The following is a 117,740-nucleotide window of genomic DNA, read 5'->3' on the forward strand; positions in this document are numbered from 1 at the left end:
AAATAGTGCCTGTAAAGCATCGAGATGTAACAAAGGCCTATGACACGGAAGACAATAGACACAGACTACATAACACGGACGACACAACATAGACACAGATGGCATAACACAGAGACAAGAGTAAACTGCCTAGCACTTTCAACTTATGGACCCAAGATTCCTAGCGCAAGATGAGCCAGAGGCTGATGATGCCAAAGGAAAGAAAGCCCTATGATGATGGCACGTGATGATGAAATGTAACTCGTTAAAAGAAGTTAGTGCTGAAGCAGTTAAGAGGATGCTCAAGAGGCTCAGCGAGCCTAGAGAAGGAAGCCGACTGCCGGGTGACCGTGGCCGTAGCTCCGGACCTGAAGGCGAGCTCCTTGGGGGAAAGATCCGTGACGACGTCGAGTCGAGGAAGGCGGACGACGCAAAGTTCCCGAGAACGTGGAGATGGGTTGGAACTGCCCTGCCCGGCAAAGGCTCTGGTGAGGCTGAGGAGAAACACTCTCCCTTTACTTCCAGAGAGCCTGTCCCGCTACAGACCTCTCCGCTAAGCTGACGTGAAATTGCCCCCTGGGATAGTAAAGGTTTTTCCCCTTCTCCCGACCGCTGGCCCCGACACTTAGCTTTTGGAAGAGGAGCGGACAAAATCCATCCTCGGTCACATGTGGACGTTGAGATGTTCTCCGCGTGTGCTTCGGTGTCACCGTTTCTAAGCTTTGGGTAAGAGCCTCCTCAGGGTACCTAAGACAAAACAGAAAAGGTGACTATTGCCCTCAACAACAGTAATCCCCGGGACTCCTCCGCACCACTGTCCTGGCTCACCTCAAATCTTGATTTGACTCCAGAGGCTGCCCAGAAGATACCTGCAAAGAGAAAAGGTACATGCTTAGCATGCTGCTGCATAACATCCACCTATGAGTCAGCCTGCCTAAACGCCGACTCACCTGCCCTCCTCTGTTCCTTGGTGTGCCTAGGGCAGCGACAGCACCTGCAAAGAAACAAAGCAGAAAAGCATGCTGAGATACTGTGAAAACACAACCTCCCAAATCTGACAAGTATGCAACACCGATACCTTAAGCTCACACCCACCTGGCACGGATATGCTCGGCTAGGATAGATTGCAAGCGGACCACCTAAAATAAAAAAAAAAAAAAAAGAGATGCTTAAAGCTGCACCAGAAACTGAGACCTCAGCAATAACAATTGCTTCTGTACGCTAGTCAAGGCTCACCTCACCCACTTGGCCTTGAATGCTGCTCTCGGCTTTGACTTCCTAAAAAGAGAGACAAAGAACAATGCTGTAACAGCCACCATTTATGCTTCCTCTACAGAAACAAATAGTGCCTCACCTGCTTGGGGGAATCCCCTCACCCAGGATGGGGCCCTCTGGCATGGATTTAATCCATCTGAATCTGAAAAAAGGTTAGGACAAGAGTCAAACTGTTGCAGGATAACTTAAGAGCTCCAGATATCTCGTGTCCATCTACAAATCCCATCTAGAGTCCAACTACACCCCACATTACAAACTTCAAGTCCCTGGGACTTCTCCTATTGCACCGGGCTATGCAGCAGGGCAGAGCAGCTCCGGCAAAAATGTGTGTGCTGACACCCGTGACACGGGACAGGACGTGACAGACAACGGGGATGCGACACGGACAGAAATCTCCTGGCAAGGAAAATGGCTGCGAGGACTGAGAGAATGCAAAAGGAGATGACCGAGGTGAAACTGATGGTGGGCTGATGAGGCTCAGAGAACCCTGGAGGAACAAGATGGTAACCGAATGATTTATTCCAAGAACTGCGAAGATGGATGCCCAAGAATCCTACGGTCAGAAGCCTCTACCTGCCCTCACATTCTTTCACGTCCTAGTCCGCCATAATGGATCCTGGCGGGACATAGCTGTCCGATATAGAGCTCGGAACAAGACCTGAAAAGACAGCTGACGGGATGCTTATAAAGAGAGAAGAGAGTCTGATGCCTGTCTGAGCTCCCAAGTCAAAAGTTCTAGGGGATGGGTGCCAGGCCAAGGAACGCTGAGAGCACAGATGCTAAGACTGGTGCCAAGGTTTCCGACAGGCCCCTCAAAGGGCTAAGATAAAAGACATGAGACAGCTAAACAAGACATAACGCACGACAGACAAGTGACACAATACACACCGGGACTGCTCTGCCCTGCTCACCTCAGCACTGTGATCCAAAGCGAGACTTTGCTTTTAGGGGGCCTAAGGGGCCACTTCTTGGCTACCCTCACCTCCAGAGCCAACTCAAAACCTCCCCCACCCAGGAGTGCCGACCCAGCACCTCGCTTTCATCCCCTCTGTGGGTCATGGCCCTCTACTTATCTCTCAGACATCTGGTGATGCCGGTCCGTGTCGGGTGCGAAGAAAGGCCGCCTCGCCGGCTGGGAAGTTCCTGCTGTCACCGGGCTGTTGTCTCTTAGACAGCTATATTAAAGAAAACCAAACATCAACGCCTGACCTTGGCACCACATCAGCCAAAACCACACAAGTCTGCTACTCACCCTTCTCCTAAGAAGGCCTGGCACCTCCTAACCGTAACCCTCTGCCACAGATGTAATGCATTTACACCTGAAAGAAAGTTAGAACATATGTCAAACACATGCACGATAACTCAAAAGCTGCAAACACCTTAGGTCAACCTAGGAATAGCATCTAGAGTCCAAGTACAGCCCACATTACAACTTGCAACTCCCCGGGGCTTCTCCTATTACACCAGGCTATGCGGCAGGGCAGAGCAGCTCCGGCACAAATGTGCGTGCAGACACCCGTGACACGGGACAGACAGGATGTGACAAACAATGGGCGCAAGACACGGACAGAAATCTCTAGGCAAGAAGGATGACTGCGAGGACTGAGAAGATGCCAAATGAGATGACCGAGGTAAGAGAGACCGATGGCGAGCTGATAAGGCTCAGAGTGCCCTGGAGAAGGAAGATGCTAAACTGAATGTTTTAGTCCAAGAACTGCAAAGATGAATGCACAGGAGCCCTACGGTCAGAAGCCTCTACCTGGCCTCACATCCTTACAAGTCCTAATCCACCATAATAGAACCTTGCAGGGTGCAGCTGTCCATACAGCTCAGAACAAGACCTGAAAAGACATCTGACTGGATGCGTACAGAGTTGCAATTCTGATGCCTGTCTGAGCTCCCGAGTCAAAAGTTTTATGGCCTGGGTGCCAGGCCAAAGAAACGTGGAGATCGTGGCTGCTAAGAATACTGCCGAGGTTTCTGATAGGCCCCTCAAAGGGCTAAGATAAAAGACATGAGACACACAAACAAGACATAACGCACGACAGACAAGTGACACAATACACACCGGGACTGCTCTGCCCTGCTCACCTCAGCACTGTGATCCAAAGTGAGACTTTGCTTTTAGGGGGCCTAAGGGGCCACTTCTTGGCTACCCTCACCTCCAGAGCCAACTCAAAACCTCCCCCACCCAGGAGTGCCGACCCAGCACCTCGCTTTCATCCCCTCTGTGGGTCGTGGCCCTCTACTTATCTCTCAGACATCTGGGGATGCCGGTCCGTGTCGGGTGCGAAGAAAGGCCGCCTCGCCGGCTGGGAAGTTCCTGCTGTCACCGGGCTGTTGTCTCTTAGACAGCTATATTAAAGAAAACCAAACATCAGTGCCTGATCTCGGCAGCCCATCGGCCAAAACCCCACAAGTCTGCTACTCACCCTTCTCCTAAGAAGGCTCGGCTCCTCGGGTCGCACGCTTGGGGCACGCTCGGAGGCCGACGCCGTCGTCGTGGGGTACGCCTGGGTTAAGAGGACAGAAGGTGATGTGGCGTTGCTGAAAACTGGCTGGACCCTCAGTCCTCCTCCCTACTTCCCTGACTCACCGCAACTCCTCGGTGGTCCCTGACTGCTACCCGGAAGACGGGGCTCATCAGGGTGGAAAATTCGGTCCGTCGGCCGGTTGGGGATGGGAGCTTGGCGTGCTCTGAGTGGATTGCATAAGGCACAAAAACAAGAATGGAGACTTAGACTTGCCCCCTTAGAATTCAGACCTCAGCAACAAGAAAGGCTACTGCTCACCTTGCTCTCTTGAACTTGACTGCTGGGATCCACCTATACTTCCTAAAAATAAAGACAAAAAACAGCGCTGTAACAGGGTCACACTTGACATTCCCCCTGCACAGACAAATGGTGACTGACCTGCTTGTGGGAACCCCCTCACCCAGGATGGGGGGCTCTGCCATGGATGCAATGCATCTGCACCTGAAAGAAAGTTAGAACATATGTCAAACACCTGCAGGATAACTCAAAAGCTACAAACACCTTAGGTCAATATAGGAATAGCATCTAGAGTCCAAGTACAGCCCACATTACAACTTGCAACTCCCTGGGGCTTGTCCTATTACACCAGGCTATGTGGCAGGGCAGAGCAGCTCCAGCACAAATGTGTGTGCTGACACCCGTGACACAGGACAGACAGGACGTGACAAACAATGGGCACACAAAACAGACAGAAATCTCTGGGCAAGAAGGATGACTGCAAGGACGGAGAAGATGCCAAATGAGATGACCGAGGTGAGAGCGATGGCGAGCTGACGTGGCTCAGAAAACACTGAAGGAAGAAGATGCTAACTGAATGATTTATTCCAAGAACTGAAAAAATGGATGCCCGAGAATCCTACGGTCAGAAGCATCTACCTGCCCTCACATTCTTTCAAGTCCAAGTCCGCCTTAATGGATCCTGGCGGGACATAGCTGTCCATACAGCTCAGAACAAGACCTGAAAAGACAGCTGACCAGATGCTTCTAAAGAGACAAGAGAGTCTGATGCCTGTCTGAGCTCCCGAGTCAAAAGTTCTATGGCATTGGTGCCAGGCCAAGGAATGCAGAGATCACAGATGCTAACAATGATGCCAGGGTTTCTGACAGGCCCCACCAAGGCCTAAGGTAAAAGACATGACATATGCAAACAACACATAATACACAAAAGACAAGCGACACAATACACACCGGGACTGCTCTGCCCTGCACACCTCAGCACTGTGATGAAAAGTCAGGCTTTGCTTTTATGGGGCCTAAGGGGCCACTTCGTGGACACCCCCATCTCCAAAGCGGACTCAAAAACCCCTCCCAGTAATTCCCAAACCAGCACCCTGCTTTCATCCCCTCTGTGGGTCATGGCCCTCTACTTATCTCTCGCGCATCTGGGGATGCCGGTCTTAGGTGCGAAGAAAGGCCACCTCGTCAGCCGGGAAGGTCCTGCTGGCACTGGGCTGTTGTCTCTCAGACAGCTGTATTAAAGAAAACAAACATCAGTGCCCGATCTTAGCAGCCCGTCGGCCAAAACCCCACAAGTCTGCTACTCACCTTTCTCCTAAGAATGCTCGGCTGCTCGGGCCCCACGCTTCGGGCACGCTCGGAGACCGAGGGGGTCACGGGGGGTGCCTGGGTTAAGAGGAGATGAGGTGATTTGGCATGGCTGAAACCTGAGTGGATCCTCGCTCCTCCTCCCTACTTCCCCTACTCACCGCAACTCCTTGGCAGCTGCTGAAGGCCACCTGGATGGCACCTTTAAATAGAAGGGTTCAGGGTTTCATCACCAGGTCCTGTAATGCATCCACAGGGCTCACACATGCAGGGAACCCAGTGCATCGGCCGGCTGGTGACGGGGGCTTGACAGCCTCCGAGTGGATTGCCTAAAGCACAAAAAAGAGAATGGAAGCTTAGAGCAGCACCAGAAACTGAGACTGGAGCAATAACAGCTACTCCGCTCCACTGCTCACCTTGACTGCTGGTATCCAGACTTAGTTCCTAAAAAGAAAGACAAAGAACAGAGCTGTAACAGAGTCACCACATACACTTCTGCTGCAGAGACAAATGGTGCCTCACCTGCTCGGGGGAATCCCCTCACCCGGGATGGGGCCCTCTGGCATGGATTTAATCCATCTGAATCTGAAAAAAAAGTTCGGACAAGAGTCAAACTGTTGCAGGATAACTTAAGAGCTCCAGATATCTTGTGTCCATCTAGAGTCCAACTACACCCCACATTACAAACTTCAAGTCCCCAGGACTTCTCCTATTGCACCGGGCTATGCGGCAGGGCAGAGCAGCTCCGGCACAAATGTGTGTGCAGACACCCATGACACGGGACGGGACGTGACAAACGACGGGGACACGACACGGACAGAAATCTCCTGGCAAGGAAAATGGCTGCGAGGACTGAGAGAATGCAAAAGGAGATGACCGAGGTGAGACCAATGGTGAGCTGATGAGGCTCAGAGAAACCTGGAGGAAGAAGATGCTAACCAAATGATTTATTCCAAGAACTGAAAAAATGGATGCCCGAGAATCATACAGCCAGAAGCCTCTACCTGCCCTCATGTTCCTTCGAGCCCTAGTCCGCCATAATGGATCCTGGCGGGGCATAGCTGTCCATACAGCTCAGAACAAGACCTGAAAAGACAGCTGACCGGATGCTTCTAAAGAGACAAGAGAGTCTGATGCCTGTCTGAGCTCCTGAGTCAAAAGTTCTATGGCACTGGTGCCAGGCCAAGGAATGCAGAGATCACAGATGCTAACAAGATGCCAGGGTTTCCGACAGGCCCCACCAAGGCCTAAGGTAAAAGACATGACATATCCAAACACACATAATACACAAAAGACAAGTGACACCATACACACCGGGACTGCTCTGCCCTGCACACCTCAGCGCTGTGATCAAAAGTCAGGCTTTGCTTTTATGGGGCCTAAGAGTGTCTGCTTCATGGACACCCCCATCTCCAAAGGAGACTCAAAAACCCCTCCCGGCGGGTCCCTACCCTGCGCCCCGCTTTCATCCCCTCTGTGGGTTGTAGCCCTTTACTTATCTCTCAGACATCTGGGGATGCAGGTCCGTGTCAGGTGCAAAAGAAGGCAGCCTCGACATCTGGGAAGTTCCTGCTGGCACCGTTGTTCAACAACTCTCTGTTGTTTCTTAGTCAGCTATATGAAAGAAATCCAAATATCAATGCATGATCTCTGCAGCACACTGGCCCAAAACCCAACAATTCTGCTACTCACCGTTCTCCTAAGAATGCCCGGCTCCTGGGGCCGCACCCTTCGGCCACGCTCCGAGGCTGATGCCATTGTCACGGGGGGTGCCTGGGGTAAGAGGAGATGAGGTCATGTGGCATTGCTGAAACCTGAGTGGACCCAAGCTCCACCTCCCTACTTCCCCGACTCACCGTGACTCCTGGGCCGATGCCCAAGGCTACCCTAGTGACACCTTTAAATAGAAAAGGCAGAGGCTTCATCGACGAGTCCCGTGATTCTTCCGCAAGGCTCGGGAGAGCAGCGCGCCCGGTGCGTCGGCCGGTTGGTGACTGGGGCTCGGCGTACTCCGAGTGGATTGCCTAAAGCGCAGAAACGGGAACAGATGCTTAGAAAATGAGACTGGAGCAATAACAACTGCTTCTGTACACTACTCAATGCTCACCTTGCCCAGCTCACCTTGACTGCTGATGTCCAGCTTTACCTCCTAAAAAGAAAAAGAGCAGTGCTGTAACAGAGTCACACTTTACACTCCCCCTGCAGAGACAAACAGTGACTGACCTGCTCAGGGGAACCTCCTCACTTGGGATGGGTGGATGAATTTTGCCCTGGATTTTATCCTTCTGCGTCTGAAAGAAAGTGAGGAGAAAAGTCAAAGGGCTGCAGGATAACTTCACAGCTCCAAACATCTTCTGTCTATCTAGGAATATCATCTAGAATCTGGCAACACCCCACAAACTGTAAGTCCCTGGGACTTGTCCGATTGCAGCAGGCTATGCGGCAGGGCAGGGCAGCTCCGGCACAAATACGTGCGGACACCCGTGACACGGAACGTGACAAACAGGGGGACAATAAACACAACGCATTATGCTTGTGGTGAGGGTCTCGAGGGGAAAAGGCAAAAGGGACCCCAAAGACACACTAGGTAACACGGTACACTGGACAACATGACGTGGACCGGAACTGTTCTGCGCTGCCCGCCTGAAAGCTGCCATCAAAACTAGAGCCTCTCCCTTTAGCTGTCCTAAGAGGCCCCTTGGAGAAGATTACTTTTCCCTCTGCTAATTTTTAAATCTGTCCCAGGAACTCGCAACCCACTACTCTCCCATCATCCCATCTCCAGGCCGTGGCCCTGACTTATCTTTTGGATGATCGGTGATGTGGATCCACGTTGCGCCTGAAACGAGTCTGCCTCGGAGGGCCCCGTGATCACCTGTTAGCCTCTCGGTCAGCTACAATAAAGAAAAACAAAACCAAAGTATAAGTAAAGAGTTATGTGGGCCAAATCCCAGCGAGTCAGCTACTTGCCCTCTCCTGAGTGTGCCTGGCTCCTTCAGGCTCCAGCTTCATCCTGATTCCAAGGCTGTGGCCATTATTATGATTGGCACCTGGGTTAGAGAAAGGCAAAGTGAAATGGCATTCCTGTGAGTGCAGTGGGTGACCTTGTGTGCTGTAAGACATGTGAATGCCTCTGCTAGGCTTCTGAAAAGCCTTGGGGTGGGGGCTCAAATAAACACCCTTTCTCACCCTGCTGCCTTCAAAACCACCCCCCCAACAATAACTCCTAACTGGATACCTGCTCAGCCTCCCTCTCCTAGTCACAATCCTCAACTCACCTGAAGCCTCAATCTCAAACATCATCTTTGACACTAGGAGATCCCTCTTGTGACACGATGAATCTGCTGAAAAGTGTTGTAGTTGACACAACCTGGAGTCTCTGGAAGCTGCACTCTTCCTAAAAAAAATTAAAAAACAAAATATGAACAAAACCAGAAATTACAAATGCACTTTACCACCCCTAAACACAAAACCCAAAATTGTGAACTTAAATAGTCCCTGTATTTTATGCTGTTTTCTTCACAGTATCTTCAAAGCCTCTGTTGCTTTAGGTGCCCAGAAACACCTACTGAAAACAAGCTGAGATAAGCTGAAAGAGCCTCTTCTCTGAAATGAGAGGAGAGCTCTTATCTCAACACAGCCCAGGGAGGGAATGCACCCCCTCAGCAAAAGCTGGGGTTAATATACCCCTGATGGTGCCCGCCTCTCGTTCCCATGGCACCCAGGAAAAGGGAGGGGGCTGATCCCACCGGGCATAAAAGCCCTCAGAGAAGCTACAGCTGTTTGGCTCCTCTGACTCAAATTCAAGGGGAGCAAAGGGCTTGTTATAGAAGAAAACTCTTCAGAAAAATAACAGCACTTTCTTTTTTGCCACAACTATTTAGAGTAAAAGGGCAGAAAACTGGTAAGAAATATAACTTTCTGTTTAGGCAGCATAACTAGATAAATTGGGTAATTTGCTGTTAACTTACTTATAATTATCCCTTAGTGGCTACTAAGTAGTACTTCATGTGTGACTGAGCTGGGTAGAGAAGAATGCTTATGATATGAATAGTCTAAGTCTCCTTGGGACCTCTAATTAGGCCTATCTACATTATAAATAAAAATAAGAAAAATAAAAGCTTCCCAGGCAGTGTAAGGGTTAAGTGCATGCCAGGCTCACCCTGCTCTGAGGTACTTGGTCCTACGGCACAGAAAGAAGGGCCCTGAAATGTATTTTAAACCCTTAAAATGCTGAAAAAGGCAGAGCTTCCTTCCAGTGCACCCCTTAAACAGAGGAAATGGGGCAGTTACCTCTACTGAAACTAATACAATGGCAAATAAATAGCTTCTGCCCTTTAATTTATTCTCCTTAAGTACTGGCAAAAGAGGGGTTTTCATCACTTTAAATCTCTCCAGTGATGAAAAAAGAGGGATTTTTTGCTCAGTTCAAACTCTTATGGAGAGATAGCTGGGCTTCTCCCTCAATTTAGGCCTCAGGACAACAAAAAGGGGCTGGCTACCCTTAATTCAAACCCATAAGAAACATTTTCAATATTTTCCCCTTCTACTTAAACTCATTTTCTATTATTTTCCAGTTTATTATTTTCTAAACTGGAAAATAATAGAAAATGAGGACTCCCTGTCAATTAACACCCCTAACAGCATAGAAAAGGCAGGGATTCTTTCAACTGAGACCATTAAAATGGCAGGGGAAGCAGAGTCCCTCCCAGTTTGAACACAAAAAATAAAGGAAAAGGAAGCTTTTTCCCTTTTTTCTAAACCCTTTTTCTCCTAATAACCCCTCTCCTTTCTGGGAGTGCTGTGGAGGGTCTGGAGGCCCTGGGGAGGGACTGACACAGTAAAAGGGGAAAGTTGAAAGCCCTCTCCTGGAACCCCACATGCTGCCTGGCCTGCTCAGATGCTGCCCCTTGGCAAAAGGGCTCTTCCCTTGGCATTTTCCCAAAGTGATGCTCCGTGCCCGGGTGGGTCCGGCTGCTCCCTAGTCCGTGCTGGATGCTCCGACCGTAGTTCCTGGAGGGACCCTTGGGATGCCCCCGTTAGCCCCTCTGGACTAGCAGCTCCCTGTGCGGGTGTGCCTGGGTAACCCTCTGAAAGCAGCTGGTCACACGGGGGGCTGCTAGACCTTGGAGTGGGGTTGAGGTGAAGAAAGGTCCTGTGAGGAGTTCCTTCCCCTGCACAGCCCTTCGTCTGCCCCTTAAACCATGGGCTGCCAGACTTTCCTTTCTAAGGAAATTAACCGTCTTTCCTCTCTGTGTGCCCGTGGCCGAAACTGCGATTCGGCCTCCAAAACTGCAGAGAACGATTTCTCACGGACTGCGGCTGCCAAAGCCGAGAACTCTTGCCGCCCTTGGAGGGCCACGTGCCTCCTGCGAACGGACGTCGACGCGCAGCGGGGCTGAGTTTGGCTTTACGGGGAAGAGGGCCGGTGCAGGATTTCTCCAGGGGCAAAGCTGCCCCCGCCGAGAACTCGGGCTGCCCTGGCAGTGCCGAGCACCTCCTGCAAACTGGCATCAGGAAACGTGGGGGGTGAGTTTTTCTGTGCAGAAGTTCTCCCAGACCATAGCTGAGAGCATCTAACCCTAACCACAACAACTTAGCTGGGTCTAAAACTTACAACCTTCGGACTGGCAGCGTGGGACCCGACCTGCTGTGCCACCGCTGGCCCCTTGCTCAAGCATTCCACTGCAGTCCTAAAACTCTGCCTTTTCAGAGGGTGTTTCCTGTGACCCTGACCGTAATCTTCCAAATATGCTAAAGACTCATAAAATGGCTTTGAAAAGGCCCCAACAATACCCTAAGTAGTCCCAGAAAAATCCCTTCCAAAATCCCCTAAATACCTTTAAAAGTCCTGGAAAAAAAAACTCAAAAAGACATGCTCAGTCTCCAAACTCTACCTCTTGCTGTCTAGCCCACAGATGTCATCCCTACCTTTTTGCAGTGGGTCTGTTGTCCTCTGAGGGTTCTGTCATTGTGCTGCTGTGTGAGGGTTGCTGTCTGGTCTCGCTGTTAGGGTTGCTGTGTTGTGCTGCTGTTGGGGGAAAAGGCTGTTTTTAGGGGGGCTGCTTAGGCTGAGTTTAGGGCTGGGGTGAGGGGTGGTACAGCTGTACCGTGCACCCCTGATCTCCACTGGACTGTCCAGCCCTCAAGCCCTCTCCCTTTACCCCTCAACCGGTCCCTCTGCCCCCCAGCCCTCAGCTCCTGTGTGTCACCCTTGACCCCTCTCCTTTGCTCCTCAGCCCCCAGCTTCTCTGTGTCACCCTACAGCTGCCCCTGCCACCCTCAGCATCTCTGTGTGTCACCCGCTGTCCCCTCTCCCTGTTCCTCCCTCAGCTCCCAGCCTCTGTCACCCTCAAGCCCCCACAGTGCCCCTCGAGCTGCCCCTCAGCCTCCATGTGTTGTGCCATGAAAAACCCTAAAAAAACCTAAAAATTCCCTGAAAACCTCCTAATCTTCAAAATGTCCTAAAAACCCCATAAAAACCTAAAAACAGCCTCAGAATGCTGTTAGAATACACTGGAAATATCCTACTTTTAAAAAAACCCTAAAAATCCCCAAAGAACCTTTAGAAATCCCTAAATATACCCTAAATAGTCCAAAAAGAGCACAAAAAATACCCCAAAATCCTTAAAATGCCCTGATAAGACCCTAAAAAAACCTAAAAATTTCCTCAAAAACCCTAAAAATACCCTAGCCCTAAAAAGTCCTCCACATACCCTCAATAGTCCTAAAAAGCCCCCAAGAACACCCAAATCCCCCCCAAACAATTCTTAAAAGTACTAAGAAAGCCCTTAAAATACCCTAACAAAATCTTTTAAAAGCCCTGAAAAAGCCCTAAAAGTATCCTAAATATTACCAGAAAATTCCTGGAAAACTCCTCCAAAAAAGTCCTAAAATATCCTTTTAAAGCCATGAGAAAAACCCAAAAAAAAACCGCTAAAAAACTGCTCAGCACCCAACTCCTACCTGTCACTCTCTAGACCACAAACATCATTGCTACCTTTTTATTAGGGTTGCTGCCTGCAGCTGCTGGGAGAGTTCTGGGGCTTTCCCAGCATTGGGGTTACTGCCTTGTGCTGCTGTTGGGGAAAACTGGGGTCCTAGGGGTGCTCTTTAGGATGACCTTGGGGTTGGGTTGAGGGCTGCTGCACCTGTACCCTAACCCTACCTGGTACCCTGTGTCTTTTGTACCCCTAACCCTCGGTGTGAGCTCTCCGTCTGTCAAGCCTCCCCCTCCTTGCCCCTCAGCCCGCAATGTCTGCGTGCCACCCCGAGAACTCTGGCGTTGTCCCTTGGCCCCCTGGCCTCCACCGTGCACTCTCCACCTGGTTAGGGGTGGTGTGAGGGGTGGTTCACCTGTCACCTTCAAGCAGCCCCCACTTTGCCCCTCAAGGCATCTGTTTCCCCTCACCCTCTTCTTGTCACCCTCAAGTTCCCTGCTCTCAGCCTCTCAGCATCTCTGTGCCACCCTGGAGCCCCCCAGTTGCTTCTAGCACCCCCTTCTGCCTCTCAGCTCCCCCCATCCTCTGTGTCACCCTCCAGCCCCCTCCCCTCAGCCCGCAGCCCCCTGTGACACCCTGCAGCCCACAGACGTTGTCCCTGCCTGTCTCGCTTGGGTGTTGTCCTGCTGCGAGAGCCGCGCCGTCCTCCGAGGGTTCGGGCTCCTGCGTGCTGCTGGAGGGGACTCACGGGTGGACGGTGGGTGAAGTAACGGATGGAGCGGGAAGTGTGGTGGGACGGGTTAAGGGCGGGCTGGAAAATAGAGTAGGGTTAGGGGTGGAGAAGGGGACGCAGCAGCAGGGGGCTGAGGTGAGGAGGTAAGTGTTAGAGGAAGCGTAACTCCATAATTCCAAGACCGAATCTGCAGCCAACGAGAACTCTGAGTGATCTGGGAGCGGTGAATGTCTTTGGCAAACTGATGTAAGGAAACTGGGGTGATGAGTTTTGTTTCCCTTGGAAAAGGGATGGCATTTGTGTCCGTGGGCCTGCACCCTGCCCAGGACCTTTGATCTCGAGTGGGCTGCCACCTCCTAAAATTCCAAACATCGCAGGTGAGACAGGGGGTTGGAAATTTTACTCAGGGTAGAAACCAACTTTGGATTTAGCTGAAGTCTGCTGGTGAAACTTGTGTAGTCTGTTATTTGGTGTGCTTGCAAAAAGGCCTGCAGAGAGAACAAAGAAGTTCGAGGCTACTGCTGGAAAAAGAGAATCTGGATTACAACTGAGTGCACGGCCTCGTCCCTGTGTGAGTAAAAGTTTGAGGTTTTGCTGGCAGTGTCACCGAGTGCTGAGGGGTTCCCTGGTCGATAGGGCAACTCGGGAGGGTTTGCTTCGGGCTTTGCTTGTGAAAGGTGTGAGAAAAGCAAGCAGCTCTGAAGCAGATGAGCCCCCTCTTGCCTGTTGAAGTGTTGGATAAAGCAAAGATAAACCTCAACGTCCCTTCCCACCCAAACCATTCCGTGATTCTTTGCCCTGGAGGCAAGGGTGCACCTGTCACCCCATTTCTCTTCACAGAGCAAAGCAAGGCACAATTCTTCCCAAGAATATTTCTGGGATTCACATTCTCTGAACCTCAGAGGAAGGAAAAACAATTCTTATCTCATTTGCTGCGCCTGTCTTTGTGCCGAAGTAGAATGCAATGTGGAGATTGTTCACCCAAAGTGATGGTGTTTTGTTTCCTTGGCCTGTCAGGGCCAAGTGTGTGTGGGTGTCGGGTCTGTTGGGTGACAGTAACGAGTAGTGTGTGGTGTGTGCGGGGTTGAGTACTTGGCAGATTCAGTTTAATAATGTAATGTAATATAGTATAATAAAGTAATTAGCCTTCTGATAAGGCAGAATGCAGATTGGAAATATTTGCACATATGATATTAAAGGACACGTGAACCACCTTTCTGTGAGACAAAGACACAAGACTTGGCCCATCCCTAACTTAGGACACAGCTAAAAAATAATATATAATTTTTTAATCTATTTTTGAAGAACTCTCTAAAACTAATGGCAGATGATATAGCTATTTTATCTGGCAAGCTTCCGTGCAAAATTTCCTGCTGATGCTGGCTCAGACGGATGGAGATTTGGGAGGAGGGGGAAGAACAAAGTGCCACAGGGTTTTATTGGATAAGCCTTGAAAGGTTTCTGCAAGCTTCTATTGTAAGGTTGATGAACCTTGTGTTTGTTAACTTCAGTTTTGCTCAGTGTTTTAACCCTGCTTTATCTCCTGTGGTCCAGATGACACATTTACACATCGTTAGAAAATTCAGTGGGATGCTCTTCAAACAACACGTGACTTTGCAGCAGTGAGGGCAGAAACTTGATGGTTTTACCTCAATCTATAGTTTTTCAATATTGCTATAGAAAGTGCTTTTCTGTGAAATGGCTACTTTGGTTAGATCATGCAAATTGAGTGCTGGCTACTTCCATAAGTTGAAGAGTAAGAATAACTCAGGAATGTTTCATCATTTGTCTCTGCACTGGTCAGAAATGGTAATTTGAACTCCAATCTGTAGAAATTTAGCAAAAGAAGTTGGACACTCGGAGGATAAAAATAGAAAAAAATGCTTTGGAAGGATTTTTCCTTGCTAGTGAGTGAGTTTCTACCTGTAGGAGCATCGGGGGGTAGCACGGTCGGGACGGAGAGAGACGAGAGATCTCTGAAGCCAGGTCGTGAAATTTGGGGTTTATTGCAAAGGGCCTGGGTGCAGGGGCCTGCTGGGAGCTGCCAGCCACAGCTCAGAGCAGGCCTGAGAGAAGAGAGGGGTTGAGAGGATGAGAGGGTAAGAGCATAAAAAGTTAAGAGAGCAAAAGCATAAGAGAGTAAAAAGGCGTAAGCGAGTAAAAGGTCAAGAGAGTGAAGTTCCCATTACAATACAATAAATCATCTTCTGTGTTGAATATTCTACTTCTCACTAACCAATCTAGTACAATACACAAATCCTATAGCATTTCCATACGGCCTATAAGAATCACTACATTACCATACCGTGTTAAATTTTAAACCCTAAAAACTCCTCTTTGGGCCCCTTCTGCCAAGCTGGCAGGGTCTGCTCGGCCCCTTGGAGCTGTCTGCAGGCAGAGGGTGTTGTTTCATCAAAGGGGATTACCTTCAGCTGGCCACACCATTCTTTTCCTGTTGTTCAGTAACTGAGGGATCTCAAAGCTCGCTTTCATTTCAATCTTGCTTATAGAAATGTTACCTCATCCATTCCCGTTTGTTCGCGACTCGTTCGCGGCTGCCCCAGCCCCTCTGCCGGCTCCGGCACAGTCCGTCCGTCCCGGTCCGTCTGTCCCGGTCCCGGCCGCCTGGCCCGCGGCCGCTCCGCTGGCCGTGCCGGCGCAAGGGGCGGGGGGTCCCTCCTGCCGTGTGCACCGTGGGTACCGCGCTGATCGCACCGAGGGGGGGTCCCGTCTGTCCCATCCCCGGCTGCCCTGGCTCTGCTCGGCTCCCGCCGCTGCAGCCGGGGTCAGTCGCCGGCTTGGTCTCTGCCGGATCAGCCGCCGTGAGCCACGTGGGGCCGATCCACGCTGCAGCTCGGTCTGCACCGGAACAGCCCCTGGGCGATCCCGGCTGCAGACCCCGCCTTTGGAGGACCGAGACCCTGAGCTGTGCCGATCCCCTCGGGCGATTCCCCCTGCAAACCCCGCCTTTGGAGGACCGAGACCCTGAGCTGTGCCGATCCCCTCGGGCGATTCCCCCTGCAGACCCCGCCTTTGGAGCACCCGGACCCTGAGCTGTGCCGAGTTCCCCCGTCCCGCCCTGAGCTCCGTTCCCTTGGTAACCACAGCTCCGGCTGCTCAGCGGAACTCTCTAAAGGAATCACTTTATCGAAACACTAAAAGTTCAGGTAAAAGAAAGCCCTCTCCTGATTCTTCCTAAAAATACGGTAGAAAAGCTATAGAAGATAAAAATCCAAAAAGAATGGGATAAAGGGATTGGTCTATTTCCATTAAAAGAGGTTCCCATAGGAGGGGGCGGACCAGGGTTTGTAAATGCTCCTTTGACTTCGTCTGAGGTCTGAAATTTTAAGAAATAAATAAAAGGGATATTTGGATGATTCCATAGGCATAGCTGAACAGTTAGACCAATTTTTAGGTCCAAACATTTATATTTGAGAAGAGATGAGGTCTGTAATGAAAATAATATTTTTCTCAGGAAGAAAGGCAATTAATCAGAGCAGCTGAAATAAAAGCTTAGGAAAAAAGATAATCTGTGGGGACCCCCAGAGAAGACAAAATGCCAACTGTACCTCCTGAGTGGGGTAAAAATAATGAGGGGAGTAAACACGAGAATAATTATCGTAATTACATAATCAAAGGAATAAATGAGACAGCATATCAAAGGCGAAATGCAGGGGAAAAAAAAGTTTTTAAGGGACAGCTTTTAGAGGGGAAAGAAGAAACTTCAGCTAGATAGATAAACCAACTTAAGAGAAATAGGAAAATGGTCCTAAGTGGAAGATATGAAAATCTTTAAAGAGATGGGCACAGAGGAGGAATAGGGAGGTCATAAGCTCTAATTTTTTGGGGGGGACAAATACCATCTGGAGCCTGTGATAACTTTAAAAGTGGGTCCCCAAGAAGAAGAATTGGAATTTGTAATAGACACAGGGGCAGAGAGAACCTGCCTGTTAAATATTCCAAAAAGTTATAGTGTGAGCAAACATATAGTGAAAGTAACAGGGGCAAAAAGAGAAAGTTTTACATTTCTGCTCATTAAAGATGTAGTAATTGAGGGAAGAAACTAGAATTTGGATGGGAGATGTCTTATTGGTCCCAGGGGCAGGTAGCAATTTATTGGGAAGAGTCTTACAAGTGCAATTAAGAATAGGAGTTATATCAGAAAATGGGAAAATGACAGCTAGAGTTTTAAAATTAGGTGAAGAGGATGAAGAAAAAAAATCAACAAAGAAGTTTGGGCTGGAGAAGGAAATAGGGGAGGATTAAATATTGACCCCATAAGGGTTACAATTGAGAGGGAAGATTGTCCCGTACGTGTACGTCAGTATCCTGTATCTTTAGAAGGACGGGAAGATTTGAAGCCGGTAATAGAAGGACTAATAAAGGATGGGGCATTAGAACCTTGTATGTTTCCTCATAATATCCCTTTTCCCCCAGTAAAGTCTGATGGGAGTTATAGACTAGTATAAGATTAAAGGGAGGTTAATAAAAGAACTCAGACTCACTACCCAGTGGTAAAATATCTTAGACACTTAATAAATAAAAGTAGCTAGAAAACCAACCATGAGAAAATTGCAAAGAATTTTATTCATTCTCCCTCCCTCTTCAAAGAGAGAGATCAGAAAATTACCTAGATTATTGAAATATTATAGATTGAGGGGTATGCACAAGTAGCAAAATTCATGTATGAAAAAAATTGACAGAAGGAGATGATGTAAAACAGACCAAAGAAGATATTGTTAAATTAAAAGAGTTAAGTTAAAACTAGCCTAAGTACCAGCTTTAAGCTTACCTTTGTTAGAAAAATCCTTTATCATTTATACATAAATACAGAAAATGGAGTAGCTCATAAAATTTTAATTCAAGAGTAAGGAAGAGTAAAAAAATATCTAGTAGCTTATATATCAAAGATGTTAGACTCAGTAAGCCACAGCTAGCCAGTAGGTATTTAACAGCTACTGCAATCCTAGTAAAAGAAAGTTGTAAGCTTACTTTTGGAAGTAATTTAGTTAGGTTCACTTCATACCGTCTGAGGTGTTTTGAATTAAAAAAAAAAAACAAAAAAACAAAAACACCAAAAAAACAGGTAAGAAGAGAAGAAAGAGAGAAGTTGAAGTAGGGAGGTGGTTAGCAAACTCTGAGATGTTAGAATGTGAAGTGATGACATCTTGGTGCTAGAAGAGAGCAGAAGTGTGAATGCGGGTTTTTTGCATGAAAGGCAGGGAAGTGTCTTAACACATGGTTGTTAGGAGGTTATTCAATGCTGAACTGAGGTCCAGAAAGGGTTTAGCAAAACGGGCTCTCCTTGAAGGGAAAAGAGGATAAGTTGACTAGAGAAAGGAAAAGAATGTCAGGAGCACCTGGGGAAGCCAGGTTTGGGGTTGTCAAGGTTGGGACGTGTCTGACCGCTCCCTACGAGCGGCGGGGTCTCGGAGGCTGCGGCAGGCACCGATCCATGGAGGTGACCCGGCGGCGGTGCTGGCAGCAGAGGACACACGGGTTTGCTGGGCAGGAGCGGGCTGGCTCCGTGGCGGAACTGCCGGGGGGGGCTCCCAGACTGCCGGGGTCCCGAGTCGAGGATGGCAGCGTCGGCCCTGGTAAGTGGGCCGAGAGAGAGAAGGAAAGAAAAAGAGAGAGAAGAAGAGAGAGAGAGTGCAAAAGGGACCCAAGGCTGCCCCCAGGGTCCCCATGCCCATGGCTGCTGTCCCCTGCTCCGGCCCTGCAGTGAAGTGGCAGCACGGAATTGACAGCAAGGCCGTGAAAAGAGCGGGAGGGGGGCTAGCACTAAAAGATAAAATCAAAGCAGAGATTGCTGACTCTCCAAACCTCACAAAGTGGTTTGTTTTTCTTAAGTAAGAAGGTTTTTGGTCTTTTCTTTTGTGTGTTTTGTTTGCTGTTAAAAAAAAGTTTTTTGTTTTTTGGTTTTTTTTCCTGAAGAATAGGTTTGTAAGGCTAAAACAATTAAATGCTGCCCGAAAAGTAAAAAGCAATAGATGTGATACATCTAGTGTTAAAATTGGTCTAGCTTTTCTTATTTAACTAACTGTAACTCACAAAAAGAAGAATTTGCCTCTGCAGCTATTAGCACAGCTGGATAAAAGAAGAGGCTGCTGTGGAAAAAGCTTTTAGCTAAACCCAGAAAGTTTGGAAGAAAACTGAATGGTAAAAGTTAATGCAGTATTATCTTACTTTTATTACTATGCTATTAAGTCCTATCCAGGTACTACCAAAGCAACAATCAGAATCACGGAAAAAGGGTGAATTCATGCCAGCAGAATCAATGGACTATCACATTTAAACCGGGTGATACCAAACTGACTTTCCAATGGGGACTGAGTGGTAATAGTTTGGAAAAAGGCAAATGATCCAAGAAATGTACAAAGAATAACACTGAATTCAGAAGTAAGACAATGCTTATACCACTGGTTTCAAGCACTGCCTGAATAAAACATCTCCTCAGCGGAGGAATACTCCAGATAGAAGGATCAAGATTGTTTTTGTGTTCTGACCTTAGCCTGAGATTTGTACAGGGGAGAAGGGGAATTACCATTTCCATCAGTAAACTTTATTTGATTCATTCCAATACTGGACATGCTAGCTGGGTTATAAGTAAATGCTTGAATTGTGAGAATAATTAGTATTGTAGTTCACAACATTTATGCTCTTATTGCAAAAAGTGTTCAAGTAATAACTTAGCTTTGTGGATGGGAATTATTAGTGCCTGGTGAATGAGAGATACCTGAAGAACGGTAAGAGACCACAGTTAAAGGGTGTCCAAACCAATTTGCCTGGAAATTAGTTAAGAGAAAGTGACAAGGAAATAGAGGGCAAGACCAGATTGACCTCTGTATTTCGCCACCGAGAAGATCAAATACACCTGCTGTGGGTTGCAACCTCACAGGGCTGGGAGGTGGGAGTATAAGGCATACTGGACCTCTGTTATTCCTGCTTCTGGCACTCATTTGTTCTCTTTTCCCTTTCGGGATACCAGCAAGATCGTGTCACAAATGCTACAGAAAGCATCACGTGGAAAGAAACCAAAGTTCCTCTTTAATTACACACACCTATGTCAACAGCCACTGTTATAACCCATCCAAATTAAGAACCTGTAGGCAAAACGGAATCAATTATTGGATTACAAGAAACTTAGGAAAATGTGGTAATAGATTTGGAATTGAATGTCTAAAAGGAGAGAGATGGATTTGTTTTAAATTTAATCTTGAAGATATGGTTCAAGATTTGGTAAAAAAAACAAATAATAAACAAAAAAGTAAAACCAGCACAGCAATTGGATGGACTCTGTATTGACCCCAAATTATCTATTGAGTCGTATTACAAGACTCCAAGCAGTTATTGAAATGATAGCAAATGGAGCCGCCCAGGCTTAGAGTTATTATCAAGTCAGCGAAGCCAAACAAAACCTGTAGTGTATCAGAATAGGTTGGCTTTAGACTATTTAGTGGCCAAAGAAGGGGGTGTTTGTGGAAAGTTTAATATATCAGATTGTTGAAAATTGATGAGCACAGAAAAGTCATTCTAGAAAAAGCAAAAGAAATCAAAGAAGAAAAAAAAATATATATGCATATAATAACCGAGGTACCAGTCCAAAAATTAGAAATCAATGTTAAAACCTAGCTGGTAGGGTAATGTATTAGAAGAAATTAGGATCTTTCATTTTATGTGTTACAACTGTTTTTATATTTCTTCCTTGTGTAATCCCCTGTTTTATTTTGCCAGCATAGTCCAGAAGATGCAAGTAGATAAGAAATATTGCTCAAGCCAAATGATTTACAAAGAATAAGAGTGGGGATTGTGAAAAATGCATGTATTTTATGATTGGCTTTTCGGAAATAATAAAATGAATATTTTATGTGTTGTGTTAGAAAGTAATGCTGTATTAATTCTCTTAAGTAGTGTGTTAAATATAGTTATAGGTTACAAAAACTGTTAAAATAGAAACGATGCTATGTAAGATACTTTTTTTAAAGAAAGGACTTGCAGTGAGATAGCGGCCACAGGACACCTGAATCTTTCAGAGAAAAAGAATTTATTGCCCTCTTATCAGAAGAAACAAACTTCTTCCCGCCTCCAAGGCACTGTTAGGATTAGAAGGAAGAAGCTGATGATGAGCAGACAGAATCCTGTGTTTGAATGGAATTTATGCATCATGTATGAAGTGTATGACTATGCAACAGGCTATTGCTTTTAAGGGTTAATCCTTTGTTAATGGGGGTCCTTTTTCGGGCCCGTGCTGCCCGGAAAAAGGTACCCCGATGTCCATAACTCTTTGTTTTTGTTATCTCATATTGTCCTAATTCAAATTGTCCAAATTATTATTACTCTAATTGTATTACTATTTTTATAACCATTTTATTACTGTTAAACTTTCAAAAATTTCAAAAACAAGTGACTGGCGTTTTTCAAACCAGTCTGTTAGTTGAAATTATCAAAAGATTGTTATGAGTTTTCTAACTTTGGCATTAATGCTGGTGCTAGTGTCTCATTTTGGGTCGAGAAATCTGTCCCAAACACTGGGGGGACTCTGGAGCTATTTGGGAACAGTTATTTATCAAAATTCTTTTGCGTTGGGATCAAAGGGTTGGCATTTGCAGGGGCAAAATAATTCTCTGTCTGTCCTATATTTATTAGAGCAGCTGTCATATTCCAACCTCCTCCTCCTCCTCCTCCTCGTCACACGGTTTGTGTGCATGGATGTGGCTGTGCAGACGAATCGTGACACAAAGTAGTCCCACTGGGTGCTAGGAGTGTGGAAGGCGAAAACGCGGAGGCACATCAGGTATTAGTTGTGCACGGTTACGCGCTGCGCTGCGGAGGGATCTCTTGGTGCCCGGCAGAAGGAGAGATGCGGAAGGATACATGCAAGGCGCTGCAGTTTTCCCCTGCTGTGGTGCCGTGTATAGACGCAGTGGTGGCAGAAGTGGCGTGACAGGGCACAGGGATGCCGGCTGTGGCTGGACAGCGGGACACAGCGGCTTAGAACTGGGACCGGGCTGTACCGAAGCTGCGGCGAACGCAGTGGGGGGTGGTGGCGGGGCTGTGGAGATAGAACTGTGCATGCGTGCGGCTGATCCTGGAAGCAGCGCTGTGGTTTGATGAGTCGGCGTGGAGTGATATCACTGGTGCTGGGGTTGTAGCAACTGCGCATGCGTGGGTTCCGTCACTACCGCAGCGCGGGCAGTCATCATGGGGTGTGGGAGGCGGCGGAGCTGCGGGAACGGGAACGGGGCTGCGGCTGTGGCCGTGGAAGGGAATGCTGGGACGCCCATGGTTGCAGGAGGCGGCGGAGCCACGCCATCCAGCAGCTCTGAAGCGGGAGGGTGCGGTGGGGAAGGCGCGGCTTGGCCCGCCATGCAGCGGCGGCGGCAGGAGAGGGGAAGCGACCATGGGCGGCGCTGACGGGAGGCTGGGCTGGAGCGCCGCGGCGCTGGCACGGGGTGCCTTGGGTGGCTGGGGTGCCCCGGTAAGACAGTCATTAAAACACCCTAAAAATTATTTTAAAAGCCCTGAAAAAGCCCTAAAGGTATCCTAAACATTTCCAGAGAATTCCTAAAAAACTCCTGCAAAAAAAACCCCTAAATATCTAATTCCTAAAAAAACTAAAAAATTAACTAAATTAATTTTTAATTAACTTAGTTAATTTTTTTAAATTTACTTAATTAACTAACTTTTAAAAATTAACTTAATTAACTAACTTAATTAACTAAAAAACTAAAACTTCTAAAAACTTCCAAAAAAACTCCTGCAAAAATATCCATAAAAATCCCTGAAAAGTCACCTGAAAGACCCTGAAAAACTGTTTACCCCCTACCTGTAACACTGTGGCCTCCAAACATCATCTCTACCTATTAATCGGGGTAACTGCAAGACCCTCAAACACCACCACAATCACCAGCTTGAGTTGGTCTGGACAGCACCAAATAAAATAAAATTAAAAGCTTTATAAATAGAAAAATTTAAAAAAAAAAAAAAAAAGCTTTAAAATTAGAAAAATCAAAACTAAAAATAAATAAAAAATAAAATTAAAAAATAAAAAATGCTTTAAAAATAAAAAAATTAAAACTAAAAATTAAAAAAAAAGCTTTACAACTTGAAAGATCAAAAATAAAAATTAAATAAAAAATAAAAATTAAAACAAATGCTTTAAAAATAAAAAAATCAAAACTAAAAATGAAATAAAAAATAAAATTAAAAAAATAAAATAAATAGTTTAAAAATAAAAAATTAAAACTAAAAGTGAAATAAAAAACAAAATTAAAAAATAATATAAATGCTTTAAAAATAAAAAATTAAAAATAAAAATTAAATAAAAAATAAAATTAAAAATAAAATAAAAAGCTTTAAAAATATAAAAATCAAAAATAAAAATTAAATAAAAAGTAAAAAATAAAACACGTGTTTTAAAAATAGAAAAAATAAATAAAAAATAAATAAAAAATAAAATTAAAAAAAGAAATGCTTTAAAAATAGTAAAACTAAAATTAAAAATTAAATAAAAAATAAAATTAAAAAAATAAATAAAAAGCTTTAAAATAGAAAAATTAAAAATAAAAATAACAGATAAAAATAAAAAGCTTTAAATGCAGAAAAAATTAAAAATAAAAATTAAATAAAAAATAAATTAAAAAATAAAATTAATTAAAAATTAATTAAAAATAAAACAAAGTCCGTAAAATGCTGTAAAGTACCGTAAAAGTTCCATAAAAGGTAGTGTCGTAAAGCGCGACTATCGTAAAAGGTGCAATTTACGACAGTCGTGCTTTACGGCACCTTTCACGACAGTCGCGCTTTACGGCACCTTTTACGACAGTCGCGCTTTACGGCACCTTTTACGACAGTCGCGCTTTACGGCACCTTTTGCGACAGTCGCGCTTTACGGCAGTTTTACGACAGTCGCGCTTTACGGCACCTTTTACGACAGTCGCGCTTTACGACAGTTTTACGACAGTCGCGCTTTACGGCACCTTTTACGACAGTCGCGCTTTACGGCACCTTTTGCGACAGTCGCGCTTTACGGCACCTTTTGCGACAGTCGCGCTTTACGGCAGTTTTACGACAGTCGCGCTTTACGGCACCTTTTACGACAGTCGCACTTTACGGCAGTTTTACGACAGTCGCGCTTTACGGCACCTTTTACGACAGTCGCGCTTTACGGCACCTTTTACGACAGTCGCGCTTTACGGCACCTTTTTGCGACAGTCGCGCTTTACGGCACCTTTTACGACAGTCGCGCTTTACGGCACCTTTTGCGACAGCCGCGCTTTACGGCAGTTTTACGACAGTCGCGCTTTACGGCACCTTTTGCGACAGTCGCGCTTTACGGCAGTTTTACGACAGTCGCGCTTTACGGCACCTTTTACGACAGTCGCGCTTTACGGCACCTTTTACGACAGTCGCGCTTTACGGCAGTTTGCAGCACTTTACGGTTTTTTTTTTTCATTTATTTGTAATTAATTTTATTTTTCTAATTTTATTTTTAATATAATTTTTATTTTTAATTTTTCCATTTTTAAAGCATTTATTTTTTTAATTTTATTTTTTATTTAATTTTAATTTTTAATTTTTCGATTTTTTAATTTTATTTTTTATTTAATTTTAAACTTTTTTTTTCCATTTTTTAATTTTATTTTTTATATAATTTTAATTTTTAGTTTTTCCATTTTTAAAGCTTTTTATTTTATTTTTCTAATTTTCTTTTTATTTAATTCTTATTTTTAATTTTTCTATTTTTAAAGCTTTTATTTTTAATTTGATTTTTATTTAATCTTTATTTTTAATTCTTCTAATTCAAATGCTTTTATTTTTCTAATTTTATTTTTATTTAATCTTTATTTTTAATTTTTCTATTTTTAAAGCTTTTATTTTTTTATTTTATTTTTTATTTAATTTTTATTTTTCATTTGTCATCTTTTTATTTTATTTATTTTTTTTTTTTTATTTAATTTTTTTTTAATTTTTCTATTTTTAAAGCTTTTTATTTTTCTATTTTTATTTTTATTTAATTTTTATTGTAATTTTGCCATTCTAAAAGCTTTTATTTTATTTTTTAATTTCATTTTATTTAATTTTTTTTTTAATTTTTCTATTTTTAAAGCTTTTATTTTTTTAATTTTATTTTTTATTTAATTTTTATTTTTATTTTTTTCTATTTTTAAAGCTTTTATTTTTCTAGTTTTATTTTTTATTTAATTTTTATTTTTAATTTTTTTAATTTTATAAAAGTTTTTTATATTTTTTTTAATTTTATTTTTTATTTAATTCTTAATTTTTCTATTTTTAAAGCTTTTATTTTATTTTTCTAATTTTATTTATTTAATTTTTATTTTTATTTTTTTCTATTTTTAAAGCTTTTATTTTTCTAGTTTTATTTTTTATTTAATTTTTATTTTTAATTTTTTTAATTTTATAAAAGTTTTCTATATTTTTTTTAATTTTATTTTTTATTTAATTCTTAATTTTTCTATTTTTAAAGCTTTTATTTTATTTTTCTAATTTTATTTATTTAATTTTTAGTTTTAATTTCTCTATTTTTATAGCATTTTTTTATTTTTCTAATTTTATTTTTTATTTAATTTTTAGTTTTAATTTTTTTTATTTTATAAAAGTTTTTTTATATTTTTTAAATTTTATTTTTTATTTAATTCTTAATTTTTCTATTTTTAAAGCTTTTATTTTATTTTTCTAATTTTATCTTTCATTTAATTTTTAGTTTTAATTTTTCTATTTTTAAAGCATTTATGTTTCTTATTTTATTTTTTTTAATTTTTCTATTTTTAAAGCTTTTTATTTTATTTTTCTAATTTTATTTTTTATTTAATTTTTATTTTTAGTTTTTTATTTTATAAAAGTTTTTTTTATTTTTTTTAATTTTAATTTTTTTATTTTTAAAGCTTTTCATTTTATTTTTCTAATTTAATTTTTTATTTACTTATTATTTTTAATTTTTCTATTTTTAAAGCTTTTCATTGTATTTTTCTAATTTTATTTTTTATTTAATTTTTATTTTTAATTTTTCTATTTTTAAAGCTTTTCATTGTATTTTTCTAATTTTTTTATTTACTTATTATTTTTAATTTTTCTAGTTTTAAAGCTTTTAATTTTATTTTTTTAATTTTATTTTTCTAATTTTATTTTTAATTTTTCTATTTTTAAAGCTTTTCATTTTATTTTTCTAATTTTATTTTTTATATAATTTTTCTTTTTAATTTTTCTATTTTTAAAGTTTTTCATTTTAATTTTCTAATTTTATTTTTTATTTACTTATTATTTTTAATTTTTCTATTTTTAAAGCTTATTTTATTTTTCTAACTTTATTTTTGTTTTAATTTTTAATTTTTCTATTTTTAAAGCATTTATTTTATTTTTCTTATTTTATTTTTAAGTTTTTATTTTTACTTTTTTTATTTTTAAAGCTTTTCATTTTATTTTTCTAATTTTATTTTAAATTTTTCTATTTTTAAAGCATATATTTTATTTTTCTTATTTTATTTTTTATTTAATTTTAATTTTTAATTTTTCTTTTTTAATGCACCTATTTTATTTTTTTATTATCTTTTTATTTAATTTTTATTTTTTATTTTTTTTATTTTTAGAGTTTGTATTTTATTTTTTTAATTTTTTTTTTTTAATTTTTCTATTTTTAAAGCTTTTTATTTTTTTTTATTTGGTGCTGCCCAGACCATCTCAAGCTGGTGATTGTGGTGGTGTTTGAGGGTCTTGCATTACAGCACTACCTTTTATGGAACTCTTACAGCACTTTACTGCACTTTACAGTTTTTTGGTTTTTTTTCATTTATTTTAAATTAATTTTGTTTTTTAAATTTTATTTAATTTTTATTTTTAAAGCATTTTATTACATTTTATTTGGTGCTGCCCAAACCTGCTGTAGTGCATTTTTATACTTTGCAATACTTTGAAGTAATTTTGTTTTGTATCCCCATATTTTTCCCAAATGGTTTATCCCACACTGTACCCCACTCCTTCTACCTGTGTTATCCCTCCCCCGGGATGAGATCATCCCCAAACCCCCACCCTGGCTCTCTGTCAATCACTCAGCCTCCCATCCCCTCCATGCAGAAGTTTCAGTCCAAATCATCGAGTGATGAGCCAGAGGCTGGGAGTCAGCCCCCCAAGCCTTGCCCCATACGCTGTCCTATATGTCTATCCCCCAGCATCCATCCCTTAGGGTCACTTAATGGTTGGTAAAATGTTATCTACTTTTGGTTTCCACCTCCCTTTAAATGTAACCTTGGCACATCTCCCGGGGCTCTCGGCAGGAGGCCCCCTGAGGTGCAGGAGCTCCTTTGGGACTCCTAATAAAGCCTTGGATTAACCCCTGCTGAGAGTCGGCCCTTTATCATCTACCAATGTCTCTGGTGTCTCTTCTGCTGCAAAGGCGCCCAGCCCAGGTGCCCTCAGTACCCTCGGGGCACAGGAAGTGTCTCCCCCCAGCCCAGGTGCCCTCGCTCTCAGCCCTGTCGGGGCTGCCCCCTCGGTGTCTGCCGACTCGGGACTGGCCGAGGGTTACTGAGAGGCTCGCACAAACCCGCTCGGCCGGTGATTGTGGTGGTGTTTGAGGGTCCCCAGGACAAGGGAAGAGACGAGAATCTTGACTACACCTTTCAGAAGGCTGAAATGTTATTTTATGGTCTCTATTATACTAAAAGAAAATGAGATATTAGAACTATACTAAAAGAGCAAGGAGACATCAGAAAGCTGGAAAGGAATGAATAATAAAAACCTGGGACTGCTCACAGCCCCGATGCAGCTGGACCGTGATTGGTCATCAATTAGAAACAATGCACAGGAGACCAATCCAAGATGCCCCTGTTGCTAAACCATCTCCAGCCCACATTCCACAGCCAGCAGATTGTTACTGGTTCCATTTCTGTTGAGGCTTCTCAGGAGAAAAGTCCCAGCAAAAGGATTTTCATCAAACACGTCAGTGCCAGGTGATGGCACAGGCAGCATCGGCTGGCCAAGGTCACTGTGTCATCCCTGCCAGCCCACGTGTCACAGCAAGGAGGAGAGAGTTCATCCTGTGCTCAGCCTGTGCTCACACAGCCCTGCCAAGGGACTGGCTGCCAAAACAGAGCCGTGCCATGCATGCCAGTGTCTGCACGGCAGAGAGAGGACATGAAAAGCCACTGAGGAAGCTGCCACCTCCTCCCTGAGCTCTGCCCTGCGGGCCAGGTCATGGGCAGCCACTTTGGGAAGGCTGCATTTGCTGCCCATCAGCTGCTCTGTGTCTGACAGGAATTGAAATAGCCCAGGTTTGGGTTGGTGCTGAGCAGAGGGCAGTGAGGAGAAAGGGAGAAGGCTGTGCTGCAGGGCAGGTGGATCCAGGCAGAGCCAATTTGGGGAGCAGCCTTGTCTAACAGCATTTCATTTTCCAGTGCTACTACATTACATTTCATTTTGCACTTCTGCTAGAACTGCATGTCAACAGGTTTCAAATATCCTCCTCAGTCCAGCAGCCTGCTTGAAAGCGCTGTGTCTTTATCAGACCATTGATGGTCCTTCTGAAATGTGAGTCTCACTGGCTGCATCCAAACCTTGTGCTTGAAGAGCATTCCTAATTAAAGCAGATTGGGCCTTTGGGGAAGAAGGGGCTGAAAAGCATTTCCTAAAGCATTTTCTACTCAAATTTCATTGTGAGGAAATACACCTGAAGGACGATGCAGGGATTAGGATTGAGACAAAGATGAGTTTGGTAGGTCAATTTTACTTTGAGAGCTTGAGAAGCACAGGAAGCCCAAGGTGATGATCCCAGAGGGTTGAACACAGAGGTTTCACCCTCCCAGATAATCAAGGGCCTTAACCTTAAAACCACTGCTCTCAGCAAGGAGCTGTCTCAACGCTGCATTAATGTCTTCTCCTCTTTGTGCATGAGATTGAAATCCCTCTTGGGGAAGAAGCTTATTCCAAGTAAATTCCAGTTTGGGTTTGGCAGCTCAAACACCTTGGCAAGGCCAGGACAAGTTCAGTGGTTCTCCCTGTCCTGAAAGAGAGGAGAAAAGGGAAGTTAAGCTCACTGCAGAATCAAAGACTCCTGCATTTCATCTTTTGGCTTGGATTGCTCACCATGGAGTTTTAGCCATAAAAAAAGGGGAGGTGGCACCAAATTGAATTAAAAAGTGCCCTGTCCCAGTGTTTTTATTCCAGACATTCAAAGGAAGCTCATTTTTCTTCTAGCATTCTTTCCCTAATTTTAGCAGAACCATTCTCATCCCAGACCCCACTCATCAGTTGTTTAATCCTTTGGCACTGGATCTGGACAAAGGAAGGGACACATCTGGGTCATGGGAAAGCATGGAGAGAAACCTTCCAAAACTGGACAGAGAAAAATGAAATGCAGGAAGACAGAGCCTGCAGACAGAGAAAAATGAAATGCAGGAAGACTTACCTGCAGCTGGTTGCTCTTTGTACTGGGCTTCCTTTAAAGGAATGGATTTGCTGCTAAACACATCTCAGGCTCAGATGTGACCAGGAGAAGGTGGGATGGAGATGAGGAGTCAGACAGGGAATAGCCAGGGAGATGCAGGGCCCAGGAACATCAAGGATGGAGAAGGAACAGGGATTGTTCTCCTTGTTTAGATCCATCAGTGCTGGGGGCTTGGGAAGCACATGACGGTACCAGAGAGATGCTGGGCAGGAGCAGGATAACTCCAGGATAAGCTGCTCCCACTCCAGGGCTGGGCCAGGGAAGGAGGGGAATTATTTCCCTCCCCTTTCCAGTGGGATGCAGGTGCTACCCCATGCAGAGGCAGGAAAACTGCCTTGCAATCAAGTACAAAACCTGCCTGGCAAGCCCAGGATGCCAGCAGCCATTTCTCCTGGATTTCCCGCTTACAGGCATTTTAAGCTTGCTTGGTCTCAAAAGCACCTTTTTTGCCAAGGGCATTCCCATTTCTTTTGGATCCTGAACAGAGGTTTGGAAAGCTGACTTTGATGAGGGAACTGTCTCCTATTTTGATCCGTGTTAACTTGGAGTTTCCCTTGGCACCAAAATCAGGGGGTGAACCCAACCCTTGAAGGGCCATAAGATCCTAACTATCCAATCCCCAATCCCCTCAGCATTGGCTTGTAGAACCTTCTCAGGGTTAATTTAGCAAACTTAAGGGTTTGGCAAGTTCAGGATCAAAACAACCAAAAAATTCGTGAAAAAGAAACTGAACTGAGGCTGGCTAAAAGCTGATGACTCATTACAACAATTCAGTGAAAAGGAAGCAGGATTGATCCTGTGAAAAACGCCAATCACTTGTTTTTAAAATTTTAAAAATTTAACAGTAATTAAATGGTTATAAAAATAGTAATACAATTAGAGTAATAATAATTTGGACAAATTAAATTAAATATGAGACAATAGAGACAAAGAGTTACGGACATCCGGGTACCTTTTCCCGGGCAGCACGAGCCCGAAAAAGGACCCCCATTAACAAAGGATTAACCCTTAAAAGCAATAGCCTGTTGCATAGTCATACACTTCATACATGATGCATAAACTCCATTCAAACACAGGATTCTGTCTGGTCATCATCAACTTCTTCCTCTGAATCCTAACAGCGCCTTGGAGGCGGGAAGAAGTTTGTTTCTTCTGATCAGAGGGCAATAAATTCTTTTTCTCTGAAAGATTTAGGTGTCCTGTGACTGCTATCTCGCTTCGAGTCCTTTCTTTAAAAAAAGTCTCCTACATAGCATAGTTTCTACTTTAACATTTTGTTATAACCTAAAACTATATTTAACACACTACTTAAGAGAATTAATACAGCATTACTTTCTAACAAAACACATATAATATTCATTTTAATATTTGAGAAAAGACAATCACAAAATACGCATTTTTCACATTTTCAATACTCACCAAGCCACCTGGCCAGAGTTCTGTGCCCACCGAGGACACAGCAACCAGCAGGGACCTTCCTCCCATTCTCCAGCACAGGCTTCTTCCCTCCACACGCAGGGAGCTGCAGCCACTCAGGGAACACCGACTTAGTCACAACAGGAGAGGCACAAGGATAATTTGGAACTCGTGACCTCAATGCCGCCCAGACCCAGGAGAAAGCACTTTTCCGATCAGACGGAGCGGGCTATTTCCCGTACCGTCCTCCCTTCTCCCTACCCAAGGCGCATGAGCACACTGCCGCAATCATTGCAAGGGCAAGTGAGTGCCGCCCTGAGCCGCCATCTTGGATGTGGCGTAAAAAGTGACCTTTTTTTGTCACCCCTTTCCCGTTTTCACCCCCTGCAGAGGCAGGAAAACTGCCTTGCAATCAAGTACAAAACCTGCCTGGCAAGCCCAGGATGCCAGCAGCCATTTCTCCTGGATTTCCTCTCCGCAATCTTTGGTACTGGCAGAAGCCACTCCCGGCCGAGCCACCATCTTTGTTGCGGTACCCTTAAACATCCCCCGCTCCTCACACAGGCGTTTCTCTTGCCGGCTGCCTCAACCCGGTCCCGACGCCGATCCCGCGCTCTCGGTGCCATTTTCTGCTGCTTTTCCCGGCGGGAGAAAACGGGTGGCGGGGTCAGCGGCACCGGAGCCCCGCGAACCGCGGCAGGGAGTGGCGGCGACGCCTCTGCCGGAGTCCTCCCGCGGCGCCATCTTGAGTGTGGCTGGAGCCCGACCCGGCTCAGGCAGGGTCCTGCTACGCGGGCGCTTCGCCGTCTTGAAATGGCAGCTCTGTCCCCTCCGCGCCTCCGCCGCCCGCCGAAACCGGCCCCGCCGCTGTCGTTCTTCCCAGCCACGGCCCCGCACGGCGGCCACTCAAGCCCGGCCACGCCCCTTTGCACCCCTAACTGTGCTTCACCGCTCCTCTCTGTGCACAGTACCGTTCTGTGCCCACAAGGTGGCAGCACCGCCCCCCTGCCCGGGCCGGGCTGGACGCACCTTGGGGCAGGCAGGGAACGGAGGCCGAAGCTGCCGGAGAGCCTTTTGTATTTATTCCCTTCAGCCCCAGCAGCTGTTCCTACGGTTTAAGGGCACTTGATTGGTTCATTCCTAGGTAAAAACGTTATAACATTGGTTTCAAAACGACTACGCATCTCTAGTCAGAATTTCCTACATTCCTGTATACAATAGAACGGATAGATTCTTTCCAAATGGTTTTAGAGATAAATTCCAATTCTTTGCCAATACCTATAAAAACGAAAAACTTGACAGGTTTTGGTGTTCTACACCCATCCCTCCGTGTGAATTTTCTGGCAGCTTTTGGTCCCTCTTGGGGGAGAGTAATCCAGCATGACCCCCCCCCCCCCATTCCCCACTCACCTGCTCCTCCATCACAGCCTGGTGTGACAGTGTTCACAGGAGTCTTAGGATGAGGGAAGAGACGAGGAGTTGACTCCATGTTTCAGAAGGCTTGATTTATTATTTTATTATGTATATTATATTAAAACTATACTAAAAGAATAAAAGAAAGGATTTCATCAGAAGCCTAGATAAGAATAGAAAAAGAAAGAATAATAACAAAGGCTTGTGTCTCGGACAGAGAGTCCAAGCCAGCTGACTGTGATTGGCCATTAATTAGAAACAACCGCATGAGACCAATCACAGATGCGCCTGTTGCATTCCACAGCAGCAGATAATCATTGTTTACATTTTGTTCCGGAGGCCTCTCAGCTTCTCAGGAGAAAAAATGCTAAGGAAAGGATTTTTCAGAAAATATCATGGCTACAGCCTGGCTCTCCCTCCTAGGGCCAAATCCCATCAAGTCAGCTACTTATCCTCTCCTAAGTGTGCTGGGATCCTCAAGTCTCCAGCTTCATCCTGAGTCCAAGACTCTGGATGTTATTATGAGTGGCACCTGGGTTAGAGAGAGGCAAAGCTACATGACATTTCTGTGAGTGCAGTAGATGAATCTCTGTGCTGTGAGACAAGTGAATGCCTCTGCTATGCCTGTGAAAAGCCTTGTAAAAAGATGCAGAACTCAAATCAACACTATTTCTCACCCTGCTGCCTTCAAAACACCCCACAATATCCCTTAACTGGGTACCCTGTTCACCCCCTCTTTCTCCTAGTCACAATCCTCACCTCATCTGAAGCCTCAATCTCAAACATCATCTTCGACACAGGGTAGATCTCTTTTGTGACACGATGAATCTGCTGAAAAACTCTGTTGTACTTGACACAACCTGTATTTTCAGGAAGTTGTGCTCCTCCTAAAAAAAACCTAAAAAAACAAAACAAAAAAAAACCCAAACAAGAACAAAACCAGAAATTATAAAATCACCTTAACACCCCTAAACACACAACCCTAAATCATGAACTTAAATACTCCCTGTGTTCAATGCTTTACAGTGTTTTCCAAATCTCTGTTGCTTTAGATACCCAAAAGCACCTACTGAAAACAAGCTGAGATAAGCTGAAAGAGCTTCTGCACTGAAATGAGAGGAGCTCTTATCCCAGCTGATCCCAGAGAGGGAATGAAGCCCCTTAGCAAAGGCTGGGGCTAATATACCCCTGACTGTGCCTGCCTCTCATTCCCAGGAAAAGCCCACCACCCCATTTAGAAACCCTTCAGCAAAAACGTTGCTGGAAAAGCAAAGCTGATGTCTGGTGACCTGGAGCTCCAGAGGATTGAGGGAAATATGGGGAACAAGCAGACAGTGAACAGCTTCCACTGCTTTTCGTTCCAATTGCTACTGCAAGTGTAGCTTCTTGGCAATTTCATGTCCAGCGTGACTCTTCCAAGCTCAACAGATGAACAATCGAGTGCTCCAGGACTGGAAAGAGGGGGTCTTCTGCTACTTGGCTACAGCTCCAAGAGGAATCTGTAACATGCTGACGTTTAGACTCAAGGACTAAAAGCTGTGTCTTCATGACTGAAGAGAAAGAAATGCAATGGGAATCAATCAGAGGAACTTCACATCTCCCACAGCCCCAGCAACCTCTGCTTGGCTCGACTGGCAGAGGTGGGATGGGGAGCTGCTCTGAACCACAGAGACAGCTTCACTCAGCAGAGGGAGCTGTATGCCAGAGATTCTTTTGCTTGTATGTTTTTAAAGGCTATTTAGTGGTTTAATGGGATGTTTCATTGAGTCATGACCCATAAAATCACATTATAGCACACCTGTGAGTGCTTGGGACAATTCAAAAATGCAAATAGCAGAGGGAAACTCAAGGTGACCCCCCTCTTTTTGTCAGGATGCAACTGTGCGCTTTTCCTGCCTTTCCTGCTGTGCCACAGAGGGCTTTGTGTTACACCTAGCACCAGGGCCACTGCAGCAGCCTTGGGTCCCGCAGTGACACTGTCTGCTCCGTGTCTCCCCGAGAAGCTGGCCTCGGCACGCCAGCAAAAGACATTTGTGCGGGAGCTTTGCAGAAGCAAGGCAGAGAAGACTGTGTCCCAGTGGTCTCCGCCCATGACAACAGCACCTTGACAACAGCAGACTCGAGGACCCTGGCTTCTTTGACATCTCATCCAAGTTTTCACTCACTATTTTCAAGGACTCTCAAATGCCCAAATCATACCACGGAAAATTGATAAACGGTGAGGAATAAATACAAACAGGAGCATCCTAAGGCAGCACTTGACCCTGGCTTCTGCCATTCCAAACTCCTGTCAGAGGCATCAAAAGGAATTTGAGCTGACCACACAGCATCTTCCCTGCTCCAGCCCATCGTGTGCAGCACGGCCAGGTATGGCAGAGTCACAAACAAATGCAATCTTGATTCCTCCCAAAACATAAGGCCAACCTGACACAGGATTTCTGTGAGACCAGGAGTTTGTGTGCACAGATTAGTCTGGGGCAGTGGTTGTAACTGCATCTCATTTGGCTGCACTGCCCTCATCCAGAGGCAAGGCTGCTACGAGCCTCAGCCGACAGTACCTTGCTGCAGGTATCAGGCTTGATGTGGCACAGGACCGGGAGATCTCCATGTAGGCGGCCAAGGTTTATTAGAGAAATTGTTAAATTACAATGACTCGTATACAAAGATAAGCTGCAGCGCCTTCTGAAAGGCAAAGGTGTTTCTGACCCATAGAAACTGATACAGGTTACCCAGACACCAGTGACTACAGCAGGCTTGACAGTAAATAATGATCACCTTGCAGTTAATCTTAGTGGAGTCACGGTTTCTTCTACCTAGTACATCCAATGGGATGTGTACATTGTCTCAGCACACAACTACCACCTCCTGCTGGCTGCCTTTCTGTCGCCATCTATCTCAGCAGCATCTCTTCTGTCCCCACTCCATCCCGGGAGCTCTCCCCTCCCTTGTTTGCTGTGTTTAAACATCCAGAGCAACACATCTCTATGAAGCATTTCTAAATTCAACATAAGGCTGCTCTTATCTTTAACCGGATGGGGGAATAAGAAGATGCAGAACTCAACTCTGTTATTAGACCTTTAAACTAAAATTAAGAAGAAAGAAAATCCCAAAACAAAATCACTGTTCATTTCTCATGGAGAATTCAAACCCTTCACTGGCATGTTCTTAGGAATGTTTTTTTTCTGCTTGCAACAATTAGCAATCACGGAGCTGTATCCCGGAGCACCATGGTGTTGATCTGCTGGTGAGATGAGCCGTCAGAGGGCCACACAGACCAGTGCTGCTGTCCACACAGCCAGCACGAGGCTGGCAGTCAGTCTCGGTATGGGGTGAGAGCGCAGGGATGGGGTGCCCGAGGTGCAGGAGCAGACCTCGTAACGGTTCTTCGAGCGGCTCTCGTCGTGCTGTCCCGGCTTGGAGCGCGCCCCAGTCCTGCTGCTCCCGGCTGCCTCGGGGGCGTCAGCCTGCATGTCATTGCACACCAGCCAGTCCCTGGCGATGGACTGTGGGTACCCGGGCTGCACCTCCAGATCACTGTCCAGCACCTTCCAGTACTCCTTGCCCTTGAAGAAGTAACTTGCACCTGCAAAGACACCAAAACCCAAACACGAGGTGAGTGGCGGTGGTTGGCGTCCCAGAGAAAGGTCAAAGGAGCACTTGGAGCAGCAGAGGAGCGTTCCCACCCCAGCTGAGGCCCAGGGAGCAGAGGCACATGAGATATCACTGCTTGTTGTCAATATCCCCTCTGGCTGCAGGAGGGATGCTCCAGAAGGGAAGGTAACTCTGTGCCTGAGCAGGATCTCTCACCTCAGCCAGGAGCCACCAGCAGTTGGAGGTGGATGGTGAGCTGTTGCCTCTTCTGTGCTGAGTCCTGGAGCAGCTATGTCTCCCAGTACTTGTGGGTGTGTAGGGTCGAGGCCCTGTGAACCCACAGCTGGACACATCATGCACTACTCTCCTTCTTGTAATCAGGCATGGTAAAGCTGGAGACCCCACTATTCATTAATGACTTGAGGTGTGTGCTGCTGACCCTGGGCTCAGAAAAATAACCTGAGCCTGACAGGACCCTGGGAACCTTCTGCTTTCACGTGCACTTTTTCCACTCTGAACTGGGAGGCTGTGAATTCTCTAAGCAGGCTCCATGCTCAGGAGGACTTCTACCTATGGGAATGTCACTCTCAATAGCTTTGGAAATTCAGCTTGAAAAGTCTCTGGAAGTAGCCTTCCTCTCTGCCTGGTTTAATGATTGCTAATACACTGTTAGGTCACCAGTAAATAAACCCTGGAAGTACCACTTTGTTGTGAGTGAATAGCTGATTGTGACAAAATTTTTGTGGTCTTTTCAGGGGAAAGAAACCACTGAGAAATCTCATCAGAAAATAAGTTATAACTCTGGGAAAACATCTTTAAAAGTATTTTCTGTCTGCATCCTCATATATGCACCTAAAAATCCAATGACAACAAGACCGGGGAGGACCAAATCAGCCCGTAATAGGATAAAAATCACTGCAAAACAGTGACATCGCATGTCAACTGTGTTCTTTTAACAAAGTGCAACAATTATCCCCCCACCTTATTTTTGGTGCCTGTTTAAAATTACAAAGTCCTCTAGTGAGCAGTATGGGGAGTTCTGGCTGGAATCACACCTCTCTCTTCAGCTTCCAGTCACCAGGAACATCCTGTGAGGGGCTCAGTGTTTGTGTTGGCAGGCAGGGTAGAAGGGGCTACAGCTCAATAGAGCACTGATTTTCTTTGCTGTGCTTTTTTAAACTGGCATATGGACTCACCATCTGACCACCTCATGGCATCATCTAAAGGGTTGGGTATTCCCTTCCACGGGATGGCCTCTGAAGGATAGCCGGGATCCATCCTCCGCTCATGGTCATCGTAGCACCAGTAGAGATTGTCCTTAAAGAAATAAGTCTTGTCACTGTGAGCCCAGGAGAAAGCAGCATCGATTCCTCCCGGGGGCAGGCCAAAGTCCGAAATGGGCCGTGGGTACCCTTCTTCCACATTGTTATCTTTGAAGACCCAGTATCTGTCTCCTGTGGAAAGGAAACAAGCACAGAATAAAATGACATGTGTTTCATAGCCTAAACTGGCAGTCGAGATGCTTAACATGTGGCACTGGTGTCTCCTGCCTACCACCGCATTCTATACCTCCAGCACCATGTTGGCTCTCACCTTTGAAGAAGACAATCTTGTGGTCGCTGGTTCTCTCGTAGACTGCGTCTAGGCTCTCCAGGTTGAGCGGCAAGCCCCGCCAGAAACGGTGAATCTGAGCCGGCTGGAGGGAGACCAAGTGCTTATTGCGAGTCAGTCTCCAGAAGTACTTGCCTGGAGGGATAGACTGGACATTACTGAACCACACTCAACCCACCTTCCCAGGGGGGTGAGTGTCAGGTGGGCAGCAGCAGCAGGAAGCAAAGCGTGTGAGATGGGAGCCATGATTTAGAGCCATCCTGCTTTCCAGCAGCAGCTGCAACTGCTTTCTATTTCTAGCAGTCATTAGAAGAAATCCCTTTCTTTTTTGGATTAAAATAATCCTCGGGACATTGCGCTGGAGCTGTTATACTCCTGGCCACAGCGTGAGGCTGTGCCGCTGAGCCGGGGCAGGAGAGAGGAGCCTTTCGTCTCCTCCCTCCCTCTCTGCTCAGGACCTCCTGCAAGCTGGTGGGACCAGGCACTGACAGCCTTAAGCAAGAACTTCCAAGAAAACATCCCTATTCCTCCTCTCCTGGAGCAGCCACAACTTCCTGCACACAAAATGTCCAGCTGCTTTTATGTTTGGAAATGTCTGGTATGTTACAGTGAAACACAGAAATACCAGATGGGTTGTTTTGTAATGAAGAAAAGAAGTGAGAAAATAAAGGAGGAGGAAAACATCTGAATAGATCTGGAAGGCTTTAGGTGGGGAAGGAGGCAGTTAAGGACTTTGATACCATCTAGAGCTGCAGGATACTAAGCAGAGACTGCAGTCCTGTGGAGCTTCCAGGATGAATGTGCTGGTGGTACCGGCAAATGCACTTCAACACCTGCAGCAGCACTGCCCCAGCTAGGAAAGAGTATTTTGGGGATTTCTGAAATATTTTGGATGGTGTAAAAGAAAACAGATTTATCCTTTGTGGGAAGGATGACAAACTTTTTCTTGCTGGAAGAGCCTTATATGGGATTTCCCGAGGAATCTTAATGCTTTTCAAGGACAACTCCAAACCCAACTCTGTGTTGGCTCTGGGATTCTCAGCCTTTTTGCAGCACATTTCATGCTGTGTTTTCTCCAGAGAGCTCCATGGAGCGATGTGAGCCAGAGCAAGATGTTTAGGAGGCAACTCTCAACTTTGTCTTCTATTTGTCATTGCCCGTTAGAAATTATTGCACATTATTTGCATCTGGTCTTGCATTAATTTCTTGCATGAAAGCAATAGAAAACAAAGATGCATCTTCAGATTTCTATGCCCCACACACTCAGTTTTTTCTCCAGAGCTGGCAGATTGTGACACCAGCTTTTAAAATTTTATGGAAATCAGGTCTTAGGGTAATAATGCAGGACACAAAATACTAACACTTTAACATCCACAGAGAGGGAATTTTACCCTAATTATAAGGATTTATATAATATTCTTGTTCTTCTGCTCCAGTTTGCATATTTACTCTATCTTACTGAAACATAAATTAATAATAAATTCCAATATGGTGGGAATTGCCATAATTACAGATCCTTTTAAGAATATAAAAAATCCCGAGGATTCAAATTTGGTGGCTATTTTACATCAATGGAAACAAATGTAATTAAAGATGATCTCTGCATCTGTAATTAGCAAGGCACTAGACAAGGTCAGATTTCCACCCTTTTAGCAAGAAATACAGCTCAACTTAATTCCCTCTTTAGCAGATCAACATCTGAACTTCCAAGTTCCCTGGGCTCATTTGAGACACAAAAGGAAGCCTCGATACTTTTGACATTTTGTCCCTTTGGAAATGATAGGCTCAGCATGTGAGCTGCTGCAGCAGGAAAACCTTAAATCTACCCCAAAAGTCAGGAATAAATAGCCTGAGCTGTTGGTGACTTTGGTTGGGTTTTTATAAGCTATCAGGAAGAAGAAAGAAAATAAAGCACTTAAGTAGCAAGGAATGCTAAATGAGACGGCCCCAGTCTGCCTGGGCTCATGATCTGCCATAGCCCAGCCTGCTCACCAAAAGTGCTGCTGTTGCATGGATGATCATCAGCCGAAGCCAGATCCATGGGAGAACTGCTGCCATTAGCATGCAGGAATAATTTAAAAACCAAAATCCTAACCCCGTATTTGTTTAAAAAGCTCAATTTAAACCCTCCTCTGAGCTGAAAAACTGAACACGATAAAAGCCAAGCGTGAGGTCCTGCTGCACCAAGATATGCACGATAAGTTGAGGCAATTGCTTTCTTTAATTTCAGTTAATTTTGAACCCAGCTGTGTTCCACGCTATCCAGACTTTGGGTGCCTTTGGCAAGACTGCTGCACACACCATGCAGACGCACACGCAGGCCAAAGGTGTTAAAAACTTCGGGAGTCTGTGGTGAAGCACCTACATCACAGCAAGTGGTGATTCCAAAGAGCAGAGAACCCACCGTTGCCTTCAAAACAACAAGCCTATGAGGTCTGGGGAGCTCCAGTCCTGGGGCCTTTGCAGTGGCTTCTTTCCATCTAGGAAACCAGCAGGACCAGCTCAGAATAAAATGTCTATCGAGGGACAAAGCTCAGCACTAGAGATTATTTACTCTGCCCCAGAGGTGACATCCCCTCTCCTTGGCGCACAGGACGGTTCGGGGGGCAACAATGGAGGCTGCAAGTAAAGTGCTGGAGGCAGACATGCAGCTGGTATCCACTGACCCTGTGCTCTTTACATCTGCTTTTTGGCCTGCAATAAATATCTCCAAAAATAGACACCGAGATGGATTTCTCTTTACTTCATCAGTTTTTCCCCTCAGAGGGACAGCCAGCCATTTATCCTGACACCAGTTCATGTCTTTGAGTTTCCCTTCTTAGCTGTAGCTTTTTGGAGCTGGCATCTGAACAAATAATGTTGTGGAACAGTCCCCATATTGTGCTTCCCTCAGGGCACAGGCAACACCAAATTCTCTGGAGCCCTTTTGCTGTTCTTGCCTGCGACCCAAGGCTCACGCTGTGATACCCAGATGCCAGGACGCTGCTGCTCATCCCTGGAGAAAATGCTTCTGCTTACCTGGTGGATGGCTTTGGGGTGGCCAAATGGTGGCTAGGGATGCAAAGAAACACCCATGGGCATTTTTACATCTTGGAAATGTGAGAAAGCAAGCCCAGAGAGTCCAGCCTACACAGGCTCTGCTCAGCTGAGAAGGTACCGATGGGATCCTCATCAACAGCTGGGCATCCTGGGAACACAGTGCCAGCAAGCGTTCGCTGGCACAAAACCAGATGGTCCTCATTTATGTACATACTGTCTTTGAGAGATGTACGGCAAGCAAAATTAGGGAAGGTGAAGCGTGGGAGGAAAGGAAAGGAAGGCTCGAGCTATCCAGAAAGAAAGCAGTGGAGTGTTGTTGCTGCTCTGCTTATCCTTGGTTCGACCTCAATTTTGACTTTTAGGTAGCACAATTATCAGATTTTAGTCCTTCACCGGGCAGTGCAGTGTGATGGATCGGAGTAAAAACTGCTGTGCTGGATTGTCATCAGTCCGGCCACACACTCAGGTATGAGATGCCTCCCTGGGTATGTGGGAGCAGGCCACAAACCCCAGCCAGCTCATCCTCACCACCCACTCCCATCCCACACTGTCCTGCCTCTGGTGCTGCCACATCAAAGCCACCGCAGGGTGGCACAGACCCCTGGTGCTCACCTTTGAAGAAGAAAGCCTCTCCCCGGATCTGGGCCACCGCATCGAAGTGCGTGTTACACCTGTTGGGCACGTCCCGCCTGAGCCTGTGGAGAGATGCCCAGGTGAGCAGGGCCCAGGCAGGCAGTGAGGGGCTGTGTCCCCCCCCCCGCCTCCTACCCCACAGACTGAATCACCCCTGCTCCTGGAGAAGACTAGAGGCTGTGCCCATCTGTCACACCTCATGCTCAAGCCCAGCCACGTGCACAAGGATTTCCAAGGCGAGCTCGGGCAAACCTCAGCCTGAAGACAGCTTGGGCTGACAACCCTGGGCCACGGGAAGCCGTTGCTGAGAGTCGAGCGAGGACATGCTCTACATTCACCAGCTCTGTAGCTGGTGAGAGCTGGCTTCCTGCTCCCAGTGGCACAGTGTGGCTTGGCCAGCTACCCCAGGGCAGCAGGACATGGAAATCAGCCAAGCAGCCTCTCACTCCAGCAGCTCAGGATGCCACTGCTCCAGGGCTAAGCTCCAAACTGCCAGTGAGAGGTGACTGAGCTGCAAAGCAGAAAGCAGCTGAGCTTAAACAGAGGGACCTGGAGGAGACATATGATGTCCAGTGAAATCTACCTGGTGAAAGCCACCTGGCAAGTGGCAGCTGAGATATTGAGCTGCTTTAACAAGGTGGATGGGGAAGGCACAGAGTATGAAGAACTGAGAGAGCTACAAAGCCCACGTAAGAAATGATGACTGATGGAGGAACGATGAGAGGATGCTGGGAACATGCACGGAAAAGCTCCTGTGGATGACAAGGAGGCATGAATCTATTCTACAGATAGAAAAATTTTGCTGGGCTGCCAGCACCAGTTTCTTTCCTCTTTGACCACAAAATGACAGACGTGGAGGCAAACCCCATCTACTCTCCCAGAATACAAGGCAGGAACAAGGGAATGACATGAGCAAGTTTCCTGCTGCTCTTGCTGCTGGTATGAGATGGTGGCCTCTTACGACAGCAGGGAGAAAGGCTCTCTTATATCTAGGTCTAAACGTGGCCATAAGGAGCCTGGTGGACAAGCGCCTTTAGAAGCTACGTGTGGAGAAATGTAACTAATGGCACTCAGCATGTTCAAACAAAAGGCGCACGAGGTGAAGGTGACCTGCTCCATCTCTGCCGCTCTCAACTGGGGGGCTTTTGGTGTCTGGCAAAAATGTGTGACCATCACCTCCTGCCTTTTTGTTCAGTGTCCCTTCTTCTCTTAACTGTCCTGCTGTCTTGGTCAACATTTATTAATGAGCTATGTCCTGCACTTCCCTTAATGAGGCCATGCTGGTTGCTTGATGACACATGTAAGCAGCCCTTTGCCAATGTTAACCTGCATTGGAGTCAGGCTATCAGTCCACTTGTTCCAATATTCACGCCCTCAGGTACATTAGGCAGTTGCTCACTGTGGAACAATTTAGGTAAGTTATACTTCTGCAATTCAGGATACTGCTGAGGAAGTTTGCTTAAAATTCCAGCAAGGATGAATTTACCTAAGGGTGATGGTGACAACTTTCCACTAATATGAATAAAAAAAACTGAGTTTTAGCAAAATATCCAGAGAGAAATACCAAAGCCAGAGTGAGCAGGAAAGATATGGATGAAGCAGAACTTCACTACTACACATCCTTTGCAGGAAAGGAAGAATTTGACTTACGGGACAGTGGAGCGGTTCTCTGGCAGCTCTGGCAGGATTGGATGATCATCTGTTTTGCTTACTTCAGGCTTGGCTGTGGGGGACACAGATTCCCTGACTCCTGTGTAGAAAAAAAGCAATAAGAGGGAACACCATCCTTCTTGCCAGCACCACTCACCCCAGAGAACAGCTATTCCAGTGTGTCCTACCATGGCAGGAACAGGCTGTAGCCAGTTGAGGGACACAAACTTACCATAGAGTTGCCAGATCCGGACTTTGTCCTCGTAAGGCAGGTCGTACTTCAGAGGATCTCCCACTGGACCTTGGTAGTAGGGTCTCATGATAGACTCTATGGCAGAGATGTGGGTCAAGCCGATGGCATGGCCAAACTCATGGACAGCTACAGCAAATAGGTCCATCCCATGAGTGTCTGGAGATAAGGATAAAATTGAAATAATAGTCACTGAGTGCTGAGAGTAATTGGAGGATTTGGGTGGGCTGCAGGGGCAGTAAGAGAAAGTGTAGGTTTATCTTGAATAAACTGGAAAGAAGAGCTTTGGAATAGGTCAAGTTTAAAAAAATTTTCTTTTTCCAGATAGAGAATGGGGTGGATCATATGAAAATGGAAAGCAAGCCAGACTTCAGCCTACATCAGCCCGGGTATCACCCCTCTAATTTCCAAATCACTGTCGGCACCTGAGAAAAAAAAGGGCTGAGACAGCAACCACATCAGAACCATTTGCTGAGTGGCACTGCAGAAGCTGGGCCAGAGCAGTCACTCCCTGCATCTCATGCCTGCTGCAGCTGCTGACACAGCTTTTGCATTGCCCAAAATACCAGATTTCTGCAGCCACCAGCCAGGAGCTCGTCACATCCTGTGACAATGAGCCAAGACATGAGCCGAGGAGCTGGGGAGTGCCGGCAGTGCCTGCCTGCCCGCAGGGCTTTCCTTGCCTGGCCTTGCACGATGCTGCCCCGGCCAAATCCATCCCTCAGCCTTCCTGTATGCACACAAGTGCAGGAATGTTCATCTGCTTACCGACCACCAACCTGCTCATCTCACTGGTGCCCTGACACACGTAGGTGACTGTGTCCAGCTTGTTTTTAGAGGATTTACCATCTTCTCCTGTTACACATCCTGTGCTGCAGCTCTTGTGTCTGCCGCCTTTGGCAAACACTTTGATCCTCACACACCACAATGGGCGTTAGGGAGACATTGTTGAACATCAATACCTCAAGGCTTTGATGACTTTTTTCCTTCAGTCTGGGCTATCTCTACTATATTCTCTTTCCCCAAATTTCCCTATTTGCAATCCAACCCCCAGTGCCTCACACCACACCCACATATAGACCAATCCTATCTCCAGAGCCTGAGACACTCATGTAAGGGGTTAATGCTCATTTCCAAACATACGCCACTGCTACCAAAGCAAAGGAGGAGCTGCTCCCAGCTGTAGGGGACTGAGACTGCTTGGTGCACTCCCACCACCCAGCTCTAGACAGGCTGGGCCGCATGTCCATGTAATTGCTGCCCCTCTCTGCACAGCAATGTCCTGCAGAGAGATACCAGAGGGCAGCAATGATTTTAAGTGTGGTTCTTATGAAGATCATGATGTCAAGTATTGTAATAAAGAAGCAATGAGTTGGAAAGATCCCTGTGGAGCTCAGGGGAGTGTCACGTTCCCTGAGAAAGACTGGAGATAAAAGAGATGGCTTCTTTGCCATCTGCGATGGCTACTATTTTGCACAAAAGTAGCTGATCCTGCCTAGCCCTTAGTGCTCCTCACCAGGCTCAGGGTGCCAGAGCAGGGAGGAGATAGTCTTTGCAGAATTTTGCCTTTTCCTTCATGACTATTATTTACAAGGTCTGTAACCAGGTGAGATTTTTATAACCTGTGCTGTTTTCCCTGGCACTAAGAGAGAACAAGACATATGCTCTCTGACATTTTAATGCCAGACTGACAACCTTGGGGATATTTTTATATCACCTACCAAGTTGTTTTTGAATCAGTAGAGAGAACAAAATAAATAAAAGATGAAGCTCAGATAGCTCTAAGATCTTCAAAATAGAGGGCAGCTTTTTGCTGGCAGGCTCATCCCCTCATCTCTTGGTGGAGCTCGGAGGGGCACCCCTGTGGGAGTGCTGGCTCTGAGCTCGCTCCTTCATCGGAGTTTGTTTCACAATGAGCACTCCCAACCACTAGCTGCAAAACTGACTCCATCACTAACACATTCCCTCTGGCAATCTACTGACCACAGTGCTTGTCTCTGCCCTGTATGTCTGCAGATCAAAACTGCTGCTTTTTTTTTCCTTCCTGATAAGAGCCATCAGCTGGGGCTAGGAACATGAAACAAGGAGCATGAAACAAGAAGCAGGTATAATTCTCAAGGATCAGCCTGTCCAGACCTTTAACCTTCATCTCAAGACCTCTTCCAGCACTCTCGGTGAGCCCTTCTGCCCATGAACACTCAGGGGGATGGATGCAGGTCAGCTGGTGGGCTTGTATTAGCTTGATTCAGAGAAGACAGGTTTAAACAAAGTCATTAAGCTGAGGCAGCAGGATCCCACTAGGAGGCTGGTGGAGGAGGTGGAACGAGAAATAAATTAGCAGCTGGTGGCTGCAGAGAAGACATTCTGTCAAAACATGCCTGACACAAAGGCTCGGGACCTGATCCCCACAGATGGTTTTGCAACTGAGGAACACTTGCCTCTGATATTCCCTCTGCTAATTAAAATTCTGCTTTGGCCAGATGAGATGAAGATAAAAAAGAAAAGAACTGCAACTTGTAACCATCCTGATGCTAGGTAATAGACAGGAGATGTCAGGAAAAAACTAGGCCTTTTTCCCAGCACAACACAGAGCCCTTTATATGTAGGTCAGCTAACAGTATACTTTAAAAATAGGGAACTGGGACATGTGGCAGTGAAGGCACCCAAAAGGTGTCAAAGTCAGAGAATGCAGTCCCCATTCAAGAGCTCCAGTAGCCGCATACCCAACCTGCAACCTTCCAGGTCTCAGAAGAGACGGGGACTGTGGTTGGGCAATGGGGAGCTCTGCAATTGCTGGCAGGATAAGGAGAAATATGAGATGCCATTGAGGCTTCCAGGAACATAAGAGTGTCCTCAACACTGCCTGGGTTGATTTTGCTAGCAAGAGCAATCAGATGACTTCAGGGATCCTGAAGCCTAGGGTGAAGGTGTGGCAGAGGCTAAACCACTCCAGCCACCCGAGCGGAAGAGAAAATCGTGAGCCCTTGTGCTTGGCTGCAGCTCTCCCACCCTGACCTACCTGATGATCGGAAGGTCCAATATTCGTCATCGTCAAAATGAGTGTCCCCTGCTGTGTGATGGTCTCCGGGGAAAAAAGCATGTGCCACCGTCCCACCAGGCCCGTCAAAGGGATAGCCGTCATTGTGATCTGCTTTGGAGAAGTCTATCTGGATGTCAGCATTGTTTCCGGCCACTTCGTGGAAATTCAGCGGAGTGATGTCACTCCAGACCTTCAGGGCATAGTACATCAGGGCTCGGACAGTGTCGTGGCCCAGGTGGGACTCTTTTGGGAAGGTGCGAACTCTGAAACAAAGAGGGCAAAAAAGAGGATGGGTCAGTAGCATGAAAGATCTCCAAGAACAAACAGAACTGGTTCTGCAGGTGCCTGGTGCCTCAGAGCCACAGTGAGGACTTCAGAGCTTTTTGCGGTTTTGGGCTGAGCTGGAATGGAATAAAAGTCAATGTTTCCCATTGAAAGGTCAATGTATAACCCAACTTTGAAAAAGAATTCCTAATATTGTTGATTTAATAGAGGAGATGAAAAGACAAAGATGCAACGAGGCACCTTGGCTTCTAAAGGAGTACATTTAGATAATCTTTCATTGGCGATTTTGACAAAAATATACGCACTTTCCAAGCACATGTACTGCTGATTGAGTAATTATTGACAAGAGCCTGTTTGGATGCCTTCTGGCCAGGTCTACCCCTATAATAACAGATACTTTTTTGTGCACCAGCACACCATCCAAAGTGTTTTCATGATTTGACAGATTTTTAAAGGCTGAAGCAACAATTATGACCACATCACTTACCCTGCTACATAACACGGCTGTGACAGCATCACTTGGTACCACACCACTTCCCATCACCAGCGGGCAGTGATGACCTGACTACACTTCACGAGATAATTACAAGCACCAGAAGGGGAAGTCACGCCACTCAAGCTCTTCTTGAATAGTGATCTGAGTGCTGGGAGACAGCACGGGTGTGAAAAGTAGGGAGCAACTTGCTTGCTGAGGTTGTGAACACATACCACACCCTCAAGAGACAGGCAGCCCAAAGCAGGCACCACCTTTGGGCCAGGGCAAGACTAGTCAGGGTTGAATCTCTGATTGAGGAAAAAAGGGCTTATGAAAATAAGCAGAAATCTCACTAGCAGTTCCTCTGAAGCACTTGGGATGCTTATCCTTGAGGCAGTGGGAATGAGTGGATGAATCGGGAAAAACACATCGTAACCAAATGAGAAAAAATCATTCGTACCTTTGCCTTTGCTATCCCTTGACTCTTTGGGCAAAGAAAAACCTTATTGACTAATCTAAATGAGTTACATGCATTTAACACCAGATGATTGTAGGACTTCAAAGAAAACACATTTGTAAAGGAGACAGCACAGAGGTACAAACAGTATTAGCATGGGATTAGAAAAAACAGTTTTCAAGGCAATTTTTAATTTATAGAAGAGATTATGCCCAGATGTAATCCTCTACAGTACAGAGATAAAGGCCACCTGGATTCCAGATATTCATTAACTAGCTGTCTCCATCTTTCAGAACACTCCTCAGAACCTAGGTAAACCCTTTGCTGCTTTAATTTCTACTGAGTAAGTCATTATACATGTAACACACACCATGTTTAGCCTAGGAATTATGACCTTTCTCCAGGATCATAGTGCCGAAGGCACAGAGTCACATTTAGGGACATTATCTGCTCTTTCCTTCCCAAGCCCTGCTCACCATGTGAACTATTTTCCTTTCCTTTTCTTTCCAGCTGTAGAATGAGGATAATAAATCAGATCTCCCTTGTAAAAGGATGGTGGATAAAAAGCCCTGTCTAAAGAAACAAATATTATTAATATTCATCCCAGAATATTAAAAGATCTGACTCCAGAAGCATTAGATTAAGGCAGAAGCAGGATCAATACCTATTTTACTTCTTCCAAAAAGTCCTACACCTCTGAGCTGATCCACATTTTATTCATATGCTGCAGGTGTAAGTGGAAAGTCCCTTATCCTTGATTCATTATCATTGTCATTTTTTAAGAGAATCCCATCAGGGTTTTTTAATTCAGCATCTGATTTGATTGCTAGAACTCTGCTAATTGTTTTCAATGAGATTAGGAAAAGACTATTATGATGATAGGATGTTTGTTGGCCTTGCATCACCCAATTCGACTGAAAAGGAAGAACATTTCTAACAGCATGCAGATAAAAAACCTTCCTCCTACCTTAAATTATTATTAGTAGTAATAGTAGTAGTAGTAAATGGTGTTTAGGTTTCCAGTGAAGAGAAACACTCCTTCTTGGATGTAAATCCCTTCTGACATTCCTCTTACAGAACTCGGAACTTTGGCAAAAGCCTGATGTGAGTAATTGGAGAGAAAGCTCTCTGTTCCAGACAGCCTCTGCCAGCCAGAGGGAGGGTGATGACAACCGGACTGCTCAGTCCCTTCAGCCACCCCACCAACACTTCTCTAAGCTGTAGGCTCAGTCACATCCTGCTGCAAATCACACTCTGGGACATCCTGAGGAGTGTCTATCCCTGTGGCAGATGGGGCTGCAGGAGGGAGCATCAGCCACAATACTGGAACTGGCACCTGCCGAGCAGGATGTGGTGTTGAGGGACACAACTGGATACCAAGGAAAAATCTCCGCTCTGCGTTTAGTGCTCGGCCAGGCAGCAGCATTGCCATGCAGACAAATGAATGCTGACTCTCACACAGCGCTGCCAGTCCTTCATGTGTCCCCTGAGTCACCTCCTTTGCTTGACCCATCCCAAACAGACTTTGTATCTAGAATGGTTAATAAGTAGAGACTAGAGAGGACTGATCTGCCTCTGTTTGCCGTTGAGGAGCACCCACACCTATTTTGATTTCTGATTTCCTTATTTGTTTTGTCCTCCAAAAGACAAAAGTGGGAGAGTATCAGTGATGGATGAGAAATCAATAGCTTGTTAATGAAAGCACTCTTTCACTTTCCCAGCCCTGAAACCATGGACAAATAAAATAAATGCAGAGAACTACCAAACACAACAAGCTAAGGAGTGCTGGATAAACCCACACTGGTTTTTCTTGGAAGGGGAAGGAAGAGGGGAGAGTTGAAAAGGTAGATGCTTGCTGCCTTGGCAAAGGTGCTTTTCCAGCTGCCCAGAGCCATCCATGGCACAGCAGCCCTGATCCAGGAACACTGCTGGAACACTGCCATTGTCTGCAGGAGGAAAACAGCTGACGTTGGAACCCTCCATCAACCCTCTCCCAGCAGTTAGACTATCACCCAAAAATGTTCAGTTTTTTCATTCTCCTGCCCTTTATCACACACAGAACACCAGTCACCTCCAAGCCGCTGTGCCTCTACACACCTACCTGCTCTCTGCCTCAGCTACTCAGGGATTTTCCTATGGGGGTCCCAGTTGCCTGTGACAGGGACATTACAAAAACCTAAAGAAGCCTGACACTGACAGGTGACAGCCTGCCCCCCCTGGACACCTGTCAGCCCCAGACATGGGGGAAAAAGCAGTCTGGGCTTTGGATGGGAGGTCCCCATGGCAGGATGCCACTGACTAAAGGAAGAAAGCAGAAGGATCAGGACCGTTGTGGGGATGGGAGCACAGAACTGAGAGTTATGCCACCTTCCTCTTGACTGCCACCCCTCCACATCTGAGTAAATCCACATCTGGGCTCAGGCCATGGCACTCACAGCAATGGTGGGCACTGACTGACTGGTGTCACTGCTTCTCTGGCAGTGGGCTCTGCTCCCACTCCGGCAGTCCATGGCCTGAGCATCCGTGTCAAAGACTGCAGCTCTGATGAGATGGCACAAGGGAGTAGTCCTTAACTACAGACAGATGAAAGCCAGCTCAGTTCAGCACTGAAAGGAAAAAAGTGGGCAATTTTAAAAGATGAGCTTCCACGGCTCCCCTTTCCCCAGGGAGCTCGAAGCATGCGGAGACGGGGCATGGCCCTGCTACTGCACTTCCCAGGACTGCGGGGAAACAGCAAGCACTGGGAAGAAATGGAGATGTGCCAGCTATGAACTCCCCTTCTGTGGGGTGTAACCAGAAGTAATAAAGCAAAATCAACAAGTGAAAAACAAGGCTGCAAACATGAGGGGAAGCGGCTGTGGGCAGCTCTGGCGCTGATGCTGGCAGAGGGGATCCACAGCACACCACTCTCTCAGCAGCTGCCTCGGCACCTGGGGAGAGCGCAGGGAAAATAAAATAATAACAAAAACAATCCTGTGAAAAGAAAATGTATATGCTGTAATATCCTGGAAACTCTACATGGAGATGAGGCACAGAAAACCATCTATTTCTGATGCAGTAATTGGGTGCTACAAGACTGTACTGTGACATGTGCAGGATGCAACCTGTATAGTTTTGTTCCTTGGGCCCTCCAGTCCCACAGGCTGGTTGTACTCAAAGGTAAAAAGAAGAAATCTGAATGACCTGTATACCTATACAATTCTGTTTGCCCAAAACTGCCTTCTCAATCAGTGCATGTGCCTGTTTTGAGGCCCTCCTTTCCTACAGCTCTGCTTGCCTGTTTATTTCAGCCTTGCAATTGTTCAGGTTTTTCTTCAACTTTTAAATTCATGTCTGAGTAGCATTTAGTTGTGTTTTCCCCTTTTAAAATCTTCAAACAATGTGTAAAAGGTAAGCGAGTAAAACTTTTATGTCTCTATTGGCCGACTTTCAGGCAGTTTCCAAAAAGCCAGTTTAGTCTCAAATGTTGGATATAAATACTACATTGGAGTTTCTGTAATGCTGCAGTGTTCTGCTGGCTACAACCTACCATTGTAAAATACAGCCATTTCTTGGACAAAAGACAAGATTTTTGAAAGGATCAAAGAATAAAAAGCAGAAATTACATTGTCAGGAGATGGATTTTTTTATGCCTTACATATAATATTGTCTCAGACCTCAACACCTTTTTATGGCAATCCTTGCTGCAGCATCAGTTTCCAAGGGGGTAGGAGGCAGGGAATATCCCAGGGCTGCATCCACCAGAACAGCCAGACCACATTTCACCTCCACATTTCTCTCCAGCCTGGAACTGGGGATACTGTGTCAGCACATCCAAAGTCCTGATGGCACCTGCAGTGCCAATTCCCTGACTGTGCTGCCCAGCCACGGGATGTCATTCAGGTTTGTCAGGAGCTGCTGGGGTCAGGCTGTGCACAAGCCGTGCCCTTGCACTGGCTCTGGCAGCTCCCAGAACACCAGGGCAGGTTTTCTTTTTACCCCCAAAGGATTTTCTCCTTTCTGAAATGTGAAGTTCTTCCTCTTTCCCCATAAAGTCAGGCCTGGGCAACAGGGAGACAGGTTGAGTTTTTATAACATGGGTCACTTCACGACATGAAGCCATCTATGAACCAAAGTTGTTTCTTACTGAAGCTGAATTATGTTTATCTTCTCTCAAAATTAAGTCTCAAAGGAATCTGCTTGAACAGAGACCAAATCTCTGCTAAGTTTCAACATGTGTTGACAGCAACAGCCAAGTTGAGATTTGTTACTGCAGTGGGAACAGGACTCTCTCTAGAGGCTATGCCAGGATCAAAGAAAAACTTATTATTGATAAGGAGAACTTTTCATAAGATCCACATGTGTTTTCAGAACGGTACAAGCACCTCATGCTGCACACTGTTCTTAGAGGAAAGATCACTGCAGCACACGGTATTTGAGGGAGGAAAAATGAGTCCCAAAAAGCACAAATCTTAGTGGGACAGGGATCAGTTTGCTTGCCAACCCTGACCTGCAGCATATTTCTGAAAGCTGGACCTGAACTTCTGCGTGTCACAGGTGCAGAGGGATCCTGACACTGAGGGAAAAATATTCGTCTGTGGCAAGGATTAGGAGAAAAAAGAGTGACTTTATTATCCAGAAAATTGTCCTTCCCTTGGACTTGGGTGGGGCAAGAGAAGAAGCTCCAGGCTTGGCAGCTGCCTGAGAAAGCACAGAACTAATGAACTCAAGAAAAAAGATGCTCTAACAACAATTGCAACCCAGCAAAAAGCTCCCAGCTAATTCACCAGCCAAATCTGTATCCTTCTCGGGCACTGCCAAGTGGGTCCAAGAAGTTCACTGCTGAGACTGTCAGGAGAAGAATTAAAGTAAGTAGTCTATGGGGTCCTGGGAGGCCATTGGGACACGTTTTAACCATCACCCTAAAACTCATCTCAAAGCCGTATTTAACAAAGGTGATGGTGGAATTGGTCTTTTGCTGCAAGATTTCAGCAAGGATAGATGAATTCCTACCTCCAGGACAAGTTCCTTTTGCTCCACTTGGTGACAGCCTGGGCAAATCGCTTCCTCCTGGTCTCTTCAATGGTGAGGTCGGGCAGAGAACAGCGAGGGGTCTTCATCAGCTCCAGGGTGGCTTCATCTAGGGTTAGAGAAAAAACAAGAAATCATGGGAATGGTGGGTTAAGAAATCCCAGGGGGACAAAGAGATATGAAATGAAGTGCTAAGAATGAACCAGAAGAGCAAAAGTGAATACTCAGGAGCCCACTGGGACATGGCACCAGCCCCAGCATGTTGTGGTGACACCCACAGAACACTGAGCCCCCTATGTCTCACTGCTGCTCCCACCACTGGACAGCAATTCCTGCTGGAAGCCCACCTGTGGCCAGCTTTGATCATGCTTTTAAACATATTTTTTCAAATATTCTCTCTTGTTCTCTCTTGATGAATTTCCAAGGAGAGACAATCACATATAAATAAACTCCATCTCTGTTCAGCTAGGAGCTTATTTGAAGAATGTCCAGGTTCTTTTTTATTAATTTTTTTTAATGAATGAAAGCGTGAAGTGTCTATTCTCACCAGCTGAAATGCAAAAAAGTTGTTTCATTCACTCATTTCCCTGCTGACTTTACCTCTTAAACTCTGTTTTCATGAACAAACCCACAACTATGACCTGTGCAGGGCAGCCATCCCTCCCACCCCCAGACTGTTTCAAACACCCTCTCTGAAAATGCAATTTGAATGGCCACTCCTGTTCCAGGGTCTCCTGCAGCTTGTGATGCAGTGGAAGAGAAATTATTGCACGTGCTCAGTTAAGACCAGAGAAAGGAAGTCCTCATGTTGGGATGCAGCTGTGCCTTCAGGAGACCAGCAGAGGGATGCTGGGATGTTGGGATGGATAGAGACTCGCCTGCTAATTGGCTGCTACTCCTTAATTATGTCCCGAGCAGTAGAAGCATGCTGGCCCCATGGTGGGAGGATCACAGAGGGGAGGAGAGCAGAGAGGTGCCCTTCTGCAGGCCGGGATAATGCTGGCTTTCTCCTTCCCTCAATGAAGGCTTTGAGAGGAATGACCCCAGCCACGCTAGTGAACTCGTGCTGCTTCAGCCTCCCCTTGGACTTCTCCTTCCCAGGCAGATGCGGCTGCCCCACAGATGCCACTGCCTGCCTCTGCCGGCCAATGGAGCTGCTGGAGCAGGTGATGGGCTCCCAGCTGGCTGGGCATGACTGAGGAGTACCTGGAGCTGCTGTGGCTCAGTGAGATCCCAGGAGAGCCCCAAAGAGCCTCCTGCAAACAAAGTTGAGGTGATGCAACATCATGCCTCTCCCTTCCCTGTCTGTGCCCCAGCAGCAAGGAACCCAAAATATCTTCGCATACAAATTGGGGGGCTTAATCAGGATTTTTGTTCAATTCAATTTGATGCTGCAAGTAAAGCTCTGAACAGGACAACTTTCTCCCTTTTTTCCCTTTGTCTTTTTAAATTTTTTTGGTTTTTTTTTTTTTTTTTTTAACACACCAAGAGCTATTTTAATCACACTGAGAACCCCAAGGGTCTGTGGGTCTGTTGAAATAATTGCTTGCCTCAGGTTCTTGAAAACACAAGGCAACAGAACACCTGAGCCATGTAATTACTCTTATAGCTCCAAACTGGGCCATATGCTCCACCCACGGTGGAGCTTTTCCTGCTGCTGCTCCAGAACACAGGAGAGGGAGAGTCCCTTCTCCCTCATGGACCTGCAAGAAGCCATCCCTGTCTCGCTCTGCACCAAGGAGAGGAGGGGTCATGAGCCACTGACCTAGGACTCCTGTGGCCTCAAGCCCCCCGAACCTCTGCATGGCAGTGATGGCCTTGGTGAGCTCCTCCTGCGTCTGCAGCTGCCCCGTGACAGGGTCCGGAGGAGGCAGATACCCAAATTTTGTCAGCCAGTCCTGTGAAACAAGGCGAAGGGGAAATGAGAAAAGGAAAGGAAGGAAATACAGGGAATGATGATCTGAAGGTCCTCTCCCTCCACTCCACCCTGATAGTTTGAGGGCCTTAGCTTAATGGTTGGACTTGATGATCTCAAGGGTCTTTTCCAACTTAAATGATTCTGTGGGGGTGGATTCTTTTACCTTGCTTGGCCCATCCCCCTGGGGAGAGCATCTCACAATGCTCTTTACATTATGCTCTTTACATTATGAGTCTTTACAAGACTCATAATTTTATCAGTCATGCAGTGAGACTCAATGGTCCGTTAGTGGAAGAGATAAAGAAAACTGCCCCACCTGGTTTTAACAGGCAGCCTAATTAAGAGAAGATAAGTGCCCTACCTCTTAACAGATAACGACAGAATACACACCCCCAGCCACATCTTGCATTTGCAACAGAAGACGCTTGACTTTCACACCAGGATTTTGTTTGGAAATAAACTTAGCCATGAAGTCTCCAAGCCCACTTTGTGCCACACAGTTCTCTGAGACCTGAGGCAGATTACCTCAGCATTGACACAAAACAGCCCTTCTCTCCAGCATTTCCACACTCCCTGGTTTAATCATCTTCCTGCCAGCTGACCTAAAGTATTTACAGACAGGTGTGGGTCTCTCAACCACCAGAAAGCAGCAGGGACCTGTGGAACCCCTGGACGTCCCTCTTTCCCAAAGCCTAGGCAAGCACAGCCATGTGCCAGTGATCCCCTTGCCACAGGCCTCTCATTAAACCCAAACCCACTGTTCAGTCAGAATTTGTCTCTCAAAGGACAATATATCTTTATGAAGATTTTTCTCTTTCTCTCTTCAGGCTAAAATTGATGAGAAAAAATGCTATAAATCTCCTTCTTATAACTGCTTTTTAAAGTGAAATACCTTTCTAAATCCTTTCTTACCTTTCTAAATCCTTTCTTACCTTCCTTCTCTCTCCTTCCCTTCCCTTGGCAGAAGAATGAGCAAGGAATAGTAAAACTGCACACAGGGGATGCCATAAACACCTGCTCTCTATTTTCTTTATCTGTATCAAACATTGATCTGTTGAGCCTCTTGTAGACTGATATTGATCCAGACTTCCACTGCAGCCAATACATCACAAATTGATGGTAGCCAGATTAGGGCCAGAAGCCAGTAGCTACTTATCGCTACATTCTGAGCATCTCAGTTTGGTGTCACCTGCAGCTGCCGCCCTAAATGCCACAGAACCCCCAGCCCCTCTCTGCAAAGTCCAGTTAAACAGATTCACACTTACTGAGCTTTGTGAGTGATCTCCTCAGGCTTGGTGTGACTCTCCATTGGGGAGCAGGGCCTGCTGTGCTGGTTTTCTCACTAGCATTTAACTTCCCTCCCAATCCTCCTTCACAGTTGCCTTAATTCAGTGGGATACTGTGCTCAGGAAACAGCTTATCTGGCCACTTCTTGTTGATTAATGCAACTCCATTAGCCACCACCTTGCTGGGAATGCGTAAGCATCATCACAGCCGCTCCCTGCCATCGGGCTGATGGCCAGGCGCAGTGCCGTCCCCTCTGCTCCCTTGCTACTATTTTTCCCTTTGCATAGCCAAGCCATTTGTGACAGAAATTAGAGATACAATTAATCTTTGATTCTTTGTGAGAAATTGGCTGTGACATGGAGGTCGGCAGCTGGCCCATCAATTGCTGAGGATGGTGGAGTTTAATTTGGTTTGTTCCCTGGCCATGGAGACAGTGTCATTTATCCTCTAATGACAGTGGAGACACTGCCACACCAGAGACAGGCGCAACTCTACTGTCCTTGTGGGCTCCTGGGGATGGAGGTGGCAGCAAAAGGCTGGGGAAAGCAACAGCAGAGGGATATCCAACAAAAGTTGTGCAGGTCTTCTTTCCTTCCTAACCCAAGGGATAGAGAAAGCACAAACACGAACCGACACCCCAAAGCAAACTGGGGGCTTTCTACACAAAAGTTGGAACGAGTGGTCAGAGATCACAAATCCTTCACCTGATCTACCTTGCAAGCACCGATTTCCCTTCATGTGATTTTTCATCTAGACCATCCAGTTTATCCTGCTTTACTCAGATCCTCCTTAGTTTTATAGACATCTGTGATCTTGCTCTTATTCAGCTCTTTTCCATGTAGGGGTTTTGACTGGTTTCCTCTGTCCTTGTAAGCAAAGCCGATTCATAAAATTGAACTTTAACATTTAACATTCTACTTTTGCTGTGGCAGAAAATTTCATGAGGGAGACTGAAGCTGGCTTGGAGATGAGAAAGAACAGCAGAAATTGTCTGCCTAATTATCTGTGTGCCCCATGAAAGCTTCTCAGATATTTTCTTGTCCTTAATAATGACAATGGCTAAATTTACATACTTCCATAAATAAGAATATGAAAACATTTTCCATTGAGATAACTTCAACACATCCCCTTCTTATTTCCTTCTTAATAAAAAAGCACTTTTTTTGCCAACTCTCGTTAGCTTAAAATGTTTAAATGAAATAGTGATTTCAGCTGAAAGCTAAAATTCTTTGAACATATTTCTTGCCTGAGCTGGCACTACAAAAATTTTTCCTTAAAAGTGTTCTGTGCTAAATGAATTGACCTACTCCCACGAGAAGATTCAGCTTCAATAACTATTTCAAAAGTAAAAAAAAATTGCTTCATCAAAAAAATGAGGAGCTTAACCCAATGTCTAACAATCTTCTGGCTCTGAGAGGAGCTGGGAAAAAGTGGGGCTGAGCTACATGACTCATGCCATGCCCCAGGGTAGGTACCTTGGTCTGAGGCTCACATGGTCCCAGCTCAATTTTTGTACGAATCACCACCAGCAAAGATGGTCTGGGAGCCAAGTCCAGAATGAATCTTCCGATCCAGCTCCACCACTGAGCAATACAGAATTAAAGGCTCCACACTGTGCTGGCTCCTGTCCAGGAAAAGGAAAAAAAAAAAAAAAAAAGAAAAAGGCAAAAAAAGGAAGAACTGCATGCTGAGGAGAAAGGTCCAAAACCACCCACCCATCTGCCCCTCCTCTCTGCCAGCTAAACACAGCTGTCAGCAAGAGCCCTGGTGCTACACAGCGCATAGCAACAGCAACACATTGCCTACAAACCACAGCTGGGATGTTTATGGACAAAACAATGTCCCTTCTGGGGGCTGGAGGGCCCCCTTGCCCCATTCCAGATTGTGGGACTTGCACCATGTCCTCAGCATTGGGAAAAGCCACTACAACTGTCTCAGGACAGTGGTACTTGGAAAAGTGAAAAAAATGAAAAAAAAAAAAAAATTTCCCATTTCCCCCTGGTTTCATTTTACCATCCTACCATGGCGGTATGCAATAAAAGATTTACTCAGTATTAAACCAACTGCTCCAGACGAGAGTCTGCCTTTGCAAAGGGACACTGTTAGCAATGCCACAGTGTCATTCCTTCGTGGAGCAGTTCCACATGTGTGTTTGGAGACAGATTACTCACTCGGCTGGCTAAAAATAAACTGTATTTTTTTTCTCATCTGGGTTCCCATCTGTAATGGGGAAAAGCCTGCTTCTTGAGCTAAAAAAAAATTTAACAGAATTCAAAACTACAAATATTTTCACTTTTATTTTTCCCATTTGGAGAAGCACAAAGTTAAGAAAAAATGGTAATGCAGTCCTCCCCTCTGCAAATAAGCTCTGCTTCAATTTTGGACTTTTTTTTCTCCTCCTAAAGCCACTTGAATGGAATACCAGGTAGCAGTCAGGGACTGGAGCTTCCAAGGGTCAAGTGATCACCCAGAGCAAAGCGTTAGCTCCCGCAGTAGTGAGGCCTCTGGTATTACTTACGCAGAGACGATTTTCAGATTAAAATGGCAATTTCATTTCTTTCATCTCTCCACTTCCTTTGTATCAATATCCTTTTGGTCTAGAACCTACTTACCTGCTCCATTTTAAAACAGACATAGATATTGCCCCTCTTTTATGGAAGATTTATGAGCTCTGCTTTTACAAATATTAATATTATATAAGATGATCTGCCACAGGCAAAGGAAAGACTTGATCAGCAAGTTTTCTTCCTGATGATTTCTTTTTAAGGGCGGTAGGTTGGCATTTACAAGAAGACAAACCAGTTCAGGATAACAAGGAGAGGATAAACAGGATAAACAGCAAAACAGAAATCAGGATAAGCAGGAAAAATATACTCAAGCTGGCTCCACAATTCTGCCTGCTCTTGTAGTATTAAAATGACCATCTATCTAAAGCTTAGCCCTAAACAATCAGGACATTTTTTTCTCTTGGAAAAAAACAGCCTTAATCCCGTAGAGGTTGTAACATTCCCTTTGCTCAGGGATGGAGATTGTTATCCTCAGTGTACCCAGCCTGTTGCCAAGCCGAGAGAAGAGCAGAGCTTTACCACAGTCCCTCACTCCTTGGCAGATTCATGAACCGGCCCCTGAGCTTTGCACCACTATCCCACACTGTCTCCATACCCATCCCATCAAAGCTGAACGAAGAAACTGGGGTAACTGGGGTTAAATTTAGAACACTGCTGGCAGGGGTACAAGCAGCTCCCTCAGTGCTCTGCCTGAAGGTGTTGGTAGCAATACCCACAGGCTCTTCTCCCTGGTCTGTGTCATGGCCACCAACATTTCTCTAGGCACCTCCTTGCAGCCAGTGACTAACACACCCCCAGAGACCATCTGGATGTGCAACATGCACTGAGAAGATCCCAGTATGTCACAATTTCCAAATCTTTGGGGCAGTCCAAGGCTTGAGCAGAAGCAAGTTTTCTTCCATTGAAAAGATCTCTTTTATTAATAGTCTTTGAAAAGCCTTACCAAACTGCACCTTTTTTTCATTAATCAAGTGACAAGTTGGTTTTATTCATTTTAAAAGGGTGTTGTTATGGCTGGGAGGTTAAACCCTTACACTGACCTGAACCTGGCCCTTGGCTTTCTGGCAGGGGCACCCCGCTCCCTACCAACTGTGCCCCATGCCCTGGGCTGCAGCAAGAGCACAAACCACCCCACCACTCTTCTCCACAGCTCATCTCCTGCCTTCAATGCTGGATAACCACAGAGAAACAGACCTTGTTTCAGTGGAGTTGCCCAGAGACAAGAGGACTTTTCCTGCCAGAAGTCCTGTTGTACCCTGCAACCATGCTTCACACGTGCAAGGGAAGAAAATCCAAACATACTAGTCAACAAAATTAATGACCCAGATTAGTAAAACAAAGCTACAACTCAAACATCTGGAACTAATTTTCAAATTACACTTTGCTTTATCTCTGCAGCTACCATTAAATAGGGTGGAAGCTTTTAAATAATAATAATAATAATAATAAAAAAATCCCAACACCACAAGCTAGATTAAAGGAAATTGCTTTGAGCTGTTTGAGGTTTTATTCCAAGTTATTAAAGGTTTACAGTATTACAATTTTTGCAGCCATTTTCCTGAGATCAAAAGAGCCCGGGAACAACACCCGTTAATTAGAGCAACACATATGGTCCTGCAATACTCAAAGGAGCATGTTCCTGCAATGGAACGGCCTCCGGCACCCACAGAGCCAGCACTTCCCTTCCAAACGTTGCCACACACCTCTCTAATCGCACGCACACAATCAGCTGATTAATTCATTAGGAGAAAAAAATTGCAGTCCTGGATTACAACCAGGATTTTGGCTGATACCACTGCTGAACTGCGGGACTAGTTTCATTAGCTGCCATCAGAGGAGCTGCTTGAATCCAAACAGCTCTCTTTAATTTGAGCAACCGTTGTGTACAGAATCCAGGGTGGAAGTTAATGCAGCTGCTAATAACTTCCTCTCCCTAACCCTCGCTTTAAATGTTCCATTAGTGGAACAGCCAGCAACTGGATGCTAACGTGGCTGCCTGTGGGTCCTGTCAGACATGGTCAGGTCTAGAATGTAACTTAATGCTCATTAGAACAGTTCTGCTCACGTTACCACTCTCCTGGGTGTTGGGGGGAGGATGTCCTTTGCCTGGCAAGGTGGGGAGAGAAGAGGGCTGTGGTGACTTGGAGACAAGCCTCATCCACCATGCAAGAGCTGTTACACAAGGTGCAAGCATCTCTTTGGTTGGATGCATACCCAGAGCCTTCCAAGAAACACAGACTTAATCAGGAGATGTTGCAGAAGCAGAAGGAAATTCTCTGCAGACCACAGAAACAGCCTTATCAAACCTTTTGAAATGAAGATCAAAAAACCAATTCCTACCCATAGAAGGGGGACAGAGCAGTGCAGCACAACACAGTATTTACTACAGATGGCTTAGATTTCTTTTCAGAGTACCAACATATAAACAAGATACAGTTTATTCTGCATTTTCAACATAAATGTGTATTTTTCTTGGTGGAGATTTAATACACTAGGGCTTTAGGGAGTCCTTCAATCACTGAATGCCTTCCAGCACATCCTAAAAATTTCCACTTGAAGTCAATAAACAAAGCAAAAAAAAACCCCAAAAAACCACAAACATAAAACCCCAAAAACTGCATCTAACTGAAATCCCACATGAACATCAAAAAGCGGTTTCAACAGTAATAGTTTTCTGTTTCTACATCAGTCCTAGTTTTGCACTATGCTGCCTGTTGTGGTCAACATGTCAACATTGAGTTATCTAGAAAGGAAAAGAAGAAGTATAATGGTGTATAATGGTCTCTTGAACTGTGATGGGAAGTTAGGCAAGCGACCGAATTAGCATCCTTTTATCTTGCTACAGAAATAGCTCTAAATCACATAACTCATGGCTGGTTTATGAAAATAGCCCTGCTACATTGAGTAGGTACGGTTGGAGGCTGCTGGTGGCAGGCACAGAAGGCTCTTACCTGGCAATGCCATGTCTTGGTGACAGATGCCTATGGTCAGATCCTGTGCTGAACAGCAACCTTGGGACCTCGGCTTTCCCCAAGTACCCTCAGCACTACTCACCACAAAGGAAAATGTAGTGGAAAATAAAACCACAATGAGTTCTAGTCCTCTGGTGGGCACAGAGGCCAGTAACATCACTGGAGGGGAGCTAAACAACCCCTGTGCTCCATTCTATTGAGAAGCACAATAAGTAACTACCACTGCAACATATGGCTCATAAATACTGGCATCAGTTTGGATGTGCTTTCAAACCCACATTAGATTATGTGTGTGGCTGGTACCCAGGTTGCATCCTTCAATGTGGTAGTTGTTGGATTAATTCACAGACTTGCTCCACCTCCATTTACACAGGATGAACCATGAGTATGGTCTTGATTGACAAATCCAGTGGCTAAGCAGAGTAGAGGAAAACTCAACTCCAGTGTTAAGAGATGGAGCAACAGGAATCCACAAGACCTGTTAGTCGCCACTCTTGAAGCGGCTGCAGATGATGATCTGTGATGTTCACAGCTCACACAAACTCCAGGACAGGCAGTTCTGGATGCTGGCTCCTTCTGTGCTGGAAACCAGCAGCCAGCATGTGCACAGATCTGGGAAATCTTTTTCCCTGGCAACTCCCCTTCTATACCAGCATCACCCACTGTTGTGCTCTGAGCAGGTATGACTAACCTCAGATCTGCTGTGACAGGGCTATGTTAAATGTTACCAGATCCAGTTCTGACAGCATTTTGTAAGCCCAGAATTCCTCTCCGCATGTGCCCAGCTGCAATCCACACGCAGCCAGGGAAGAGGTTTCCCTGCCTGACACCGCACAATAAATCACAGTGAGTGACTGCCTCATCCATGAAATCACATCCTCTCTGTATTACAAAAAGGGAAAGCCAAAACTTTGTGAATTCGGGGTTTTCTGGGCACAGGACAGGACTGCCCGTGGTTTCCTGGAGAATTTTGTGCAAGGGTCATCAGAGTCCAAAGCTGCCTGGGAGCTGCTGTGAGCAGAGCCAGCTGGACAGTGCTCCTCAGGAAACATCTGCTGAAGAGGGGCTGAGAGAACAGAATGTGCCTTGACCTTCCTCTCCCCATGCTTCTCCACCCTGTCTCATCCATACACTGGGGAGAGCAGCTGCTGTGGCCCATGTCCAAGGGAATCCCAGAATCAGGAGGCTCCCTGAATCCTCTCCATCACTGGAGTGGGGACACCTGCCCTGCACATAGTGGGGAGGCTCTGTCAGCACACCGATGTTTGGATTTTTACTTAAAATCTCAAAGCCTCCCAAGTATCTGACACAGGGCTATTGACATCACCCAAAAAGACTGTGCAGAGAAGTTCTGAACACTCCTATCTTCCTGTTGGATTGAGACCAAGATGAACAAGAGGATGATGCATTCTTTTAAAAGAAGTACAAATTGCGCTTTACCAAAATGAGAATACACATGGAGGTTCTCTTAAGGGATGACATGAGAGGTTCTGATTTTGCTTAGTGAGCCTGGCCATCTCACCAGACCTGAAGAGCACATGGCTCATGGTATGTAGGGAAAGTGAGTGTCACACAGAGAGCACAATGGAGTTAATCTATACTCTCTCCCAGTGTCACAGAGATGAGCTCCTACTCCTTCAGTTTCAGTCACTAAACAAAGCATATCTGGCAGCAAACTGAACAGACTGCTATACATCAAAACAAATCCTTGCTAACTCCACTTAGCAGATCCTTTGTTAGGACAGTGTCTTCTCCAGAAGAGACTCCAGACCTGTCTCCCTGCAGTATGACCAGGAACACCAGAGTTTGCATTGGCCTGTTCGTCTCCTTGTTCGGAGCTCTCAGTCTCCATCCTAGCCTTTAGAGTTGCACTTCCAGCATGACTTAGCTTACTCCCCATTTACAGTAGCCAGCAACATTTTACCTCAACAAATCAGCTCAGCCACACATTTTTCTTCCTGTCATTAGTTCGTATATCAGTGCCTTCCTGCCTTCCTTTCTTGCCCTCATAGAACCACACTTCTCTTCAGCCAGCTAAGCTTTGTAGCCTAGCCCAAGCTAACTTCAGGACACAGTTTAAATTTGCTTGCAGCATGGCTCCTGTTCAGGAGGTTGTAGAAATTCTCCAGTCCTCTGCAAACAGGGAATTCAAATGCTGTTATCACCACACTTGGTGCTAGGACTGGTCACAGCAGGTACTGACCCTGTATTTACATCAGGCTTTTAAATCAGGACTTGGCAATGAAAATATTGTGATGTTAAGAAATCCATAAATCAGAAGCTGTGCTGGGGTGTGAAATAGAACATCCATTTGGGAGTGAATTAAGCTCTACTTATGTCTCCTGTCCCCAGATCTATGTGACTACAGGAACAACACATTTACTTTCTGGTCGGCTTTGTGGCTTTCCCCAGTCTCTTTAAAGCAGTGGTATTACAATGAGCTTTTCTTGTTGAAAGGTTCTTTCTATTAGCTGTACAAGTGTCTCAAACAATTATTGATGCTGCGGGCAACTGGTGAACAGAACAAAAAGGATCCTTCTGGCTTCACAAACAAAGCTATTTAACCAGAGGAAGCAATAATATCAAAATTCTCAGGTGAAAGTACCAGGAACTCTGAAGAAAGTACTTCAGGAGCAGCCCACAGGCTGCATGACCTGGAAGAAATTACCCACAGATAGAAAAAGGAGCCCTGCATCACTACAATGTGTTGGACAATTTTCAAAATGTGACAAAAAGAAAAAAAAAAAAAAAAAAGAATCTTTAATTATTAAAACAAACTAACTGAAATTAGTAATTTAACCCATTATGACCAGTCCAGAGCATTTTCCTAGCATCTGGCTACCAGGTAATTCTGCTTTCAGTGAGAACTGGTGTTGATCCATAACCCAGGACCAAAATTCAGGTTGTTTGCAGAAAACAACCAGAACAGAGCAGAGACCAAACAAATCCTAACATTACACTTCTACCCAGAAGGATTCATATTATACAGTGCCTGACTTTGACATATGAGCTGAAATACAGAACTTGCTTTTACTGGTACTTACCTCACCCCAAATGCTAATTTAAGGAATAATAAATCTGCCCATCTGTAAACAGTGTTATTTAATTAGGTATTAAAAGTCATGCTGAACTATGTAGCACCAGTCGTGTATGTACCAGACCACCATAGCTCGGCAAACAGCAACAGCCACTCCCACAAGAGAGTTAGAGCCAAGGACACAGGTGCCAGCCCCTCTCCTCACCAAAGACCTGGGAATCCCTCCAGTCATGGAAGTCTCTGTTTTGGCAGCCAGGTAAAAGGATCCCATGTGACTGCCCCAGCACTGCTGGTCTGCCAAACCTTTCCCTGGCTTGGTTTGACTTTTGCATCATAACCCCTACAGCACAAACAGTAAAGGAAGATGAATGTTTTTATCTTGCTGAACCCTTGCTAAAAGTACATTTCCCCTCTGTGAGGGCTGTATGTGTTGGTGGTAATGGCAGGATGAGGCAGATGGCCGTAGTTATGGCTAGCCACTACTCGTGCTTGGAAGATTTATGCAAAAATTCATCTTCTGGTCCCTTCCCAAGATCCATTCCAGCAAGAACAATTCTAGACTATCTTTTGATACCAATCAAACTCATTAAATGGAGAGAACTCACATTCCTACATAAGCAGAATATGAAATGCAGAGAAACTCCTGGAAGAGAGCATCCTGCACAGCAGAGCAAAAATCCATCTGGTAAATTGGATATGCTTAATCACATCAGGTTTGTTTTGCCCTTTTTCTTTTCTTTAAAGGACCATATATTTTTACTTCTACAGCTTCATGACACAAGGTCTGTCAACATATTTGATTGAAAATGTCAAAGTGGCTATCTGTATCACGTCACAAGCAGACTCCTTCTCCTTGCGACACCAGGACAGCCCTTCATCAGGAGCAGAGACATGCCCTGGCATGTTGAGTGGGCCACTGCTCTCTTTGGCTGTATCTATCAAGTACCATTTATTAACTATATGGGAGCCAGCTGTCCAGACCTGCTGTCTCCTTTCCTAAATACCACAAGAACAATCTCATCTCCTACTAAACTGTGTTCAGAAATGCAATCAGCATCACCCTGCCTCTGCAGTCTATAGGAACTTCCAGTTGGACTACACAAACTGTCCACAATTTGCTGACATACCTATTCCAAAAGCTGGGAAAGACACAGCAGTGAGGACCCATGTGTGGCCATGGCTGCTGCACCCTGGGGCTCAAGGACTTGGAATGGTGATACTACAACAGAAAGACCAGCAAAATCTGCCAGAAAGGTTGAGGACAGCAGAATGTGCATGTCCTTGGAGTCACCAAGGCAAAGCATTGGGTTCTGCTGACTGCACAGCATAGGGTTTTACCTTGACCACCAATGACCTTGTTCAGAAATGCGGTAACTAGTTTCTTCCCCCTAAAAAGCAGGGTGAATCCTGTCCTTTTTCCTGCTTTGCTTGCAAGAGGAAAGATGCTGCTGTGCTCAAATGGCAACTAGCACAGGAGAGCCAAAAATATCACTACATGTTACTCCCCTCCTTACCACAGGAATGAGACAATTTGGTATTTCCACCTGGCAGCTCCAGCCCTGCATTTCAGAGGATGTTTTGGGGTACATCCAGCAATGGTACCACAGAGGGCTTTCAAACAGCATTAAGGGGGTTAGATAATGAGACCTCTCTAGCTGTGATAATCAATTATCTTTATTTTGTTAAGTGTTTGTTATTCTGGATTTTTTTTTTCCTACATGCCACCACCACTGGACCTTATCCTTTATTTTCTTCCATAGCAAGGGCACAGGCATCTTGGTGCGAGCAGATCTCCTGATGCTGCGGTGCAATCAACCCACTTTGGCAGACAGCTGTCTCCAAGCAGGGCCACAACAGCAGCCACCAAGGTAGGACACAATCTCTTTCTCAAAGGGATGCAACTTTCAAAGCTTAATTAGAACAAGTTCAGTGATCAAGCCATTAAACCAAGTTAACCTTGTTCTTGGTGAAATAACCAATGAAATCAAAACATACACCCCAGAGTCAATGCAAATTTAGGTTTTCACGTTGATTGCCCATCACATATTTGTCATTACTAATCTAGCAGCACAAAAATGCACATTCTTCTAGCAACAGGATAAATAATATGCCTCAATGAACAATAGTATCACTGGCTCTGAGACTGCTGTCTCACAGAGTACACAGATCCTGTCCTTCCTCCAGCAAGATCTTACCATGTCAGGAACAGAAATGGCAAAAAGGAAACAGTGAGGAGAAGGGATGGGCTGGAGTCACAGTGTGGGGAGCATGTTTCCCCACCTCCTGGTCAGATGTCCCAACCACCAAACCCCAACTCCTCTCAGCAGTCATTCACAGCAGCACTTCATGTTATGCATTATTATCTGTCCTTTTTCCTGGTTAAAGCCACCAGTTAAAACAAAACAAAACAAATGTTTAAGTTTGTGGGTTTTTTTTTAAAATCTGGCTTAAAAAAAAAAATTAGCATTATTTCTCATCTCTTGGGCAGCATTTGCAAAAGACAGGCCATGTGAATCTTTTCCAGCTCATAGGCTCAGGGCTTTATTAAGAAGCAAGTACAGACTTTTTAAAATAACTAAGGTAATTTTACGACCATCAGGAATATTTCAAGCTATACAGAGCCACATAACGGCATGGAGAGAGAAGAAAAAAATCAAATCAGTTAATATATATCAGGCTTTAATTACTGACTGACAACAGCCAAGAAGAAATTCAGAAGCAGCACTTCATATGTGGTTATCGGCAGAGCTGTCCCAGAAAGCACATCCACCCTTCATAGGACGGTCTCAGAGTTGGAGCAGCAGGACCTGTGCTCCCACCAATATTCTAGGAGTTAGTGTCCTTCCCTGGCAACTGTCCTCTCAACCACCACCCCAGACACAGGTGTCTAGTTGTACACTGGATAGAAGGACATGCTTGTTTCTCCAAACTGCCCAAATAAAGAGGGAAAGTCACCAGTGTGGAACTTATACCACAGCTCCAGAAGGAAACAGGGAGAAAACATGATGTGAAAACACACAGGATGCAGTTTCTTTGCAACCAACTCAGGAAAAAAAGATAATAGAATGGAGAGCCTAAAGAACAAAACGTGAGCCCAAATCTATCAGACAAACTGGAGGAGGAGCACTGCACTGAGAGGTGATGGAGCCAGAGGGATAGAGCCAAGCCCTTCTCCCTACTCATCCCTGCAGAGAGGGAGCTGAAGATCAAGTCCTTGTCATGGTAAGAAGGAAAAAGGCTAGAAGATTGTATTTTTCTCTCGATCCCATGGCTATAAAGTGTCTTTCTCTGGAAGGCCAGCATTGAACACAATCCAGCACTTCCACTGCCGCAACCTTCACTTCATGGGCAGGGAGGTTCTGGGAGAAACAGGGCAGGTAAAGAAAGGGTGAAATCTCAGCTGCTCTGAGATCAGTGCAAAACTCCCACAGCTCAAAAGCAGTCAGGATTTCTCCTCCACATGTGACCACCCAGGTCTGAGGAGTCACTTTCCTTTTCCATTATCCCAGTCACACCCAGCTTCAACCATGGCCAGCTTGCACTGTGCAAGTCCAAACATGTTTGCAAAAGGCATCCTTTGATGTATGGCTGGATGAAGAGAGAGGAACAGAAGAAAATCTATTCAGATTGCTCTGACACAATTGAATCTGACTAAAAGCTACAACCACAAAGGCAGCAGCAGGCAGATGCCCATAGTAACCCCAGCAGGGCCCACTGTAATGGACTTTTTGTTTGCTCTACGTCTAAGTGAGCACATTGTATGCCATCATCTTGTACAACAAGAAGCATTAAAGCAGCTTCCCAGCTCTCAGGGCATGAACAACACATATGACAGCCTGGGGGGCCATGCAGTGGGGTGCTGGGGTGAGCAGGCACCACCAGATCACCCTCAAAGCCTGGCATGTGGAAAGGCAGCCTGCAAGGTGGGTTAGGAAGTGCAGGGAGAAGGCAGGAAGAAAGCATGCCTCACCCTCATAAAGACATCACAGACTACTTGGTAAGAGAAGGCAAGTGTCAGCCAAGAACAAAGAGACCTCAATACAGATCTGACTGAATAGAAAACTGCAGCAGTGACCTGCATTCCGGGGATTACTAAAGCCAAGACAGGTCCAAGAAGGAAATGGTGCTGGGATAAGCCTCATCCCCATGGATGCTACCAAGGCTGTGTAAGCCCACCACCTCCTGCTGTCCTCCAGCACCCCAAACCTTCAGCAGGCAGGGGCAGGCATATTGCAAGAGCCTGGGGTCTTCCCATGGTGTGCTGTGCCACCCAGGATGTTTTTCTTGCACAAGCTACTCAGCTGCAACTGAACTGGTGCAGTTATCCCCCCACCAGCAACAGCCCACGTGCAGCATTCACATCCCACTTGGCTAGCCAAGCGCTCCAGGGCGATGCTGCCCACAAAGCCACAACAATTCCCCCTGAGGATCAGATATCAGATACTGTCACATAGGCATGTGGCTTCTTGCTCCCTTGCCTTTGCACACACCACACCCATCCTCTCACCTGTGCCCAGAACACTAGAGATGACCCCTGCCAACTTGAGCATCCCAAGCAAAGCATTTCCAACAATAAATCCTCCACTATAGCAAACTGAAACTATTAGGGGAAAACAAGCAAAGTCTTCAGACAAGAAAAGTTCAAACAACTTTAGGCAGGATAAATTCAAGACATATGTGATCTGAACAGCAAGGAAAATAATTTAAGTGTGTGGCTTCAGCCTCCTTTTGCTGCTGGAGCATCCACTCGCTCGCCGCACACAGCCCCAGCAAACAGGACTGAGCACCTTCTTGGCCAATGCAGGCAAGATCTGGGCATGCATCAGCCATCACAACACCAGGGACCTGAGGATAGCAGAGGTAAAGCCAAAAATTCCTCACTACTTGGGCAGGTGAAGCTGCAGGGAATGAGGCAGTGCGTAAACGAGGAGCATCCAGGGACAGGAGCCCTCCTGAGAGCCCCAGTGAGTAAGTGCATTTTAATGTTACGTAGGGGTGAACTTTACACATCTTGTAAGGGAAGGTTAAAGCTTAAATTATTCTCTGTGAACGCGAAGGTTCACAAGTCTTTTATGTATCTTAAGTACTGGAAGCTGGATGCACAGCCCTGCATAGGGTCTGGCACTGACAGGACTTTGGGTTTCGAGGGAAAATAGAAAGTTTGCAGGCAATTATATTTCTTTGTATTTGCACACTTAACCACAGTGCTGGCTCCAGCTGGGACCAGCTAGAGAAGTGGTGAAACCACATTTTTTTAATTAAAAAGCTGGCTGACTATGCTGTTATTCAAGCTCATTTTGTGGCTTTTCTGGCCATGAGTCTCCAAGGCACCCAGGGCAAATCAAAGTAGCATTCTCAGGCACTGCCCCTCCCTGTCCCCCTGGTTTGTTAGGAGGGACTGAGCAGGTCCAGTGGGGCCAGATGCTCCCCGGGGCTCTTTACACCTGTGGGGCCGTGATCCCTCCCTCACCACTCACAGAAAACCTGCCCCACAGGAGCAGGAAATTGCTTTTTCCATTACAGGTACAGGATGCTCCAGGGTAGTGTTTTGGGAGGTTTTTGGTCCAGCCTCTTCCAACAGCCACTGCCCATCAACTACCCATGCCTGCAGGGAGAGCACCCTATCCTAAGAAAATTACTCCCAGTCTAGCCTCCTGCAGTTCAGTGTCTGAGCTTTACATTATGCCAAGAAATAGACAAGGAGAAAAGATTTACTGCTTCTCATAAGGGGATGTTTGAACTGCTTAGTGTACCCTCAGAAGGCTCTGAGCATCTTGACACCTGAAACAGGAACACACTAGCAAAGTGAAATGACAAAAACAGCTTCTTGACCAAACTGTAGACTCTTTCTGCCTTGCCATATGATGTCCCACTCTCCAAGCCCAGAAACTGGGGAAAAGGGGCAAGATGGGATGGGACCACTGTCCCCAAGGGATCAGCCAGGCCCTACTCAGGGCAGCTCTGCAGCATCCTTAGCAACAGCAGGAGCCAAACTCAGAAAGAGGGAAGATTCAGGGGCTGATTACTCAGCCTAATAAGTTAGCTGAGTTGCTGAAGCAGCTACATAAAGAAGATAGTTAGGTAAAATTTTAATTATGCATATAATGGTTTTATATTTTTGTTACCTTATTTCATTATTGAAAACATTTTCTCACATATACATTTTTATTCTCAAATCCAGTCACCAACAGAAAAGAATATAAATAATTTAATGCACAACAAGGCACCAATTCTTCTAAAAGCAGCAGTCCTGGAATGAGGCCACTCAAAACTCTCAGCATCTGATATTTTAATGTCATACCATCAGTACTGCACCCAGAGGGTAGCAATACACAGCTCCTCCAAGCTATACAGGCTCATTTAGAAGCTGCAGCTGAGGAGCTTGTGCAAGAAAAACACCTCTTGGTGATCATCAAAATAGAAGAGAAGTCTTTGGCACGCACCAATGCAAGGAGAGCCTACCACTGAGCTTGTAACACCAGCTTGTGAGCTTCACAGAGTGAAAGGAAAGAAACCTCCAGCTGCAGAGTCCTCTGCGCCCTGGAGACCCATAACCAGCTACAAAGATTGGGCTGGGCAGGAACATTCCCCTATCAAAGCCCTTTGGCACCACAACACCATATTTAGGATGGAGCAATTGTTACAGCACATCAAACGACACCAACAAAAGAAGTTCTCCAGTACTGAGAGCAGCTGTTTAGTACCCGCTAAATAAGCCTAGGAGAACTGAAACGAGACCCTCACCTCCAGCTGTTCTTGGAGGAAACACTGCTAGTCATCCTCACCCACAATCAGTGTTTGCTTAACAGACAAATTTTTCTAATTATGTTTGTCAGCTTTGCTAATTACACAAGATATGAAGCACAACACCTTAATTTTTCATGTATCTGCCTCCTTGTTTTTCCTTCCAATAGAATGAAATTAAAAACAAATTCATCCATACAGCCTCTACCCCAGTAGAAGTCAGATTTTCACCACAGGTATCCACACAGCTGGGCTTTTACATTTTACTTTCTCATTGCATTTATTCCTCCCAGTGAAGCTGTATTAAAAATGTATCAGTTAAAACAACACATACCTGGAGATTGAAGTCTGCGCTGTGTTTTCTTGCGTTCTTTTCCTCTCTCTTCGTCCTGCTACAGTGAGCATTTGTGTCTAAAGCCCAGTGAGGTCAATGGGAATAAGCAGGTGCTTAAGTTTTATGCATGTGACTAAATTAGCTGTTATCAAAGAGAGTGCATATTTTACTGATTGCAGAATCAAGCTACCAAATTGGATCAGCCCAATTACCATCACAAAGAACCTTTTTGCTTCTCCATCACTGAGACAAGACTTTCTTGAACTGATAATTTTTGCATTCCTCAGTGGAATGAGCCCCTGCTTCCACAAACCCTTCCCCTAGACCCCAGTGCTCTGTCTTGGGCTCAGGTAAGGGGCAGATGTAAAAGGAGTTGCTGAGACAGCTTTGTAGCACTGCAAATGGGAGGTAAGTGGATCCACCTGCTGTGGGTGGGATCACTCTGGATTTGCTGCTTTTCCATGTGTGTGGTGCAAGGAGCATGGGCAAGCCTTCTGCTCTAAAGTAAGATGGGAAATTGGGACACATTTCAAAGTACCATTGGGTTTTGCCAGGAATGCTAATGAAACCACATCTGGCATTAAAAAGAGTGCAGAAAACAGTCTAAACTGGTACTGCAACATGGTGACAAAACATTTGCTGTTAGTGGTGTCAAATGAGCTGCAGGCAAAACTTCATCTGAATGACCACCTGTATGATGAGTTTCCTCCAAATCCCTCCCACAGACAAATCAGAGCATGTGCTAATGTCGGTAAGGGGGAATGCTCTGGATCACCCTGGCACTGTCTGTGCCAGCCTGCTCCATGATGACCCAATTCTACATCCTGCAGGCAGGATCCTGCTCCAGGTGCTGTGGGCAGGCTCTGCCCTTACCTGCTGAAAACTTCCTGCCCCCCAAAAGACAAAGGGCTGGCTGGTTTTGCCAAGGATATCCCAAATCACAGCCCCCCCTCTTTCCAGCCCCATTTATACACAACTAGGAGGCGTTGCTGCAGGGTTAATTCCTGGTTTTGGAATCCCCAGGATTTTCAGGCAAAAAGTCCCATGGCTGTGGCAGGCATTGCCCTCTGCTCCTCTCCCTGCTTTTATCTGGTGTGGGAGCAAACAGGAACAAACAGCCTCTGCAAAGGGACTTTATCTTTGCTGGCAGGAAACCGTGAAGGTTAGAAGGCAGCAAGGGAAATCTGTGCTGTCAAAATCAAAGCTGCAGTAATTAAACAGACGTTTCTTCTGTCCTGGGGAGGTGGTTGGCAGAGCCGTAGTTGTGAGCAGGGACTCTAGGGACTACTTGCATACAACAGGAAATCTCAACCCACTACACAGCACACCGTCTCACCCTCAGGGCTGTGGCTGGTGCCAGAAGCAGGGTCACCAGGCTGCTGAGCCTGTCCCACTCCTACATACCAGTGCTGTCTGAGGACCCTCACCCTGCTGTTCCAAGTTCATCTTCACCCTGCAACTCAAAACTCACCCTTTCTTTCTTCAAACCTAAGAAAATCTCCCAGAAAGAAGAAGTGGGGGAAGAAAAGGAGCAGCTTGTAGAGCACTTCTCAGTCTGATGTGCAAAAGCCAATTACCCAAAACAGAGGTGAATCAATGGAAAAGGCCCTTGGGTGTGAAGGAAGGCAGCAGCTGGCCTTTTCCACAGCCTGGATCAATGCTGCTGTGCACTAGCATCTGCTCGCCAGATTTCTATTTGTTCCAGTGATGGGTTGCCAAAGTGTTAATGTCAAATCATTCAAATTGCTCACAGAGTGAAAGATACTCAAGATTCAAAATTACACCTTGACCTAGTTGGGTCATTTTGCAGCAATTATCACCAACCTCTATGGTGGAAGATTGTAAGAGTTCAGAGGAGGAGAATAAAAAAGTCTCGTCCTTTCTTCACCTTGCATACAAATGAAAAACAAAAGTGATCTTCTTGCTCTTGACATAACCATGCTTTAAAGAGCTTCACAAACATCCATTTCCTCATTTGGGCTCACACAGAAGACATATTATCTCTTTTAAATAAGATTTCTCCTTGGCAGCACACACCCTGTTCTCTATCTGTAACACTTTAAGAAGCCAACAAGCGGTTATTTGCAAAACTGATGGTAGGAGATGGATATAAGCTATTATAATCCTCAGCAAAATCGGCCAATTTCATGAGGTTTGAATATACGGCCAAATTAATCAAGTCACACAGATTATGAAATGTGAAATACAGCCCCCTGAGCTCTCCACCCACATGGGAATGATTTGGAAAATGCCCAACCATATCAAGGAATAGCAAGGAGAGAAAATTGTTATTATTATTATAATTATATAATAATAATAATAATATAATAAAGCAAACAATTTGCAACACAATGGTTTCTCAAGCACTGATGCTCTCCCTATCAGAGCTTCTCTGTCTCATGAGTTCTGCTTCAACTTGGCTTTCTGTCATTGCCACACTCTGATCTTCCAGTAATGAAGCCCAAGGAAATTGGGAGTGATGTCTTTGGGCTCTGGACCCACTCACTTCTGCCTCTTTTGCAGTGGGGCTGGATCAAACCCTTTCTTACCAGATGTTTTGGCTACCTTCTGCCTTTCCCTCTTGCCTCTCACCCAGGTACTGGCACCACAGGTTCCACTCTCCAGGAAAGGTGGCCCTGTTCTGCTTGGAAACAATTTCACTCTTTACAGGAGAAATAAACACAGGAAAATGCATTTCCTTCAACATCAAAATTACGGATTCCTCTGACTTACTTGATCTTGTTTGTGAGGTCCTGTATTCAGTCATTTGGAGGCTGTATATTGCTTCATTTCCCCTTTTTTTTTTAATGGTTGAAATCTGTTTTAACAGAGAATGAGGAAAAATTATCCGTTCCCAGGCGAAACTGCCTGGAGCTGGCTGTGGCTTCCATCTTTTGCTAAAGATAGGGCATCACACACTGAATGTGCCTTCCAGTGTAGATCACTGGGTTGGATCAGGGACATCAGCAGAGCAAGGCCATGTTGTGCTGGTGCTACTGAGGAAGCTGCTCCCTGGATCTGGATGCATTGTTTTTGCGGGTGCAGACAGTAACCTCTCTCCTAGGGACACCTGCTCTCAGGTACCTGCACTCAGAGAGGATTTTCAACTGTGACAAATACAGCACACACAGAGCTGGATTGAGCATTTCCTTGCTCCAGGGACAGGCAGCATCTGCCAGGTGCCAGTGGCTGTGCAAATCCAGGGAAGGCTGGATGTGGCAGGAATGCAAACAGGCTGGGATAAGAAGACAAATGGTTCTGGGGGAAGTACAATGACCTCCCCAGCAGTGTCAGGAAACATTTCTCAAATGGAAGAAGTCATTAGCTGCTTCTATGCTCACCTATCGGGAACGTCACCAGCTGCTTCATGCAGACCTGACAGGGCTGCTTCTACTGGGGTCGAGGTCACCTCCCTGCTCTGGGTGGCAACAGCCATCTTTTCTCAACACAGGCTTAGCCACTGGTCCAGGCCCCCCTGACTCTCCCCTGGCCTAAGCTGATGGACAACAAATTGAGCCATGCCAGAAAAAAACTAACTGGATCCTGAAGTAACTCCCAGTGCTCATTCCTCTATAAAATCATAAGATTTTGCTAAAGGTGGAAGGCTACTGCAAAGTCTGTTGCAATGGGTGGGAAACCAAAGACCTGAGCAGGTAAAGAACTTTCTTAAACTCCATGAACAATCAATGCATGTGCATGGGTTTACACAAATACTTAAATATGCATTCACTCAATGCAATTTAATACTTTGCAAATAACACTCCATCTCATCTCAACCAGGGCACCGATTATTTTCCAATGCTGCCAGTAGCTCCCCAAGGTCCCAAATTAGCAGCTGCAGCATAGGGGGCATGGCTCAGCAGGGTGTTAGAGCTCACCCATGCTGCAGCCAAGCGCTCTCTTGAAAGGCTTTTGCCCTGCAATTGCCTTAGAATAAAGGAATTCAAATAAGTGCACTCATCACCTGGCAATGGAATGTTATCATCAAGGGTCTTTTTGGAGCAGTCAGGCACAGAAATGGCACAGATATCTGAATCTGTCAAAAAGGCTAGAGTGAGAAATGAAGGAGGCTAATCCAAACCTAAGTGTCACCAAGGGATGCTGAGACAAAAAATGAACTTATGCATTGGGCCACCCCACAAAGATGAGCTTTAAATTTAGCATGACTGAATCAAGATGCATTCAAGATAAGATAATCTTCTGCATTATTTCTTAATCATGAAGATGAGGTGGTACACCCAGGAAGGGCAGCCATGGTGGAGGTGAACTAGAGGTGTGCAGCAGCATCAGGCCACTGCTGCATCGTCTCCTTCAGTGGGCTCACCAGGAGACCCTGCATGAGTGAGAAGTGTCCTCCAGCCCTCACTCCACAAACTGTGGCCATTTTTGGTCTTCCCCTCTGCTCAGAGCTGTCCCTGCAGACAAGAGGACAGTGGCAGGGAAGCCCTGCAAGAGCCTCGCAGCCACAGCATGTCTGTGCATGCCATGCTGGGCACCCTCCTTCCCCCACCCCAGCGCAGGGCTGGCATATTACCAGGGAAATTAAGCAGGCAATTTCTAAAGCTGAGAGAAAAGCAGCAGCCACCTGGGCCCTAGTAGCCAGGTCACTTAATGACCAAAAGGAATTTTCTAGAGATGCCAGAGAAATGCAGCAGTGAATAAAAGAAACACTAACTGCTCCGATGTATTCAGAGATTGCCATAAGAGAGACGCTTTCAGGGAGCTCTGGATACTGGGTAATGCCCAGTCCTGTCTAATTAAAAAATGAAGCAGGAGATAGCTGGAGTAGTGGGAAGCAGGAAAGAGCGGGGTGGGCTGGGGCCAAAGTTCAAGGTTTTCTGTGTCACAAAGAGCCAGGACAGCTGCCCATGAATGGCAGGAGCATCCCCCTGCAGCCCCTCTGCCCACGCACTTACTGCTGCACCCATGGGGGTGGCATTTACATCACCAACTCTCCCGGGAGACTTTATATCATAATTCATGGCATATTCCCCTACACAAAATGATCAGTGCTCATATGACAAAGTAAAAGCACAGGTGATTTCCCCAGGTTAGAGCTCCAAAGTTCAGGATACAAACCTGCACCCTCGCCCTTTCACATCCACCATCAGCAACAGACACCACCTCTCCTTTCTGCTCTTTCTCACAGGAAAACCATCATCACTCATCATTCAATTTGCAAATATTTTTGCACTGTACAGCTTCATGCTCTACCACATGTCCTAGCCTCCTTTGCACATTTGCAGGCAGCACTCCCCCTTCTCCTAGGACTGGCAAGCTGTTTTCTCCTGAAGCTCTTCCAGGTTATTGAACTACTTTGTTAATGCACCTTGTTTCCCATCAGTTAATGGCAGAGTGCCGGGGACACAATTTATTTTCCATGTTTATTTATGTCAGGAGAGTCCTTAAAGGATTTGTTTGCTGTTGCCTCAGTTGCTGCTCATGCTGAGGTTACTGCCTGCCCTGCTGCATTACCAGCAAGTCAGGCTTGGGGCGACTGGAGTCCACCAGTTTCCCCTCTGCTGTTCTGACATTATGGAAATGACTAATTTCCCTTAGGTTTCTTAATTAGGAGCAGAATCACCCTTTTCACTGGCCAATAGGCCCTTATGCCACATGAAAATAAGGTAAGCTGAGAACCAGCAGTGGCTCCTCAGCTCAGCAGCTCTGTTTCTGCACAGTCGCCGAAGATGGGTCAGTTCTGGTCACCTCCTTTTAGGATGGTTTGAGCATGTCCTGTCTGGACTGTGATAATACAATGACAGCAGAAAGTGCTGTTGCTCCCACAATGGAGTGCCCCAGGAATGAGTTCCTTCTCCAGAACAATGTGGATGGAGACCTGAAGCCCTTGAAAAATTCAGGTATTGGGATTTTCTCAACAGAGCAATTCCCCCTGACCTCATCCTCATCGGGGAACCAGCTGGGTCATATTTTACTCCAGCTGCCACTGCCTTTATTATTAAAATTTCTCAAGGCTCAGTCATAGCTGCAGCAGTCACCTTTTTTTTTTTTTTTCCTATAAACAATCTGTGGCAAATTTGCAAACTGAGATGTCCTCCTCCGCACCAGCCCATACTCAGGGCTCCCCACCAGCCCAGCTTCATCACCCACAGATGGCAGTGAGACCCTGCACCCTTCCCCAGGTTGTCCAAGCCAACACGTCACCCCACTCCCAGCTGCTTCCAGCAGCTTTCCAGTTCTTTGGAGCATCCCAAGGTGATGTGCTGGGGACCTGGCTGCCAATTAGTTTGCTCTTTAGGGTTCTAGACTACCCTGGGGAAGGAGAGTAAGACATATTGATTTTCTTTGGTTGCTGTTGTTGCAACCATCCAGGTAAAGAAACATTTATATTATGTCTGTAACAGATCCCTATGGAAGCCGTTCAAGCATCCTACCTGCTGCAGAGCAGAGCTGGCAATTTTGCCAGAAACTCTGTTTTGAAGGGGTTTGCAATGTTAATTAAATTTTTGCAGTTGTATCTCTTGGCTCTGAATAAGATCAGAGCCTCTCTGAGAAGGTGAGCTCAGCTCCTTGGCCCCATTCAAGCCTGGCTCTGAACAAGTCTGGCTCTCAACAATGAATTCCCTCAACACAACATCAGAAATATATTATTGTTCCTCCACAAAAGGAAATTAATTCAGGACTGTCAGGGTTCAGACACAGTATTGCTCCAGATAACTTACAGGCTGAGAGATGATCGCAGAGCTACAAAAAACCAGCAGATGTCCTTGCCCAAAGAACTGATTCCTCTAAACACACAAGCAAATTGAGTATCTGTGATCACACAGACAGGCACAATGCTGGAGGGACGGCAAGTGTCCGCAAGGACTCTGGATGAATTCCACACTAAGTTCCCAGAACTCTGGCTTCCTTTCACTTCTGATGATGCACAGCCCGTTCCTGGGCTGGTACTGGTGACCTACCCAACACAGATGGGCTTTTATAGACTCTGCTTTCCAGGAAAACATGGAAGGGAGAGGAGCTGGTGAGTGTGGAAAATGCAAGAGACAAGTTGGCTTTAACGGTTAAAATTCTTTAGACATTTAAAATAGGCAGCTTTTTAAGGATATTAATAAATTAAATAGAAGAGAAACATGGAGAAGATAAGGAGAACTTGAACTCAGGGGAGCTGTGGGACTGGGGCTCCAGGGCAGCAGAGCCAGATCTATTGCCAGGGCTGTTCTGCAGCAGCAATGGGAGACCAGCACATGGCTCACCAGTGCCCCACAGGGCTGGAAAACCAGAACAGAGGATGGAAAACACTGACGGTGCTGGGCTGGCGTTTCCTACCCAGCACAGTACCATTTCTGCCAGCTCTTACAAAGAGGCTTGGGAGCAAGGTGGGTGGCAGAGTCAGAAGCCACTTGGCACCTGCAGGTTTGCTCCAGAGCCGCTATTCATCACCACCCTTTGCAGCCAGAGCTGCTGCATATGACTTGGGGCTGGGGTTTGTGAAGGCAAGAGCCAGCACGTCGGCCCCATGAGCTCCTGGACACATTCAGCCCCTGACGTTTTCAGAAGATGACCAAAGCAGCGTGACGTTTTCTCAAGAAAACAGCAGAGCTGCTGCAGTTGGCAGGCTCAGTGCTTTTTCAAGAAGAAAGTTTGTACCGCTGTTAATAAAGGTGTTTGCTATGAGGGACATAGGAATTACTGCAGAACAACAGCAAGGAGGTGCAGAGGCACTTGGGGAACTTCACCCATTAAAAGCACAGACAGCTGTCACCGTACAGGAATTCTGCCACCAAAGGTGTACACAAGATGCAGGATTTGGGACCTGGGAGCCCCTATCCCCAGGCTCAGTTAATAGCATCTCCCACAGCGTCAATACCACTGACATCAGTGACAAAGGCTCTCGGGCTGCAGCTCCAGGGGACCAACCACCCGGCACTTCTCCCGGCTCCCACGGATGGGCTTCTAAGCACCGCTCCCAGCCCAGCACCAGCATAGTTTCTCGGCTATTTTCCTAGTTTCCACAAGAGGGCATCGGCACGACACCGACGAGACGCTCCTATGTCCCCTCCGAGCGGCGCCGCCCGCTCCGGTCCCCGTGGCGGCGGGAGCCGGGGCCGGGGTCTCGCCCAGGGTTCCGTCTGCAGAAGGAAAGCGGCTGATGCACATCTCCCAGGAGATTTCGACTCTGGTGCCGTGACTCATCACGACGCTTGCTATTTCAGAAATAAACTCCTTTTCCTCAAAAAGGCGCGTTTCTTGAATAGCTATGCCAATACGAAGGGGCTGCAGGGAAGGGAACAGGCGTTCCTCGGGGGCTGCGGAGGGGCTCCCACTGGCACCTCTTTTCTCCAGCCTCCACATTCCCGTGCACAGACCAGGCAGGGAGCATGAACCCTCGGGAGCTGTTCCTCTGGGGAAAGAGCTTTGTCTGAAGGGTGTGCTGGGCTCCTGGTAAACCCTGATGCATGGAAAGACTTTGCTGGCAAGAGATAAACCAGCGAAAGTAACCCCCTGTTCCCTCCCCCAGTAATAAAAATCTGAATGAGAAACACACAAAAGCCACCCAACTCCAGTCTGGAGCGGATACCCTTCACAAAGGAAGCTTTTGGCTTGGAAACCTGGAGCTCAGAGCTGAGGTCACCTTTCAGGGAGTGATGAAACCACTTGGTCTGGCAGATCAGGCACTTGATGCTGTGGACTTTCAGCAGAGAAAGAAAATATCTTCTTGGATGAGTTTTTAACCCAGGTGAGCCGGTAGAAGACTGCTCAAATCAGTGATGGCCTCTTCACTGCCCATACAGGACTCTGTGGCATGACAGTTGATTTCCTCTAGATTATCTTGATCTTTCTGGACATTGAGTGTGTACCAAAGCACAAGGTGTATCAGAAATGCCAAAACAGCAACAGATTGTCTGACAGGCCTGTCATTCTGTCATGAAATGTGACATGCATCCTGCCCGAGAGGAAGACTGGATTGCTGTACACTTGAGAGCCAGCTGAGGCCTGGCAAGATTGCTCATTTCGGAGTCTCATTGATCAGACCTGGAGGATACATTGCTGCAGTAAAAAAGAAATGTGGCAAGAGTCCCAAACTACCTATCTCTCTTTAGCTGTGCCTTCATATAAAACATGTTGTCATTTCACAGGTGTGTCTGTGAGGAATGTCCCATTTGTGAATCCAATATCCTCTCACTTTTGAACAAAAATGCATCTCTGACGTGAAGGATGCAAAGGTAGAGAAAGCATGGCTCAGTACAGAGCAATGGGGAATTTGCCAAGCAGCATCAAAATGGAGAACAAACAAGAAAAATAAAAGCCAGCTTAATGCAGAGAGTTTATCAAAGGAGAAAAATACTTTTTCTGCATCATCACTGATTATCCTGCTGCGACAGATGCACCAGAGGGACACTGTGAACATGACAGCAGGACAGAAATGACAAAGTAAACACAAATAACAAGGTGGGAACAAGCCAAGGGTGGGTGGGAGCTCCCATGCTCCCCACCACAAGCCTCGTCAAAGACACAACCCTGACCAAGCACCAGCCAGAACATGATTAATGTGGAATAGATGTGCTATCTCCAGAGGAGATAGCATGTGGTGGACTCAGGAAAAACATGAGAGACTGCTGGCTTTTTCTTGCTCGGTGATAAATGAGACCTAACACCCTTTCCCAAAGACCAAATACATCAACTCCAGCGCTGCAGGTAATGAGGTCTGGAGTCATGGTGAGATTGTCTCTAGCAGTCATGGTATCATTTTGCTTCTTGTGCTTCTGTTGGGGTCCCATCACTGAACTTCTCAGTAGCTACAGAAAGACTAAAGGAGCATTTTCTTGTGTTACACCTTTAATCCCAGCAGTCATCCAAGTTTTTGGTAATTATAGTTGTGGAGGAGCCCAGCAGAGTCACCCAGCAGCTTCCATTCTGAGGAAAGCAGGAGAATCTGTCTCCTGAGATGTACTTCAACCACACTATCAGCAGTAGCACTTTTGCATGACAGCATCTCACTGAGAAAAGCAAATCTTCATGAAGGGTTAACTGATATGTAGACAGTCAAGAGCAAGCACTGTAGCCAAGAACTTGCAGTATTTTGTAAAGTCTCCAGCTGTCAGTCAAGTGGATGCTTCCTCAGAAGAGTGTTTCCAGGTTTTCCTCTCAAAAGAGATCCCATGGGAACCCTTTCCTCACACACTGATCTTTTTCATCTTTTTATCCCACTTGGGACCCCTGCAGGGTTCAGCTGCTCCCTTGGTCCCAACACCATCCTCAGATCTGCTTCCTCAGCCTTTGGACAGAGAAATCTCCCCAAGTCTGCAAGCAGCCCCTGAAGTTTCTTTTTGATCTCTTGGTAGTCTGCCATCTCCAGACAGAGGCATTTGGTAGAAAGTGAAAAAATCTAGAGCCAGGTGGTTTTGGATGCAAGCCCTGGGGAAGCTGCATGGAGGTTAAGTGCCCCCACCACAGTGCATGACAGGCAACCTCTGCAAAAGAAGACAAACCTGTGGGTAGAGCAGTCCACTCATCTCCCACTTGTTTTGGATGAGGAAGACTTTTGTCCTGTACTCTTAAAGAACCCAGGATGTAACAGCAGCACCAACACCGTTGGATGCTCTTCGGCAGCTGGGAGCTGAACCACAGAGATGCCAGCTGGGGTTTGTTATATGACAAAATAATCTAAACATGTCCATCACCTTGGAGCAAGGGCCCCGTGACACAGGTAAAATTGCTTTTGTACACTCAAAAGATCAATATTGTCAGGATGAAATAGAATGTGAGCTGGTGTGAAGAACTCTGCCTGACCACTGACTGTGAGAAACAGGCAGAAACTCCCTCTTGTAAAAACAATATGAAAAAGAATCCTGAATATACTGCTACTTCCCAAGTCACTGTATTTGGACTGTTGTCACCAGGAGCTGTAGGTCATCTCTAGATTTCCTGGAAGAACAATTTTCTGTGCACGTGGTGTCTTCTGATGCAGGAAGTTCCTCAGATTTAATTGGGTTCTTTTCTATTAAATCATCATGGCTAATTAAAAAGTTGGTATCCCATCTGAAGACCACGCTCCTCGCTGACTGTCGGCAATTATCCATGTCAGGTCTTGCCTCAGAACAAACCTGTTGTCAAATGCAGTTTCTCATTCTGATCTAAAATTCTCTGGTCCTCCAGCAGCTCCTTCCCTTCGCCCCTTTGTCTGCTTTGTTTTGCATTGGATTTAACTTTGCATATGGTTTGGTGCGGGGTTTTTTTTAATATAACATCAAATCTCTTAATTCTCTGACCCAGAAAACAGAGACAATCCTCATAAAAATCTGGGACAAAGAAGATGCAGCTGGCACGTGTGCAGCAGCAGGAGATTCCAAAACTCCCAAATCTACCCATTTAAAGTGATTTTGATAAAAGAAAGAATTTTGAGAACCGTTGCTGTCAGATCACAGGTTATTTTGAAAGCAAATCCTAGGCTTTTAAGTCGTGCTCTAGTCTGAGCGAGACCCTTTAAAAAGTGACAATGTGGTGGCCCGTGTTCATCATCAGCCAAGATGTGATGGCTTTTCCCTCCAAGTTGTCACCTCCACAGAGCCAGCCAGGACAGGAGACCCACACAGGGTATACAGCTGCTCCCACAGGGTCTAGAAATTCCAGAAATAAACCTCAACCACAGCATGATCTTTCCCGGAGCCACAGAACCCCATTCCTGCCGCACTTTTGACAATGAGTAAATAATGAGAAATTAGTGCACAGCCCTGATGATGAGTCACAGCGAGCCGTGACTGGCAGTTATGAACCTGCCAGGACAAACAGAGTGTCACAGACAGCCCTGTCCTCCAATCTCATGGATACATCACCCATGTCACCCCTTGTCCTCCACAGAGCCAACACACACTGGTCCCATGATGAGTCACACCCAACACCAAAACAGGAGAGCCCTGGCCAATGCTGGGCAGGGATGGGGACGCATTGCATTTGGTGTTGCCTCTTTGCGTGTTTACTTTAATGAGGAAGAATAACTAAATATCCAGCTGAGTCACATAGGCAGCGATCTCCCTTCGCCACAGGAGATTTTAGGGGCAAAAGGAGAAGATGGAGGTACAGCCACACTACATGCTGTCCCCAGGGAAGGGGGTGCCTGCTAGCCAGGAACTTCTACCCCCCACACAGCACCAAGGATGAAGAGTGAGGCCAGTGCAAGAGCTCACTGCTCCATCCCCAGCACCAACTGTAGGGAAGTCCCTGGTGACAGCAGGGTTTCATCCACTGGCTCTGAACACTTCCCGAATTTCATTAAAGTGGGTAATTTAGCCTGACTACCCTGGCTAGTTCCCACGGCTGGGACCACAATAGCAGCCAAGCCCAGGAGGAAATTGCATTACTGTACATGGAGGTCTCAAATCTGAAAGGGAAAGAGCAGCTCACACCAACAAGGGCTTTAATACCAGATTAAATGCTTTCACAGCAGCCCGGCTGTTTGAAAGCTTCCAGACAGTCTTTTGTCAATTTAGTTTGCATTGTACTTTGGCTTCAAGAGGTACTTTAAAATGTAACCAACTTTTTTTTTTTTTAATATGGTAGCTTAGCTTTCTTGAAGGGAATTCATGGACTTGGGATGGGCACTGCTCCATATGGGAAGGCGTGAAGTGCTTTAATGGCAGAGGGACCAAGCAAAGCTCCCCTCTCCAAGGCTGTTTAGGGACTCTATTAAGTATTCTGTCCTTAAAGACTTGCCATTTTAGAAGGCTGAATGAAGCTCCAACTGAAATTATCAATTTTTAATTTCCCCATTAGCAGAAACAGAAGAAGTACAGTACTTTCTCCTGATACAGGGAACAGCCTACATTTGTACAAGGATTTTACTTTGAAAGGCTGATTACCCAAGCCTTGAACCAGGAGCTAAGCCATGTCTCAGGGACATGCCCCACTGGGTACTTAAATGCAGGAGTTTAGGGGAGATCTTGGCTAACTCTGGGCAGATGGGAGCACGAGGGCAGCTGGACCAGGATGCGGCATGTGGGCAGCGGGATGGTCCTACCCTACTCAGGGCTGGGAGAGCACCCCAGAAACAGCAAGGATGAGGTTGGGCTGGCTTCTACTCTGAAATTTAGCACTTGGGAGATGCAGGGCACACACTCATAGGAAACTGCTGTTCCTCCTGTCCCGCTGCTCCCTGACATGGGGACACAGAGGAACCTCTGTCTCTCCCCTGGCCCACCACAGCCAGCGGGAGGAAGGGGGGGGGAAAGGGGGGCACAGCCTCGAAGGGCTCTGTGCCACCATGTTCTGCCCACAAATGCATCCTTGTCATTCAAATGAGAAGCGGCCATAAAAGGAGGGCCCAGCCCTAAACAAAGAGCCACTTGGGATAAGGCAGAGAGGGACCGCGGGTCGTGGTCTCCACCGACAAATGCAAATGCCTCCAAACCCTGGAAGCAACTTCTCTGGGAACAACACAGACAAGGCTTTGTGAGCAGGATGCTGTGCATACGAAAGCCCCCAGGAATGCCCAGCAATCCCCAGCTGGAGAAACGCCTCGGGGGCATGCATAGACCTTCCCTCTCACCCCTGGCCACAAAGTCAAGAAAAAGCAGCTCACAGTCTTCTTTTTTTTTCACCCATGCTCTAGTAACCAAACTAAAACTTTCCTGGCACTCCTGCATCCTTCAGCCACTGACACCAGAGCCCACGTCCACAAAGGATGATCTCAGTGATGCCACCAACACCACCACCACCATCACACTGTCAACTCCTCTCTGGCAACCTCTGTGCCAGGCAAAGCAACTCCCTAAGGCAAAACGTCTCCCTTGGGGCAAGCTAGCCAAGCCACAGGTTTTGCCCTGCATAGCCATGTCCCCACAACAGCAGCAATGCAGCCCAGTAGGCAGGAGCCGCCTGCAGGAACAGCCGGCTCCCTTACAAAGCAGCCAGTCTCCACGTCAACACCTTCAGTGTCCAGGCTCCACACACCAGCTATTCTGAAAAGCGCAGCTTGAAGGTAGACCTCCCGCCAGACCTGGTACAAAGCCCAGTGAAACGAGAGCTCTCATTACTAAGTTACTGCTAGTGTATAGGAAGTTTTTGCTGCTTGCACTCCTGAGACGTCCGAGCTCAACAGCCATAAAAAGATGCAATTTGTGAATGTTGTGGTGGGGAGGGGTTGGAGGTTTACTGTAAAGGCAGCAGTACAAAATGCAAAGTCATAAATCTCAAAAGCAGTGTACTAAAATTCAATGGAATCACTCAAGTCAAGCTCTGTTCCATCAGCTATTTTATGTTCTCTTTGTCAGGGCAGCTAATGGAGAAAAACAAAAACATTAATAATCAAGTTAGATTTATAAACTGGGCAGGATATTCCACTAGTAATGAAATCTGGAGAATCGTTCCATGTTATATTGCTTTGGGCAGCATGCTAACAAGAATTGCCCTTGAATTTTAGCCCTCTTTCATTCTGCTGAACTTTAATTTGGCCCACCACCATTGTTTCATTTAAAACAAACTCCAAGCAGGAGCGGAGCAGAAGACAGAGATCAGAGGCACAGTCCAGTTCAGCACTGAAAACTTCTGGGTTACAAGGGGTGAGCATTTGGGCTATAAAAGCGCTGTTGACATTGTACTCTGTTTACTGCAGAGAATTGCTGGATATAATTTTCCAAGGTTAGCAGAGCTTTCTATTGGCATGGTGTCATGTTTCCTAGATTTCAAATATTTGTTTGAAAAGCCCCATAGATCTTTAATTTCGTAGTTGCTTCATAAAGTGGATGTCAAATCATTCTTGAGGCTCTCACTTCCCTGAGAGTGGTAGTTTTCTAACAAAACCTCTGAAAATATCTGGCTTCTGTGCTCCCTACTGCTCAGTAGAGGGCATAAGCTTAAACCTGATTTACATTCAACCCCTTTGATTTACACTCAACCCCCTCACTCAACGCTGTCTCAAGCTGGAGAGATTCTTTGCCCCAGCAAGGACATCAACAGGAGGGAGACAGCACCCTGACATCAATCATACATCCTAAATGTCAGATTCCCAGCCTAAACAAGTCTTGGTTTAATGTCACCCCCTTCTCCTGTAGTTAATTTCTGCTCAAGTACCACCATCCCCACCACCTTCTGCTTTGCCAGGCAGCCCCAGCTCTTCAGCAGGGTTTGGAGAGAGTGCTCAAATCTACTCCAAGGCTAAAAAATTTACATTAATGCCTGAAAGTTGTCATCAGTAACTAATAAGCCCCTCGAGTATTAACATTTACCCTGTAAAAGCTGAGTGCAGCTTATTCGGTAGCGAGGGTAAAAGCAGGTCAAAGACAAAGTTTGAGTTAAATTGACTGGGGCAGAATACATCAATCTGTGTGCTGTTTGCATGAAATATTAATTCCAGCTTTAACATCTGGTTACAGAGGAACGTGAATGCACCATAATGATGCAGGTATACTTTATATTCACCACATTTTCTATTCTCTTAGGAACAGATGGGGAACGATAGGCTTTGTCTTCCCTGGCAGGTGTCTGAGCCGGAGCCTGTGAGCCAACGCACAAGCTTGGAGCCGGAGCCTGGGAGGCGGAGGCAGCGTCCTGGCGCACTGCTCTAAGCGAGCCCTGCTCATTAGATAACCCCACCGCGCCGCAAACCCTTCCTCCCTCCCGCCTTCACAGCAGTGCACTGGCAGCATTTCGAAATGTACTAAATTTCAGGGAATTTCTCTAAACTGGAGGGTCCAGCTCCAGGACTGCCCGCCCACATCCAGCCACAGATGGCTTTCTGACACACAGGTTTGATATAGTCGCAGGGCATCTCTGAGCTACAACTGGTATAAGCTACAAGAAACTTCTCCTCCTTCAGGAGAAAACCCTTAATTTCTTCACTCTCAGAGGGGTGAAGCTGTATAGACCTGCTGGCACTGTGACCTGGCAGAGACGTGACCTAAGCTCTCCATGCCTGCTGAAACCTGTTATATCCTTGCGGACTAAGCAGGCACCTGTGAGGGGAGAAGCAGGACCACAAGGATGCCCACGCTGTGCAGCCAACCCTCCACCTGCTGCCGGCACCGAGCAGCCCCTTAACATCCCCGAGGCATGTCTCAGTCCTAGGGGATCGCTCTGACTCAAAACGTGCCGTTTTACCCTGCTTGCTGCTGGAGTTTGTGTGGCTCCACGGCGGGCAGGGAGCCCTCGAGATAGACCAGCCCTTTCCCAGCGCCTGAGAAATCACCATCCATGTGTGAAAGCTGGTGAGGCCATCGCCCCACGATGCTCGGCTGGGGGAAAGTTGGGTCACCAGGCAGGAGAGGCACCATGCATTGGGTGCTAGGGAGGGGGACTCTGGCTTCCAGAGGGCTCGGTGCAGTGGGTATGGGGTGGGAGGCGCTGGGTGCGGGGCGGGGGGGGGGGGAAACAGACCCTTCCGTCTGCTCGGCGCGGGGGGGACCAGCTGCAACGAGCGGCACCACGTAGATAATGCTGGAGGGGACACCGGGTGTAAAAGGGCCCGACCAGCGGGAGCAGGACGGAAGGCAGCGGCGCAAAGGGGGTACTGGGCAGCGGGGTGCGCCAGGGAGCATTTCCAGCCGCCGAAGCTCGCCCCGCGCCGCGTGGGCCCGCGATGCCCGAAGGTGGGGGAGTACCCGACGAGTCGGGCGGCGGGGGAGGGGGGAGCGGAGAGGAGCGGGGGCCGCGGGTAACTCACAACTCCCCGGGTGATGTCCTCCGCCGCGGGGGTCGGCGCCGCGGGCGCTTCTTGCCACGCCAGCCACAGAGCGAGCACGAGGAGCATCTCCCGGAGGCGGGCGCGGTGCCGGGCGGCGGGGCTCAGCATCCCCCCGCTCTTCGCGGCGCCCGGCCCCGGCCCCGCGATGGGCTCCGCCGGGCTCCGCGCCGCATCCGCGCTCCCGCCCCGGGCTGCGGCCGCCGCCGGGGAGGGAAGGAGGCAGGGAAGGAGGAAGAGAGGCGGGGAGCTCCACTCTGTTCCGCGCTGCTCCGCCGAGGATGGAGGAGGGGGGCTCCGCTCCGCCCCACCGGGAAGAGAGGCTGGGGGGACTCCGCTCCGCGCTGCTTCGCGCTGCCGGGTGCGCCGTTACATCGCCCCGCTTCCGCAGCCTTCGGAGCGGCAAAGTTGCTGCGGCCGCTGGCACGGAGCACAGCGCGGCTCAGTAGCTGCAGCTGCTGCTGCCGGGAGTCGCCGCGGCTCCGGCGCCGCTGCCATGCACCCCTCTGCGGCCGGCCGGCGGAGGAGGCGGAGGAGGAAGGGATGCTAATGAGGGAGGCGGTGTCAGGGCTCCGCCGGTGCCGGGGGGTGCTCGCAAGCGCGGTCTGGCCGCGGCGCAGCGCCGAGCCCCGGTAGCGATCCCTGCCCGCTCCCTCTGCGTTGCGCGGGCAGGAGCGGGCTCAGTCCCCTCCCGTTTTAATATCTGTGTCTGGCTGAAATCCCTCAGGATTCCGACACGGTTTTTTTCTAAACATCAACATTTCTGTAAGTACCAGCTTAATCTCCGAGTTTTGAAGGGGCTATGGCAAAGACCGCGTGGTTTTAGCATCACCCATACTGTCTCATACCGTCTCAGCGAGACAAATGTCTGGCTTGTCCCCATAATGGGATAATGGGATCCTATGGCCTCTACACCGTGCCCTCCCTCGGGAGCTGTGAATCTGCCACATGCTTCGACAGACCAGATGGCAGGGGACACCCTGACAGCTCTAGCTCCTGCTAGTTGAGGATGAACATGTACTTCCTACTCAGCATCTGCCTTCCCCAGTTGCTACTGGCATGTTAATGCATTCAACAGCTTTGTAAATGATTTTTAAATTTGGGGGCTTTCAAAATAAAATTGGAGTTTCTGTTTTAAGATAAGTAAGTGGAGATAATGAAGAATGGACAGAGATGAAAAATTGGTGCTGCTCAGGCAAAATTGTAATGGTCATTGATATGACATCTTCTGCACAAATAGATTAATCCAGCAATGAACTGTAGCTACTCCTGGAGATATTTAATATCAGACAGGACTGGAGAAAAACAGTGGGTAAGGGAAGAAGAAATCTTTGTCCAAAATCTTTCTCCAAAGAGAATTGGCAGGGAAACCTCACTTCCTGGGTGTGAGTTTGCACTACCCTGTGTCCCTGTAAGCTGGACTGAAGTCACTGCTCCAGCACCAGAGATATCAGAGGGAAAACACCTGAATTACAGGGCTCAGAGCCCCACCAACAGCTGCCTGAGCTAAAGAGCTGTTATCTCGAGAGCTTTTCTCCATACTAAAACAAAGAGCATATCCATTTTCAACAATTGTAGAATGTGATAAACTTGCATATTGCAAGAGTATTATTTCCACATTTGTTTCGCCCCACAAAAGCCTCAGAGTTTTTAGGGGGCCAAATGTCAATGAATTTCCCAATCTCTGACCTCCGTAGATCTCAATGCCCTGTTTCCCTGTCTGCTCAGGTATTAGTTATTAGCACCTGTGCTGTGTCAGCACCTCAATCTGTTTTGCACCACAAGAACCTGCAATGTGAATGATTACTTAGGGTGGATGAGTAGTTGCTTTCTCCATACCTTGTTGAAAGTAATTCCCGACATATTTATAAACATTTTTAGCAAGCACTTACAAGAGACAAGATGGCAGATATCTGCCATAAATTACAAGACCAAAAGAGTCCACAGCCATGCCAGGTGCATAGAGCTGGGAAAGAATCTTTAATGGTTTAATTTTATTGCATGAGTCTTCCTCCTCTAATAAAACACTGCTTGACCATCAAGACCCAAAGAAATATCAGAGAGCCTCTAAACACTGTACTTGAATGTATATGGCATATATACTCAAAGTTAAGCATCAAATTTAAGATCTTAAGTAATCACACTAACTTCACTTTACCATGATGAATGTAATAGAAGAGCAGCTCTCCCTGGAAAGTGGAAGCTGTGCCCAAAATAATGAGACACATTGTGTGGATGCCATCAGCTCCTTACAGCTACAGAGAGCAGAGCTGGGCAATAAAAAGGACCTGGTTATAACAAACTGAACTGTGAATGGTTTTCCTCTCTTTCCTTTTTAGTAAACAAAAAAACCCACTTCAATGGCACAGGTTTAAACTGCATTTACATCATAAGAACTATATGAGGGTAGATGGAGTTTTTATGCCATTCATTACCCAGGTGAGTTGCTGAATAGAATTTATTTAAGGAAGGAACAGTGTGATGATTTTAATTCTGTTAAGCATAGTTTCCAAAAAGCATTCTTTATATTTCATTTATTGCAAACGAATGACTCGGTTAAAACAGCATTTCAACACACTTTAGCCAAAATATTTGCTTCTCATAAGAATACAATAGAGATAACTGCAAGCAGCTGTAAGTAAGAGCAAGCAAATAGGCACCCAGAGCAGAGAGCTATTTGTGGTGATGCCTATGGTCTGTTTTAGCACAAAACTTCCATGCTGAACAAGAAATGCTAGTAAAGCTGATTTGCACATTCACATTTCCCTGATCTGCCCATTATTGTCAGTGTTCCGAAAAACCTGTAAACAAGTACACAATTTTTTTTCCTTCCACATACATTCCAGCCAAATGCACATATAATATTTTCACCTTTGTGCACCAAGATGACAAGTATGAATCTAAAATGTCATTATCTTCTAGCTATACATGCCATGTGGAAGATGAAGATTTTTTCTCAGTGTCTTTAGCATAATTAGCATGTATGACAACATCCAGACAATTTAATTTCCTAATTACACAGTTATAAGGAAAATATCCTTTGCATCAAATATGCAGGAGTTCTTATCAGTAGATACTATACAACTTTTTCTGCCCTGTTACATCACTGCAGATGCTTGTATTTTAGCAGGTTCAGAAATGAGAATTTTCTGCCCTATCAACCGGAAACTGCTGTGCAGAGTGGGGGCCAGGCTGCTGCCATTGCCCCTCTCTGTGCAGCTGCTCCAACAGCGCACACGGAATTCCCAAGGGGCAGGAAGGACTTCCTCCCAAGTCCGAGCAGTGAATCTCAGACCCTGCAAAGTCTGAGAATGAGGACATTTCTGATATTATCCTGCTGTTCTCTAGAAAATTTGGTAGCCATAGGATAAAACAGTTGCTGGAGTATAATTCGCTTACTTGTAATTAATATCATCCAGAAACTACTTATTTGCATTCCTACTTTTAAGATTGATGGGTGACCAATGAAATTGGAAAAGCAAGCAATTATTTTTCCAAGACCAGTGGTAGACACCCAGTTGCACGTATGTTAAGTACTACTCATGGGAAGTTTAGAAATTTTTCATTTCCCTGAGTAAAGCCAAAGTGGATCAAGGCATTTACAGATGGCTTAGGAGTATGCACCTTTTTTACTTCCTTGTCCTCCAATTGAAAAATCAACCTGACATTTTTTCATAGCTTATACTAAAGGAGCGGAACCAAAGTTGGAAGGGGCATGGAAACCAGTATTTTCCTGCAGGGCAGGGCTCTGGAGCGATGCTGCAGAGATGCTCACAGTGCTCTTGGCCACAGAACTTTTGTTCTCTAGTAATCACACACTAGCACAAAGAACCTCCAGCATCTCACGGATGTCCATCTGCCAGCTTCGGCTTCACAGGCTGAGACAGCACTGATCATTATTCTACCAGCGCCCACTATCGGCACAGCTTAGTCCTCTCTAACTCACTCTAATGTCTAAATCTCACTGATTTCTCTCACGTAACACCTGAAAAGTGCAGCCTTCCTGGCTTCCCCTGAAGCTGCAGCTCTTCCCAGCCTGCTTCTCCTCTGCTGGAAAACCCTTTTATCTCCCTGCCCACCATACTCCTGCAGGTACCCATAGCAAATCCTTCTTTCAGAGGTCTTTTTCCAAGTCTAACACTTGGAAATCCATCAGCACAGCTCTCAAGCAGTTCTCTGTGGAATTCTTTATATCAGATAAAACAGATAAAAGTTCTTTATTTCAAAGATTTTTCACAGACAACCCTACTTTGTCTTTTGTTGCTCATTTAGCACCAAGAAATCAGCTTCTTTGTCCACCTGGCCATGAAATCCCCTTCTTCCTTCCTTGCTCAAACACCCGCGCTCACATTCTTGCATGCTGCCCCTTCTGCATGGGAATATTTCCTTCTCAGCAAGCTGGAGGCAGGCATGCTATCCTCCCTTTGCCTCTTATAAATACACTGTACACCAGGACACCACCACCCAATCCCAGGACATTTTTTCCCGTACAACTGTACTCCAAGAATTTGAACTGTATTTTTCTGTAATTTCTTCTATCTCCCATGCTTGCAGACATGTCTTGTTTTCCATCTTCTCTTTATTCCAGGTTTGTGATGCACCCAGTACGAGGTCATCTCAGTCTGCTGCTGGAATCCCTTGGCACTACAGAAACATTGGTGGCAACCCAACAACACCCACAGCCTCAGCTCAAGGCCATGTTGCTACTGAGCAGACATCAGCACAGACCATCTGGAACAACACTGGCCACTTCTGCCTCCCTGCTGCATCATGTTCTTCTCACAGAACAGTGTTTAAGGCATTAACACCCATGAATTATGAAACAATACAAAAAAAAATCATGTTCTGCAGGCTTAGCTTTGCTGCAGTGTCCCCAATACAGAAAAGCCTCCATTCAAGGTCCTGTAATAATGAGCCAGGCAGAAGGATGGGTCAGAGCTGCCATGTTAATGCAAAGCAAAGTGTCGTTTTCTCTTCACTAGCAGCATTCCTATCCTCATTCGCATTGCTTTTCAACAACACTCCATGAAAGGATGTTGATGTCTTGTTTAAGCAATGATGAAAAGTTCGGAGGTTAATTAACAAGAAGTAGAACACAGTCACTTTACTGAGGAAAAAGTCCAAGAAAAAAAACAAACAAAATTTTTTAAAGCTATAAAGTATCATTAGATTGCCTTTTCCAGTGGAAAATAGTACTAATTTTAACACTACTTAGACACTACAGACTGTCCTTTGGCCAGCGAGAACCACAAGTCCTCTGACCTGTATTTTATAATGCTTTAATACATGTTTGCGCTTTCTGTCAGTCAGGAAAACAGCAAATTATGTGGCCTACAAAAGCCAGCAATCTGTAATATTCACACATACTCTGTACCCTACAGAGGCAGACACCTACTTTAGCAATGTCAGAACAGCTTGTCAATTAAATCTGGCCATATATCTTCTTTTGGCTTGTGACATATTGATTGACAACCTATCTGGAGGCCTGGCCCAGACAACTGGGGGATTTTGCCAGCAAGGTCAGGAAAACTTCTTCTGCAATGCAATTTCCATCATGGAGCCCTGGGGGACATGTTAACAGACCTCACCTGCACTCTGTGCTGTGGGACTCTCCTGCAAACAGCGCATCCCTGGCTTTGGCTTCTTGCTCTGCTCTTCCTGCTTTACCTCCAAAATCTTCCTCTGCTCAGCCCTTCTTATATATATCCTGCCAGTTCTGTGAAGTCCCTCTTAAATGGTTTTTGACCATAATCTGCTCCCCACTGAGATCAGTTTTTTTTGGAGGGCAACAACACTTTAGGGTGTTGAGAGCCCTGGGTTTGAACTCTGGATAAATTCTGGTGTCCTTCCCCTTCCAGTTCTGTGAATCTCTCTGAGGCAAGGATTACTTGGTGTTAACAGAGAGCAACAAAAAGCATTCAGACATTTTATGGGAAAGAACTTCAGACTGACCATACCCAGCATTCTTAGGGAAAATGTTACCAGGAAAGGGATAGAAATCATTCATGAAGATGGGAGGCAGAGAGGAGATTAAAACAGAAGATGTGAGATAACTCTTATGGAAAGCTAACAAAGCTAAAATAGTAAAGTATTTAACGAAATTGCCTGGAAGGGCTGTGCAAACCCTACCAGCAGACCAAGAGGCTCTCAGGACCAACTCAGGCAAATCTGATGCAGGAAAATGGAGAACAGTCTCCTGATGGCCTTCCTAATCTTGTTTTAAATTTAATTTCTTCTGTTCCTTATTTGAGCTGTATCTTCTTGCATTTAAGATTTTCATGAAGAAGTTCAAAAGGTGAGGAATATCAGCCATTAGCCTAAAGCCATTACTGCACTCATACAGCTGCTTCCCCCATATAATGGGATTTTGGAGCCCGAGTTTATAAATTCAACTTTTTCTTCAGTAAGCAAACAACCTTTAAGATACGTTTGAGCCACAGGTCTGCATTTAGAGCTAGACACTTACCAAATTACACGTCCAGGTGTTTTTCCCAGACCACTTGCTTACAAAGCCCAGTTGGCAACCATAGAACCTGTTTTGAAATGTCAGCAAAAACCCAGGGATATTTTGGAGCTAGTGTTGCAAATTCAGGGCTTTTTCTTGCTATAAACAATTAATGTATTGGAAATACAGTGTCCATGAAGTTAATGTGGCCCTTAGCAGAGCTAAGCACAGCCTAAGGACAGCTGCCAGTGCTGCCCAGCTTCCCTGCTAATGCCCAAATGGGAAAACCCTGCGTTTCTCAGACAAGGATATTTCAATGCATCAAATCCAGACAAATCAGAGCCTGCCTTCTCAGCAAAGCTACAACCAAAGGAAAGTTTCACACCCTTGCTCAGTCCTCCCTGCTTGAAGCCTGAAGGAAGAACATCAGTTAAATCCTTACTATGAAAACTGTTCTTGGTGGCAAAACTAATTTTGCCTTTGCAGCTATTCTCACACATGGCAGTTTCCACTCAGCTTGAAAGTTAAGTGGATTCTCTTGGAAGAGGAAGGATTCACTACTGGAAATTTGAGACCAAGTCCCAGGAGGAACATCATTCTCTTACTTTGCTCTCCCCTGGACTAATGAATGTGAGGAACAAAAGCTCCACTTGGACTGGAAGGATTATGCTTCTGTATGTCAAAGTCATGTGAAGTAAGCAACGTAATTTGTGGAGCAATCATGGGAATTTAATTATTTCTCAGGATACAATTTTAATGACTCCTCTCTACTTCATAGATCTTAAGCAGCTACTGGTGTCGTGTTGCATTAGAAGCTCAAGTTGCAGTAGGCAGAATGGCAGCACGACAAGAGAAAAAAATAAACCTTTGAATGGTTTTCCCAAGACTAAACATGCGGTAGCACATTGTTTTGCTTTGGAAGTAAATTGCTCATGAACCTTCTGGCTTGAAGCTACCAGTAAATATCTCTGTTTGCAATGATGGCCAGTTATATACAGCACAAAATCTCACTGCTCTATTAAAGGTCTTACTGAAAAGTTTCCCTGTTTTACAGAAGAGCTCTTATTTGCTCCATGTCCTAAGAAAAACAGATTACCACAGCTCCTGTCACTCACAGCATAGCTCAGCTCTGTGTCTACACCACAGACTAAAGTGCATCATACACATTAAAAGCTGTTACATAAACCAAACTTTTATTATTATTTGAACACAAGGTATTCAAAGGGATGGTTTATATACAGCCTCTCTCTTAATCAAAGCACAACCAAATGACTTTTTTAAAATTAAAGCTTCTAGAGAAATGTTTTATTATTTTTAAGTAATCTGATACTTTACCCTCTAATTCCCTGTGTTATTAAAGCTTGAACAGGGAGACTAGGGTCTAGCTCCTGCAAATCCTCAGTCAATTGAGTTTGGGGTTTCTAAAGTCTCAGTGCTGAGTGATCCAGACCTGAACTCATTGCATCTGAACAGCCAGAAGAGAGCTGCTAGCGGGCAGGAGGCTCAAAATGGCCTGTTCTTCTCATTATTAGCCCTATTTTGTCCTGGGAATGGGCAGCTACATGGTTTGGGAGCAGGATGGAGAAGGTGGGTGAGCAGGTGGCCTGGAGATGTCATGTCTCCAGGCACTTTGGCCTGGAGATTGGGCACAACCAGCAGTGCCCAGCCACCCCAGTCTGACAGCAGCATCATGTCTCTAAGGGACTCCCTGAGGAAGATACAGGACAGAGCACAAGATGTTTGGTGGACATGGTGCTGTGTCTGTGGGAAGGAAGGAGGCTGCTATGGCAAAGGTCTGGGGTCCCAGATCCACTGGCTTTCAGGAAACACCCTAGAACTGACCACCCCAGTGGATCATTATGCTCTGTTCAGCTGGCCTGAGTGTGAGAGCAGCCAGAGTGTGCACGGACAGGGGTGTGGGGGCTCAGTGAGGGGTGTGCTGTTTCCAGCACTTCAACACCCACCTTCTGCACCACAGCATGCACGTAGTTCCAAATACCAACCCCTCATCCTGCCAGAGCCATCACTCAGGAGCTCTCAGTGAACACAAGTCCTCACCCAGGGGACAGGAGCAACTTTTCCTGCCCAGGACAAGTGGACTATATCCTGACAGTAAAACATACTAGGTACAATTAAGCTTATTCCTACCTGTAATGCAATTTATGTGGGAATGCTGGCTCAGCAGAGGAATTCACCTGCATTTGTGTCTCCTTCCATGAATGGCACTTTGCAGTCACTCAGACAATGGCAGTGACTGGGGTCTGTCTCGTCCCTCATGAAACACTGCTCCAAGGGCACCAGGAACTGGGACATGCCCAGCTCTGCCCTGGGGGAATCTGCTCAGGGTATTGGGGCAGAGCCACCCAGCCGGGGCCACAAGAACATCTTTCAGCCTAGGGCAGCTTGGCCCTGCCAAGATCCTGCTCTGCACCTGTAACTGCAGTGCTGTTTCACTTGTTGGATGTTTTTCATTTTTCGCTCCACCCCACCATAAGATTTTTGCTTTTCCTCACAGGCTGCATAACCTTTACAGCCACAATCAAGGGGACAGAAAAAATTTGTTATTGTATAAGAGCTGAGAATTCCTTCAAAGGTAGCAGAGAGGTCTCCTTTTATTGGCACCAGTAACCAAAAGGAGGGAAACAGTCCCACGGCTTTATAGAACATTTATGTACATAAATTGTGCAGAAACACAGCAGAAGCCTCACTCAGCCCTTGTTTGGCTCTGCACGGGGAATAGCCTGGAGAGCCTTCCTGCTGTTCTATAGCTCCCAGCTGGGCTCTCCTGCTATGGAGTGCTCCAGGGAAGGAGCTGTCAGGTGCGTCACCACCATAGCAGCCAGTGACCAGCCCCCAGAAAGGACTGAGTGACAAAATAACAGGAAACACAACTGTGAAACCCTATGCAGAGTTTACAAAAAAAAATTATCGGACATGCTAAGAACCTAGTTTAAAGTTTTTGTTTTTTCTGAGAATGTTAGATGCTTGCGAAAAACCTCATTTGGAAAAGAAAAAAAGGGCTTTTTTAGCTTTAGTCATTTTCTTAAAAGTTTTCTTTAAAGGACAACTCCATACATCTAGAAAAAAAAATTCCACCCTGAAAAAACAGTTACTTAGAGTTACTTCATTTTCTGGTCCCTTAATAACTGCTCTTCCAGATTACTTTTCCCCCTTCCCATGTCACTTTTCCTCACACTTCACACCCCTGTAGAAATTACACAGCACATATGTTCAGTTTTACCTGTACCATTTCCCCGAGACTCATTTCCATGCCTGCTTCATGCCTCCCCTCTCCTGTAGTGCAGGGTCCAACCAGTCAAGGTAGAGAAGGGAGAGAGCCATCAGGCACATAATGTGCTCTCAGTAGTTTGCTGGGAATTCTCAGGGTGTTTTCCCTCTGCCCCAGAGCAGCTGAACTTCATCACGATACCCAGAGCAGCTGAGCTCCATCATGATCTCTGAACTTCCAGCCCTAGCTGCACAGGTAGGGCAAGAGCACACAAACTCTGAGATGCTGAGCACATTTATATTTCAATTTTTTTTTTTTCAAAATAAATAAGAGAGTTGAATTGATATTTATCACTTTCCTTTTAAAATTTGGCTTTTAAAATTATTTCATTTGGGAGAGGAAAGAAGCACTTCCCAAGCAGGGGAAGGCTGGAGAGATCAGCACCGGGGGCTTCAGCTGTGATGGGTTCCCATCCATCAGATGCAGAGCAGTCAGTGGCAGAGGCAGCTGGGAAAAAAGTTGAATATCTCAAACGCAAAGACCAATTCAAGAACCACATCATGTCCAGCACTGCTGAAAGATAGAAAATGTCTCCAAGGACATCTCAGCCCTGGTGTTCCAGTTGGCTGTGGCAGCTCTTTCCTGGGGTAATGACTCCCAGTGAGAGTCCCAAGCTGGGGTGAGCCTGCTGGGTCTGATCCTGACACTGACAGGTTGAATTAAATCTTGTGTTTTGGGCTGAAATGTTTGAAGGAGCTGAGGAAAATGAACCATGGGAGTTAAGTGATAAGGTGAGAAATCTGCTCAGGAAAACCAACTGCCTCGGGGGTCTCCTTCACATGAAAGGACTTGAGATGGTGCCATAGCAATGGAGAAACAGTGGAGTTCCAGGAGAAATCCCAGAGAAACCTTGTTTAAACTTGGTCTACTTAAAAAAGCAATAGGAAAAGTAGTACAGAGAGCTTTGTGCCCTGGGCCTGCTGACGTTCTTACAGGTCCCTATCCTCTCCTGGGGTCCGGCTGCTCCCATGGAGGTTGTGTGTGTGTAAACGTGCACGGCCTGTGCTGGGACTGGGCTGCTCTAATCTCTAAAAATGCTAAAAATGCTCAGGAACTGTTTGAAAGCTTCTGGGAAACTCCTGCCTCCATTCTGCCTGGAGTTGTGTGGTGGCTACCTGTCACTGCTGTGTTACAAAGGTTAAATGCACCTGTGGAAACCCACGCTGGGTGTGAGTTTTGGCACAGTTCTGTTAGAGGAGACACTTAGGCCTATTCTTCCCACTGCTCTCTGCAGTATCCCCAGGCTGGTGGCAAGGCTGGGATCTCAGCTGTAGGAAGCTGTCAGGCTGTGGGAAGGGGCCACCCTGGCTGGGCTGTCCCAGTTCTCCTGCCTGCTGAGCATGGGCTATGCATGTCTTTCCCATGTGCATAGTCAGTGATGCCAATGCATCCAGCTGCTATTTGGGTTTCCCACAGGATGCACACTGAGTGCTCAACATGATGTTCACAGCCAGAGATGGCACAATAATCTGAGTAAGAGGGTGTTTGGGGCTCTTGGAAATGTCAGCCTTTTACAGCTCAGGCATGCTGGGGCTGCTTTTTCCTGTCTCAGAGCAAGTAGGGAGTTAAAGGTCAGTACTTGTAAGTCTTCCTTGGCAAGCATCCAGACCTTTCAGTGCATGGATACCCACCTATTCTTCCCCAAAGCTGGACACTGCAGTCTCCATGCTAAGAAAGAAGGAGGTGACCTGAAGGTTTCCAGGATGCTGGAGGCACCTGGGCAGTCATTCTAGGCTTCTTGTCTCTGTAAGCAGCTCAAATCTAGCTGGATGTGCCGAAGTGTTTAGTCAAGATTTGTCCTGCAAGGGATGTGCCCTGGCCTTTGAGAAGCATCCCCCTGCCATGGGACAGGCAGTTCCAAGGAAGTGAGCAATGGCAGGTACATCATGCTGGTACTTGGCTCCTCACCTCCCGCCCAGCATCCCACTATGTCCCACTGAAACCAGTCCCCAGCTGCCCTGACCATCACTGTAAGTTTGGCCTCGCTGCCGGAGGTCCATAAGGATGGGAATAACCCTTCGTGGAGCATGGGCTGCAGCATCCCACTATGTCCCACTGAAACCAGTGCCCAGCTGCCCTGACCATCACTGTAAGTTTGGCCTCGCTGCCGGAGGTCCATAAGGATGGGAATAACCCTTCGTGGAGCATGGGCTGCCAGAGCCTGTAGGGTAGCACAGCAAATGTCCCAACCCCCAGCACCACTGCCACTCCAGGCAGTTCTAAGAAGCTTCAAGTTTGTGTCAAATACCTCAGCACGTTCTAAGAAGCTTCAAGTTTGTGTCAAATACCAGGCTAGAGGTCTGAGGATCACATCTTCTGACAGCTCATTCTCCTGCAGGCTGGAGATCGGTGCAAACACAAGGAAAGGCGCTGATCCCCATTATAATGCTAATCTCCTCCAACTCCCAGTAGGAGCCGAGCAGCATCCTGTTAATGAAATTATAACCATGGCTCACACGGTGCATTTCTGCTGAACACATCTGAAATCTCTTTCCCTCAGAGGCTACATAACCAACGCCTGGGAGTTATCTTGCTGCTGTTATAGTAGCAACACGATTAGAGTGCTGAAGTAATTTAAATCCTGTTGAATGATAATATAATGCAGTGAGTAAAGCTGGTATGTGACATGTTTAGATATCCTTAGAGTGGGCACATCAGGCTGGTCCCCAAAAAGTTTAAGGGCTACATTCAGAGACTTCAACATAAATCGCATATCCTTCATGAGCAGGTTCTATTTGATGAGACTTACAGGTGCTTAACGAACAAGTCTCATTTAATAGTGTGATGACTCCAGGACTCTTAGCTGGCCCCATACTGAAGTACCTTCTTCTATCTTCAGTTATCCTGAGCATCTTCCATTACTGCAATATCTCTGCTGCCAACGTGAGCAATGGGAGCGGAGCTGTGGGAAACTACTGTGCTAAACTTGAGCACTGGCAGTGAGGCAAAAGTGGAGCTTAACTGTATAGGTCAGTTGTGTTGGGGGTTCTTCTAGTCTTGATTTATGGGCTTAGGAGGGATTTGGGGTGACTGTGGGGGTTTTTAAGAGCTGCTGTGTTTTGTACCTCTGAAAAAAGTGTCTGTGCACCTCTGCCCTGTCAAACAGCAATGCAGCTCCCACGCACAGCCAGGACATGGCCCTGGGAGTTACACAGAGGCCCCTGTGCAGGGCAGCCCTGGCAGCCTAGCTCGTAACAAGCAAACCAAACACAGGGCTGAGAGATTTTGTCTTGACCTTTACAAGCTGCCGCAACACCCCAGAGCTCCAGCAATTGCCACCTTGCAGAGCCTGAGCAAACAACTCTGCAGTGCAGCAGGGAGTGGAATTGGTCCCTATCCCAGCATGACAGCAGACTGCAGCCCCAAGCTGCTCTCCTGAGCCCAACACAGGGAGAAGTGTTCCTGACAAGCATTTTATCATTGTTCTGGTGATATGGAGTAGGGTTGAGTTGTGCCTTTTCTCCTGTCTTCTCCAGCATACATGAAGGCAGACCACAGGGATGCAGTGGAGCAGAGGGCTCTGGATTTTACCACCCCCCAGACAGTCACCAGAACCTTTTGTCCCAGTTCAAATCAGCCACACCTCTGGCTCTTAGCCATGCCAGACACGGATTTCACATCCCACTCCATTCTCTCCCTTCACCTGTTGCTGTCAGGATGTTCTCTTAAGGCCAGCAGGCAGCATTGCATTGGTTTCAGCCCTTTGTGGGAGCTTTGTCCTGATGTTGCTGCCCCAGCCACACCATGATTTTCTTCTACCTAATTTAGCATCCTACCCCACAAAAATATAAGTGTGTGGAGGGGGAGAGGAAAGAGAAATGTCTACAAGGAGCAGCAAGGGAGGGATCCCAAACTCTGTGAGGAGATCATCTGTCACCTGTCTTTATGGCAGTTTTAGAAGAAGATATGGCAAATTTAGTAGTAGCAGCTGTATCTTTACCAAGGTAAAGCAGCTCAGCTCTTTGCCCCAGCACAGGTGTCCTGCAGCCTTTGCAGCCCCAGACTTGTCTCGGCTGCCCACACAGCAGGGTCAGCTCTGGGAGTCTCTGTGTTCCTCTGAGCCAGATGTTCCCTTCCTGGGGCCATTGCCTGCAGAACACAAGGCTCCTCCAGACCAAGGTATCAGCCCAGGGTTGTGTGGCAGAGCTGGAAACTCAGTTCTCCTGATCTTTAGAGCCTCTCCATTGCTCCTCATCTTGGCCATCAATATCACCCTGCTCTCTGAGGCCTGCTGTAATTAGAAACAGATAGTGAAGTATTTCAGGAGGGGAGGTAACATCCCCAAATGAACTCATCCTTTCAGTTCATGTGCTAGCAGCACAGGCTGTCACAGCTTTATTTTTAAATGGCCTTTCCCTTTATCACCAGAAAAATTTCTTCCTATTGACCTGAAGAGCACCAGCAAAGTCAAGTGGAATATATATATTCTTTCCTACCCACTGAACACGGTCATTGTTAATCTGAGCATGTTGAAACCAAAAGGGGCAAGATGTGGAAGTTGTTTAACACTAACTTGATGGGAGCAAAGGGGAAGGGGTGAAGACCAACCTTGCTGAAGGTCGAATTAGATGTTTAAAATGGAAGTGAAGAGAGTACCCGTCTTATACATGTGGTACCTGCCTCCATATCCCAGAACACAACTGCAGCACAAAGACTCTTGACTGAGAGCACACAGACAGCCACCGGTCTGGTGGAGTTAACAGCAGTCTGAGAAACATGGCAACATGGGTAAAACTGGGAGATTCAGAGTAAAAACCCAGCAAAAGCAGCTTGAACAGTACTGCCAGGTCACTGGGAAAACTCTTTGAAGCCACTTTGAGTCAAGGTAATAGTCAGCTGGGGACTCTTAGCATCTTTTTAAGTTAGACTTCAAGGATAAATTCAAGGCCGGGGAAGGCAATGCAGTTTTAATAAGCGGTGACTTATTTTGGCTAGGTTAGCATTAATAAATAGCTATTAGCTATGCAAAGGAGCATTTGCATAAGCAGCATTTGAGGGTCAGGTTATGGCAAGACCGTCTCAAGTGAGGATGAAGGGTGGACCAGCCTGGTGCTCATGCCAAGGTTCTTGAAAGAAACAAATTCACCTGAAGCCCCTCCTCTGAAGTGTGCTGTAAATGATCCTACAATGTCCTATATCCTGGAAACAAGGATCTCCCTTTCCAAGGGGAGGGGGAAGAAAAGCCCAGAGGAAGAGTTGGAGCATTCAGCAAACAGAGGCAGGAGTGTTTGAGTAGCTGAGGGAGGACAAGCACACTGTTCCTTCCATACTGAGCATTTTATAGGGATGAAATGTATCTGTATAATGCATTCAAGGCTGGACAGCACTTACATCAGCCTGTGGTAACTGCTAGGAGGGAGAAGGAGGAGTAGGAACTTACAGAGCAGAAAGAATTGAACCCTTCTGCAGGACCCAGAAGGCAGGCAAGTCCTCCCCAAAATCAGTCACCTCCAGTCTCCTCCTATTGGTGTTTATGTGGAAAAATTCAAAAGCAGGGACTAAGGTTGTGCCTTGGAATGATTTCTAACACAGTAAACCCCAATTTTAACAGCGAACTTCATCTACAGGGAAGAAAAAAAAAACCAAGCAAGTGGCAAATCACACCAATCCATCAGTCATAATTGTCTTTGCTGGTACAAACGTGTCTCTCTAGAGGCACACAATGCTAGAGGTTTAGAGCAGAGCAGAAAATCTCTTGCACAGTTTTTTTGTTTTGGTTGTTTTGTTTTGGTTTTTTAATAGCATTTTAACTATACCACAAAATGTGAGTCTAATTAATCCCTAAAATTGGTAACATTACACTTGATCCCATCCTTATGGAATGAGTGCAAAATGCCACAGGACTGCTACCACTTCCCAGGCCCACAGCCACATCCCCGTCAGACAGTAAGTGTGACCCTGACCCTGCCTCCTACTCGCAGAGAGGGCTCCTTTCCCTTTGGGCATCGCTCCTCCAGACAGAGACTGGGAGATGTTTTAGTGCACTTTCCATCTGCCACCCCAAAACAGAGCACACTTGTGTTTCTTTCAGAATCTATTTCTTCAAGGATTTCAGCTTGATTGATTTCAGTCACAGGTTATGTAGAGAGCAGCAGCCAGCCAGGCCCCTGTGCCTCCACAGTCCTCCTCCTGCGGATGCTGCCCAGCCCCATAGCTCCAGCCACTTCCCAGACACAGCTCCAGCACCCAGCTAAGTCCAGAGACACCTACTTATGTGCTCTGCCAGCTAAGCTGCCTTTGACAGTCACTACCTCTGATCAGGTATCACTAATGATTTTAATAACATGATATGTGATGGCAAGAAAAAACAATAACCTAAACCCTGATGTAAGATGCTTTTGTCACAATCTTGAGACTCCTGCTTGGAGCAGATGCCTTATTAGCCATTTAATTCTGAGCTCCATGGCAAGGCACTGTAATGAGAGGAAATATAAAATCAACAAGGCAGCTGCAACCTAGCTTCATGTTCTCTCTCAAATTTAATAGAGATTCATGAAGCTTTACACTAACGTGCTGAGAGAAAAGGATTACAGGCTTCTTGCACCTCGCTTGGGTCTAAGGGAGGTGAATATCAGCAATCAGCACACAGATGATAAATGTCTGGCAGAAGTTATTCCAAGACCCAACTGTATTGATATCAAACAAGGCACTTCAGCTCATGTGGTGTGTCCAGTCCAGGCCAACCTGTCTCAAAACCACAAGCCCAGAAGTAAAGGAGCAGATTGGTAACGGAGGACAGTGGTATCTGCTCTCTCCAGACTGTGCAGGATCCACGCTGGCTCTTGTTCCACCATGAGGCTTTCAGCCCTTGCGCACTGGTGTCCCTATGCTCTGAAGCCACTGTGCTGGCAGGCTGCGCCCATCCCACTGCCTCCCTGTCTCCTGCACATCAGCACAGGGCTCAGGGCAATGTCCCCAAGGGCATGATCAGACCCATGTTTCTTCCCCTTCCCTTTCCCCAGCACGCAGCTGATGGCTCCACCAGTTGTGCCCAAAAACCACTGACACAACTGATTTCACTGTGCCAGTACCACTCAGTCACCGTTTAGTTCCTTTAACTCCCATCTCTTGGGTATTTCGTGCAAGACAAAAAGCAGCTGAGCATTAATCCTGTGGCTGCTGCACTGTGATACTGAGCCCTCCACCTTCCATGTGTCCTCCTCTTCTTCTGCCCCTCTCTCCAAATGCATTTTCCCATGGGGTTCCCAGGCTCCCATCCAGGCCCTGCCAGCAGCATTGCTGCCTGGGGGCAGCAGGAGCAGCTTGGGGTGTGCTGGGCACATTAACAGGTCTGGCTACTGAACTCAGGTCTGAGTCAGTGAGCTGTCAGGCCCAGCAGTGATGCAGCAGCAGATGAGAGAGTCCCCTCATGCTACAAAACAGAGCCTCTCTGGGAGGTAATGCCTCTGGAACAGGGTCCCCAGGTAAGTGGCCAAAGCACCAAGCCCGAGTTCAAGAAACATTTGGACAATGCTCTCGGGCACACGGTGGGATTTTTGAGGTATCCTGTGTAAGCCCAGGAGTAGGACCCAGTGATCCTGATGGGTCCCTTCCAACACAGATATCCTCTGATTCTCTGTGCTTTCCAGCACATAAGGAAAATTGACAACATTTTTACTTCAAAATGCAGTTCACTCTGATGAAAAGGAATGTACCTTAAGAAAGACATGCTGCTTGCATTCTATCTGTAGCCTCAGTAAGTCATAAAACTTGCTGCTATATGTTTTCTTTACCAGGCAGGAAAACTTGGCTGCCATTCAGGAGTGTGACTGGGATGTAATGGTAGCATCCAGCCCCAAAGCAACCTGGACTGTACTCACTGGTACAAAAACAGTCCTGAAAGGGCTTGACTGAGACCAGACTGTACCGTAGCAGTTACAGGACAGCTACTAAGAAAGAATCCTGACCTTCAAAACCTTAATCAGGTAGCTAGCAGGCAGGAGACGGGTTATTTTGGCTCTGGTTTGTTGGTGTGGAAGCTGTTTGACAAAGGATGAGATGAATTGCACAAACCTTGAGCTGAGCCAAGAGAAGAGCCTGAGGAATGATTCTGATTTCCTGTCGAACCTGCGATTCTCCTGTCGCAGTGTGAGCAGGTCAGGGCCACAGGCCATGCTGCATTTGCAGCTGTTAAACGTGGGGACGTATGTTACATGAGCACACATCCAGAGCTGCTGTAAATAAGGCAGAGCATTACACAGGAGTTAATCCAGCGCTGTTCTGCTGCTCATGTCAAAGATACTGACCTGTTTATGCTCTGCATATCTCTTATTGAAAATAGTGGAGCAGATTTCACCTCAGCAGTATCCCCCCACAGAGCCAGCCTCTGTGCCCTCAGTGAATGATAATAGCTGTGCTGCCACTGTCATTCCCATGCAGTAAAGCATGTTGGAAGCTGTTCCTCCCTGTTTGTTCTCAACATGGATCATTGCTCCTTCCAGCACTGTGAAAGCCAGACCAAAAGAAAAGCCAGTGGTTTCCCAGCAGAGGTGTTTCATAAATTTATCACTCTGCTGTGAGGAGATGCAGGCACAAACTGGCATCAGAGGCTCTCAAAGGCTTCAGGACTTCCTGTTGCTGGTGTGGAACAGATGCCCAGCAGGAAGAGGCCACCCCAAATAGCAACAGAAAGCACAGAACATTGGGCATGTTCAGCGCCAGCCAGGGCTGAGGGCACAACAAAAGCTTCTCTTCACTTACTTCTCCGATTTATCAGAGAAAGAAGGGGTGCATTGTTGGTTTTCTACATCTGAGGTACTGTCAGCCTTAAGCCAACAAGATATCATGCAAGAATTATTTTGAGCAATTCAAGGTTAGTTTTTGTTGCTTTTTTCTTTAAGTTTCCAGCAGCAATCCATTTTCATTTTGCACATGGACACATTCAATAGCGCAGGCACTGAGTGCTCTTAGGCAAAGCACAGGCAAGAATTCTGATAAAGAAAAAAAAATCTGGGTTTTTGTTCAGTCTTTCAATTAACTTTGTTGGCAATCTGTAACAAAGAATTCATAAAAATCTTGAGGCACCTTTTACAAGCAAGATGGAAAGTAGTTGGTTGGGGTTTTTTCCACCTTGCAGGAAATTCCCTTTTCTGTCTCTGAAGCAAGAGAAAACACATCAATAAAGAATGAATTTCCAAAAACTTTCTTTGACTCAAAGACAACCTGAAATTATACAGCCTAATTCACTTCAAGCACCCCAGCTCAGCCGTGCAAGTGTAATTCCCAGAGGCAAATGCTACGTTTCTGAACGACAATCCATTAGGCACCACCACAGTTCCTCTCCCTGCCTTCCCACACTGGGCTAGACTGCACATCCACTCAGTCTTCTTGCCCCCTTGGCACGCCAAGTCCCTTACCTCAGCTCTGACTGCTGGCACGAGCAGCAGAGTTGCCCATGAGCATCACCATCCCTTGATTTCTCTCCTACACACCCAAAATCTCATAATACAGAAAGAAACCCAACCATTCCTGCTGCAAAATACCTGCAGAAAAAGAGCTGGGAACTTTGCTCCCTCCCTGCCCTCCATCAGTGTCTTTCTCTGGGCCTCAACACAAATGTTGTGATGGATGTTACTGGGTAGCCCAGCAGGGACCGCAGTCACACCACCACCAGCTACCACTCTCCAAACATTTCAGTCTCATGAAAACCCGCCAGCAATTACAGTGAATCCCTGGAGCTGAATGCTGAGCCATATTCCAACAAGCTCCAAGCACTAACCAGTTTACTACCAAGGAGATGGAGATTCCATCACACCATCCATATGCAGCTGTGTCTCTCCTTGGAGAAAGCTGTTGTGTTCCTCAGTGAGTAGCTCAGAACAAAAAGAAAAGCATATGTTTAAAGCCCAGCCTGCTGATTATCAAATTCATTGCTGGTTTGAGAGAACGCAAGTTGAACAGAATTAATGAATTGTGCCAGCTGCAAAACTTCTGGCAGATGGAGTAGAAAAATTGCAGCCTGGGATGCTGGGAATGATCTTTACCTCTTTTGAAGGAGATGTTTCTACAATGAATATATTTAAGTGACGAAAAAAACTCTTGTGCAAAGACAATCTTGCTTTGAAATAATTATTTCAAACACAACAGCTCTTCAGAAGATCAAGAGGTAGGATTATAAAAATATCCCAGCACAGACCAATTGCTGCTGAAGAAAGAATGATTACTAAGGCTCAGCTTTCACTTATTTTTTTGTATTAGATAGACACTATTTACAGCCCTGAAAACTCCATGTTTCAAGATCTGAGATGACATTTTTAGCTATGCATTCATCTTTTTGGTTCACATCAACCATGATGATCTGTTGAGCCAATAGTTATCTTCCCTACCTATCTCTGAGATGTCCTGAATGAACCCATCAGTCAAGGAAGTCTTCAGCACTCGTGATGTTGGGAAGAAGAAAAGGCACACACAGATCAGAAGGAATCAGGTGGGAAAAGGTTCTTCATCCATCATCACTGAGCTTGTTTTGTTAATCAAAGTATAAACTTATCTCCTTATCTATGTGAAGGTATTTAAGATGCAGAGCCAAAGAAAACTGCTGTGCCATATTATGTGCATTTACTGTTCAGATTTCAAAAGTCAAGCATTTAATCTCTTCAAAAGTAAGTCCAAAGGCAATTTTAGCAGTAGGATACAGCTGAAAATTGGGAAAGCTAAGTTCTAGAAAAGGTTAGAGAAGTCTTATGCAGAATCTCTGGCACTAGGAAACATCAGTCCACATCTGCACTACCTGAAGTGCATTTCTTATCAAATGCTGTGATCACACAACAGGCGTGCAGACACCTTGGTGTAGGATTGTACCTGCATTCCAGTGCAGTCTACAGTTTTTAACCTCATTGCACAGTAACACAAATATATGACCTCAGAAGTAGAGAGTAGCAATCTGCAACCATACATTACAACCCAGCATCACACTACTATCTCTCTTGGTCTCAGTTTAAGCTTTTCTTTCTTGTCACCTCTGAGCTATGCTGAAAGGTTTCAGAAAAAACACACTGTCCTTAAGCCCTTGGTTCTGCACCACTGAACAAAGCCAAGAAGTGAAACTACCTTGATTTTTCTTACACAGAACCAAAGTGATCCATACATCACATAAGGACACAGCTGGAGAGCTGAGATCAGTACATGCTCCCACCTAGAGCCAGCCAAGTGTTCTGGCTATGCCATGGTTCTGTTTTACTTCTAGAGTTCCAAAATCTTCAGCTTCATTTTTCCCCTCTTTCAGTTGCCTGGCTTGTCATGTTAATATGCTGTTATAAGGAATAACAACACTTCAATCTCCTGGTCAGGAAACATGCAGTCTGAGAGTATAGTGACAGATGACAAGCACATTTTGTGAACAGTTGCTAACTATCAAAGCCTTTTGATAATATTTATCCAAATAAACTAACAGGTAGAAAGCTCAGTGCAATTAGCAGAAGTGCCCAAGGCTTGATGCTGTGCACTTGGACAGAGTTTAATTAGTGACACAGCAATATTTCTGTACAAATCCTGACAATTAAAGCCAGCAGCTAATAACATTTACAATGTTAGGCTAAACTGTGCCCAGATAAAAATTGTAATGAATATAAATTAAAACTTTAGCCATAACACAGATTTCTAAAGGCAGTTGCAAATCTCTCTTACCAGCAGCATCTGAGAACAGCAGAGCTGTGTGCTGACAGAGTTCAGGTTATATTTTGGTTGTGGGAGGATTGTTTTGTTATTTTTCTTTTTGCTTTATCTCAAAAAGCTGAAATACTTCTATATTTTGTAGCGGCCAACACAGGAGAAACAGCACACCAATAAAGAACCCTTCTTCATTCCTTTACTTGTAATTTCTGCACTCCTGTTGTTGCCTGTGGCCTCACAAGAATCCTTCCAGCCAGGAGCAGCACGCCCACAAGGACACACTAAAGTAACGTCCTCCTTCGCCCATAGAGGATGTAGGCTGAAGGACAAGACAGATGAACTCCTCTCCCTGCAAGCCAACAAGGCAGTGACAACCTGCAGGGAGAGGGGGGAAGCACTCACAGGATCCTCCAGTCCTTGACAGCAGCAACCCCCTTGAGCCTGCTAGTGGGAACCTGTGTCCCTCTCCAATCAAACTTTTGTTATGAACATGGGTCGATAAAGATAACAGTAGATTCTGAAATTTGGAGCTCCTCTTTCTCACTGAGTTTTGTTACAAAAGCTTCAAGCAATGTAATTTAAAATATTACATAGAAAAGGCAAATCCCTCCACTTTTTCTGCAGCAGCAGAGAGCTTTTGCCTTCCCTTTGGTGAGGGAAAGCATTTCTGCAGAACATCTTTCAGAACTACTCCAAGGGAATGAGATGGTTATTTTCAATGACAGCACTAGCCCCTCTCCCTGTTTCCCACTCCATGCAGCATGTAACAAACTTCACATGTAAAAATAAAAAATAACATTTTACAGCAAGGAATTAGCCTGTTATGGTTTCTGTTGATAGGGAGAATCAAAAGGGCAGACTGGCACCATGCTACAAATTAGCTGCTTAATATATTAATTTTCTCCTTTTTGAGTTTTCATGGGCACTTCCAGACACTGCAGAGGCTCATCCTTCAGACAGCCCAATTAAAAAGAAAGATTCAGTGAATCAGTGTTCAATACAGCACTGTTTACAGCATTTTTCCTTGTTATTTCAGGACATAAATGGTGGATAGAATAAAACCCAATCAATTTCATTTTCTGGTCATGGGGCTCACTTTCGCTCCATATGCAGGCTGCTGACCTTTTTGAGAGAAAAACTTTTGTATCTCAATATGTTTCATTTTCTTCATAAAACCAGGATTCCAGGTAGCTGTGGTTACAGTCACACTTGAACCAGGCCTATGCACTTTGAGATTTAACCCATAGCTGTCCCTCCTCTCTTAAAAGAATTGAAGTCTCCTGAATCTTTCAGTTGTCAGCAGTGCTTTCTGAAAGCAGTCCTGAAGTTATTTGTCCCATAAGTCAGTAAGAGCTCATTGCCAGTGTGAAGAGCAGATGTGCAGAGCAGTACAGCAAACAGAGCAGTACAGCAAACAGCAAATCTTGTACAATTTATCTTTACAGTGGGACAGCACCACATCCTCTCCTCCCCAGCCCTGGGCAGGCAGTGAATGGCCTCATCCCCAACAGGCATTTTCTTAACCTTTATTTTCATATTGCTTTGACTGGTAAATAAGGAACACTTCCCTGTTTTCCTGCCATTGTCTCAAGCTCTGCCTAACAAACCCACACATGGAACTCAAATTACAGCTGCCTTCCAGAAAGCAGCTACCTCTACACAACATCATTTGATAAGTCAAATGATCATCTGGAATGCTTTCCAGAGAGTTGAGCTACACGCTGAACACTGTAATACCCCTCTAAGAAGGTGGAGGAAAGGAAGTGCGATTCACGTCATTATTATTTATTGGCAGATCATTCACAGTCCAGGGCACTGTGGTATAGACAGAAGGATTTGGAAGGCTTCTTAGAAAGAGCCCCTTCTGCAAAGATCAGGCATTTTCAAGGAGGCTCTGCACAACTTCCCCACTATTAATTTCTGCTGAGGCACTAGACAGTGTATGAAGCCATTTGTACAACAGACTGAACAAGATTTTGGCTGAACTCAAACTATGTGATATGAACAGAAAAGTAACTATGTAAGAATAAGTAACGGGAAGCTGTTTCTTAAGGTAATAGGTCATTTATAGAAGACTCTTGAGAAGATGCTTTTGTGCTGCTGACAATGCCCGAATGAAATCAGAGACTCTTCAGTGACTTTACAGAAACTGCAGATAGAGCCTGCTTTGCTGAAGCATTTATTAAGGTGTAAAACTCATTACTAGCAAAGGGCTAAAAGCTGTAAAACTTTGGTCTTGAAAGTTCTAGTGTTCAGATGATGAAAGACCTTGAAGAACTGCATTTTGAAAGAGCTGTCAGGTTCAGAGTTAGAACGGAGCTTTGAGGTACTCATTAGAAACACAGAAATCCAGGATAGGGTACTACTTTAAACGGAACAAGCTGGACCAGTCATAAGTGAGTCAGTAACCAAGCAGAATGCACATACCACAAGCAAAAAAATACTTAGAGGCTTCTGGGGACTTGCTGGCTTTATCCATGAGAGCTCCACTCACAAACAGAACAACAAATCAGACTGCATGGAGATCAACATGTTAAAGGACCAAGAATGTATTTTCCTGAGCATCAAATCAATTGCTGGCTGCCCAAACTTGTTGCTTTTTCCAGATTTGGCAAGATATTTTGAGAATATTCAGCAAGGTGACATGGGAAGGGATAACTTCAAAGCATGAAAAACAGCAGGCAAGTGCATTACCTTGAGGCACAGCTACAGAACACTGGCAAACAGGACCAGTGCAGGCAGGCCACTTACAGAAGGAAATTTTCCACATTGTAAATCTTATTTATGGACAAATAGTAATATTTACTGTATGCATATTCTTAAAGCATAAAGGCAAACAATATTCTTTCTTTATAAAATAGTTCATATCTTCTGTTCGCTTGTGGCTTGAATAAGACCACCACATTGGTGCTCTTCTGCACTGTCACAAGGGAATACTGAGGTTAGCAAGACAGAAAGCCTAAATTTCAGGGACATTTCAGCACACTGGACGCAGTTAAGAGAGTAAGTTGAAACTGTGCACCTGGGGAATCTAAGTATTGCCCTGTCTCCTGGTGAGCAGCCAGTCCAGAGAGCAGAGGTCTCTTACCCATACACATCCTCAATAGCCGTTTCTATTTCTCTCTCTCTGTGAGATGGCACCACTTACCCACAGCAAGGCTAAGCTTCCTTGATTCACCCTTGCCAAAAAAAAGATCTACCTAAATCAGATGTTACAGAAAGCATATTCCTAGCTTGCCTAAATCAGAACCTCTGCCTTAGGCTGGGAGGACTGTCAGAAAGGGGAAGCAAGTGCAATGACTCTGAAGGCCAGTAGTTCCATCATTTCCATAAAGAAAGTCTGATTGCATACTGCCTATTATCCACAGCTCCACATAAAGTAGTCATTATTCTGGGAAGAAAACACAGAATTGCTTCTGCCTCTGAAGATATAAGACTTCATTTGTTGGCAAAGTTGCACTGGCCTTAAAATCCAGCAAATTTTCACTGGCGCGGTATGAGAACAACAGCTTTTCAGCACCCATTATTGTGCCCAAGTTCAAAAAACTATCATGGTATCATCAAAACCATTAGGTTGTCAGACTCGAGTGAACAACTTTTTGCCAGTGAAGAAACACTGGACGACCTCCATCAGATTTGCCAGCATAGCTCACTCAATTTTACAGTATTGTCTTAAATTCAGCACATAAAATCACTCTTCGTCCAATTTGTCTCCTTGTCTACAATGCTTTAAAACAGAAATAGCTTTAGGAAAGGATGAAAGATGTGTTTAATTTCTGCCAAGTGTGATACCATTAAAGTCATTAGCCAATATTGGTTCCAACAGGAGATAATAAACAGCGGAACTTTAACGTGCTCCTTCTGTAGAATTAATAGATACATGTCTCAGTGTTTCTGTGTGCAGTATCAGCTTAAGGCTGTCAATTTACACCATTTCGTAATTAAAAAGCATCAGACAAGCTTACACCTATTTCAGAAGTACAAATAGAAGATGCAACTGAAGACAAATTTTTATGTGATGCACAAAGGTTTAAAGCATAAGAAATTTTTTGCAATGGGATATGTGGATTCAGGGAGTGTTTTAATTGGATCAGAAAGCTGCCAGTGTTCAGCTAAGAGATTTCCCAGATTATACTGGATATTATTTTTAAATATAACTTTTATGAAGGGGAATGAGTTCAATAAAAGCTACTTAAGTTTACTGGCTTTAACCAGACAATTTCTATTGCCTGTTGTGGTAACACACAGGGCATTCAGCTTGGGACTTAACATATCCCTGCACAGCTAGTCCAAAAACACGGGGACAGCTTCACTCAGGATACGCAAGTGGAGGCAAACAGGCCCTCTGGACAATGACAGCAGCTAGTGAATTAGACTCAAGCAACAAGGGTCATGGAGCATGAGGTCCCTGGAGGAGGGCACTGGGAGCTCAACACAGCAACACAGGTGGCAGGGCAGGGACGTCTCCAGCCCGAGCACAGCCCTGTGAGCCTGGGAACAGCACCTGGCATCAGTGGTGAAGGTCTCACACAGTCTGCTCAGGACTATTAAGGTCTATTCCCACATCCAGGGCCCTGACAGTGAGAACACAGATGAGCTGGAAATATCTCCCTGCTGATAAACAGCAGCACAACTCTCAGGGCCACTGTGAATCCAAACAGAGAAGGGAACCACACAAGATCATCTATTGCTTGCAATGGCAATTCCAAGAAAACTATTAACTTACTAACTCACAGGTTTTCACAACTCATGATTACACTGAGTAAACTGGTGCCTTCTTATGATGCAACTACATTAAGTGTTTTGTTCTGGGAATATAAAACAATGCACTGGGGTACCAAAAGGACTTCTATTCCTCTGTCATTATTACACCTTTACACTTAAATCCTGCACATCTTACCATAAGAATCCAGGGGAATAAGAGGTTTACAGCTGCAACTGTATCTCTGGAGTAGATCAGAGAAAAGTCCTAGCACATCTTTTCACTCCGTGTTGAGTGTCCACTATGAGAAGCTTTCCAGTTGAGGTCAAGGTGATAAAGCTCTCTAATTCCTCTTGAAGCACAGACATCTTACTGAAAAAGGTCTGCAATGATACCATTGTAACACAGGCTTCACCCAGCCCACCATTTTCTTAAAGCAAAGCCTTATGATTTTGATAAAAATCTTTTAATTGTTGCACTTGGTGATTTATAATCTTCACCGTGCATAAGCTAAAAAGCTCAAAGACCTGCAGACAGTGTACTTTTAATTGCCTCAACAGCTTAAGGCAGAAACATCACCTATCACTTACTTGACCCAAGGTGGAAAAATAGTCATATTTTCATCGGTGCTCAAAATATAAATTTTTCCTTTCCATTTTATCTTAGAAAATGAATTAGAATTTCAGAAAGGAGGAGCCAAGATTACAGATTTTGTTTCCTTTCTTGTTATAGCAAACCCTCTCACCTATTTCTTGATCAATTATGGGTAGTTTTTTTTCATGCTTTAGCATTTTTGGAGGAGTAAAGCTGTTATAACAAACCAGAGCAGTAATTTAACTGAGAGTGCCCACAACCACCCCAGGTGCCATATCCTAATAAATAATGTTGCAGATACTCATCTTTGGATTGCATTTTAATGAGAAGCCCCATATCCTCCTACATTTGAAGAGAGGAAATATAAGCATATACAGAACTTCTTTCTGGAAAAAGACATCCTTAGGATTATTTTAAAGGGAACAGGAAAAGAAACCTCTGAGATCCACAGACAACGCCAGTTTCCCTGCAGTGAGGCATCACAGCTGTCACTCTGTGCAGTCGGGGGAGATCAGCACCTGCCCTCCTCCAGCCCTGCATACTGGGATTGCTTTTACCCAAGCAGGCAGCTGTATCTGTAACATTGTCAGGTATCAACAAGAACTCATCTTACTTCCTATGCAGAGATCATCATTTTAACACTCAGTGTAAAGAGAAAAATGAGTTTGTCAGCAGGCAACCATTGCATGTGAAGCCATTTTTTCCTTATCAGAGAAAAGTCCTACCACATCTCCTGAGGAAAGCGTGGCAGCAAGCCAGAGAGCAGATTATCACCATCACTTTTAAAATGGTCTGGCAGAGCTTTTTATGTTTGCCATGCTATGTGTTCAGGATTAATTGTTGCCAAGAGATTATCATCTTCATCCAAATTAAAGATATTAAGTTAATACCACAGAAGTTTCAAGTACCCTGAAAGTAAAAATGGATTTTTTATAAATGCTCACAACTTACTTTAAGATTTCAGAAAATGCAGTAGGATGAATATACCTCCTCTGTAATCCAGAGCAGGGAAAACTAAGGCAAAAAGCAAAGACATGTTTTGCATCAAGATTTATCAGGAATCCTTCGATGGTTCAAACAGAGTAGCAACAGCAATACCACTCCAGCTGCTACCAGAAAGACCAAAAGCTCATCAGTGTGCAGGCAGATTTTAGTTTCCAACCAAATGCTCCAATAAAGCCTTTCCTTTTACATGTAATATTTCACTGAACTACACTTCTGTGCTGAAAGGATCTGTCTAAAAGCAAAACAAGACATTCAGACCATATTTGCATTTAAATCACAAACGGAAAAATAAAGAAACACTGAACTTTTAAAATCTGCATTTATAGAATTTCAGACAAATTTTCATGATATAGCCAAGTTATTTTCATCTTGTAAATTAACAATGTTGAATTAGTGCAATGCTGTATTTTATGCTTTCAGATCATAATGGCAAAAGGAAAACTAGCAAAGAAGATGCCTTAGCAGTTTACTAACCTCTATCTAAAAGTCTTTTATTTCTTTGCTTAATATAATTAGTTGTTGGCTAGGGGTGGAAGAAGAATAGGTAAGAAATGCAATTTATTAAGTAGAAATTTAATTAAATAGGATTTCCTAATAAAATGTCTTCACAAAAGATAATAGCCATTGCCTTAAATCCAAGAAAACATTTATTCTAAATGGCATCATTTGTTGCCCCACTGAAAAATGAAGAATATAATTTTGATGTTTCTAATGCAAGAAGCTTACAAGTGAGTACATGTATGTTCCTTCTAAGAGAAAGAGAAAAATAGGCTATCACATTACAGACAAAAAAGCCCTTCCAAAGTTGTTTGGAAATCCAATATTAACATTCCAAGTCCTAGTTCGTTACACTTATGCAGAGGATATTAATAACTCAAAGTACCTAAAGCTCAAGAGTTGCCTGAATTACTGTATTTAACTGAATTTAAAGCAAAGCAATCTCACCATATGTAGTTTTCAGACAACTGAGAAACTTGGAAAACCAAAACTAATTACTGACAACTCAAGAGCTGCCACAGTGCTTTCCTCATGGCTACTCAGAGCCTGCTTTCCTCCAACCAAAGTGCTCCTGATTCTTTAATTCCCTGTTACAGCAATCTTGTGTATTTATCACCAGAAAAAAGATTCTGGCAATAGAGCCAGGTGATCCAGACCTTTTTAGGCCTGTTGGTGCATGGAAACATAGCAAGGAATTGAGTACATACAGTTTTGTGGACGGGAGGTGGGCTGCGAGGCGCCATCTGATCCAGAACCGCACCCGTGGTCCCAGACGCTTGGGGATCACGCTGCAAATTCATACCTGCAAAACAGAGATGTGAAAATTTCCTAACTTGAAGTTTTTAAGACACTTTCCTGATACTGGTCACACATTCTCCTGATATACCAGACACCTGACATCGCACTCACCGTATCACAAGCTCCGTACTGTATTTGCAAGTAGCTACAATACAGCCAGTGCCTGTGGTGAGACCAAAAAAAGCTGCATTGCTTTCCAAATGTGAAATTATTCTGGTAAAGCAGTTCCAGCCCTTTTAAAGCCCCTTATTTTTTAGAAAAAATAGCATAATGAAAACACTACTACTTTTTAGAGAATACAGCTCCCCATGAGACTGCTAGATGCAAACAAACCTCAGTAAAAAAATGAAGACTGTACAAAAATGCAGTTTAATCTAAATTTTTCTGGAGCTAAACTCTCCATCTCCTGACATATCACAAAAGGGATTAAGGAAAAGAAAAAAAGACTAGAAGACTTGCTCATAGAAAGAGAAAATATTCTGAGAAGTCATAAAGGCAGCAATCTTCCCAAAGAGAATGAATCGGCAAAGCAGCAGCCAAACAAGCTGCCCAGTCTATTTAATCAAAGATCTGGGATACTTTCCTATTACTTGGCAAACAACTTGCATCCAAGCTACCAATTATTTAACCATGGTGGGACTTTTAACTCCATTTAGGGGAGAAAAATACAGCTGCTGTAAATTTCAACGTTGCACAACAACCCACAATAGCTGTCTTGAAATCTATGTCCTTTTTTATCTCTACTAGTACCGTTTCACCAACTGGTGCAGATGAAACGGCGCCTCTCTGGTACTGGTTGAAAGTTATTTTCATCCTAGTCAAAACACTGCAAATAACTTTGAAATAATTAGGTAAGTGGTGGATAACGTCATTCTACGTGACCATTTAGATGGCTCGGTTTCATCACAGGTTATGAGCACAGTATTTCTCTGCATCAGACCCAGCATTTTGTGTTGTTTCTATGA

The 117,740-nt window shown here is 45.6% G+C and overlaps 1 protein-coding gene and 5 long non-coding RNA genes across 8 annotated transcripts in view; 1 reads left to right on the plus strand and 5 right to left on the minus strand.

Moving 5' to 3' along the window:
- Positions 1-3,603, minus strand: part of LOC129127795 (uncharacterized) — a 5,698-nt gene extending 2,095 nt beyond the window's left edge. The window contains exons 1-7 of the long non-coding RNA XR_013184665.1: positions 2,507-3,603; positions 1,334-2,429; positions 1,216-1,257; positions 1,075-1,118; positions 930-973; positions 808-848; positions 348-726 (exon numbers count right to left, since the gene is read on the minus strand). This is a non-coding gene — a long non-coding RNA (uncharacterized LOC129127795). The remainder of the gene's footprint in view (positions 1-347; positions 727-807; positions 849-929; positions 974-1,074; positions 1,119-1,215; positions 1,258-1,333; positions 2,430-2,506) is intronic.
- An 80-nt stretch (positions 3,604-3,683) lies between these two features.
- On the minus strand, positions 3,684-4,411 carry LOC143695474 (uncharacterized). Its single transcript, XR_013184693.1, has 4 exons — positions 4,167-4,411; positions 4,047-4,088; positions 3,851-3,951; positions 3,684-3,767 (listed from the first exon to the last, which is right to left on the minus strand). It is a non-coding gene; the product is annotated as an uncharacterized LOC143695474 (long non-coding RNA).
- A 755-nt stretch (positions 4,412-5,166) lies between these two features.
- On the minus strand, positions 5,167-5,611 carry LOC143695470 (uncharacterized). The gene is made up of 3 exons (XR_013184675.1): positions 5,495-5,611; positions 5,334-5,411; positions 5,167-5,257 (listed from the first exon to the last, which is right to left on the minus strand). It is a non-coding gene; the product is annotated as an uncharacterized LOC143695470 (long non-coding RNA).
- Positions 5,612-27,644: 22,033 nt separating this feature from the next.
- Positions 27,645-32,262, minus strand: LOC143695433 (uncharacterized). Its single transcript, XR_013184593.1, has 2 exons — positions 30,889-32,262; positions 27,645-29,025 (listed from the first exon to the last, which is right to left on the minus strand). It is a non-coding gene; the product is annotated as an uncharacterized LOC143695433 (long non-coding RNA).
- A 2,639-nt stretch (positions 32,263-34,901) lies between these two features.
- On the minus strand, positions 34,902-88,473 carry MMP17 (matrix metallopeptidase 17). 3 transcript variants are annotated; one of them, XM_054645804.2, is made up of 11 exons: positions 87,817-87,952; positions 57,020-57,168; positions 54,105-54,237; positions 52,322-52,448; positions 46,092-46,375; positions 43,055-43,231; positions 42,823-42,922; positions 41,152-41,234; positions 37,483-37,635; positions 37,086-37,343; positions 34,902-35,881 (listed from the first exon to the last, which is right to left on the minus strand). In XM_054645804.2, exons 3-11 carry the CDS (start codon positions 54,142-54,144, stop codon positions 35,556-35,558), a joined length of 1,548 nt encoding a protein of 515 aa, XP_054501779.1. In that variant the 5' UTR covers positions 54,145-54,237; positions 57,020-57,168; positions 87,817-87,952; the 3' UTR covers positions 34,902-35,555. The 3 variants fall into 3 exon arrangements, with proteins under 3 accessions (XP_054501779.1, XP_077043734.1, XP_077043735.1); XM_077187619.1 differs by lacking the exon at positions 57,020-57,168 and having other exon boundaries at positions 87,817-88,473; XM_077187620.1 differs by lacking the exon at positions 54,105-54,237.
- LOC143695434 (uncharacterized) lies at positions 87,543-95,319 on the plus strand. Its single transcript, XR_013184595.1, has 2 exons — positions 87,543-87,742; positions 92,423-95,319. It is a non-coding gene; the product is annotated as an uncharacterized LOC143695434 (long non-coding RNA).
- The last annotated feature ends 22,421 nt before the right edge of the window (positions 95,320-117,740 follow it).

The sequence above is a fragment of the Agelaius phoeniceus genome, chromosome 18, assembly GCF_051311805.1.
Source record: "Agelaius phoeniceus isolate bAgePho1 chromosome 18, bAgePho1.hap1, whole genome shotgun sequence".
In the NCBI taxonomy this organism is placed as follows: domain Eukaryota; kingdom Metazoa; phylum Chordata; class Aves; order Passeriformes; family Icteridae; genus Agelaius; species Agelaius phoeniceus.

Excerpts from the sequence above, each read along its gene's own strand:
- MMP17 (XM_077187619.1), bottom strand. The coding sequence starts at position 87,945 with ATGCTGAGCCCCGCCGCCCGGCACCGCGCCCGCCTCCGGGAGATGCTC. Across the intron at positions 42,923-43,054 it reads CCGGATCTGGCAACTCTATG|GAGTCAGGGAATCTGTGTCC; the intron begins GTAAGTTTGTGT and ends TTTTCTACACAG. Across the intron at positions 41,235-42,822 it reads GAGAACCGCTCCACTGTCCC|GCTCAGGCGGGACGTGCCCA; the intron begins GTAAGTCAAATT and ends ATCTCTCCACAG.